Here is a 137,247-nt window from a genome sequence, read left to right as displayed (position 1 = left end):
TCAACAATAATAATCACAATTACAATAGCAAGGTGAATAATCGACAACTATGATTTGTGTCATAAGTATGCAGCCCTATTCAGTCATATACTGTTTTATGTATTTTACTGTTAGTTGTTGTCACTGGGGTGGTACCTTTTCAAAAAGTACACTTCTTTTACCTAAAAGGTGCATATTGGTATCTCAAAGGTAGGGCTGTCACGTCATCACGATGATTTCAGATCACCGCAATGATTGCACATCTCTTTAAAAAACACAAGGGAAGCTGCAGCGCCTTTATAAACGAGATCAGATTACTTTCAAATATGTGTTATGTGTATTAATATGTATTGCCAGGTAAACCTTGCAAAAGATTTAATTTAAATAATCACAATGAAAATAATAAACAAAGAAAAAAATTCAACCTACTATTTTAAGTTGTGGCTTGTGACAAGTTGACATAACTTATAAAATTAAGTTGAAATGATTGAAGTAACATAAAAATATATGTTGATTTGATTAAAATGCTGCGTATATTTTTTATAGTGTGGCTAATTCGTAATAATTTGTACGCTTTAGTTAGTGCTGGGCAAAAATTTATTGTGATTAATCGCATACAAAATAAAAGTTAATTTTGCATAATAAATCTGCTGTGTGTAATTATTATATTTAAATGTATATTTAAACACACGCACGCACGCGCGCACACACACACACACACACACACACACACACACACACACACATACATATATACATTTCAGGAATTTTTGATATATAATTTAAAAAATATATATAATAAGATTTTATTTTGTATGCGATTAATCGCGATTAATCTTTTAATCTTTGCCCAGCACTAGTTTTAGTACAATTTGCTTTTGCCACTGTGAGGGTTGGGGTTAGGGGCGGGGTTTCTTTGTTTTTTTTCTTCTAATAATCATACAATTTTGTATAATTCATTACTAATATTTTTTTTCCTTCGAATAATCGTATGATTTTATACGATTCACTATGAACAAATTCATACATTTCAGATCACCGCAATGATTGCACATCTCTTTAAAAAACACAAGGGGAGCTGCAGCGCCTTTATAAACGAGACAATATCAGATTACTTTTAAATATGTGTTATGTGTATTAATATTTACTGCCAGGTAAACCTTGCAAAAGATTTAATTTAAATAATCACAATGAAAATAAGAAACAAAGAAAAAAATGTATAAGAATTAAATGGCAAAGCCCTAAAACAGGCAAATAATCGTCATAATCTCACAATTTCTTAAGCGCCAGCCAAATTTCTGAGCGTGTATAATCAACATGCTTCTTGCACATTTATGTTACTTTAGTTGTGTTCATTGTAGTGGTTGTTTTTAGGCTCACTTCTATATCGAATGAGAGTTGATACGATTTTTATAAAGAATGAAAAAAGACTTAAAGGTGTTACAACAAGTATTTGTCCATATTTTACCCATCCTCAGTTTATTTTTGTGTAGTACAAACATATGTGGTTCAGATCCTTTAAGCAATATAACTGTGATGCTTGCCTTGGTAAGTGGCACTAATAAGTACGCTTCTTCATAGTCGCCAACCAATTGCTCACAGAGTGCTATACCAACACCATAAACCATCTTCTGCTTTATTGATTTGGCGATGAATCAATTAGTGAATTATTTAATTAGCCAGGGATTATGGGTCAATGTTGAGTGCCTTTGATCCTCTGTTTCTCCACTTCAGTAAATCACTTATCTGCCATAAAGGGAGGGGCTGGGAAATACAGTGCGAATGAGTCGCATTGCACGGCACCGTAAAGTTCAGTTAAAGTGGTGCATGCGTTGCACCTACTCCATATTGATTGTTGACCGACGATGAGTGTTGATAAAATGCAAAGCATGCAAATTTTGACATTGCAGCTTTGAATGCTAGTGGCTGTTTTAGAAAAACAGATGGTTGGATGTCTCTTTAACAATCAGTTGTAAATACAGTATATTACCTTTAATTCAACTTTTGGAAGGCCCGAACATTCAGATTAGCCACTAGCGTATAAAGTAAACATCAGCCACTTTCTAAGTGTACATTCAGAAATCACATCTCAAGGATAGGGCGATTATTTATTGAGGCAGGGAAAAACAAACACGGCCTTTTGCTGACTCCTAGCCAATCATAATCATTGTGACGGCTAGCTAGTCGCTTATCTTGATTATTAAGGCACATTTCGCATCTGTTTGATAGATTTCCCGTAAGCATAATAAATGCCTGTCTTGAACACAACACATCGCCTTTAAAGAGAAAAGGCTCAGCCTTTTTCAATAAAGTTTATTACTGAAACTTGGCCTTTTTTCGCGCGTTTGAGGCACGGTAAGAGTGGCGACAGATGTGAATTTATGGGTCCGGTTTCTCATTCCCTTACCTTCCCATTAGCTTAAGTGACACGACACGGCCCGAGCGAAATCTCAACCAATACGGGTGATTGCTTTAAAAGATCACACAATCTGTTCATATTCCCGTAATGAGTCGGATTGATTAAACTACAGCGTATAAATATTTTACGGGGTCGTGTCGCTCAAGTTATTGGCCCCTTAATAGTCGGTAGACAAATTGGTTGAGTCACATTTACTTATTTCACTATGAAATTGACATTTTCATGCAGATAAAAGGGACTGAGCAGAACGTGGAGTGATGTGTGAAATCTGAACGTTTTTGATGCTACGTGCACATGACACTTTAGAAACTAAAAACATTTTATGTCAAGCGTGTTATGTACAAGCCTACAGTAGTAAACCACCATAATATTAAAGTTTTAAATATAGTGGCTGCAGGGATAAACTATAGTGATATTTTGAGAGATCAATAGTCAATGATTGTAAAGAAATTCATACATAAAACGGCAGCAGGTCAGTTCAACTGTGCAGAGAGCATTTTTGGATATTTTTTGTCTTATGGCTACGAAAGTAAATGTTTAGCATTTGTTCAAGATTTCAAGGAGTGTTATTTGTGGATACCAATGTTAACATTGGCACTACTGAGTAATTTATCTGATTTACGCATTTGGCAGATGTTTTTATCCAAAGCGTTCAGCACAATCTCATGGCAATTCGTACATATTTTACGAGTTGGCTAATTCATACAACCACATTTGTAAGTTTTTGTATGATTTGCCTTGACCCTTGTGACATTGGGGTTAGGTGCAAGGTTACGGGTTGGGTTTTGTTATTGTTTTATTCATGAGAATCGTAAGTTTTTACACGATTAACTTTGTATGAATTTATACGAATTAGCCAACTCGTAAAATATGTACGAATTCTCGTGAGTTATTCGTAATAATTTGCAAATTTAAAAAAAATTAGCCAACTTGTAAAATATGTATGAATTCTCACGAGTTATACGTAATAATTTGCACATTTTTTTAAAATTTGCTTTGGCCATTGTGAGGATTGGGTTAGGGGGCAGAGTTTCATTGTAGTTTTTTATTATAATCGTATGATTTTATGCGATTTACTATGAACTATTTTTTTAATCGTACGATTTTTTTACGATTCACTATGAGCAAATTCATACATTTTAGCCAACTTGTAAAACACGTACAAATTCTCGTGAGATCAGGCTGGTCCATTTATCCATAGCACACATTTAGCACAATCTCATGGCAATTTGTACATATTTTGTTATAAGGTGCACTGTAAAAATAATGCAGCATGAAGTTAACACAACTTGGTTTTGCAAGTCAATTCAAACTACTATTTTAAGTTTTGGCTTGTGAGAAGTTAACATAACTTATAAAATTAAATTGAAATGATTGAAGTATCATAAAAATATATGTTGATTTGACAAAAATGCTGCGTATATTTTTTTACAGTGTGGCTAATTCGTAATAATTTGTACGTTTTAGTTAGTGCTGGGCAAAAATTAATTGTGATTAATTGCATACAAAATAAAAGTTAATTTTTGCATAATATATGTGCTGTGTGTAATTATTATATTTAAATATATATTTAAACACACAAACACATAAAAACACATACACATTTCAGATTTTTTAATTTATATATAATTTTTTAAAATATATAATACGATTTTTTTAAGCGATTAATCGCGATTAATCTTTGCCCAGCACTAGTTTTAGTACAATTTGCTTTCGCCAGGTTAGGGGCGGGCTTTCTTTGTTTACATTTCTTCTAACAATCATACAATTGTTTTTATAATTCATTACTAATTTTTTTCGAATAATCGTACGATTTTATACGATTCACTATGAACAAATTCGTTCATGTTAGCCAACTTGTAAAACACATACAAATTCCTGTGAGATCAGGCTGGTCCATTTATCCAAAGCACAAATTCAGCACAATCTCATTACAATGTGTACATACTTTATAAGGTGGCTAGTTTGTAATAATTTGTACGTTTTTGTACAAATTTGCTTTCGCCACTGTGAGGGTTGGGGTTAGGGGCGGTATTTCATCGTTGTTTTTTCTAATAATTGTACAATTTTGTGTGATTTATTTATGAATCCATACTAGCCAACTCGTAAAACACAAATTCCTGTGAGATTAGGCTGGACCAACAGTGCATTCGAGGTATAGCCTACGTTTTATTAGTATGTGTGAACATTGGGATCAAACCCTAGACTGTCAAAAAAGGATCAAACCCATGACCTTTGCATTGCCAACCACACATGCTGTATCATGTTGCTAATCTTTCTGTGTGTGCTTTTTATGGGTTAACTATTCATTTTAAGTTACTGTCAGCTTCCTGACTTTGAAACAAACTTTTAAGGGTTTAACACACATCTGCAATTCTCACATCTTTATTATTATCACCGTCAGGGAGTGTAGACAAATTACCATGACTAGAAATAAAGCTCTTTTAAAACAAACTGAAAGTCTGTCCTTGTTCTCGAGAGTTTTAACAAGGCAGAGATATAAGCCTGTTAAAAATGCATTTAATCATTATATAAATGCACGCTGTCCTGTCGTGTCCACTTGTGCTGTATTTATCCTCGCCCTCACACAAATGCCCAATAAAAAGCCTTGTTTTAGTCTCGGCCTCATCATTATTTTTATGTATGTTTTTTGGACATGAAATAATAGTGGTGAGATCATTGGCAGAGAGCAGATTACTTTACTTGCTCTTCATTAACTTAATTATTTCACTATCAGTAAACTCGCCTGAGTAATTCATATTTGAGAGCCTGGGCTGTAAATAACCCATCGCAGCTGCAGATTCGCTGTGCTATGGCATGTTAATCATTCCCAAGGTAGTGAGACATTTTTTTTCTCAAAAAAATATATATTTATTAGTGTGTCAGCTCAATAATGTCTTCTTATTGTTTTGCTTCCTTCCAGGTGTCGCACAATTCCATTTACATTTATGCATTTGTAGACGCTTTTATCCAAAGTAATGTTTTTATCTGGGTTTGAACCTATTACCTTTGCAATGCAATGCATTATATATGAGTTATATAGTATATGCAGTATTTAGGTATACATCCCTTAAAAAAAATTAACTATAGTTTTACTACAGTAAAATTGTTTAATTATTGTATATTATAATAAAACTATTGTAACCACAATTTTAACATTGTCTCACAATAATAATTATAATTTAACAGTGCTATTTGTAGTGTAAGTATGCTAATACAAATACTAATACGCCAATTCTAAACTTTGTATTATGAACACTGTAAAAAATGCTGCATTTTTGTCAAATCAACATATATTTTTATGTTACTTTAAGTTAAACAATTTTAACATGATTTTATAAATTATGTTAAGTTGTTTTTGAATTTGAACTTGAATTTACTTGCAAAATCAAATTTTTTGACTTTATTTAATACAGTGTGTGGTAGGTAGGTTTATCTGAGGGGTGTTTGTCATCCTTGCTAAAAGATAAAAAGAGACAGATTCACACGGTTGTGTTCCTGTTTGTTTATTATCAACAATTTACGACAACACAGACAAACATGACATTAATACGACATTGTATTCACCTCCTTTGTAGCATTCAATGTAAATGAATCACACAGACTCTTAAATAACAATTAGACAACAGCAAACGTGTGAAACACTTTCCCACCTCGCACTCTTTAGCCTTTAACGGAAGGTGAATGTTTTCTATACAGTGCGCCATATTCAGTATTAGGCACATGTTTATTTATACACATTTCTATACAAATAAATATTTAATATGAAGCACCTTAAAGTCCACCCCCCGACTAGAATTCAAACAGAAACGAATGACAATCGTTCAGTGTATCACTCGATAATTCAAACAGATTCACTGTTTTCTTTTGTTGTTATTTTGTTGCAACGGTTGTGAATAATAAGACTTTTTCATGGCATCTGGAGATATATTTATATATATATATCAGCTTAGTCAGATGTTTTTTATTAAAGCTGCAATCCAATTTTTTTTAAGGATTAAAAAATAAGTTATTGAGCAAGTATATAAAAGTCGGTGTTTAAAACTATTGCATACCTTACTACAAATCACAATGGTTAGCTTGTAACATGGCGGCTCGTGACAATTCAAAATATGTGTTCGGGGTGTCAGGTGTGTATCTTGTGTTTTCAAAATATGTGTTTATTGCGTCATGTGAACCATGTGCATCACGTGTTTTGTCAAAATAAGTGCCTGCTGCACACGCGTCAAAACCGTTTATGATAAAAGAGACGCACACGTTCACAAAACACACCCAAGACACTTCCTTAACAGTAAACTCTGATTACGCATGAGATTATGCAAGTATCTGGCAAACGCAAGCTTCTATTTTATCATAAACCCTTTAGACGCGTCTGCAGCAGGCACCTACCTTGACAAGACACGTGGTGCACATAGGATCACTCGACATGCAGAACACATATTTTTGAAATTACGAACCACACACGACGGGCTACATACATGTTGTGACGAACTTCACATCAAGAAAAAAGAAGTCAACGGCCGCCACTGCTTGTAACATTGTTTTTTAATATAAGCTGCTGGGTTGGATTTTGCGCTAATGTCAGTTTGACGTCGATTAAAGGTGCATTGTGTAACTTTTAGGAGGATCTCTTGACAGATATGCAAAACTATATTATCAGTGCTGTATAAAGAGATTACACAACATACAACCGTTATGTTTTTATTACCTTAGAATGAGCTGCAGGTCCCTTTACATGGAAGTCGCCATTTTGCATCGCCATGTTTCTACAGTAGCCACAAATTGACAAACTGCTCTATAGATCACGTTTTGACACTACGTTGTCTCGTGTTGGACCGAGCCGGTGGTTGCTACACAGTGGACATTTAATTTAACACTTTAAAAAAGTTTGAAAAGTAACCTGCAACTTTGTTTCAAACAGAGATGGCGATAGAGAGGTAAAAGTTACAGACTGCAGCTTTAAATGTAAAGCAAATTTTGACTGGAAAACTGAGATTGACACAGAATATACACAACATTTGATGTTTTTTACAGTGAACAAACTAAATAAATTCAAATTGTTAACACATACGTTGTTATATGATATTAATTTAAAAAAAAAAATGTTTTTGGTATGTGTTTAACCAAAACTCGAGAAGGTCACTCAGTTTTTGACAATACTAAGATACCATCATCAGTAAAATATCACGTGGTTGTCTCTTTGTGTCTCTCAATCTGTCTTTTTCACCTCAGTTCTTGCCAATATTGCAATGCCATGTTGCAACCATATCACAGGTCTGATATTATTATCAGTTCCCGCTGTCTGTGTTTAGCAACTCATAATGATAATGTCTGGTTCCTTCTTTGATCTGTGTTTTCATAACCCTGCCCCGATTTTCCTATCAGCCCCTCCGATGTCCTCCATGTCATCGTCTGAGAACGAGCTATCCGGGTGGTATCGTAATTCACCTGTGTGATGCAGGAAGTCTGTGGTACGTTGGATGTTAAGTTTGTTCGTGAACTTGTGTTTTCCTCTGTCTTCCACATCATACTCCTCGTCTTCCTCATCGACATCTTCCTCTTGCTCATCCGTGCCTTGAGCGGAAGCCCTGCGGACGTCTCTTCCTGGCCTCTCGTTGGCCGACTTGTTTCCTCCTCGTTGACGTTCGGTGTCCCCTTGAGCGGCCTGCTCTTTGGCCTTACGACTGCGTTTCCACTTCATCCGACGGTTCTGGAACCAGATCTTCACCTGTTGGTGTCAACATACACAAGGAGAAAAAATTTATTTATTTATTAACTTTATACAGTATCTTGAAGTATCATTGAGCGATGGCAGAAATTTATCCGAGGCTTCACCTGTGTTTCGGTCAGCATGAGCGATGTGGCAACTTCAAAGCGTTTGGGTCGCGAGAGGTACTTGTTCAGTTTAAACTGGTTCTCCAGTTCAAGTAGCTGTTGACTGGTGAACGCCGTCCGCGGCCTGCGACACTTCCCCATCAAACCAGACTGGGGTGCAGCTATAAGTCAAGCAGAAAGAATTGAACAGGAATATTTTAGCATAGTTATGAACGGATTACATAGAGCATTGCATTAGCAGCGCAAAAGGTCATGGGTTCGAACCCAGCGAACACACATATTGATAAAAAGTGTATACTTATGTACTTGTGTAATGCACTTAAGTCACGTCTGCCAAATGCATAAATGTAAATATAAACGATCAATGCAACTAGATTTAAGTGCTGCTTGCTCGTGCAAATATTACTGCCACAATGTTAGAGTTTTAAGGGAGGTTGACAGGCCGTTGCTAGGCTGTTCTAGTTGGTTGCTAGGGAATTGCTTGGTGGTTGCCTACAGGTCCAAGTATAACAAGATCATCCCTAAGTCTGTGGTGTCTATGGCAATGCTCACACTCACATGTCTCTCTAATAACTATGATTTGACGTATCATTTATGTTTCAAACAGCAAAGTTTAATGCTTAAGGTTACGGGTTTGTCCAAATCATACAACTATTCTACTGCAGTTTAACCTAACTTTATATTGATCTACTTTAAACTTTAAAATAAGGTCATACACATTTAACAGTGTTTATCTGATGTGAATCTGTTACAAATTAATTATAGACCTCTTGTGCCTCTATATAAAAATTAAGCACAAGTCAAAAAGGATGCAAGCCACTATAATCCACATCTAGATTATTTTTTACGAGATTTTTCTTTTTAATATAAAGTCAAGGACTCGCAGGGTCGAGCGAGCACACATACAGAAAGGGAAGTCTAGAATTTGCAGCTATCATTTGCTATAAAAACTGTACTGCGGCTTATTGTTCAACACAGTGGATGCAGGGCCGGGCAGCCATAAAACGCAAGAGCAAGCCATTAACTTAATGAAAATTCAATGAACGCTTTTGGGATTTTATTGATGAACTGCAGCATGTTTAAGGCGTTTGTTTATTGTTTCTCTTACGCACAATGATAGTTTCCATCAAGCTGACATTTATAGGTTTATAAAGAAGCCAAAAATAAAATTATATTATTACAGTTTGGTATAAATCTTGGTATTACATTATATATGAATGCTCAGCCAGAGAGTTAAAATGATTTTATTGTTAAGAAGTGTCGTTTTCTTTAAGTATCTTAGAATAAAATAAAAAATGTTATAAGAACCACGATGTTATACGTGGTTAAAATATAGGATATTGCATTTCTATTTATTAATATATGTGACTCATAATCTAATTCTGAGATTTGGAGCATCAAAGTTTGATTTCAACCATTAATTTCAATATGTGACATGACATTACTCAGTCAATATTAAAGATATCAAGGTTATATTTTAACAGTATGTTATTTACATTATGTAGGATGATTTTATCACAGACTGGATCACATGATACACCTAAAAACATAATTATGTATATAAAAAGATATTCTTGGTGTAACTGCATTTGAGGAACAGCATGTTTACGATAATATTTAAAATGACTGAAAGTTCAGCTAAATTTCTTAGCTTTTAACCAAGTACCCAGTTTAAACAAATCCTAAACTAATTTGACTGCATAAGGTGACCACAATTTAACTGACATAATCTATTATGGATTTACAAACCTTATAATTGCCTAGTAACAAATTAACCTTCTATTTTAAAAGTGGCAGGTGAGTAAGCATCTCTCTCTCTCTCTCTCTCTCTCTCTCTCTCTTTTTTTTCTCTGTTTGCTTTTTCACATCTGATTATGTTGAAAAGGATTTTGTGAGCCATTACAATATTTACATACAGTGTGAGGATGATAACGATGCAACGAAATTACATTTGAGGAAATTACAATATTATTATGATGTGCATAAATTAATTGTACTATATTATTATTGTGCAACTCACCCACTTAAAAACTTCTTTAAAAATCTCATGTTGTCTTCTTTTATATTCATTTTAAAACAAATTACTGTTATCTTTGTTTCTAATTAAGGAAAATTATCACTTAATTTAATTTAATTTAGATTATTTGTACTTCAAATATTTGCATATATATTACACACATTTGAATACAGCCACCACCGATCTGTTAATGTTTGTTTATAATGAAAGTTTTTACTCTTAGTTTTAGTGCATTGTCTCACTTCAAACTTTCTTTAATAAGAATAGCAAACACTGTTATCTTACACATGTACATTATATTTATATATACATGCCTACTAATCTGTTAATCAATATAGGCCTATATAATGTAATTATATATAATGTTTGTTAAAGTCTTAAATTATTGATATCCCACTCACAGGTGTAATCTGGAAGTCGTGGTAGCATGATTCCAGCTCGTATCCAGTGCTCCAGGGGTAAAGATCCAGCTATCGCCGCAGCCTTCAGCTGTTCAGGGTACGGTTGCGCCAGCTGCGCAAAGCCCGGGTACGCCAAAGCAGGGTGCTGACCTCCCAAAGCTGAAAGAGGGTACATGGGAGCAGTGTACATGCCCGGGATCGAGCCTTGTGTTAAAGACGCGAGTCCGTGGTGCGGGAGATTGAGCAGCCCTGGTTTAGGTATGAGTCCGGTTGGAAGGTGTAGGGCAGTGCCGCGTGGAGACGGGGTGTCCGCGCGCCTGCAGGACACCGGGCTGCCCGTCGGACTGTCGCTGCTGAGTCCGGGTGATAGCTCGCGGTTCCCTCTGTGTGTCTCTTCAGCCAGAAGGGCGTCGATCCTAAAGTTTTTAGATTTTTCCATTGCAACACCTTCGCTTGAAGCAGGAGGAGAGCTGTTGGGTGCGTTTTGCGCACAGATAGTAAATGTGTTTTGAAATCTGACTACCTGATACCTTCTTGCTATTTTATCAATTGAAGACCTGTAAAAATATTTATCACTGCTGTATTTGATCTACCCATTTGGATCCGACCCCATGAGACGCCAAAGTAGCCTATCTATCTACAGTCCCATAAGTTCCCAAAAACTCTGTCAAAATGAAACCGGTTCCTGTGACTATAAGTGCTTCATCTCACTAAAAACATCTCTGTGAAACAGCATCTCTTTCATCCACTGTTCTCTGAACTTTCCTGCGCGTTCACATCTCAGTCATAACGCCTGCGTCCGCGCTGATTGGTTACAGAAGACGTCCCGCGGGAGCGGATAACTTGACAGATTTCTAATTAACTAAGCATACTATAGTTCAGTACAGACACTTTGAGGGTTGTCCTTGACTTGTTTCTTTATCATCAGATTACATTTAGGTCTATACCTGATATTTCGCCAGTTTCTGAAGTGCTTTTAACCTTTGTGGCTCATTCCTAAACAATAACCCATAACCGCAATAATCATTATAAAAGTAGGTTGCTATTATTAGTAATAATATAATACCATAACCTTATAATTAAATGCAATAAAAACACAAATATTTTGTAATATTAATAGAATAAAATGTTTTAAACGTATATTTTTATAATAATAACAACATTATTTATATCTTAATATTTTTACGACTTGCTTATTATAAGGATCTCGATTGTAATACGAAGATAATTAAATTTACGACTTTAAGTTAAATACATAGTCCATAAAATCATCTACATAATTGTGATTTACTGGCACAATATGCCTACATTGAATCAAATCAAATATTATTATTAAATATTATTAAATGGGTTTGATCAAGTAAAAAACAACAAAAATATTTATAATTATTATTATTATTATTTATATTATTATTATTACAATCAATAACACTTGTTATATTAATGATAATAATTATAATAATTTAAATATTTGTAATAATAATACGTTCATGACATTTTTTTCGTTTAAATTTATTTCAAATGCATCTTATCATAAGCCTATCTTTTTTAACACCACAGTTAATCGTAAGCAGAATGGCATTATACCTGAAAACCTAAAAAGTATCCAAACAAAATTGAAAAGAGTAATAGGATTTGTGAAATATGCAATCTGTTTAAGCACATTCATTCCGGTCGTGAACTGCTTGTCATAAACATGCAATAAATCGAGAGGAAATGAAATGAAATTCACCATTCCTGTTGTAAATGTTGCCTGCATGAAATCGTATAGACGAGGCGGATTAATAATATCAAAAACAGTCTCTGCGTGTCAAAATATTGTGTTTTGCCATGACCTGAGGAGATGGGAGCGGGTCAGACCCAGATTAGGATGTTTGTCTGCTGTGCTGATGTCGGCTGTGTGTTAAACCAAGTGTGCTGCCTACATAGGCATCATGTTTGGGGCACCACATTGGAAAACAACTTGAATGTGTAATGTGCGCTCAGCTTTTATATAAACTATTCTAATTATTATATTTTTAATAAAATAAAAACTTACTACTTTATTTAAATAATTATGACAAAACATTCCATAAAAAAGTTTTGTTTTCATTATGATCTATGGAGGGTTTTCTTAATATTGTTACTTTTTGTACGAGATATATTAAAATAAATGTCAAAATAACAAAGTTTAAAAAAACACTTAAAAATTTAAATAAAACAACTTTTTTTTTAATAAAACATGTTTTTTAAATAAAAAGTCTTGACATCTAAACATGCTGTCTAAGTAGTTCGCGCACTATTTGAAACACAGCCGAAGAGCTAATTTGCTCAGGGGAAATCAAGTGCTCTCTGCAGATTCCCAGCAACCTCTCCCGCCACTGCTTTTATGATTTAAAAGTAATTTAAACAGCCGGGCCGCTGCTAGATCCGTCATTGGCACCCCGTGACAGAGGTGCGCAAATTAAATTGAATCAATGCACGCGCTGCCACTGCCGGCCCCGTGTCACGTCCTCGGTTAAGTGTAACGCGCACACATGACAGCCACTTCTGAAATAAGATTGAGGAAATACAGAAGGCTGCTTCTGTATACTGGCAATTGAGGAAACAAGTATTTATCTGGGAGTATCAGTTTTGCTAAATTAATGCATGCGTTTTATTGTATAGGAAAGTGTAAATGATCAAAGTCCCCGCTTTTATATCTCACGAGACTTAATGGATATCTCAGTTGTGTTCCTTTATCGCAGACTGTTCTCCTAAAGCTTTTTAAGAATTTAGACTCATAAAGAGAATCAATAAAAATTATTTTTATAGCACAAATTAAGCAACTCTGCAGAAAATACATATTTGAACAAAAAGCAGAAAACTGTAGATAGTAGATTTAATTTGATATATATATATATATATATATATATATATATATATATATACATATATACATATATATATATATATATATATATATATATATATATATATATATATATATATATATATATATATATATATATATATATATATATATATATATGGGTAACTATAGGACAGAACACATTTCTGGGTTAAAGTGACACAAATAATGGGTTGTTTTAACCCAACTGCTGGGTTATTTCAACATGGTTGATATTCTAAATATTTTTTAGAGTGTATATATCAACCCAGTATTACGAAATTACATACCTATAGTCACGTAATTTTGTGAGTCTTTTCCGTGACACTGACACGTTTTTCCGCTTTTTTTGCGTGAACATGTCGCGTTTTTCTGTTTACGTGTCACTGTCACGTATTTATTACTCAACTGTTTTGTCCTATTTTCTTACCATTGTCGCTTAGGTTTAGGGTTAGATACATAAAATGACATCCTTACACAAACCCAACTCTAACCCTAATGCCAGGCGACAATGGTTTAAAAATCATAAAATATACAACATGAAAAAAGGTTGAAAAACCAATACTTAAAGGGACACCAAATCTAACCCTAAACCGAAGTGTCAATGGTTTGAAAATAGTACAAAACAGATACGTGACAGTGACACGTAAACAGAAATATGCGACATGTTCAAGCAAAAAAGGCGGGAAAACGTGTCAGTGTCACGGAAAACACTCACAAAATTACGTGACTATATATACCCACATATGATATTCCTGCAGCCTTTTGCTATCACCAAAAACTGTGAGCAAACATCTGCATTTGATCTCTGTGGTAATCTCATTGCAGTGTCACATCAGGAAATTGCTTTATAGTAATATGTATTGATGCAGTTTACCCAAAAATAAAAGTTCTATCATAACCTTCATTTGTTACAAACCTGTATACATTTCTTTACTCTGCTAGACATAAAGGAAGCAGTCAACAGAAGCTCCATTGAGTAGAACAAAATACTACTATGGGAGTCAATGGTGCTCAACATTTGGTTACAAGCATTGCTCAAAATATCTTCCTTTGTGTTCAGCCGAAGAAAGAAATGAATACAGGTTTATAACAACATGAGGGTGAGCAAATGATGAATTTTTTTGTGAAATATCCATTTAAGTCTGCATATTTATTTATGTGTGGTACAGTTAAACCCTAATGTGTGTACTGTATACAATATACAGCACCTTAGATCACACATTACAGTGCAGTTCTGACGGGCCTTTCAAGTCAAAGTTTATCATTTAATTTGAAGCCAGTAAACTTTAGTGCCCGTCTAGTTTACAGAACATTAAAGGCCTTATCAACGATTACTGGCATATTTTGCAGTCATTATCGCAGCTCAGTTATGTTCACACGGTGCTTACCGGCGGACGGTCTTTTCTTTGATCTTATAGTTGAGTCAGCAGTCTTTCTTTTAAACCTGTTCTTTCTTTCACTGGAAATGAAACCAAGTGACCTAAATTTGAGATATTTAAACTATAAAGGGGGAAATATCACCTTAAAATGTATTATAGGGTAAATTATGTATTGCATGTGGTAACTGACTGAATGCCCAGACATTTAATCCACTGTATAGCAGATGTTGATCATGCTTAAAGGCTTTAAAGATATAAATACTATAAATATCTAGTATAGTATTAAACTTCAACTATTAGACTGGTTAAGCTAAGGACATGTAAGGCACCACTTAATACAAAAATCTAATGAAGGTGATCAAATTGTCGTTGTAATCTGTATCCTGTGCACCTGACAAGCCTTGTTTCATTTATACTGCTGGAGGTAGGCTACTGTATTAAATATTGTGGTACTGAAAGTAAACACATTTAATTAAGCAGATGGAAAGTCATTTGGATGAACACCAAACAATATCACAGCCCTTTATGCTTTCCATGCTTTTTCATATAATTTGTTGTGTGTACAATGAAATTTTTATTAAGTAAACTCAAGGTGCGATTCCTAATTGGAGTGAAGACGTTTTATGGATGATAATAAATAAGATCTTGAGCAAAAACAGTTCAAATTAGGGTAATAACTAATTTGGACTGATAAAGAAAGCATCATTATTACTATTGGTCATACCTTGGATTAGCAACCTTATGATATAAATGTGTGTTCCTGTAGCTGAAATGGGCAGGTTGAGCATCGTATTAATTCAAAGGTCATGGGTTCAATCCCTAGGAACACATATAGTGATAAAAAGTATAAGTTCAGTGCATTGTAAGTCACTTTGTATGAACGCATCTGCCAAATGCATATGTCCACATATCATTAAATGTTTTATCAAACTTGCATTCAGGGTTTATGGTTAAGGTGCATTGCTGTGCAAGTTTATGTAAATATACAGTTTTTAGTGTACCTATCTTTTTTGTGTGAAAAATTATTGTGTTCATCTAATGCATTACACTAATTATTCCTGCACGGAAAACATCTTTGCGAACGAATCCTTGCCTGGCACGACTTCTGAACGCTGATAAATGTCCCGCTTTTACCCAAATGCCAAGAAAATCACATTATTTATCAACGTTTTGTCCTCGGTTTACACCTTTCAGTTTTGAATTTAATATGTTTTATCTGGCCCATCAGGACTCATAAATTCATCACAGATTCTGCATTCAATTATGCGGCTTTATTATGTTGATCAGTTTTGCCATGACTACAATCACTCTGTGATATGTCAGGGTGTAATTATTAGTGCGGTAAAGACGACTTCAATGATAAGCGGGACACTTTCTCTTTTTCTAGACCGAAACTATTCTGGGTCATTTTGACAATGCAGTGAATTTTTATGAACCCATAAAACCGATTTTAATATGGAAATCCAATTATATAAATACTATAGTCATATTCTGGGTGATATGTTCAAACTTAAATATTTCAGGCTTTTCCTGATTTTTTTTTTTTTATCAAAATATTTCAGTTTATGAACAATCATTTTGAATCATTCTTCTACAATTAAGTGTTGAAAATACTTTTAACTAAACCCAGTTAAGGGACCTCCAGGACGTGGCATCATTATGAACACTTTTACCAATGAATTGGATTAATTTTGTGGTGCTTTTTAAAATCTGTGACCTATTTCATTGCTAAAAACTATGTTATTTTGTGTATTTGGTCTAATACAATGTGTTCGCGTGGTTTATTAAAACACATTATTTTCCACATACCGTACATTTTTGTAACTTCAGATTTCACTCTCTTCCTCGGATGCATGGATTTGAAAAGCTCTGCGTACCTGATTATCCAGCTAATCTGTATGTTGTGATTGCCCTGAATACCTCTGACGTCAGCCGGAAATGTGACGCTCCTTACCATGTTTGAAAGATTTGGTTGCTAATTAAGGAATAATTGACGACGGGCCATTGAGTTATAAGAAAGTAATGCACACCCAAGGTGGTAATGCGGCACAACGCAAAGCAAAGTGCTGTTACACCATGGGTGTGCATTATTTTCAAATAATTCAAAGGACCGGAGTCAATTATTCCGCTAATACCTATTTTTAAGACATTTGAAAAGTTAGGGGTGCGGTTATCGAAAAATAATGCATACCCATGGAACATTTTGCAACCAATCAGAATACAGCATTCCAAAGGCCCGTGGTATAACAGGAGTTAACTAACAGGCTGTGAGTCAAAGCGGAAGGAATTATGATAATGTCGGTCTTGTCTACATCACCAATCCCAGAAAGTAAACTGTTGCCTGCAATCCGTGTGTTTGTTGTAGTCCAACAAAAGAGATTTATGTTGGAGACGATAACTCACTTCATTGTTTACTCTGGGGTTTGTTGCATATCTTAACATGTACTAATACACACTTACCAAAGGAAATGTAAAATCATAAACAGTGTTGGGAACGTTACTTTAAAAAAGTAATTAGTTATAGTTATAAAAATGACTTATTACCAGGGAAAGTAATTACTGCGTTACTTAAAAAAATTATAATATTTAAAATAACTTGGATGCCCCTTAAAATTAAATATGTTAAATGAATAAAATGGATACTAAAGAGAAACCACTAATTTTGTGGCAGCATGTGACGATGTGAGGTGCTTTATTAGATCAGAATTACTTGCCACAGACGTGGAGAGACTTTTTCTTCATGGGCATAAGTTGCACATTACACAAACATTCATGCCTTTCACATCAACAATGGAAAAGTAGTACTTATTACACTTCGTGTTTGCGACCGCTAACCTTTAAGCTCGTTGTATTTGCCATCGCCCTGACGCTTGTGTGTTTGGAGTAATTGCTGCGCGATGACTGGGCTGCCTGTCAGTGCTTCGTTGGAGATGGGGTACAGCAGTGCTCGTTGAGAAGAGAGAACAACGCGTATTTTCAAAAGTCTCCAACCACGCCAGAAAAGATTGCTAGATTTGTCCTTGTTGCTTTTTTGAAATTAAGTCGTTAAAGTGATAAAAAGTTTGCCTCTGGTTGGCTAACGATGAAAATTAGGCCAATCATCATGTGGTTCTCCCACCCCCTCTAACACGCACACACCAATCATCATCAGTTATATTTCTCCCAACACACACACAAGAGAAAAACAGTGTCTGGCTGAGAGAGCGAGCCTACACGGGTGAAAATCACTACAGTGAGATCAATTTTAGTAACGCGCATCATTTTAATGTAAGTAACAATAATGGCGTTATAACAGGGGAAACAGTAATTTATTTGATTACTTTTTACTGGAAAAAAGTAATCAAATATAGTCACAGAATTTTATGCTCATTTTTCCGTGGCATTCTCACGGATCTCCGAATTTTTCCGTGGCCCTGCTACGGACTGTCTTTTTTCGTGGCATTCTCACGGATTGGTTACTCAACTGCTTTTTCCTATTTTCAAACCATTTTCGCTGGTTGGTTTATACTATTTTTTCAGATTTATTCTTTTATATTTTCTAAACTTTAAACAATTGTCGCCTGGCGTTGGGGTTAGAGTTGGGTTTGGGTAGGGATGTCATTTCATGTAAATCTAACCCTAAACCGAAGCGAAAATGGTTAGGAAATAGGACAAAATAGTTGAGTAACCAATCCGTGAGAATGCCACGGAAAAAGACAGTCCATAGCAGGGCCACGGAAAAATGCGGAGATCCGTGAGAATGCCACGGAAAAATGAGCACAAAATTCCGTGACTATCCCACGGAACTTTGTGAGATCATGTTGTCCAATCACTGATCATGAATTGGACAATAGGTGCTCTTTAATCAAACCCCCTAAAAACAGTACAGGAGAGATTGTTTATCATACCAAACTGTGTCCGAGCACGATTGTCCCCCCTGACTACTCCCTCAGAAGCATGCATTCATCATTCATTTTTTGTGTCAACTTCAAGGGTACACTTTTAAAAGGTTCTTAAAGGCATAGTTTACAAAAAAGTAAAAATTCTGTCATAATTTACTCACTCTCAAGTTCTGCTGAACACAAATGAAGATATTTTAAAGAATTTTTGTAGTAAAGCTGATCTGGGGCACCACTGACTTCCATAGAAGTAAAAAAACACTATGAGAATGGTGCCCCAGATCTGTTTGGATACAAATATTCTTCAAAATATCTTCATTTGTGTTCAGCAGGACAAAGTAATTTATACAGATTTGAAATGAGTTAAGGATGAGTAGAGATGACTAATGTTATTTTGGGGTGAAGTATCCCTTTAAAGAAAGAATTCTTTATGTTGATGCCAATAATAAAAACATTTTTGGTTCTCCAAAGACCCTTTAAAGTAAAAATAACATTTCATTTTTTTTTTTAGAGTCGGAATATCCTTTATTACTACAAAAATCTTTTTGTGAAACAGAAAGGTTCTTCAGATGTTAAAGGTTTTGGAGCCATACAGCCAAAAATTGTGCATCTTTATTTAGAGGGGTGGACCGATACAAACGTTTTGTGCCAAAACCGAAATTCATTTACTGATATCGATAGATACCGATAGTTTTGCTTTTAACTCTTTGTTTTAAATTATTATGTTATGTTGTCATTGTGACCCAATTCAAAATAATCACACAGGATGCATTTTCCGTTCCTTTTGATCATCGGAATATAATTTGCCTTTTTTTTTTACCAATTGACATTGATATTGGAAAAATGCTTTTAACTGCTGATACCGATTATAGGCAGATATATTGGTGCATCCCTAATTTGGAGTGCATGTTATTTGATCCAATGCTTATATTGTGGATAAAATAAGTTTATAAAGAAGTGCTTTATCCCAAACTCAGCATATTTCTCAAAATCTCTCCTTTACTTTTAGCAAATTCATGTATAAATGTTACAGAGTGCAGGTGTGTTTGTTTTTTTCACACAGGTAACAAACTCACCGTACGCTGGCGGAGGTGGTGTGAGGTTTATGGCGGTTTAATAGGTGGCGGGTATTTTATTGCCCTGCACAAGGGCCTCATTGTGTGCTTGAAGATAAACAACCTGTATTGTACCTATCACACACAAGAAGACATAATTACTTTCACCCTGATATCCCTGTTATCTCGACACATTATCTCTTACCTTAAGAGAGAAGATGCTTTGAAGTCTTCCTTTCTCCTCACCTATCATCTGGTCTCTTTCCCGCTCTGCTTAATCTCTCATTATCTCAGTACCTAGGAACTAAACGGCAGTGTATGTGCTAATTGATATTGGTTTTGAGATGGATTACGACAATTCAGCTTTGAAGACATGCGACGGAGCGCTGGCCCTCGCATATAAAGTCAATGAGGAAGTGCACGCAGCCATTAGCACTCAGTAAATGTGCTCTTATTGGCACATTTGTCTGGGAATGGCAACCTTTGGTTAGTATCGAGTCGGAAGGCTTTCAACTTACTTAACAGGAAAGTAATCGAGAACTGCGACACAATAATGGATACGTAGGTTCAAGGTAATCGTTGCGGTAATTTCCCCAATGAATCTGGGTTTGATTGGCTGCCAACTGTTTGCTTGTCATAACCACACGGTGGCTTTAATGTGAAATATTTGTAAAGTAAACCTTCACTTGATCATCGCTTTGCATGGTAAACATAAAGTGGATTACTTACTAACCACTACATAATGACAATACAAGAAACTCGATTTGTGCTTGATATGCTTAAAACAGAAACTTCATATAGTTTACATACACGTAGATTACATAGGAACCCAAAACATTTCTTATTTTTGACGGGGTATTTGTTTATGAGTTCAGTTTCAGCAACTAGTCTGACCATTACACAAACAGAAACCGGAAGTAAAGTTCGGACCAGACGCGTATCGCGTCACCGCACGTGCGTCCGATTAAACAGTCTATACAAACGCCTGCTTATTAGTTTTGTTAACTATTAAGTTAAGTACTTAAAGTATTCCTTTAACTTGGTGGTAGAGCATTGTGTTAGCAGTGCAAACGTTTGTGGGTTCCATTACAGGGAACAAACATACTATTCAAATGTATAGGTATGCACTGTAAGTTGCTTAAAGGGGACATATCATGAAAATCTGACTTTTTTCCATGTTTAAGTGCTATAATTGGGTCCCCATTGCTTCTTTCAACAACAACAAAAAAGTGAAAAAGAACAACCCAGTAACTAAGTTTTGGCAAACAATTCTCTGCAAGCATGTGAAAAAATAGGTCATTGAAATTTGGCTCCTCTTGTGATGTCAGAAGGGGATAATACCGCGCCTCAATCTCCACTATCCAACCACGGCACTGCCATTTAGTGCAAAGATCAGCTTATTTGCATTTAAAAGGACACACCCAAAAACGGCACATTTTTGCTTATACCTACAAAGTGGCAATTTTAACATCCTATTATAAATTATCTATATGATAATATGTGCTAGAACTTCACATATGTACTCTGGGGACAACAAAAATTTATTTGACATCTTAAAAAACTCTTGTGAAATGTCCCCTTGAGGGTTAAAGTTTTGAACTAACCTCAACCCGGTTAGATCCGGTGCGGATCTGGCCCAGAGTCATCTGCTGTCTGGGAAGCAATGCAATTTATTGCACAACTTGCCCTTTTTTTTGCATTTGCCACAAAAATGAATGATATCTGAAATCTCATATCTTAAGTTAAACTGGAAAGGTGTGTGTTTTCTTTGTGTTCAGATTTGCGATCTCGCCTAAAATGTACAGTACAATATGTTTAAATAGACTTAGGACCCAAGACATTTCCTGATACTACATTTACATGCATGCATTTGGCAGATGCTTTTATCCAAGGCAAGTTAAGTGCATGCAATCTATTTGTATTCCCTAAGGATCAAACCCGTGACCTTTAAGTTGCTAGCACAAAGGAACACATTGTTTTAAATATTTGTTAGCTTTTTCTATTAAAATACTAGTTTTGTCTAACACATTAGTTTAATGCTTGACTTAACAGGTCATCTAAAAGGGTTACCTTAATCATGCCCGTCACCAAGAGGGGGCATTAGGGGGAGTGCCCCTCCAGATGACACAGTGTGCCCCCCTTATCGTATGGTTGTTGGGCAAACTTGTTATTTAAGACAAAATGTGTTGCGTGTACTTGATCACTTTCTTATACGAGTAGTGCGCTCTGTATCAGTATTTAAATCGCTACTAATTTTGATGGTAACTTAAAAAAACATTTTTAAAATATAAATCAGTAAATTGAATGCAATAATAACATGAAACAATTATATGTATTATAAAAAATAAAACATTTTCAAAATAGCCCCTGTAAATCTTTCTTAAGGGTAAGAAAGATCTTCATAGACATTGACCTTTCTTTGCCACCATCTTCTGAAAGCTTTATCTCCACATCCTACAAGAGGATTGACCCCGGAGAACAATACACCACCAGCCCGCTCTATTCTTCCATTGTCTCACTCGCACGTTCCCTCTAATGACCCGAGAGAATTGAAGACTTCCCAGACAACAACCGTGACAGCACACACCACCCCCAAATGGCTTGATTAATGATATAGGCATGTTATGTAAAAATGTGAGTGTGTTGGTGAGGGCAACAGATGTCTAATAAATCCGTATTCATCTGTCCTTGGTACAATTTGCAATGATGTGCACAAACAAGAAACCTTAGTTATCCATTAAACAAAGTAGATGTCGGACAGTCTAAAAAAAGGCTTAAAGAAAAAAACATCTGTTGATTCAAAATAAATATTTGGTTATTTATGCACTGTATTTAATGTTCCTGCACTGTAAAAAATTATGTCAAATCAACAAGTAAAGTTAAAGAGCACCAATGGTCCGATTCACGATTTTACATTTCCTTTGGTGTGTAAGTGTGTGTTATGTTTACGATATGCAAAAGGTACAAACCCCAAAGTAAACGATGATGCAAGTTATCATCTCCAACGTCAATCTCTTCTCTTGGACCACAAACACACGGATTGTAGGCAACAGTTAACTTCCTGGGATTGGTGATGTAGACAAGACCGACATTATCATAATTCCTCACGCTTCTGACTCACAGCCTGTATATTAACTCCTGTTAGCATTGCATTGTGATCGAATCTTTCAAACATGGTAAGGAGCGTCACATTTCCTGCAGATGTCAGAGGTATTGGCCAATCACAACGTACAGATTAGCTGGCCAATCAGGAACAGAGCGCTTTTTCAAATCAATGAGTTTTGTACAAAATCAGTGCATTTCAGGAAGAGGGGGAAATCTGGAGCTACAAAAATGTACAGTATGTGAAAAATAATGTGTTTTTGGACCATAAACCACGCAAACACATTGTATTAGACCAAATACACAAATTTTTTTAGCAAAGAAATAGGTGCACGTTAAACAATTTCAACTTGTTTTTATGAGTTATGTCAACTTATCACAGATCAAAACTTAAAATAGTTGGTTGAATTGCCTTGCAAAACCAAGTTACTTAAAGGATTAGTCCATTTTCTTAAAAGAAAAATCCAGATAATTTACTCACCACCATTTCATCCAAAACGTTGATGTCTTTCTTTGTTCAGTAGAGAAGAAATTATGTTTTTTGAGGAAAACATTGCAGGATTTTTCTCATTTTAATGGACCCCAATAGAGCCCAACATTTAATACTCAACACTTAACAGTTTTTCCAGCGAAGCCTCAAAGGACCACAAACGATCCCAAACGAGGCACAAGGGTCCCATCCAGCGAAACGACTGTCATCCTTGACAAGAAAAACAAAAAATATGCACCTTCAAAGCACAACTTCTCGTCTAGATCCGGTCATGATGCGCCAGCTGACCCCACGCAATACGTCATGACGTCAAGAGGTCACAGAGGACGAACGTGAAACTCCGCCCCAGTGTTTACATGTGTTAAGAAAGAGGACCATTCCGACGTTGTTGTATGTCAACTGATACTAATTAATGTCTTTGTGTCAGTTTATTGTTTAGAATGGTCCGCAAATGTGCGTTTTATATATGTAACACGTGACCTCCCTACGTCACTACGCATTTACGTTAGGTCGCCCTGGACCGGATCTAGACGAGAAGTTGTGGTTTAAAAGTACTTTTTTTTTTCTTGTCAAAAATGACAATCGTTTTGCTAGATAAGACCCTTATGCCTCGTTTGGGATTGTTTAGAGTCCTTTGAAACTCCGTTGAAAAAAAAACTGTTAAGTGTTGAGTTAAGTATTAATTGTTGGTGTCTATTAAAGTCCATTAAAATGAGAAAAATCCTGCAATGTTTTCCTCAAAAAACATAATTTCTTCTCGACTGAACAAAGAAAGACATCAACATTTTGGATGACATGGTGGTGAGTAAATTATCTGGACTTTTCTTTTAAGAAAATGGAATATTCCTTTAATGCTAGATTTCTTACAGTGTGTGTTCCTACATTGCCAGAAAAACAAATAAATGTCTGTCCAATCATCTATTAGTGCAATTATTGACCCATTGCCATACGGGGATGCATAGCTCTGTTGCTTATAAAATAACAAAACCTAAAGAAATTTTCATTATATTTTTAGTTTTTTTTTTCAGTTAGTCTTATAAATACATAACACAGGTTTAATTATTTATCTTTTTTGTAAACCCTTGTTTTTAAACCTTGCCATGAATACCAGAAATAAACTGATAAGGAACAAATCTGAGGGGGCAAACCAACTATAAGGACCTTTTAAAGGGTTCTGCCCCAGTGACAGCTTGGGACCATTTTTTACCATATTTTTGAGTTTGTAGCGCATTGCATTTCCAATGCAAAGGTCATGGTTTTGCATTAATGAAATGCACTGTAAGTCGCTTTGGATAATAGTGTTTGTTAAATGTGTAAATGAGTGAAAAGATAAAAGAAAACATTGTTGTAATTTAGAATCAGATTATTTGAAGACATACACTAACAAAAAAACATGCATTAATTAAAATTTTTGGATGTTTAACTACTCCTATTAAACAACAAATAATGCCACAAAACTGTTCCTTGTGGCTATTTTTAACTTTAACCTTGTCAAGATATCATGCATAAATATACACTTTAAAGCGGGACATAAATTTGTTCTGCGTGCCTCTGTTCTCTGTAAATTTGATTTACTGTGTCTGAGTAGAAGTCTGTCTAAGTAGCTTTATACCCAAATTATTGACCTGATAGATGGAGGTGATTGAGTTAAGTAGTCTAAACGATTTTGCCAATGAAAAACCTGGCTGAAATTATAACGTGTGCCAATTTAGCACTTCGCCGCTGACCGTCAAGATTTGACTACTAAAAGATTGTGAAATAAAAAAAAATCAATTATTCAATCAAGCTGACGAATTTTATTCAATTCCTCGTAAATTATCTGGGGAAAAAAATGGCTTTTGGGGTGGCAGCGTTTCGATTGAGTTTCCGTGTCACCTTATAGGTGACAAAATCTTTCGGGCTCTTATTGGATGACATTTATCCATCAGCATTTGCCAAGTGAACGCTGCAGTCGCAGACTGTGCTGGAAAATAAGAGTATGGAAAAGCAATGAAGTTGATATTGACTTCTGACTAAATCATTATATCATTTATGACCGCAGGTTGCCACGGCTACATTTAGGAGCTAGTTGCTAGTGCACTGCACTTTTTAGTGATGTTTACTAAGGCAAATATTATAACTCATACTGCATTGTTAGGATTTAAATAAAGCACTATTCTTGAGTACTAAACTGGAGGGCAAATGTCACCTCATGCACATAGGCATACAAATTAAATGATACCTCAAATTGTGTGCCTTGTTGAGGAGAGTTATACTTTTATTTTCATAAGAAAGAGTCAAATAATCTTCTTCCCTCTTTCATATATAAAGATTTGGTAGGCTCTTTTAAATTAAACTTGGTTCTGATCGTCTCCAAAAACCTTGAAAGTCCCACGAAAACTCTAGTAAAGATTAAACCCGTCAGTAATGTCAGTGATAGATGCTGGTGTGTTAATTAACCGCCGCTCGATTGGACCTCGGGTTAATCTGTGCACTGAATTGACAAGTCGTTGTTCATCAATCTCATCACTCCGGCCCCCTCTCTTCATCCCATCGGCTTCTTTTGTACACTTGCTTTAAAGAAGACGAGTACTTCATGTCTTTTTACACAGATGGCCCATCGGCCCTGGGGTCCGCAACTAGTGGACTGCAATAAGTAATAAATACAAAAATGTTTTATTAAAGATTAAAAAAAGTATGCCAGACTTAAGAAGACATAAGAAAAGAATGGTTAACAATATAGCTGCAAGCGGTGATCACAGACCATAAACAATAAAAAATATGGACATAGTGTCCGTGACGTCACCCAAAGGTTTGTGAAGAGTTTTTTTTAAGCCAATCGTTTGAAGGGCTTGGCAATGGTGTCTCAACTGGTAGAGCCTTGCATTAACTCCACAGCAAACCCATACGGCATATATATATATATATATATATATATATATATATATATATATATATATAGTTTTGAATATACTACAAAATATACAAAAAATGGCCACAAAATATATGTGCTGAAATAACAATTTATTTTTTCACCGATATATTTTTTGGCCATTTTTTGTATATTTTTTAAAATATATTTTAAAATAAATATATTTTAAAGCATTTACATTAACATCGCATTGGAAGAAAAACTTTGTATGTTATAAACCTGTGAACATAACAGGTTTGAAAAGGTTAAAATTTAATTTAAACTGCTCAACTGTAAAATTATACTTATAATTTGATCTTTTTGCATACATTTTATAAAAATATTTATATTTTGCCAGTATATTTATTTATTTATTTATGTATTCACTGTATATTTAAAAAAAAGACTTTGAAAAAAAAATACATTTCTCTGGCCAAAAATATGTTTTAGATATATACTCAATCCTTTTTTGTAGAAAGTAAAGCTTAGTAAAATATATTTTTGAATTTGAAAATATATTTAGCTTTAGCCTTCACTGTAAAAAAATTCAGTAGAAATTACAATGTTATTGCAGCTGGGTTGCCGGTAATTTACCGTAGATTTAAATTTATGTTATTTACTTGCAAGAGTTTGTTCAAATTTAAATAAATTTTAAATATTAACAAGTCTTTATCTTTACAGAATAAAACTATATAATAACAGCTTTGTAGTGGAGATAATGGGTAAACACTCAGTATAGGTGCTAATTCTGGGTTTATCACCAGGTTCACACAGGTGTGTCGGCCAGAACACTCCTTAAGGCCAAATATTCCAGAGTATGCAATAAAGAGCCGAGATATATTCTTAATGTTCTATTTATTCTCCTTTGAGCGAGTTTAAATGCAATTTTGAATATGGGTGTGGTTTCTATAAAGAGAGAAACAAAATACAAATGAATAAGGGAAACATACATATACTCATTCCCCTCTACATTATAATATAAAATAAACAATAATCAGAAAATATGACTATATATCTCTAAAACTTAAGAAAAGTATGCAAAGAGAAAGGATTTAAACACTTCTAATATTATCTACCATACATTAAGTTACCAATAACGTAACTATAACATACTGTCATTTATAACATACTTTAAAGCCTTAATAGCAGTCCAGATAATAATATTTAACACCACATAAAACTTTACTCAGCCACAATAATGAACATTTATAACAACAAGTGTTAAATAAAGCAAACATGTCTCAACCCGATATGAAATATTCGATCCGACGTATTGAATCAGGTAGATATAATTAACACAACGGTCGTGTAGCGACCCCTAAAAACTCTTAATTAACATATCAAATAACAGAAATAACAGCGCCAAAAATACAATATCACGAGTAATGCAGCAGATATAACTTTACTTACTTTTCACATTCACGCACACTCTGAGGAAAAATGACACCCACCAGTATGTCCGAACCGACAGACAATCTCTGTAGTACTGAATATTAACTGTAATGACGAACGCCTATCTCTATCATACTGCATACTAAGTGCGTGACAACAAACGTCTCTCTCTACCGTACTGCATACTAACTGCGTGACATCAGATAAAATACACAAACCAGTGCGCACTTTCCTACTCTGTTACAAGCACTGAATAAACGGCAGAAAACATGAAACATAAAGCATGATTGAATAAATAATAACAACTCTAGCATAACTTTGGGGCCTTTTCTACAGCCGCCCCCAAATGTATGTGATACATTTGCTCATCACTAAAGGCAACAAAGTTCTATGACTGGGGCGTAGTAGCAGGAGTGGAACCGTCTTCTTCTCCAGAAGGGAGTGCAGGGAGGACAACCAGCCTGGCAACTGGCCGGGTGTAGATTTTCTCCTTCACCTTTACATCAGCGGACCTGATGTGCCCATCAGGGCTGGGATAGGTCTTGACTACTTTCCCAATGGGCCAGAGGGCCCTCGGAAGACGTGGATCAGCAATCATCACTACACAGTCCCCTGCAATATCAGCTGGTGTAGTCTGCCACTTCTGGCGAGCTTGCAAACTCGGCACATAGAGTCGGATAAAACGGGCCCAAAAGTGATCAGCCAAAATTTGGGAGTGTCTCCAACGGCGGCGACAGATGAGCTCACTTTCGGGGTAGACTACCTGAGGTAGTGAACCATCAGGCCGCCCCATAAGAAGAACACTGGGAGTCACTGGATCTGGGTCCCTGGCATCTGAAGACACATAACCCAAGGGCTTACTATTAAGGATCCCTTCAACCTCAGTAAGTACGGTCCGAAGCACTTCTTCTGGAACGGGCTGAGCACCAACTGTGGCATAGAGTGCACTCTTAACTGAGCGGATCTCCCTCTCCCACACCCCTCCGAAGTGTGGAGCTGCTGGGGGGTTAAAGTGGAAGGAGATCTTCTGTGGTGCAAGGAGATGTTGTAGTTCTTCAGACATTCCAAGGAAGGTCTCACGAAGTTCTCGCTCACCTCCCTTGAAATTCGTCCCCTGATCGGAGAACAGTTCTGCGGGCGTTCCTCTACGGGCAATAAACCGACGAAGGGACATCAGAAAAGCATCCGTATCGATAGAGGTTAGGAGATCCAAGTGCACTGCCCTGGTTGTGAGGCACTTGAAAATGATCCCCCATCTCTTCTCACGGCGCCGGCCCACTCTAATCTCAAATGGCCCAAAGCAGTCCATGCCCGTAGAATAGAAGGCAGGCTTGAAAAAACGCAGACGGGCTGATGGCAGGTCTGCCATCTTCGGTACTGCAGGTTTTGCCCTCCATCGCCGACAGTCAGCGCAGTTATACTGGTAACGCCGGATGGCCTCACGCCCTCGCAGGATCCAAAAGGAGCGTCGAAGCTCAGCGAACACCCGTTCTGGGCCTGGGTGACAGAGGCGATTATCAAAGTCTTGAATCAAAAGCGTTGTCACTCGATGACCTGGGTCTAAGATGACTGGATGAAGAGTGGTCAGTTCCAGGCCTTCTGCTCGACGGAGTCGTCCTCCAACACGAATGAGCTCTCCCTTTTCATCCAGCTCAGGAGACAGCGTGCGAAGTCGACTGCTGCTGGGAACAGGTTTACCAGCTTTCAGGAGGCTGTACTCCTGCTGAAAACTATCCCTCTGAGCTCTCTGAAGTATTAACTGTTCAGCCTGTCGGTAGTCTTCAGCTGTAGGCTTATCATTAGAATTGGCCGCCCCATGCAGCTCCTGCACTGTCCCTTCCAAAAGCTCCTTCCACGAGCCATATTGGGCCAGGTCCAAAGTTAACTGGCTGGATACAACAGCAGCGACCCCACAGAAGATAGACTTACGCAGCTCTGAGGTATCTTCTGTTTGGTCAACAGTGGGGTCCTCTGGCCATGAGTCTGGACTGGTCAGGAGGAAGGCAGGTCCCAGGCTCCATCTATTTGGCTGAACAAGCTCTTGCAGCTTCTTTCCCCGTGTTACATCATCAGCAGGGTTTCTGGCGGTATCAACATATCTCCAGACATGCCCGTCTGTCAGCTCCTGTATCTCGGCCACGCGGGTGCCAACAAAGACCTTGAACCGGCAGGATTCAGACTTCAGCCATGTCAACACCGTTGTGGAATCTGACCAAAGGGTTGTCCGATCAATGTGGATGGTAAGTTCTCTCTTCAGCACCTGTGAGAGCTGTGCACCAGTAAGGGCAGCACAGAGTTCCAATCGGGGCATAGAGTGAAACCGCTTAGGTGCAACTCTGGAACGGGCCATCAGGAATGACAGATACACTTCACCGTGTCTGTCAGTGGTTCGCAGATAAGCCACCGAACCATAAGCCTCTTCTGAGGCGTCGCAAAATACATGCACCTCTCTCTGAAGCCCGGAGATGTCCACAGACTTCGACAAGTACGGTCGGGGCAGGGTGACTTGAGGTAAGACTTGTAATTCTTCCTCCCAGTCTTTCCACTTTTGCAGAAGCTCCTGCGGTAGTAGTGGATCATCCCATCCCCTGTGTTTGTCCCAAAGGTGTCGGACGATTATCTTAGCCCTGGTGGTGTAGGGTAGGATGAAGCCCAAGGGGTCGTACTGACTCGCCAGCACCTTGTAGATATTACGCATCGTGAGGACACCGTACTCCACATGACGATGCTTATAACCAAGAACATCAGTGTGAAAGAGCCAGCTTAGCCCTAGAGTAGATTCTGGGGTATCTGTCTTGTTCTGAACCAGCCATAGATCAACACCAGCAGAGCAGCTTTCTTTTGGTAGATGACTTATTACACCTGGTTCATTGCTTGCCCATTGACGTAGATCGAAGCCTGCAGACGCAAGAAGGGCTCGCAGTTTGTCAACCAGATGCCTCGCCTCAGCAATTGTGGGAACACTCTGTAGGCAGTTATCCACATAAAAGCATTTCTGAACTGATGTCCTCACATCTTCATCTGGCTGGCTGTTGTCAGAGACATGGCGTTGTAAGGCGAATGTGGCGCAGCAAGGGCTACATGTTGTACCAAATGGTAGCACCTGCCACTCATACACTGCAGGAGGTCCTTCTTGACTGATGTCACCCCAAAGAAATCTGAGCAGAGCACGATCCTCTGGGAGGAGGCGAATTTGGTGGAACATGCCTCTGATGTCTCCACTAACCGCAACTGCATGCTCTCGGAATCTTAGCAGAACTCCCAGAAGTGATGCTCCTAAGGTTGGCCCAGGCAGTAGATAATCATTGAGGTTCTGCCCTCAACACTGATAGGAGCAGTTAAACACCAGCCTATTCTTGCCATTATGATTCACCATATGGTGAGGGATATGCCATTCCTCACAACCTTCCTTGTCTGAAGCTTTCGGTTCACACTTGATGACAAAACCCGCATTTATAAGCTTCTGCATCTCCACTCTGTAGGCTTCTGCCTTTGCAGGATCTTTGGCAAGTCGCCTCTCTACACTCCGTAAACTGGGCATGACGGCTTCTTTGGTAGCCTGTAAGAGCGGCATGTCTTTCCGGCGGAGCAGCGGGGTGGCGTAACGGAGAATGCCATCAACCTCTACCCTGATGGTTTTGGTCTCCAGGATACTGATAGCCTCTTGGTCCTGCCTTGAACGAGTAACTAGTTTCTCGCTTCTGAACGGAACAGTGTCGACCTGCCATAATCTCTCAACGTGTTTCATCAGCTCGCTCATCTGGGGTGTTACTGTTGTAAATAGACACTGCTGTGGTTGGGCGAGGTGACGGACTAGACTCGCTGGGCCCTGCAGAGTCCAGCCTAGTCTGGTGCGGATGGCAGCAGGTCCACCTGGAGGTCCCAATCTGACAGGTTCAATGGGAGTGACAAGATGGGGGTGGTCACTTCCAATGAGAAGCAGGGGTTTGACATTCATTAAAGTCTGTATGGGAAGGCCAGTGAGATGCTTATAGGTGTTTCGGAGTTGCTCCATGGGGTAAGTATGAGCCGCTAGTCCAATACGACCACTGGTAAATGCACCTATAATCTTGTACCTGGTCTTTGGCTTTGATGGCGAAGAAATAAAGAACGACACTGATGCACCATGGAGGGTTTGCACTTCCTCTCTAATTGTGCGTAGTGGTAGGTCCTCTGGAGTCCCCTGCACCCCTAGCTTCTCTGCAGCATCTGACAACAGCATAGTTCTCTCTGAACCGTCATCAAGTATGGCATAGGTGTTAATTGATTTATCACCATGGTGAATGCGGACTTTGACAACTTTCAGAAGTACCCGACTGCCTTGAGTAGGTCTGTCTAGATACAGGACCTCTGTTGTGCCCCTTATACCTTCACTCTCCGCTGCCGGTGTTGACACTGCCTCCTTGGGTGACCTCTTATTCACCTCATGCAGAACCTGGAGGTGTTTCCCTTGGCAGAGGCTGCATAGTTTCCTTAAGTTGCACTGAGCCGCCTGATGTGGCCGTGCACATCGCCAACACCTCTTGTTACTTTTTATCCATTCGGTCAGCTGATCCTTTGTTAACCTGGATACCTTTGTACACTGGCTAAGGTAGTGTTCCTCATTGCAGAATGGACAATATGGCTTGTTCTTGTTTCCTTTAAAGGAGCTGCTTGGCACTGGAGCCTCAGATCTCTTTGCAGTGTCCTTCACACCATGGAGGACAGTAGTAGGCTGCTTACTCTTCCTACCTTCATGCCTGAACACCGGCTTCTCTCGAGCTCCTCTCACAGCTAACTGTCCTTCAGAGTCCTGGCACCAAGACTCGTATTTCAACCAATCGGAAAGATTAGTTAATGTGTGGGTTTGCGTACCCTGATGGTACATGCAGCGGCGAAACTCTGCTCTCTGTTCAGGCGGCAGCTTGCTCAGCAGACGAGCAACATGTGAGCCACACTGTAGTTCCACTTCACCCTCGTGGCCTATTGTCTTCAGCATCCCAACCAGTGACTGTATCTGGAGTGCAAACTTCTCAAATGCAGCAAAGTCTCCCCGCCTTATGTCAGGTGAGTCCATCACAGCAGCAATACGCCTCAGCGCTATCTGATGTGGCTGGCCGAACTTGTCATTTAGGGCAACCATTGTGTCTGAGAAGGGTGTTGGGGAGTTAAGGTAAGCATCTGCTATTAACCTGGCTTCTTCTAGTTGCAGGTGATCAACCAACACTTGGTATTTGAACAGCTCAGATGCATCATGTGGTAAGAGGTTCTCCAATGAGATCTTGAGCCGCGCGAACTCACTTGGGTCCCGACTTGAGAAGCTGCGGATTGTTGGGCGTGGCCCACGGTAACTTGGCTCTGGGACGCTGTAGTTATGACCTTGAGGTGAGCTAAAGGGCGGGGCCTGTGTCCATGCCATGCCTGGAGGTCGCTGTTGGGGCGTTAGGTTGTAGCCAAGCTCATTTCTTTGACCACCATAAGCCGTAGTATACTTAGGCTCAGCTGGAGGTAATCCATGTGACTGCTGCGGCAACTGAACGGGCTTGAACCAGGGTGATGGATGACATGCAGTGTCTTCCCATGGCCTGGCAGGAGGAAGGGCCCCACGTCCTGAGTGATTAACTTGTGGCTGACCCACAGACAGATCATGAGCTGGGGCTGACAGTGCTTCTTTCTTAATCTTTGGAACCTCATCTATTCTACTGATAAGCGAATGTGCCATAGGCGGATCACAAGGGATAAGCTTGTCCATTTCTGGGTCTGGCCATGGTGGTGGTGCAGGCCAATCATCCTCTTCCTCAGCTTTAGGTTCCTTTTCAACATGTGTCAGTGGCGACATCACCGTTAACTCTGGCTTTCTGGTATGAATAGAGGTTGGACTCTGCAGGTTGCGAACAGCATCTATTAACTGTTTCATGTCTGATCGCAATTCTCTTAGCTCTACTAAATCTGATGCCATGTGCCGCTGTGTCTGCTGCAGAAGGTGTCTTTCATAACGAATGTCATCTAAATCTACTCGGTTCTTCTCCTGTGTATGTATGGGGTGCAGCGATGACGGTAGAGGAGTAGAGTAATCTCGTGGCTGTTCCCTAAACTCTCTATCTGGCAACCGCTGGGGGGCTAGCTGATTCTCCTGGCTGTGCTGTTGGCTCTCTGCCCTATAGCTCAGGTCCATCTCCTGAAGAATAGCATCCCGCCTCTGCGGGCGAAGGGGAGAGTCATAAGGGGAGGTGAGGGTTGTCTTCCTGGCATTTCCCTCCTGGTGAGTACTCTCTAATTGGTGTCTGTACCTCTCACCGCTGTAGCCTCTATAATCGACCTCATAGTCTGCATAGCGGACAGGTGGGCGAATGTGCCGTTTGGGACGTGCACCGCAAGCATCATACTCTGGATGTAATTCCATCTCTGACGTAAACCCAGTGATCCGGCTCGAAGGACCATCAATGTAGTGGAGATAATGGGTAAACACTCAGTATAGGTGCTAATTCTGGGTTTATCATCAGGTTCACACAGGTGTGTCGGCCAGAACACTCCTTAAGGCCAAATATTCCAGAGTATGCAATAAAGAGCCGAGATATATTCTTAATGTTCTATTTATTCTCCTTTGAGCGAGTTTAAATGCAATTTTGAATATGGGTGTGGTTTCTATAAAGAGAGAAACAAAATACAAATGAATAAGGGAAACATACATATACTCATTCCCCTCTACATTATAATATAAAATAAACAATAATCAGAAAATATGACTATATATCTCTAAAACTTAAGAAAAGTATGCAAAGAGAAAGGATTTAAACACTTCTAATATTATCTACCATACATTAAGTTACCAATAACGTAACTATAACATACTGTCATTTATAACATACTTTAAAGCCTTAATAGCAGTCCAGATAATAATATTTAACACCACATAAAACTTTACTCAGCCACAATAATGAACATTTATAACAACAAGTGTTAAATAAAGCAAACATGTCTCAACCCGATATGAAATATTCGATCCGACGTATTGAATCAGGTAGATATAATTAACACAACGGTCGTGTAGCGACCCCTAAAAACTCTTAATTAACATATCAAATAACAGAAATAACAGCGCCAAAAGTACAATATCACGAGTAATGCAGCAGATATAACTTTACTTACTTTTCACATTCACGCACACTCTGAGGAAAAATGACACCCACCATTATGTCCGAACCGACAGACAATCTCTGTAGTACTGAATATTAACTGTAATGACGAACGCCTATCTCTATCATACTGCATACTAAGTGCGTGACAACAAACGTCTCTCTCTACCGTACTGCATACTAACTGCGTGACATCAGATAAAATACACAAACCAGTGCGCACTTTCCTAATCTGTTACAAGCACTGAATAAACGGCAGAAAACATGAAACATAAAGCATGATTGAATAAATAATAACAACTCTAGCATAACTTTGGGGCCTTTTCTACAAGCTTCATGCAAAGCATTCTGGGAACCAGAAATCATCATCAACCTTTTTCTGTTTTTTGCTTCAGATTTTGTTTCCCAGAATGTTTTGCTTGATGCTGTTTTTTTAGTTTTACTCTGTAAAGACAAAGACTTTTAAATGTTAAATGTTCATTTAACTTTGAAATAAATGTTGCCAGTAAATAACATAAATTTAAATCTACAGTAGGCCTATATTACCGGCAACCCAGCTGCAATTTCTACTGATTTTTTTTACAGTGTTCATTAAACAAAAAATACATATTATTTATATGTATGTATTTAAAATATATTTTTGCCGTATGGGATGTACAATATATATTTGTTGCCCCTGAAATACATTTTGAAATAAATATATGAAGGTTAAAGCTAAATGTATTTTCAAATAAAAAATATATATTTAATTAAGCTTTACTTTCTACAAAAAGGATTTAGTATATATTTAAAACATATTTTTGGCCAGAGAATTTTATTTGTTTCAAAGTCTTTGACATGAAATAAATAAAAGTGATTTTATTTTTAATTGCAGCAAAGCTCTTATTCAAATAAAGATGTTATATACCCAATGCATCTCACATTCTCTGAAAGAAAGGTACAAAAGTTGTCACTGGGACAGTGCATATTAATACTTCAAAAGTACATATTGGCAGTTCAAAGATACATATTTGTACCTAAATGGTACATATTAGTACCTTTTTTAAAGGGTACAGCCCCAGTGACAGCTTTGTACCTTTTTTTTTTGACAGTGCACCACATTGTTGAAACATTGTTTCTAGCATATAAGAGATGTATGTACATCCATATGGTTGTATGTGTGTTTTTGGGTGATTGTGTCTGTGCATATGAGAGAGATTACACCCCTTATTTATCAGAGCACTTCACCTTATATGACGAGAAGGTTGTAATCTGTTCAGATCCATCCACTCGGTCTAATTACAGCCATTAATGGTGCTGGCATTCAAGATGTTCACCTCATCTTTATCCTGTGTTTCTCTTTAAGATCTCAAAACAAGCAATAAAGGTTAAACTAGATTTGTAAGTTTTCTAAAGAAATTTAAGTTATGCTATGTGCAAAAGTCATTTCCAAGACTTACAGGTGTTGGCGACGACTCGTAGTGGATTTTAAGTGCTTGCTTGAAGTCAAAAGATCCCACCTAGTCCCAGATGTCCCAGATATGGCTCGATTGTCGATAATTCATGACTTTTTCACATCTGCAATGTACAAATGTAAAAAAGGAAGGAGAGAGACAAAATGCATGATTTGAGATGTCATGATTTGTGTCTGTTCACAAATGCTGTTGCTAGATGCATTTAATGCATGTGGTTAGGAGTTTGTTTGCCTTAATAAATATTACTGATAATTAGATTTTCACTATTTACATGTGATATATTTTAAGGCTATTGTTAGACATTAGCAACCAAACAACCCCAGGCATCATAATCGTCAATGCTTGTAATGCAAACTGACATTTCATGCATACACTTAATAGCAATAAGGACAGATAGAAAACATTATACAATACATCCACAACTCTTTTAAACTCACTTACAGACATCCAAATTAATTTTGACCATTAAAACCCATATCAACCATCCATATCAGAATATAAATATCACTTAATATTCACATCAATTGTGTCAACATCCCAGAAAAGCAGTTAATGCAAACCGTAATGCTTTCTCGCAGTAATCATGATAAGTGATACCATAAAGCAACCGCACCAATGTGCGTGTTTATGTATGCGATGAGAAGATGAACAGCATCTTGGGACGGATAACAACGTGTCAGTCTACGGTTTCATTTGTCTCTGCATACTCCATCAATATGAAGCAGCTGTCAGGTGCCTATTTCAGGAAAATTAAACGGGCTTACGGTAAAAATGTGGGGTGAGGGCGGGGTGCGTACGCATTTATGGGTCTATGTGTGTGTGCGAGTAATCTACGTAAAACAGACACAAAATGGCTACAAATATACAAAGTAAGACTTCATTTGGGTATAGATTTAAATGCATTTGTGTATATACATAGTGATCGTGTCTAGGCCTTGAAATGTGTGCATTTCTAGTATGCATGAGATTGATTGCCTACAAAGCAGTCTCATGCAAATGGCAGCTCTCCTTTTGACACGATAATGGCTGTAAATTGATGAAGACATCTCGCTCATTCTATAGCAACTCGCTGACATGCCTTAGCCAAACACTTCAACCTGCTACATCTAGCCATCAATCACCCTCGGCCCCTCCCACCTTATGTTCAAGCGCTTGTCCATTTTAATCAGCTAATTCTCTCTCCTCCGCCGTAACCCTGTTGACCAATACAACACCGTTCCTCTCGTCCTCCCCTGAGCTTAATCTGCTTTAATGAACTCCTGATCTGCCAATTAGATACAATTACGGTGAATCAGAAGATAAATATAAACATCCCATTGCTCCGGCTAGTGGAAATCAGACTTTTGTCCTAAAAGATTACAGGTATGGATATCAAGGACAAATGCAAGGACTTGTGAGGTTTTGAGGAATGCTGGTTTTTTTATTTGATGTGAAGCATGCATACAACTCCGGGCCGGATCTGCACTGGATCCACATCGGAGCTGCTGACTTTGGTGAGGATACGGTGCAGATCTGGCCCAGAGTCGTGTGCTGAGATGACTTCTGTAGCAGATGACGTTTAAAACAAGACTGCTGATAAGTGTTGCATGAGAAAACGGCACATTTTCATTTAAAAATGTTAAAATTCATTGAAAATATAGATTTGTACTTGGACCTCAATAAGATGTGCAATAAATTTATGAATTAGCCAGCACTGACAAATGCAAGGACTTGTGAGGTTGTGAGGAAAGCTGGTTTTTCCATTTGATGTGAAGCATGCATACGACTCCGGGCCGGATCTGCACCGGATCCACACTGGAGCTGCTGACTTTGGTGAGGATACGGTGCAGATCCGGCCCAAACTCATCTGCTGTGATGACTTCTGTAGGAGATGACGTTTTAAAACAAGACTGGTGATAAGTTTTGCATGAGAAAATGGCACATTTTTATCTAAACATTTTAAAATTCATCGAAAATATAGATTTGTACTTGGACCTCAATAAGATGTGCAATTAATTTATGAATTAGCCAGCACTGACAAATGCAAGGACTTGTGAGGTTGTGAGGAAAGCTGGTTTTTCCATTTGGTGTGAGGCATGCATACGACTCCGGGCCGGATCTGTGCCGGATCCACACTGGAGCTGCTGACTTTGGCGAGGATACGGTGCAGATCTGGCCCAGAGTCGTCTGCTGAGATGACTTCTGTAGCAGATGACGTTTAAAACAAAACTGCTGATAAGTTTTGTATGAGAAAACAACACATTTTCATCTAAAAAATTTTAATTTAATCGAAAATATAGATTTGTACTTGGACCTCAATAAGATGTGCAATTAATTTATGAATTAGCCAGCACTGACAAATGCAAGGACTTGTGAGGAATGCTGGTTTTTCCATTTGATGTGAAGCATGTATACGACTCCGGGCCGGATCTGCACCAGATCCGCACTGGAGCTGCTGACTTTGGCGAGGATATGGTATGGATCCGGCCCAGAGTCGTCTGCTGAGATGACTTCTGTAGAAGATAACTTTTATGAATCTGTGAATCTCCTCGTAAAATGTTGGAAACCATTTGTGCATGGTGAAAATATTAACACTTTCGGTCAGATAATTGCAGGATTTGATTTAAACGTCTGAATCTGTTAAAATATCAATACAGATTAGCAGATAAATATAACCTTCCCACCGCTCTGGCTAGTGGAAATTGGGCCTTTGTGTTAAAAGATTACAGGTATGAGTGTCAAGGACAAATGTAAGGACTTGTGAGGTTTTGAGGAATGGTGGTTTTTCGATTTGATGTGAAGCATGCATACGACTCCGGGCCGGATCTGCGCCGGATCTGCACTGGAGCTGCTGACTTTGGCAAGGATACGGTGCGGATCCGATCCAGAGTTGTCTGCTGAGATGACTTCTGTAGAAGATAACTTTTATGAATCTGTGAATCTCCTCATGAAACGTTGGAAACCATTTGTGCATGGTGAAAATATTAACACTTTTGCTCAGATAATTGCAGGATTTGATTTAAACGTCTGAATCAAATTCAGCAATTATCTGACCGAGTGTGAATATTTTCAACATGCACGAATAGTTTCCAACATTTCACGAGGAGATTCACCAATTAATAAAAGTCATCTACAGAAGTCATCTCAGCAGACGACTCTGCGCCGGATCCGCACCGTATCCTCGCTCTGGTACGGATCTGGTGAATCTCCTCGTGAAATGATGGAAACTATTCGTGCATGTTGAAAATATTCACACTCGGTCAGATAATAGCTGAATTTGATTTGAAGGTCTGAATATGTTAAAATATCAATACAGATTCAAAGATAAATAAAACCATCCCACCGCTCCGGCTAGTGGAAATTGGGCCTTTGCGTTAAAAGATTACAGGTATGAGTGTCAAGGACAAATGTAATGACTTGTGAGGTTTTGAGAAATGCTGGTTTTTCGATTTGATTTGAAGCATGCATATGACTCCGGACCAAATCTGCGTCGGATGTGCGCCGGATCCGCACCGGAGCTGCTGACTTTGGCGAGGATACGGTGCTGATCCGGCCCAAAGTCGTCTGCTGAGATGATATCTGTAGGAGATGACTTTTATTAATTGGTGAATCTCCTCGTGAAATGTTGGAAACTATTTGTGCATGGTGAAAATATTCACACTCGATCAGATAACTGCTGAATTTGATTTGAAGGTCTGAATATGTTAAAATATCAATACAGATTATAGTGACGCATGCTTGGGGAAGCATTGGTACAGCAAATAATGCCCTATTTACAGTTGGGTTTGGAAAAGTATTAGACTTTGGTGTGTAATTTAACCTGTATCCTTTATTGAAATCTCCATGAAATCAAAATGTATGTTTTTATTTATTTTTGTCTTAGTATGAATATTTTAGCCTTAGGGATATTTATAAGTGTGCTCTAAAACATTGACATAATTTTACATTTATAAGTTATAAGCATTTAAAACATACACCCCTGGTTTCACAGACAACGCTTAAGGCTAGTCCTAGACTAAAACACGTTTGAGCTGTTTCAACTAAAAAAAAAAAAAACTTGCGCTGACAGATCTAAAAATATGCAGTGCCATTAATTTGTCTTAAGATACACATCAGTAAAGTCTTTTTCTAAGGCATAATTGATGCTTAAACATCTTACTTTAACTAGTCCTGGCTTTAGCTAATCCTTATTGGGTGGTTTCCCGGACAGGGATTAGTTTAAACCAGGACTAGGCCTTAGTTTAATTAAGAAATATAACTAGTTTGAATAAACATGCCTTACTAAATACATTACTGGTGTGCACTTTAAGGAAAAACAAAGGGCACTGATGTATTTTAAGATATGTCAGTGCAAGTTGTTTTCAGTTTGGGCAGCTCTTATATTTATTTTAGTCTAGGATTAGTCAAATCCATGTCCGGGAAACCACCCCTATATGTCTCTCACTTTTGCCAATGCGGATAAATGATGTTTATTAGGTTTATCTGACCTTCTGCACTTCGTGTTCTTATCAGATTGTATGTAGATTTGTCTCATGTAGGTTTACATTGAAGGAAATATTAAAAAGCTGTTGGGTCCCGAAAGCATTCACTGTCAGATAAAATGATCAAAAAATTGTCAGAAGTACCCTTTCGAAACGTACACCTTTGCACCAAAAAGTTCATATTAATACCTTCAAATATCTGTACCTAAATGGTACATACAGTAGGACTTTTTTAAAGGTCATTGTCCAAGTGACAACTATGGACCTTCGTTTTTAACCAATCACCTAGAAATCACCCCAAAATAGCCTACCTTGATAGCAATAATGCCCCAAAGTCGATTCTTATCGGCAAAACGGCACATTTCCATCTAAAAATGTTAAAATTCATCATAAATATAGTTTTGTACTTGGACCTCAATAAGATGTGCAATAAATTTATGAATTAGCCAGCACTGACTTTTATGCCTAATATGCAAGTAGGTCTGAAAACATACACAGCTTTTCCCAGTAAATGCCGCTTTCTTGTCTAGCTCAGCATTTTTTGCCAGACCTTGACTAAACAGACTTGTGATGCATTTAAGAGCATCAATAACATCCAACCTGTGTTGACCCTCAGGCAAATAAAAAGTTATTGATTCCCCAACCTCACGCCACCTTCTGCAAAAGAGACTTTTTGTTGCCCCTGATGAAACACTTTCATCTAATCACTTGGCAAAATAAAAAGAGGTAGATGGGTAAAGAAATAAATAAGTGGCGTCGCCGGAGACAGAGTGCACACCTTTGGAGATGAAATTAGCCTGAAGCCATTGCAAATCAATGAAATCGATGCAATCAACTTAACTGAGATAGGTGGCGCAAATCGTTAGGCCGGTATCTGCTCACTCACAATTTTGTCTTAATTGCCCCCCGGGGCCACGTTTGCACGTGCTATTTGTTCACTTTAATTAAATTACAAAGACAGGTTTCCAAAACTCATGGGGAAGCTGGTTTGGCACAAGCCAAGTGATTATTACTGCAATGTGCCCTAATGAACTCATTATGTGTTTTAACCTAAACAAACCAACTACAGAGCCTGAAAAAGTCAAAGGGAAATGCTAATATAACTTTTCTGTTGAATGTGTTTTTCACACTTATGGTTTCTTTTATGTCTGCTATATTAAGCCATGATGATGAGTTTGAATCTGGCTTGCAATATTTGCAAAAACACAAACATTATTACCCTAAAAGTGTATCTTAATAGTATTTTATCTTAAGGCTGAAGGTATGGGGTGTAGATGTTGTTGGCGTGGTTAAATACAATTTCTGAAGTTTAAAAACTTCCTTTATTACTTTATTTCTGATCGTCCAGATCTCATGCGGAACAGATGTGAACAAAGCATAGCAACCTTTAAAAAGCAATAAAATTGTTATGATACATTTTGTGTGCTTTAATACTTTAAAAACAAGACTCTCGGCCTGATTTAATGAATACAATTCATGAATAAAACTCAATCACATGTAATAAAAAAATACTGTCCAGTTCTCCTTTAAAGTTTGCGTCATAGAAATTATATTCATACCATATAAACAGTTGAAATCTGTCTGAAAAGTGAACAATAAAATCATAAATTCTTTATAACTTTTCACTGTAAAAAAAACATTTAATTTGAATCAATGGCTGTGTACGTCATTATAACTTACTTGACCCTACGAAAATTAACCATGTTTTTTTTTTGTGGTACACTATGTTTTTTGGTGTATTGATTACTATTAGCAAAACCATGGTTTAACAATGATTTTTGCAAATTATTTTGTGGTACGTAACCATGGTTTTACTACAGTAAAACCATGATTAGCTATTTTAAATTACGACTAGTGGTTAGTTGCTGTAACTGTATAATAAGTTTGATAAGTTAAAGTAATGTAAAATCAGATGTTGATGTGACTTATTGAATTGAAACATAATTTTTTACTGTTTCTGTTTAAGACGGAAAAGTGTTATGATGACTTATTTCAAACTCTACTCTTGGTTTGATAGTTTATGTTGATATTTTATGCAGTGACACTTTCAGTATCACTTAAGTGTCCAAATAGCCTACGTCACATTTACTAGGATAGATCATATCAAACCTTGATGATGGCGTGCTATGGAAATAAGCGACGTACAACACAACAGCGCCCTCTAGCGGTTTGTTTGCAAACGTCAACTGCGACGTTGCACGTCATTTCCTACTTATAATTCAGGTTCAAATGATTTTAATCAAATACTGTTTTCCTGAGTAAATAAACGCACGCACACGTACACACGTAGTTAATAAAAGTTGTTTTGAATTTGATGTCATGATTAAAATTCTGCAAATATGTATCATGTTTATGTTTTTTTTGTTTTGCGTTGGTGTGTATTTTTTTCCTGAACCCCATGTGTAATGGTTTGTAATTATAAAAGTGTTGTTATTATTAATAATAATTATTATAACATATGTAATAAATAATCCATGTTTAGAGTTATTTAAATAATTAAAGTGTAATAGTACTTTATAAAACGTAAAAGTATTAATAACAGCAGCAATATAATAACAATAAATACTCAACAACAAGAATAATCAATCAATAAAATGAAGAATAAAAACAGAAACAATTAATAAACAGAAAGTTATAAGTTACGCAGGTAGTTAAGCTAAGCGCGTGTAAAACGACATTTCCCGGCATGCATCTGTCCGGAATCAAACTATATATCCACGTGTTTTGATTAAGAGCGCGCGGTGCACGAGACACTACAGACAACAGTCGCACTTTCCACTGGTTTATACGCTTTACACTGGTTTACACTGCAGGATGGCGTCTGAATTGGGTAATACAGGCTGCTTTTTTGTCTACATGCTTTTATTTTTATGAGTTTCAGGAAAATAGCGCAAATCGTTTCAGTTTGTGTTTGTTTAGCATCTGTGATTTGCCCCATTACTGATGTCAGGACAAAGTGTGCAAAGTATTTGGATAAGAAATTACTTTGCTTCTTACGCTAAAACAAGGGAGATAACTAACAAAATGTACCAAAATACAATGGTACTTGTATGTTTGTTGGACAGATAGCATTGTAATACTTTTTCAGAGTAACTTACGTGGGCGTACAATGTAAATGCCATTTTCTTTATACATCACGTGTTTTGATGTCTTATGTCTGAACTACATTTGAGTACCATAGTAAACCATCACTCTACCATGGAACCACTTCTGTAAAGGCCATGTATCATCATTGCATTCATCTTATAAATGTTTAAACGTAACGAATAAAGCTTATTGATTTTGTCTTTCAGCTTTACTGAGTGTTTCAGATAAAACAGGACTGGTGGAGTTTGCCAGGCGACTGGTGGCAGTGGGTCTGTCCTTAGTGGCATCAGGAGGAACCGCCAAAACTTTGAGAGATGCTGGACTTGCTGTCAGGTCACACATCTTATCAGCTCTTTTATAAATCGTCCTTCTGCGTATGTCTTTGAAATGATAGTTGCAGTGGTTTGCTTAATATAAAAGCAATAAACCCTGCATCCCAAATAGAATTGTGTCTCTTGACCCCCAAAATTTAATTCAGCTAATGTCTCGAAACACAACGTTTATTGGGAAAAATGTTTTCTCAAAGAAATCTGTTGTTTGGCTTCAGATAACTTTAAATAAAGTGTGCTTAATAAATACAGGCAGCTGTTAAAGGACTATAACTTTGTCACCGTTTACATAAATTGTATTGAGACAGATCTTCTTTTGGTTCCATAAAACATTTGTTTTTATGAGATGAGATTTGAGATGATGACTGAAAATGATGTTTCTCCAGTAATGTGAGGGGTTTTTTTTATACAGGGATGTATCAGAGCTCACAGGATTTCCAGAGATGCTCGGAGGACGAGTAAAGACCCTTCATCCTGCGGTCCACGGTGGGATTCTGGCCAGACAAACTCCCTCTGATAAAGCTGATATGGAAAAACTTGGGTTTAGTCTTGTCAGGTAATAATTAAACATACGCTGGCAATACTGCGGTACCGTACCATTATAGTACCACGGTGCATGTTACTTTTACTCCTATGTAGGATTACAGCTTTTTGGAAGTGCTCTATTTAAAAATAGGTCATGTCATAAGAATTGTTGTGTGGTAATAGTACAAAAAGGCAATCAGATTTAGTGCTGACCCAATGTTTTGACTGAATGTCTTAATTTCATTGATTGGCTATCGGTTGTACATAAAAGATCTTGACTGGCTGATTAAAGTCACATGGTTGTAATGCTGTCATCTTGTGATGGGCCTTGTAGTCAAAAATGTAATGATGTTTTAGCTGTAGCAGAGACAACATGCATATTTAAAGCTTCAATGTTACATTTTTGACCACATTGATGTTAATTTTGCGAATGTTGTGTTTTTAAAGAGTGGCCGTGTGCAATCTTTACCCATTTGTGAAGACCGTCGCATCCCCCAATGTGACAGTGGAAGACGCTGTTGAGCAGATTGATATCGGTTTGTAAACATGCTGAATTTAAGCTCAAAATTAACCTGACTATAACGGTGCCATTCTTTTATAAAAAATATTAATCATAGTTCAGCTATGCCTTTTGTAATCAAACCATAGTTACTACAAACAAAAGTAACCATATTTTAATTTATATTTTTATTAAAACTGTTGCAATAAAAATGTTTTTCAGTCTACTACGAATAGTATTTTTTATTTCTCTTAGATTGTTTTCTCATTTCTATGTAAAGCACTTTAAATTACCTCTGTGTATAAAATGTGCTATACAAATAAACTTGCCTTGCCTAAAGTAATAATTCACCCCAAAATAAAAATGAGCCCATGTTTTACTCGCCCTTAAGCCTATCCTAGATGCATTGCAAGAAATGACTTCCTTTCTTAGTATTTTTGTCTTGCTTTCAGTAAAAAAAATCAAAAAATTCTTAGATTAAGATGTATTTTCTTGATGAGCAAAATGACCTAGGACAATAAGTCTAGTTTTTAGACAAAAATATAAACTTTAAGTAAATTAGTGCCTAAAACAAGCAAAAAAAATCTGCCAATGGAATAAGAAATATTTTCTTAAAAATAAGTTAACTTTTTTCATAAACACTTAATTCAAGAATTTTTTCTTATTCCATTGGCAGTTTTTTTGCTTGTTTTAAGCACAAATTCACTTTTTCATTTTGCTCATCTAGAAAATACATCTTAATTTAAGAATTTTTAGATAGTATTTTTGTCTTGTTTTCAATATAAAATAAGTCATTTTTTGCAGTGTGTATATGACTTTCTACTTTCAGCCAAACACAGTCGGAGTTAAATAATATCCTGGTAATGGCATTGGATAGTGCCCCATTTTTAAGCTGCAAAAAGTGGTTTCTGAATGTGATGTACTTTGAGGGTAAATAAAATATGGGCCGAATAGTTGCCTTTATTGAAAATCATGTCACAATGCAAACATTTTGTTTAGATTATGTTGTGATTTTACAAGATGACTTGTATGTACTTGAAAGTCTGGTGAGATTCTGTTGTTTTGCTAAAATCTTGTGGTGTTTAGGTGGAGTGACCCTCATACGAGCGGCAGCTAAAAATCATGCCAGAGTGACCGTAATCTGTGATCCGTCCGATTATGCCGCTGTTGCCAAAGAAATGGAGTCATCCGAGGACCACGACACCACTGTTGAAACACGCAAAACCCTCGCACTGAAGGTAACCTTTGATCTTACCAAAAAGAAGTGAACCTTACCTCACTTGATCTGAATGCAATAAACCAAAGATTGATGCTTTTGACGACTAATACAATAAATAAGATAAAATTTGTTTTAATAAAATATATAAAAGCATGTACTAAACCCGTTAACCCATGAACTAGTGAAACACTCTTATATGCAAAGCAGACAAACAAGCAGCATTACTGGGTATCTGATGATCTGTTTTTCTAGACTAAATCATGTTTAAACACGCACATTGAAGTGCCGTTACCATTGAGCAATAATCTGAATCATATCCGCTTTATTTTAAACCTATTTTCTTCCAAGGACTGTCAACTTATAAAGATTATCCAGCAAGTCTAAACAACCAATATCAAAAATGAATTTAGGATTATAAATGTTAATATGTGATATACAAGATGTCATTCCTGGCCTCATAACCTCTCACCCTGATTGCAGCCATTGATTTGTGTGTTTATTTGTGCTTGTACAAACTATACAGATGGATCATGTTAAGAATTCCTGCTGTCGCTGCAGGTTTGTTTATTTGAATGTTAAAGAGTAAATTGGTGGTAGATAAGGTTGACACAGCAGAGTTCATCATGTTTGTCTGGGTCTTGTGATCCTCATGTTCTGTAAAGTCAATAGCGTTGGGTGATATGCCCCATTTTGAGATCGTCCAATCATCAGCCTGTAAAATCGCCAGTACACGATAGTATCAAGGGGTGGGGCAATACTTTATAATAAACTGTTTATTTTTGTGATGAGTTTCATTTAAGCTAGTAATTTGATGCTTTAGAAATGGGGTGTGTCGTTATGTCATTGACAGCTTCTCTGAGCTTCGTGGGAAAATTCAAGATATATCTAACTATTAAATTTTGATTTCTGTGTTATTTCACATTAACACAATTTCTTGTATTTAACTTGCATTATTTTAGCAAGCCAGTCAAATGAGAATTGGGCATGCAAGCATTTGGGCGGAAGCAGGGTTTCCCGCAGGGCGTGGCAATCAAAGGGGCGGGGTGTATGTGTCATGATGAAAATTAAAAGTTTTATTTAAAACGCTCAAATAAAACTTAATTTTGAAGAAACTATGAAAAAAAATGAACATACTAGATTATTAATGAATTAAATGTTTTTACCTCTAATGGGAATAGCTGCGTGATGAAGTGAAACTAAAGGGTTAATAAACACAAACTGAAGCAGATGTTGTAGAACGTCTGGGGAACGATGATAGATGGCAAAAAAAACTGATTTTTCCCATTAAATAATGCACATAAATAAAGTGAGCAAGAGCGCTCAACAATTATATCTAATCAACAGGCATGTGAAACCTAGCTAGCAGGTTGCTCAAACAACAAAATCATCAGCTAACTTACTTTAAATTTGCAAGAACTATAGACTAATACAATAACGGGCTTAAATAAACCCAATACATAAAGTCCACTTACAGTTCTCACGGACCCGCGTTTTCTCCAGACATGACGGACCACGTCTTTATCTCATTTCAGCTGTGTGCGCGTGTGCACGCTCACGGTGTGAACCGCATCCGCGCTATTCTCCGAGATGTTTTATCAACTGGCTAGTTATCCTCCAGACCGTGACGGTCCGGATCATGTCTTTCTAATTTCGGCCGCGTGGCGCGCGTCCCCGCTCGCGGTGTGAAGCCCGAACGCGCTATTCTCCGAGATGCACTTGACGGCCTTTTGTGCAGCAAAATTATTTTTTTTGGATGACCTATTCAATGCGTTTCCAAGCTTAGGTGGGCCGCCTGAACTGAAATGTGCTGCGGGAAACCCTGAGCGAAAGTTTGATACCGCGTCTCCGTCTCTGGGCTCCACGGACAATTCCTTCTGCGCATGCCCTGGCTCCAAACTGACATTTTTGCATAACATGTCAGTGCCCATCGTCGTACATTTTACGTTCAGTTCATTACAATGAAAGAAAGCACCGTCACGTCGTCCATCTTTTTTTTTACAGTCCATCTATGCACAAACCCTCTCGTGAGGAAAAGCATGCAATGCACATGTAAATGTAACGCTATGATGATAATATTAATAACTGTTGTCATGAAAGCCCGCTATCTGCAATATGCAGGACGATAGTCAGATAGTCTATCGGCACAACCCTAAAAGTGAAATTGTTTCAAAAATTGTTTCTAAACGCATTATAAATGTTAAAAGTGTATTGTTGAAATGTGTCACAAAGACTGTGAACAGTGTAGTACTTAATTGTAGGGCTGGGACAATAAATATTGCGATTCTGCTTGCTATGCTTCTCAGGGCCTGTTTACACGAGTACGCTCGAGGGTGAAAACGTAATAATATTTTATCGGATGTGCCTTTCGTTTACACGGCGACGGCATTTTGGGGGCTTAAAAACACAAAAAAGTGAAACCACCCTTCAGAGTGTAAATCTTAAAAACGATCTACCGTCGCGTTCTCATCTAAAGAGTAAAAACGCAAAAGTCTGCTCACGGTGGCTCTCGTCGCGTACGCGTTTACGTCACAGGCATGCGCCAGTTCAAAACATGTCAGATTATTTCCATACGTCGGACCTTCAAGTTGCCATAGCAGCTGTGATAAATATACAAGTCTTTCCAGCATTTTTACGAATTATTCAAAGCAAGTATTACTGATTAGAGAAGGTGCATTAATTACCTCAGTGTAACTGTTGATGCGCCAATTCGTCGGAGGCAAACCAGACGGCTTTGGACGTGACCTGGGAGAACCAGGAAGAAGGTTGTACGCAGGCTCAAGGACTTGGTGTTGTTGTGTGTCAGTGCTTCACATTGCCACCTAGCTGCCTGGAGTGCATACTACATCGAATATCACACTTTTGCGTCACCATATGCATGCAGATTTCCCCCTCAAAATGCTCGTATAAACGCAGAATAAAAAGTGATAAAACAACGCCACTTTTGCGGTTTCTTTTAGCCTCAATGAATTATGGTGAAATGCTGCCACATAAAAGCCAGATGGCGCTCTTGTGCAGAAACTCAATATTCACTTTAGAAGAACCATTTACACATGCAGCTTGCTTCAAAATGCCTTTAAGCACATTTCTTTCGCTGTTCTTAAACCTTTTTAGTATTTTATGATAATAAAATAAATTTATAATGTTATGTTTGAAGAGTGTTGCTTTCGCAGCATTTGAGAGCAGAGAATCATTAGTTTTTCTAAGATTTTACTAACATGATATTAACTACCCAGCCAAATTTGAATGATAAATCAGGTTTTTTTATTTTTGTGGTGTCACAAACTCCGGACACATTTAATATCTGACTTTACAGGAACTTAAACTCAAAGGTGCTGTGTGTAGATTAGTGCTGCCTCACGATTAGTCGCGACTAATCGTTTGCAGAATAAAAGTTTTTGTTTACATAATATATGTGTGTGTACTGTGTATAATAATTATGTATAAATAAATACAAACACATGCATGTATAATTTAAAGAAAAACATATATTTATATAATAAATATTTATATTTATATATAATTTAAATTATATATAAATATAAAACTTTATATACACATGCGTATATTTCTTAAATATATACATGCATTTGTGTGTTTGAATTTATACATAATTACTATACACAGTACACCAACATATATTATGTAAACAAAAACTTCTATTCTGCAAACGATTAGTCGCGACTAATCGTGAGGCAGCACTAGATTTTAGCAGTGAAATTGCGAATTTGCAAACAATGGCTCAGTCCACAGCTCACCCCTGTTTTTCAAAACGCATAGAGAAGCTACGATAGCTGCCACAGGACAAACATGTCATCATTTAAGACGATGTAATGACAAAACACGCTCTCTAAAGCAGTTTACTGTAGGGCTACTGTAGAAACATGGCGGTGCAAAATGGCAACGTCCAAGTAAGGGGACCTGCGTTGTATGTAGATAAAACTGCTTATTGTAAGGTAATATACATAACTATATTATCAGTGGTGTATAAAGACCTTAGATAATGAACGGTTTTGTTTTTATTACATTGCATTTCTTTCAAGAGATCCTACTAAAAATTACATAGTGCACCTTTAAAAGAACAAATACCATGCTTCCAATTTTGTTTTACTGAGTTGTTAAATACATCTGCCAAATGTACATTTGTATTTATAATATTTCAGGCCTTCACACACACCGCTCAGTACGACGAGGCCATCTCTGATTACTTCAGACGAGAATACAGTCGAGGAATTTCCCAGCTGCCCCTGCGGTACGGCATGAACCCACATCAAGCTCCAGCTCAGCTCTACACGCTCCGATCTGCTCTTCCTCTTACAGGTGCCGCATGTGCATTATTACCATTGACAGACAGTTTTACTCGCATATACACCTCTACCAGACTGCATAACAACTGCACATGTATACAAAGAGAGTTAATGTTCCTCTGTATGTCTCTTACAGTGGTCAATGGATCTCCAGGCTTCATTAATCTGTGTGATGCTCTCAACGCCTGGCAGCTGGTGAGAGAGTTAAAGAAAGCTCTTGGGTTGCCAGCGGCCACTTCGTTTAAACATGTCAGCCCTGCAGGTATAAACGCAAACATGCATTTTGTATTTATAAAGTTTTTGAACCCAGTGTTTTTCTTCTGGCATCTGAAGTTTCCTCTGACTTTTGTACTTGCATGGCAACTTAATATTGGTTGGTTTTTCAGTAGTTAGTTTCATGAGTGTTTTTTTTTCTGATTCGTTTCAGGAGCTGCTGTTGGTGTCCCATTGAGTGAAGAAGAGGCAAAGGTGTGTATGGTAAACGATCTGCTTAAAGATCTCACCCCCCTCGCCACTGCATACGCAAGAGCCAGAGGTACATCATCTCTCCGAATACAGCTGTCTGCACACATTCATGACCTTCAAGTCATATTTAATCCTAAAAACTGAGGAAATATCTGATAAATGTGTTGTAGGTTCTGATAGGATGTCCTCCTTTGGAGACTTTATTGCTTTGTCGGACATCTGTGATGTCGCCACCGCCAAGATCATCTCGAGAGAGGTGCATAAGAATTTCCAAATGATTTTAATGGGGATGCTATCAATTTAGATTTATTTCGAAACTGTATTTTGATTATGCATGCATTTATTTTAAACCCTCCTCGCAGGTGTCGGATGGGATTATTGCGCCCGGTTACGATGAGGAGGCGCTACGAATTCTCTCCAAAAAGAAAAACGGAAACTATTGCGTCCTTCGGGTAAGTCACATGTGATGGCGTAGTAAAAATACCGTATTTTCCGGACTATAAGTCACACTTTTTTTCATAGTTTGGCTGGTCCTGCGACTTATAGTCAGGTGCGACTTGTATGTCAAAATTAATTCATACTGACTAGCATGAACCAAAGGAAAACATTACCGTGTACAGCCATGAGAGGGCACTATGTTTTGCACCTGTAGCACACCCCTGGAAAAAAACTATTAACTGAAACATTAACTTAAAGACAACAGAGAAAGACTTAACAAACAAAATGCCCCCCAAAAGAATAATAATTTTCTAAATAAATGCGACTTATAGTCCGGAAAATACGGTAATCGGTTGTAGTAAAACTGCTCGTCTTTTGTGTTTCAAAATGGCTGTTTGATACTACTGAATGTACGCCCTGTTTTTGCAGATGGACCCCGAGTATGAACCAGATGAAGATGAGGTCCGGGTGCTTTTTGGTTTGTACCTTAAACAGAAGAGAAATGGAGCGGTCATTGATAAGGAGCTCTTTAGCAACATTGTGTCCAAGGGGAAGGTGAGAATTGCTAATATATTGGTTTTATTGTATCAGTTGCTTATTTTTGACTTCCTACACTGCAAAAATGAATAAGTCTTACATAGTTTTTTGTCTTGTTTTCTAATATAATTATCTGAACATTTTTAAATTGCGATACATTTACTTGATAAGCAAGTGGCTTAAGATATTAAGTCTTGTTTATTGAAATAAATGATGAAAATCAAGTTTTTTTACGTTTATTTTTCTTATTGCACTGGCAGATATTTTGACTTGTTTTAAGTTAAAAAAACTCTTGATTTTCATTGTTTATTATAATAAACAAGTCAAAATATCTGCTAGTGCAATAAGAAAAATAAACTTAAATTAAGTTAAAAAAACTTGATTTTCATAATTTATTTCAATAAACAAGACTATACATCTTAAGCCACTTGCTGTCCAAGTAAATGTATCTCAATTTAAGAAATTTTAGATATTTATATTCGAAAACAAGACAAAAAACTAAGAAATTATAATTACAATCTCTTTAAGCGTCATACGCTGCAAAAAGTGTATTTCATGTGCATAAAATGTATTGCTTTTTTTGCATCTCATGTTTGATTTGTCTGTCTGTTAATTTTTCATATTACAGCTGTCTGAAAATGCTCTGCGAGATCTTATCGTGGCCAGCATTGCTGTGAAGTTTACTCAGTCCAACTCCGTGTGCTATGCAAAAGATGGTCAGGTAGCCAAGCATCTGCTTATAAAAGCACACCAACATATAAAGTGATCCATTTTACAAATTCAGCTTTGCGAACAGACACCATACAGCTTTTTTAATATAATTTGCGCTCTGTCTCTGTTTTAGGTGATTGGCATCGGTGCTGGGCAGCAGTCGCGCATCCACTGCACGCGGCTCGCAGGAGACAAAGCTGATAACTGGTGGCTCCGACATCATCCACGAGTGCTCGGTATGAAGTTTCGCAGCGGAGTTAAACGTGCCGAGATGGCCAATGCCATCGATCAGTACGTCAGTGGGACAATTGGAGAGGTACTCTGTCTTTTATTAACCTGTGTATATATATATATATATATCGTTGTGGTTCATGAGTATCTAATAGTAAATGGTTGTTTGTCAGGGTCCAGATCTGGATCTTTGGAAAGGTCTGTTTGAAGAAGCTCCCGAAACACTATCTGAGATGGAGAAGAAGAACTGGATAAGTTCTCTGCAAGCTGTGGCTCTCAGTTCTGATGCGTTCTTTCCCTTCCGGGACAACGTTGACCGGGCTAAACGGGTAATTTACGTTATACGTGCATTTCATCTATGCTTTCAAATGCACAATTGTGTACATATCAGACAAGCTTTTATACAAGTGTTTTGTTTGTGACCGGTAAATATAAACTGTTCACTGTACAATAATGATAGTTGGACCTTAAAAAGTGTGATCAGAATAATTTATGTATTTTTATCTAAATTATTCAAGCTCTTTCAGGCCTATCTTTGTATCATTACTTTCTAAAGCCTATTTAGTTAATATTAAATACTTTTTGGAGAGTAATCTAATTACATAATTGAAGATAATAAAGTAATTAATTACTAGTTACTGATTACAAGTAACTTACCCAACACTGACGACACACTCAAAGCCTATATTTGATTGTACTAAAATATACTTAAATGCCAGCAAGTACATTATTTTTGTGCTATATAGACGGTTTCAGCAGTAACAACATAAACAGGCGGCTTTCATAGTCAACACGTAACTTCCGGTAAACTCCGCAATGAATAAATAACAAAGTCCTTTTAAGGTAAAACAAGCAAAATAAACAACAAATAGATTACCTAGGAAATCAAAACATTTGTTATTTTCAAAAAAGTTTTTGTTCAAGAGTTCAGTTTAGCAACTAGTCAGACCAGTAAACAAACAGAAACCGGAAGTAAAGTTCTGACCAGACGTGTAATCGCGTCACCGCATGAGTCCGATGAATTTGTCTTTATTAATATAAAAGTTATATACTACAAGATTTTTATTAAAAGTATTGTTCTACTTCGGTAATACATATAAATAAATAATAGTAATACTGATTTTCAGTGTAATGAAATAAATGGTGTCTCAAAATAGCAAAGTTAACTCTTTCGCCGCCAGCATTTTTAAGTAAGTTGCCAGCCAGCACCAGCACCAGCATTTTTCATAATTTTCACAAAAGTTTAATGCCTTCCAGAAATAATTTTTCTTTAAATATTTAAACGTACTATATATAAAATGAAAGGACAGATCTTCTGCTTTCAAAAAAACAACAATCGTTTCATCCTACCTCTCATTGGTACCTCTCAAATATGGGTAGGTTTCTTAAAAAACACAATTTTGAGCAAAAAGCTGAGATGATTAAATTTTTTTGAAGGACTTTTGATAGAGATCAGATTAAGAGCGATCGTCAAAACATACACCGAGTTCTTAGTCTTTCACCTGAGATGTTACTTCCGGCAGTGCTGGGCAAGCTACTTGGAAAATGTAGTGAGCTAAGCTACCAGTTACTTTACATTAAATGAAGCTTCACTACACTGAAGCTACCCCCCTGGGAAATGTAGCAAGCTAAGCTACATCAATAGTAGCTTGCTACATCCAAGCTACTTTTTTATTTGTAACCAGTTTTATTATGTAATTATTTATTCAGTTTCCATTTAGAATTTTGATAATTATAGGCAATTAAAGCATAATGTAGACCTAGGTACTTCACATTATGGGGCGGTTTCCTAGACAGGTCTCATTCTACTCCCAGAATAAAATGCATGAGTGAGCTGCCTTAATTTAAAAACACCTTGCCCTTAATACCCTAACACAGCTCCGAAACTTTCAGAGATGTACGTGGATCTGGAGCTACCTCTACCATCATTTAAAATCAACTCCAGACCCAGTAACGAGACCCGCCCTACCTTTCACCCTGATTGGCCCCGACCTGACCCTGACTAGAAACAACTAATCAAACTGATGATGGCAGTGACATTACCCAATCAGAGATAGAGCATGAGTCTTCACAGGATGCGAGTGGTAATGTTTTGTATGAATAAAGGCTGCACAACTTTAAAATACGGGAAAACAATGTCCCGTGTCGATTCAAAATGACGCGCTTATTCACAAATTCAGGACGACTTCAGAAATGTTTGGAGAATTGTAGCTTGTGTGGAAGCTACCGCACTACTTGGTCAAAAAAAGAGCTTAGCTACTAAAAAGCTATTTGATTTAGAAAGCAGCTAAGCTACTGCCAAGCTACTAAAAAATGTAGTTAAACTACTAGCTTCGCTACTTGTAGTGAAGCTACTGCCCGGCACTGACTTCCGGGTTTCATAAGTTGCAAAAGAGCGCCACCTGGTAGATAATAGCGGTATTCTGAAGAGCTGGAAATACTCGTCATTGGCAGGAAAGTGTTTTCTCATAATGGCATTGAAAGAGTTGAGTACAATTAGATTTAAGTAGGGCTGGGAAAAGATTAATCGCGATTAATGGCATAAAAAATAAGTTATTTTTTGCATAATATGTGTGTGTACTGTGTGTAATTATTGTGTATATTTAACCACACACACATACATATATTCATGTCAGATTTTTTTTATTTATATCAATTTTTTTATTTATATATAATATAGAATATATAAAAATATAAATAAATATATAAATATATAAATATTTATATTTAAAATATATATATATATATATAATATATACACACACACATACATGTAAATGTTTCTTAAATACATACATGAATGTGTGTGTATTTATAAGTACATAATAATTACACACTCGTATATTATTAAAATCACTTTTATTTTGTATGCGATTAATCGCAATTAATCTTTTCCCAGCCCTAGATTTAAGGTTATCTTAAAGGTGTAGCGGAGGTTTTTCTCAAATTTTAGAAAAGAACTGCCTTCCTTCTCCCCTTTTTAAAAAATGTAATTGCGCAACACTCATGATTGACAACTAGGAGGACCAATAGTCTTGATGATCCACCCGGAAAAAGAAAATCCTCCGTAATACCTTTTAACATGTTGTGTGTTTTTGACACAGTATGCTTACTTTAGAATGTATTTCCAGACAAATCTTACAAATGAAATGTTTAAGTGACTTGTTTTGACAGCTAAAGCCTGAAGTGTAGTTTACGCGTACGCGAGGGTCCACATGCAGTGCGCGTTACACAAATTTCACCATTTGTAGGTGGTGCATGCGTGTACAGGAGGATGTGGACCAGGAAATGTATTGCATTTAGTCGCAATGCGCATGCATTAAACGTCTGCGTACACGTACCACCAGTCAAATAAACGATGCTTTGCTAGGTTTTTGACTACTAAGGCTTGTGAACTACATCTAAGCTTAAGTATAAACTTTGATATTACAACTTGCCTATTAAATCTTTGAAATGTTTAAAAAACATTACATTTGATTTGAGTGGTATGTAAAGATGAATTTTCCATCTGTGTGTGTGTGGTTTCAGAGCGGTGTGGAATACATCGCGGCTCCTTCAGGCTCTACTGCTGATGAGATCGTCATTAATGCTTGCAATGAACTGGGCATTACTTTAGTCCACACCAACCTCCGTCTCTTCCATCACTGAGAAGCTTTGCAGAACTACTTGTTTCACACCAGCATCACAGAAGTTTAGGGCTTCTTTCAAATCCGTTATTTAAACGGCAAGTTGCAACTAGTTAGCAGCAAAATATGTTACAATAAACTTATAGTTAAAGAAGATAGTGAAGCTTTACAGGCAAAGTTACTATCTTCAAAGCCTAACATGATTGACATTCCTGCTGAATTGAATAGCTGCTCAGAATAGTATGATCTATTCATGCTTCATTTTTTTGTTGCTTCATATTTTGCAAACCCATGCTTATGCTGCTGTTTAAAAAATGAATATTTGCAATGTACATTGTCATCATGTTTTCTGAAGCTAATACTGTAACACTCCCTGATACATTCCTTATTGTCTGTAGTGTCTTATGAGCATTACGTTATAAATACAGTAGATTCTCAAAGGTTCTGTCACAATTTATTGGCATTTGTTGACTTGTTTTTGACAACGTTTGCTTACTTTGGAACTTACAGAAGAAATTAAGTGAATCATATAAATACGAACATTCGTAATCAACAGTAGTGAAAACTGGAATGGACAGTAGACAACACTATACAAACTAAACACTGAATGAAGGGTATAAACACTAAAAAAAGACAAAAAATAAAATCACTTTTAATCGAAAAACAGTGCGGACTCTAAATAAGTGTGAACCGTGAGAAATTCTCTATAAAGGACAACTTGACCTGACATTCTTATAAAACAGTGCTTAAGTTTTAATGCATGTCTGTAAATTTAAACATCTGATCAACTTCAAGGTAATAATAGTGTGGTTGTTTTATTTCGCTTTCAAAAAGGATGCTGCCTCATAAAAAATATCAATACCAAATTTACCTAAATTGTGTTTTAATAGTTAACATTTACTGGAATGGCAATAAAAACAAAATTGATAACTAAATCACATGACCAAACAAAAACTGAATAAACGCAGCCGTTGCTATGGGTGCAGTGATTGGCTGTGAAGCAGCAGCTGACCAGCGGTGGAGGTGTGGTAACAAACAGGGAGGCTTTAAGGCGGTGCTATGAGGTCATGGTGGCGTTTTACTCTCTGGTAATAGTCTTGTGATTGGGACTGGCCACAGCATCGGCGAGAAGGTCTGGTCTGAGACATTCAATTGGGCATTGAATGTTCTGGAAGAATAAAGAGATGTGTTGTTGTTATTATGGAAACATTAGCTTTATGCATAAAATAATTATCCTGTCTGAAACATGGCCGCCATTTTTATTGGTAAAATGCTTGGTTAAATCTTAAGTGTTTGTGTTTATCATCATACAGTATGTTTTGAGGAGGCTTTTGTCATTCACCAAGTATGAGTAGAATGCTAGACAACCTTCCAAAAAAAAGCTTGTGCCAAAAAACAGAGTTATACTGATCGTCCAAACTGGGTTGTTTTGTTTAGCAGGGTTTACGTACATCACATTTTAAGTGTTTTTGCGACCAAGTGAAATGCAAGAAACTTACCACATTGTAGCCCGTGTTCAAGCGGACAGGTTTGAGCAGATCAGCGCTGACCTCCGCACCCGGTCTCCTGCAGTTCTCGCAACGCCAACCCTGAAGAGAAATAAATACACACCAGGTCAAAGCATCTCTCGCAACTCCTTAAATTTTAACCAAAGCATTTCCAGAACCTTCATTGTAACATAACATAAAGTGTCAAGACCTGCTGTCCTCCATAGCATGTGCATGTGCAGATGGCCCCCAAGTATTCCTTCTGCCATTGGTTTCCGACCTGATACATCTTTCCATCATCGTAACATGTGGACTCATCTGTGAAGAATAATTGCATGACTTGAAAGTTGCAAAACCACTTCTTAAAGTCTGTTACACTCTTGAAAATAAAGGTTTCTTAAAGCTTATTTGATAGTCTGTATGGTTCCATAAAGAACTTTTAACATGCTGAGAACCATTCTGTTGCACAAAGGTTATTTGGAAACGTGGAAAAGGTTTAACAGAATATAAATGGTACTTTGGGGAGCCAAAATGTCCTTTGGGGAGTCAAAAGGTACTTTGTGGAGAGAGAGGTACTTTGGGGAGTCAAAATGTCCTTTGTGGAGAGAGAGGTACTTTGGGGAGTCAAAATGTCCTTTGTGGAGAGAGAGGTACTTTGGGGAGTCAAAAGGTACTTTGTGGAGAGAGAGGTACTTTGGGGAGCCAAAATGTACTTGTAGAGAGAGAAGTACTTTGGGGAGCTAAAAGGTACTTTGGTGAGCCAAAAGGTACTTTGTGTAGAGAGAGGTACTTTGGGGAGTCAAAAGGTACTTTGTGGAGAGAGAGGTACTTTGGGGAGTCAAAAGGTACTTTGTGGAGAGAGGGGTACTTTGGGGAGTCAAAAGGTACTTTGTGGAGAGAGAGGTACTTTGTGGAGAGAGGTACTATGGGGAGCCAAAAGGTACTTTGTGAAGAGAGAGGTACTTTGGGGAGCCAAAATGTACTTGTAGAGAGAGGTCTTTGGGGAGCTAAAAGGTACTTGTAGAGAGAGAGGTTTTTTGGAAAATCAAAGAGAAATTTGGAGGAGCCAAAATGCTTCTTGTCAGACATTGCTAGAAGAATGCCTTTTATCACCTTTATTTGTCTAGGCCCAGGTATACTTCACCTTCCATTACATCTTGTCCATTAAGGCCTTTTCAAGTTTACTTGACTGACCAAGAGCCAATATACAGTATGCATTTGAAATTTAGGACTGTGTAGTGTGAAGTGCAATGATACATATATCCTAGCCTAAGCCAGAGGTAGAACTTACGAGGTTCACACTTGAACTCTCCTTTGCCATTGCCCAGACAAGTGCAACTCAACAAGTGACCGTTTTCTGCACGCCGTTCCCACTTTTCACCGATGCGGTAGTTATTTCCACCATCGTGACACCATTCTGCGTTCGCATGACAGATTCAGAATCAATTCACTTTCATCTACAGAGAAACATTCCTGACAACACTTAACCTACAAGTTTTAAGGTACTCACTGGAAGAATCGCATCTAAAATGTCCACTGCCAAGGCCGAGACATCTACACCACAGTTTGAAGCCGGTCTCGGACATGCGTTCCCATTCCGCTCCGACGTCATGGTAAGTGGATGTGAAGGTGTCATAACATGCATCCTTATTGGATGAAACATCTCCTGGAGCTTGCGTTGGCGAGAACCAAAGAAACAAAGATGTTAGCATGACAGAAGCCTTGTGCATTTCTCAACTGTGATCTAAAAGATTCTTCACTGATTTACCCGTGTTTCCAGCAGTGATGACTTCCTCCAAGATTTTCTGTTTAAGGGCTCCTTTAAGGGCCTCTACAATGACATTATAAGAGGCACCAGAGGTAAGACCGATCAGCTTAGCGCTTGTGGACGATCCAGGGAGATGCATCTGCAATACAAGCACATATATTGCGATCAAGTAACCCCATAGAGCAGGGTTTCCCAATCTTACCCTGGAGGGCCGGAGCACTACAGAGTTTAGCTCCAACCCTGATCAAACACATCTGAGCAAGCTAATCAAGGTCTTCATGATCACTAGAAAATCACAGGTGGGTAAGTTTAATTAGGGTTGGACCTAAACTCTGTAGTGCTACGGCCCTCCAGGGTAAGATTTGGGGAACCCTACCATACAGTATAAAGAGTTCCTGTAGCTCAGCAGGTACAGTGTTATGTTAGCAGCACAAGAGTAATGGGTTTGATCCCAGTAAACACACATTAAAATAAAAACATTTAAGAGATTGAATGCACTGCTTCTCACCTGAAACATCTTCTCATCCTGATGGGTAATGGGGTGGCAAGACACCAGGTAGCCGGAGCTTTGCTGGTAGGGTTTCCATGAGATGGTGGTCTGGGTCTGGGCCTCCTGTAGTCTTCCTGTTGTGTCTTCTGGAAAACCAAAAGGATTGGCATCTCCAGGTTTCTCACTCACCTGAACAACCTGCGGCACACGACCCCCGTCGGGTCCCGCCTTAGGGATATAGACAAGAGTCTCCCCCACTTGAGGAACGTAAGGCTGATATCTGGGTTGGTTAGGCCGAGAGCCTGTTTGAGGGTTGTTAGGTGTGTAGCCTCCGTTGTATTCGGTGTACTCCACATGCTGCCCGCGCTCATCCGGCGAGTCAGACCCAGTTGGACCCACCACACCTTCAGGCACATCCAACTTGTCTGGGCCGCCACGGTGAGGCGGAACGGGCAGACCGGACGCCAGCTCTGGGCAGGAAAAAGGTGTTAGAAGCAAAGCAGCAGCAAAAGAGACAGCCACAATAGCATCTATAGGCCTGCGGGGGCAGTAAAGATGCAGCCAAGGAATTAACATCCTGCATTCTTGGCAACCAAGTTTCACTCCTAATGCCTGGTCCTAATCAGGTATGAACAAAAAAATGCTATCTCATCTATGCTATCCGATTATGTACTGTATATGAGCTCATCTGCACCAGTTTTGGCAAGATTACTAGATTACAAGTACTGTTGCATCATGCCATGTAGTTTTTTTTTCAAGTGACAATGTCATTTGTCCATAATGCCGCTTGAGGCATTATCATATTTTACTGAGTTGCGCTTATCAAAAGGTTTTGATTCTACTAATCCAAAAAAGCGCTTAGATTAAATCAGTTATATATAGGAGCAATGCGCTAGCAGCCCAGCTGGCTTGCTGCATGAGCAAATCAACATCAAAAGCAATTTCTCTTCGTATTGCTACAATGCTGATGTTCAAAACATATTCATTACATTTATTTGCCAGACGCTTTTGTTCAAAAATGCATTTTTGTGACTGATCAAATATACCCATTGGATATCTGATATACTGTATACAGTATGTAAGCTAAGCACAAGCAGAACCATGGCTTAGCATGTATGTTTTAGCGAAGTGCCAGCCAATGCGAAATAACAAAATTTGCTATATCTAGTGTAATTGCTACTGCAGCATTCAAGTCATGCTTGCCACCCGAACCATGTGTCGGTCGCTTTCACCAAAACATTTTAGATATTTATGTCTTAATGTGTGCATAAATTATTTTCACTTACGAGTACTGGCTGTGCCGATCAGCGCTGCACTTCTATGGGCATTCTGTAGAGCGATGATCTTTATGATGTATTCAGTGCCTGGTCTCAGACCTGTTACGATGTCACAATATGGTCACCTGGTGCATTACGCATACTCATTGTCAACCCTACCTGACATTGGCATAAGTGACTGTATTCTGGATCTTACCGGTAATGGTAGCGTAGTTCTGGCCAACACGGGGGGGTGCCGTGAGCTCACGAGGGGAACCGCCCTGTTCCTCATAAGTGATGTAATATCCTGTGATGGGTGTGGATGGGGCTTGCCAAGTAAAGGAGATGGAATTGGGAGTCAGAGAGGTAAACTGGAGGTTGGTTGGAGACTGAACAGTTCCCCGAGCTGCCATAATACAAATGAACAAAATGTAGTTAATGTAATTACTGATTAATTTCTCATCCTCTGAAGATTAATTATTGTTTCATACCCATGGTAACAGGCAAAGTGAAAGGTGGGCTTCGACTATTTCCATTTAATGTGTAAATGCTGACCACATAAATTATGCCTGGTTGTAATCCAGTGACATGGAAAAATATTTAATAAGTTTATACAGAAAAGTATGATTAATTCAAATAACACAGTTGTGTACTTTTTTCTTTACAGTGTCTTACCAGTGACCACATAGGTATGGCGATCAGCAGGTATAGTTTTCCTGATAGTCGGGTAACCACTGGTTTTGGGTACGGCTTCAATTAGAAAACCCGTCATTGGCTCGGTGCCAGCACGCCATGTGAGAGTGAAGGAGGTATCTTTAGTATCAGTGATACGCACACGGCGAGGTGGGGTTATATCTGTGGAGCCAATGGGAGTATATTTTGATACAGATCAAAGCAAATAAATGTGTCGTTATATAGACCCAAAGCTTTAATTATGGATTGTCAATGATGGTGCCTGATTTTTAAGGGAAATTCACTTACTGTCAGCAGTCGTACACTCCCCAGTTAAAGGAGAACTGCTTTGTAAACCCTTCAATGCGTAGATGTGAACATCATAAGGAGTGGCCACCTGAAAAAAAACAGAACAACCATACGTTAACTATACTTTATATATACAGCTTTTAACTGAAGGATTCTTTGGGGAATCAAAAATGGTAAACTTGATGGCAACTATAGTCACACCGTCATCAAATATCAACATGGTACTACATAAAAGTAATAGTTAAATAAGTAAAGTTAGTTAGTCTGTCATATTACCATGAGACCAGGCACTAAAACTTGTGCAGAGTCTGGTGAAACATTCATTTCTTTGGGTAAGGTATACTGATCCTTCGGGGTGACCACTACACGGTATCCAGTAAGCCTGGCATTGGGTGCCCGCCATGCCACAATAAAGGAGGAAGAACCAATGTTGGAGAACTGAATATCAGTTGGGGCAGGAACAGCTGAGGAAGTTTAAGTTAAGAGTCAGTTGATTAAAATGAAAGTAGTTAAACAGCAAAATATATATATTTTACATCCTACCAGTAGGATGAGAGTCCACACGGGTAGTGTATTTAGTGCCTTCAAGGGTCTTCATCGGGACTCGCCCATTCATGGGAATGACTTTAACTGTGTATTCGGTTCCTGGACGTAATCCCTGGAGAGCCACGCTGGTATCTCGCCCACGTACAGCTGGTTGGTACTCTCTTTCTCCCTCTTCTGGACTGGAGTACAGAACCCTGTAAGTGGTCACGGGTGTTTGTGGAGCATCCCATGTCACAAGCATGGAGCTGGTGTCCACATCAGAGAAGGTCAGATCTTTTGGAGGTTCCGAAGTTGCTAAAGAGTTAGAAGGGTAGTTTAGATATGCACAGGAATATTAACCAGATGGTTGTTGGTTCAAACTCGATGGGAAATAAGCTTTGAACTACAACTTTGGCAACAAAACTTGAGATCCTAGGGATAGCTTTGCTATTAAAAATCACTTTTTGAGCTATTTTAACCTTAAAGTTACAAAGTACCGTTGTAGCATGTCATAGAAAAACTGGCCCTCGCGCCTAAGCCTGGAGTTTTGGTTCCTTGTCTTTGTCGCTCTGTTGGCTTGGTTACTGGGAAACTGGTGATATCATAGTATAAGGCATATACTAACCTGCTGTAGCTTTTTGGACTACAGGTGTGGTCACACCCCCTCGACCAATAGCAACAACACTAATCACATACTCCACTGTGGGCACTAGGCCACGTATGGTCGTTTCAGTGCGATCTAATAAAGGCAGAATGAGAACAATTACTATAAGAAAATAACCAGTCCAGAGGTATAGTGTCTGCTCAAAGTTAAGCAAACTTAACATTTGTCATAACTATAAATTTAAAAAGGCAACAGGGGAAAGAACCAGTGTTGTCTCACCAGGTCCCACCAACTCATCGAATGTTGGACCTATCCCATGCTTGGGCTTTCCCTGTACTCTGTAACCTGTGATGAGACCTTTCGCTGGGCTCCAACGGACGATCATTTCGCTATCCTGAATATTACTAACATCCAAATCTCCTGAGGACACCACATCTAATAATGGGGAAGAGAACAGACGATACAATGACAAGATATTTGTAAACTGGCAGTCAAAACGTTATCAGATCTGTAAAAAGCGCTTTTCTGTGAGCACATTCGTTTTATGAATCACACATACGCACTTTTGAGAAATGACCGTTAAAAACAATTCTAAAGTCATCATGTGTACTTACTGTCACCTGAGGTCCGGTGGGTGATGATGACCGGTGTGCTGGACGCAGGACTGTCTCCTCTGCCAGTCACAGCATACAATGTGATGGTGTACTCCGTGTCCGGCCGAAGACCCTGGATGGTGGCGCTGGACTCAGTTCCAGGAACAGTGAATTCTCTTGGCGTATCTCTTTCACCTGCAGGACAGAAAGAAGTAATTAAAGGTCCACTGTGTAGATTTTTAGCAGTGAAACTGTCAATTGCTCAGCCCCAGCTCAGCCCTCCCTTTCGAAATGCATAGTGAAGCAATGGTAGGACAAAAACAGCTGAGACAACGTAGTGACAAAACTCGCTCAATAGAACAGTTTGTCCGTTTAGGGCTACTGTAGAAACATGGTGCGCGAAATGGCGACTTCCATGTGACCCGAGATATATGTAGATAAAAACGGCTTTTTTTAAGGTAATAAAAACAATACAGTTCATTATTTTAGGTCTTTATAAACCACTGAAAATATAGTTATGTATATTATATTGCATTTCTGTCAATAAATCCTTCTAAACGTTACACACTGCACCTTTAAGTGCATTGAGAATAAATGTCATACAAGATGCAATTGTAATAGCACTGCACCTGTTTCACCATGTGTGATCTTGTAGTAGCGTACAGTGACCGCAGGAGCGTCCCAGGAGACGGTGATGCTTGTTTGTGTGGTCGATGTGACAGTCAGGTCAGTGGGGGCATCAGAGACTACAAGTGCAAAGTTTAAAGAATAAGTACGTGTTTCTAAATTTACATACTTTATATTATTAAAGCAACACTATGTAGTTTTTTTACCTTCAAATAATGTCTCTAAAATTATTTCAGTGATAGAACAACTTTTAACTGGACAAATTGTACTGTTGCTGCAACCTGAGCAGCCTCCTAGCTGCTACATGCACACTCTGAAAGTGGCGGTGGAGGGTAGGAAACACAGCCCCGCCCCTCCACCTGCCTGCAGAAGAGTGTCTGATAGCAGACACTGTTGCGCTTTTCAACCACATGGGGGAGCTGTAAGTCATTTTTACATGGAAACTACATAGTGTTGCTTTAATAGCAATACTGAAATCGATTAATTCTTCTCACCCGTGGCTTTTGTTCCTGTAAGTGGAAGGCTCTCCTTATTCCCGCTAACAGCATAAACGTAGATGGTGTACTCTGTCTCTGGAGCCAGATTAACCAATGAGAAGTAATTTCTTGTTGGTGGAAGTCTTTCGTCTTTAGAGCGACCTCCACTGGTCGGCTGATAGCGCAGGCGGTAGCCGGTAATGACGGCACGTGGGGCCATCCAGTTTATGGTAAATGAGTTAGTAGAGACATCAGAGAAAACCAGATTTGTGGGGGAGTCCAGTTCTGTGTGAATGGGTGGGAGGTAAAGATGAAAACATTGTTTTATCTGGTCGATAAAAGGCGTGTACATATACAAACAGTAGTTTGGCCTTAGTAAACGCTTACTTGTTTTCTGGACACCAGTAACAGGTTGGCTTTCCCTGTCATCATATACACACACCACACTCACCATATATTCAGTGTTTGGCAGCAAGTCTGAATTGAAAAATCAAACAATTAATTTTCAAATCTTATATGCATTTCTTACTAAAGGTATTAAAGAAATCGGTCATCTCTTACTCGGCAGGACAAAACTGGTCGTGCTTCCTCCCACATTGACTTCTTGTAAGTCATCATCGTTGTTGGTTGGATGGTATCGAATTACAAAGCGACTGATTTCAGTGGGCTGGACGGATGGTGTGGTCCATGATACCCGCATGGTATCCGAACCCACCTCTGAAAAAATCAGGTTTGTGGGGACTGGTACACCTACAATGAGTGGACAAGTGGGTTACAAACTCATAGTAATAAGTTTTGATATAACAGTGGCCATGGAGTGAAACCTGCTAAATTTTTTACAACTAGATATGATAACTAGCTATAAGAAATGGGATTTTATCATTTATATTACCATTCCTAACTTTTTCAGATTATTTAGTTGACTGTTAACAAGATCGTGGTCTGCTCACAGAAGGTTTTTGCTTCTCCTTTTTTACTCCCCTTACATCCCCCCAAAATATAATAAAGATCCTATGTGGAATAATTCACCAGACTGAGTTTGCTGCGTGATGACTGATGGCTTGCTCTCAGCGTCATTGGTGATGGCGGTCACACTGATGTCATAATCGATCCCAGGCTCCAGTCCGCGAACAGTATAATAGCTGGTGGAGGAGTTCACCACGTCTTCCAGAATCGGGGAACTCTGCCCACTCGGAACTACCGTAATGTGGTATCCGGTAACGGCTGTGTAATTTAGCGGAGTCCATCTAATTCCGATCGTGGTGTCCGTGAAATCGACAAAGCTGAGATCGCCCACCACAGGTACATCTTTAATTCGGTTTACAAAGTTGCGTTGGTAAGGAAAGGACACAGAAGACAAGACAAACAGGTGCAATGACAATTAACAAATTAACGTGAGCTAATTATTAACATGCAAATGACATGCAAGACAATTGTGACAGGGATCCGGATTTGGATGAATGCAGTTAGTCTTACAATGAGAGACGTTTTTTTAACAATTGTCAATTGCAACATTCAAAGGTTTCAAATCAATACAGTGAACTTAACTCAGACGTGACACAGCCATGCTTACTGAGAATTACACATGAATTTTCATGATGCACAAACTGAAGGAAAAACATCAAGAGAAAAGGAAAAAGCAGTAAATGCATCTGTACCTGGGTTTCCATCACACTGATTTTATGCGCATTTTGAAGGATCGCATAAGAAACGAGTACTGGAAATGACAAATTTAGAAATAAAATCCCTTGATTCGCAAAAATGTTTTACACTCGCTTGAGGTGTTTTTTTAAATAATGCGCAAAAAGAGTAAATGGGAATCATGGGAGATGAAAACGCATTAGCCAAATAAAAACATTACTTAGCAAACCTACGTGACTGATAATCTAGCTGTATCAGACGGTCTCTTTACCATATATGGGGTTCGATGTCGTTGCAATGCCCTTGTGGCTAGTGCCTGCATCAAAAATTTTGCATTTCTTTTTCTGTGCACAGCATTCAGTTTGGCAACAACAAGCTGCACTGCTAGTAAATTTATAACTTGCCAAATCGTAACTAAATGCACTTCTGTTGCCATTTTCCAAGCGTGCCTTGTTTTACTTACTGTTGGTGACTAGGTTACCAATACCACCGTCATTTGCTTCAAGTTTCGATGGAAACCCAGCTTTATGTTACATGCAAAGCAGAGCAAGCAGTATAGTCAGAGCTCACAAATTAAACATAGGGACGATAACTACCAAATAACTAGTCTAATTTTGATAATACAGAAGTTGTTGGCTTTACTTTTAATAGTGGAAGCGTATGTGATTGGCAGTAATGCAAATGTTACTCGCGCAGTACTTTTTTTTTACATCTAGTTAGCATTTTGGTTAAGTATGTTAGCCATAAGGGTCTATAATCAAGCGTGCTCCAAAACATTGACAAAATTCGTATTTAGTCTCTCACGTCCGCCAATACGGATCAACAATTTTTATGACATCCCTCTGCACTTCAGCTTCTCATCAGATTCCAGGCTGTGAGATTAAATTTAGTTTTGGGAGGAGCCTAAACATTAAGGACCGTCAATCATCATTGTGAGCGTACATAAGGCAGCCTCAAGGCCTCTGCATCCAGCTGCAATTCTTTCGGCATCCCTCCTCCTCCCCATCTCCTCCTTCACTGCTCTGTTTTTTCCTCTGTGCAGTTCTATTGCAAGGGCATTGAACTTGGGGCTCGACCCCCAGCCTTAGGTTCGGTCTCTTTGAAGGTTCAGAGCTCCCTTCGAGGACAGCAAGCAAAGTTTGTTTACCATAGTCATTAAGACTAAATGCGCAGGTAAACTAGTGAAACGCTATTGGCTAATTTAAAAGGAGGAGGAGCCACTCAGTATGTACCTCCATAAATTGCTGTTTTTATTGGAAATTTTGCATCAACGCATTGAAGAAAGTCCTTAAGTGGGCCTTTAAAGTTGTGTTGTATGCTCCACCATTTAGCTGTTAAAAAGTTTTTAAGCTTAGAAGGGAAATGCAGTGGTTGAGTTGCTAAAAGAAAAATGTGATTGTTTCAGGAAGGACCACAGTAAGAACCAGCATTGCCTTTCTATAAAGCTATTAAATGACTTCTGGCTGCTTAGTGTGATCTACACCTTACGTAAGATGTTTGAGTTTAGGTGTACCATCATGGATCAGGTGATTCCCTGATCCATCAGAGCATGACTTCAGCTTACCTCCAACTTAGATTTGTTATAGATGTAGTATGTCAACTGTATATGGGATCTCTCACCTTGGGTTACAGTGGTTGAGATGGGTTCGCTCTCCAGGTGGTTTTTAAGAGTGTAGACACTGACGTTGTACTCAACGCCTGGACTCAGGCTCTCAACGGTACCTGAGGTTTTTTCCCTGGAAACAAACTCCTCCAGAGAGTTACCACGCTGCCCATTGGTTGGTGTGCATGAAATTCTGTAACCAGTGATGTCTGACGAGAGGAAAGAGATCATGCAAAAATAATAAATGCCAAATGTAGTTGAACCATAGTTCAGAGACCAAATTCATACAAAAATGTACTTTGGTGTTAATATTGTAGTCAAGGTATGAACCAAGGTATGTATCAGGGTGTTTATATGGTATTTTTGAAGTTGAAAGAATGAAACTGAGTGAAAGACTAAAAATATAATAACGAATAAAACAAACTCTATAAGAATCATTGCAAAAAAGAAATGAAACATGAGATGAGTCAATTTGTAATGAGACAAAGTTTATCTAACTATTTTTTCCAAACACACAGACGCCTACAAAGAGGGCTAAGGTCCATCAGCATGCTTCAGAGAAAAGTTGGACTTGCATAAAAAGTGTACAGTCAATATTTACCAGGAGTTTTGGTGGCGGTCCATCTCACATTGAGTTCACCGGTGGCAGGGTTTGACACTACATTCAGGTCAGTCGGTGGAGACAGAGCTGTAACGTTAGAAAATTGTTCAAATTTGCATGGTGTAAAATTATCACTAAATACAAAACAACATTTCAACCAGCAGAGAGGCACTACTGTACAGTTTTAAAGAATCAAAGGTTGCGTCTGAGACCGCCTACTTCCATCCTATATAGTAGGTGAGATGAGTAGTATGTCGGAATTCATAGTATTCCAAAAACAGTAGGCGAAAAGTACCCGGATGACCTACTACTTCCGGCAAGATCCCAAAGTGTTCATCCGATGGACCCTTTCTTATCCCGTGAGCCCAAGTACATACTGTCACAGTATGCGATTCCAGACACCACCAAACTCTTTCTTAGGCCTAGTCCACATGTATTTTAATAACCGGAGTTTTTCCTCCAAAAAAATCTCGTCCATAAATGCTCGGTTTACAAGAAATCTCCGTCCACATGAAAAAGGAAAAACACGCTATCAAGCCCTGTCAAGAGCATGACACACCAGCAGGCGGCGATGTAACCCAAATCGTAAACCCATTTTGGCCAATCAGAAGCCTAACAAAAGTGACATTGCAAACCCCGGTTTTACTGTCTACACGACAACACTGCAACCGCCGTTTCTTAAAATCCTCACTCTGACAGGGGTTTTCAAAAATGTTCGGTTTCAGTGCCCTGATACTACGTTTTCGTGTGGACAAACGGCCGAACCTCGTAAAAAAAGTCACGGTTATAAAAATACCCATGTTCGTGTCGATTGAGAGTAAAACCTTTAAAGCTGTAATCTTTTGCCTCTCTGTCGCCATCTCTGTTTAAAACACTAAATTGTTATTTTACGTTTTTGTTACGTTTTCATTTCCTGTGAAATCCGACCCGACAGCTCAAATTATAAATCACTATTATACACAACTTACCTTTGTGTATTGTGGTAAGGTACATTTTTATTTATTTTATACAAAAAACTTTAACAATATAAAAAAGTAGGATTGACTTAGATTGCATTGCTTACAGGTCACAACTTTGTTTGTGATCGGGTTGCCATGTTTTCGACCATTGAACAAGGGCTGCATGCTGTAAGTGTACTCCACTCCTGGAGTCAGACCGGAAACAATCAGACTGCCCGTGTCAGAGGTTTCATCCCTAGGAGATTCGCCACCAAGTGAAGGCATGACGGTCAACTGAGAGACAGATTGAGAAAAGACATACATGCTCACGAACCCAGAAACTGTTCATACCAGCTTAAACAGGTCAGGTGGGTTTTTGGATCATATTAGGTAGTTTTTAGCTGGTTTAAGGTGGTTTTACAACTCTCTACCCAGCCTGACCAAGATGGCCCCATAAGCTGGTAGTCTTAGTGTCCAACCATTTAGTGCAGCTAGAAACCATGTAAAACCATCTAATGTAAATTAAAACTGGATTTTAGAGCAGAAGATAGTTTTGAACATTATCTCAGTATATATATCTGTAAATGTTAATACCCTGTAGCTGAATCGTCGCACAGGGGTCCATGAAATGATGATGGCTGTGTCTGTGACTTCAGTGGTGAATCGAGGTGCATTGCCCATCGGTTGAGCTGAGAAAACAAGCATAAGAGAAGGGGGTATTAAAAAAACAGACTTTACTCACGCCTGCCCATAGGGGGCACAGGAGAGCAACATATTCATGCTACTTGGAAAGTCTTGATTTTCCATTTCTACTTGGAGGGAAAATAACGGCGCTCGATTCCAGTTTGGAAATGTCGGCGGAAATCTACAACCCCAACTTCAAAAGGAACTTTATGACATCATGACTTCCACTGCCATTTTGTTTCCTGTTTTTGCTCTTCCAAACCTCATACAACTTACAACTATATGCCTAGTGCTTTTTATGTAACAACTGAAAACTATTAACACTGAAATATCTGTGACTGGGGAACTTTCTGTCGTCTTGTTAAAAATAAAAGGCCGTTTAGTATCCTAAAAAAACACAATATTTAGTCCCTGTGTTTTGCACCTCCAATACTCAAGACTTAATGAAACGCACATGTTCTGAAGACTTCAGTGACTCCTTCGCTGAGGGTGTTGCCTTGCTCTGAATACAGGGTGACCATGTACTCTGTGTCGGGCTTAAGTTTACTGAGGGTATACTCAGACTGGCCACCCGGGATCTTAAACTGTTCAGGTCTTGAACTTCCCATGCTGATAAAGAGACGATAGCCAGTGATCTGTGATCTGGGGACGCCCCAGATGACTAAAGCGCTGTCCTCAGTGATGTCTGTAAAGCGCAGGTCGGTAGGGGCTTCGGGTTCTGAGGAAGGAGAACATTGAGTGGGTTTATTGGTTTTTATATACATTTGGACTTTGTGAGGTAGCCAAGATATTTCTTGTTTGCAGAATATGTGTTTCTTATAAACTGATCAATATATTTGTCCTCACTAAAGGCAAAAATGATGCAACAAAATCCCAAACATGATGTTATATGCAACATACAATGAAAATGAGTGACTGCTAAAACTAAAGTACTCACTGGTAGATTTCTCCCCAACCAGCGGTTTACTCTCCACCGCTCCGCTGATGGCATAGATATGGAAACGATAAAGAGTTCCCGGCTGCAGGTGCGTGAGCTCGGCGTAAGCGTTACTTGTGATGGGATAGTTAATCGGTCTATGGGTTTGGCCGTCGGTGCTGACGGGGGCAAAGGTCACGCGGTATCCGGAAACCTCTTGGGGAGGACCAGTCCATGTGATGGTGATCTTGGTATCGGTAACTTCATAGAACTGCAGGTCAGTGGGGGCTTGGACCTTCTCTGTTAATGAAATGGAAAAAGAAATTGTAATCGTTTACTGCTCTACTGCACAAATTTATTTGTATAGCGCTTTTCACAGTACATATGGTTTTTAAGCAGCTGTACAAAAAATGCATCTTACAACCAATACCATACGGCAAAAAAATATATTTTCAAATATAATTTTATATATATTTCAAAATACAAAAGTGCGGCCAAAAAAATATATGTACTGAAATATATTTTGAAATATGTTTATAATAATGTATCTTTCACCAATATATTTTATAAATATAAATTGAAAAATATTTTATAAATATCTTATAAATATAAATATATGTGATTCACATTTCGCGTCTTTTGCGCGCTCAAGTTTGTTACTTCAAATGTAGGCGCGCGGTATGCACGCTCATAATGGAAGCGACACGCTTGTTTTGTCCAGGCGTGTCCGCACCGTATTGAGTTAAAAACATTTCAACTTTCTAGAATGCCGCAAGCGCACCGCAGGCCATGTGACAAGAACCAATAGACGGTCATGTTTTCCACGCAGATGTTTAGATGCGATATGTGAACTGCCCCTAAAGACGCGAAATGTGAACCGCCCCTAAAGCATTTATATTTACGTCACATTGGAATAAAAAACTGTACGTTACAAATGTTTGTATGTTACAAGTTTGAAAAGATTCAAATAAAATATATTTTAAAGCATTAATATTCACGATGCATTGGAAGAAAAACTGTGTATGTTACAAACCTGTAAACATAAAAATATAAAAATTTGATATATTTTCAACTGCAAAAATATACTTCAAATTTTACATTTTATAGAAACTTTTATGGGTTGTAAAATTTGAAATTTATTTGTTGCACCCAAATTCATTTGAAATATATGTTAATATATGAATGTTAAAACTAAATATATTTTTAAATTCAAAATATATATTTAATTAAACTTGACTTTTTACAAAATGTATTAGCATGTAATTAAAACATATTTTTGCTGAAATAATTTTTTTTTTTTTTTGCCGTATGGGATACAACAAATGTCTATCTATCTTCAGATATAACTGAATTTATTAATAAACAAAGTAATTTTTATTAAACAGCATTTTAAGACTACAAACAGGCTTTTACATTTTTTGGCAGAAAACATGTCACAACACCATAAAAAAAATCCTTGTTGCACTTTAATTCTTAAGTTTTATCAACTTAAATTTACAATTAATTTAAACTTTTTTGACTAGGGAGTTGTTATAAATTATAAAAGTAAAGTTGAATTAGCTTAAGTAATTTTAACTTTATTTTTAGAATTTATAGCAACTCCTCACTCACAGGTAAAGATTTTATTAATTTTAATTTCAAATTGATTAAAGTGCAATAAGGAATGTTTACAGTGCACAAGGCCGTAATGCAATAGTTTAAAAAGTCCTATGGCCTATAGACGGTTTCATCGGACGGACGTGATACACCTTACTTCCGGTTTCGTTTTTTTAATGGAGTTGCTAAACTGATCTCTTGAACAAATGCCTCGTCGAAAATAACAAATGTTTTGGTTTCCTAGGTAATCTATGTGTTGTTTGTTTGTTCTATAAATAAACTAAGTTTAAAGAACTTTGTTGTTATTTATTTTTAGCGGAGTTTACCAGAAATTACGTGCGGATCGCGACAGCCGCTTGTTTATGTTATTACTGCTGAAACAGTCTATAGGTGGCTCCTTTAATAAATTATTTTTTGCAGTACTATGAACATACGACGAGTCTGATTGTTTCCCAGAAAGCTGCACAGTTTAAGGAGTCATTCCCATAAAATTCCTTTGGCTGGAATTCCTACCTATACTCTAGGTATGAGCAATGGCAAATACATATTAATATAATAAAGCATGTCTGTATATAATCATCAAATGCTTTTGCGTGCCAAAAAACTGAAGTCTAATTAACTTAAAAAAGATCACAGACAAAGAGCTTGTGTTTGATAAAGAGACGTTAACTGGCACGATTCAGCGAGAACAAAAAAGGACTCAAAACGTCCTAGTTCATCCTTATAAGGTCATCCTGGCTCTGAGCAAGCAATAAAGCTTCCAATTTCGGCATCCGCAAGTGTCAAATCTTACTTTGAAAAGGCAGAAAACTGGCAGACATTTGTACATCTGAGAGGCAAACTTGGGCACTTTGGCCAAAAAGCTTGGTTGGGAGAAAAATGAATCAACAACCTTTTGATAAAATGTAAATTGTAAAGTATAAACATTTTTAAACAAATATAGGGCAAGCAAAAGCTACAAAATAAAAAAATAAACATATGTTTTTTATAACCTTGGTGAACCAGATGTGATGGGTGTTCATGTGGGAGGTACAGGTTCAAGTCCTGCCTGCAAAATTTCTCTGTTTCTTCTCACTATATCAGCATAATTTTTATATCTTACCAGGCTGTTGTTGTCCAGCAGTGCTGATCTGAATGTCTAAAGGTTTGCTCTCCATGTTGTCTTTCACTGAGTAAATACTGACGTTGTACTGCAAGCCAGGTCGAAGGCCACCCAACGTCACCGATGTCTCAGTCTCAGGCAGGATGAGTTCAGTGCTGCTGCCCTCAATGGACGGTGTGTAAACCACACGGTAACCTGCAAACGTGTGAATGTTTACATGCGATACACAACTAGAAGACAATTGAGAGTTAGTATCCATGAAGGTTTAACCAGTACTCACTAGTGATCGGTGCCTTAGGCTTGGACCATCTGATAACCATGGACGTCTCTCGAACATCTGTGACCTCGTGATTGGTTGGCGCATCGGGTGCTGTAAACAGACAGATCGAAGAGTTGAGTCGGTTTTGGTTACCACAGAAACGGATAGATGCCGTAACCAGTTTTGGGAGTAACGCATTACCAGTAACGTGCATTACGTAATGATATTACTTTTCTGAAGTAACGAGTAAAGTAACGCATAACTTTATAATTAATATTTCAGTTACTTTTTTAAATAAGTAATGCAAGTTACTTTTTTAGTTTGATTAATTCAATTAAAAAATATGTACTGAATTAAACTAGACGTATTATGCACTCTATGCTTACACGCCTGTCTGGGAACAGTTTAATTCAGAAACTCAAAATTTTTGTGATGCAATTTCTGAATGCAGAACTTTTCAGTCATAAAAAACACCTGCAAGGCTAAGACAAGAAAAAGTAATGCAAAAGTAGCTAAAAAGTAACATTAGCATTACTTTCCATCAAAAGTAACTAAGTAACGCAATTAGTTACTTTTTTTGGGAGTAACTTAAAATTGTAATGCATTACTTTTAAAAGTAACTTTCCCCAACACTGGCCGTAACCACACCACTATATGATACTATAGGAAAATATTGTCACGTGTGAGTATCGTAATTGTCAATCCATATCGAATATATATATGATTTTAATAAAAATCATATTAAGATTCATGACAGTTGTTTCATTTGGAGTTTCTTCTTATCTCTCAAGTTAAACATGACAGGAAGTATTGCTGGTGTGCCGCAATTTTTTGCTACGGTTTGCATATTTGTAAATTAATATACTATTATATTTCTAAAACGAAATATCCCAATACATCGTATCGGTTCGTTACAGTATCAAATTAGCTCAACATATTACATCGTCACCAAAGTATCGCAATGCATATCGTATCGCGAGATTCTTGCCGATACACAGCCCTACATTTCTCCAACACAATCTCATGACAATAAATACATATAATGTGGCTAATTCGTATGAATTTAATTCGTACATTCTGATTGATTGATACGATCTGCTTTCGCTCTACTGGCGATGGGATTGGGAGTGGGGTTGCTTTATTCTGATAATTGTACATTTTCGCACAATCCACACTGCACAATTTACACAAAATCGCTGCCATGTAAAACAGGTTATAGGTTAGGTATCGTATTTTCCGGACAATAAGTCACACTTTTTTATAGTTTGGCTGGTCCTGGAACTTAAGTTCAGGTGCGACTTATATGCCAAAAATTATTTCATATGAACCAAAAGAAAACATTACCGTCTACAGCCGCGAGAGTCCAGTCTATGCTGCTTAATTTAGCCTATTCAGCCTCCCAGGTATGTTCTGTATGCTATTGTGTATTGTGTAAATAACTGTTTATGTTACGTTAAAATGTACGGACACCTATTCAGCCTGCTGTTCTGTGCTATTGTTTAGTTGAATAACTTGGCTTCTCCAATTTGTCAACGGCAGTGGCGGTCAGCTTACCGGTGGTCTGTGTGGTCGTCAAGATGAGATTCGTGTCTCCATCAGGATTGACTTCAAACACTTGTACGTTGTATCTACGACCAGGCAGAAGATCTTGTAGGTTGACTGATGTGGTTGATCTAGGGAGGTCTGTTTTTTTTTACGATAAACAAAATAATGATTCAGTTACATATTTAATGATGCTTTAAAAAGCGTCTATTTACATTCATATATATCCATATTACTTAAATGCAAAATATTCATGTCAAGCGTTTCTCACAGACATTCTTCAACAAGACCCGATCTCTGATAACACTCACCGATCACCTGTGGCTGAGCTCCGTCCTCCGAGAGCTCATATTCCACTCTGAATCCAGATACGGTGTCGGACGCAGACACCCATGAGATCACGAATCCGCTAGAGGTGATCTCAGTGACAGATTCTGAGGTGTCCACCTCGGGCGCGGGCTGGGTGGTCTCGCCTTCTGCTCTGGCCACTGCAATATAAGTAAGTAATGTTTCATGCTTGGGGAGATGCATTTATCCAGAGTGACTTACAGTGCATTACAGTATTTTTTTAGTATGGGTGATTCTTGACAATTAAACCCTTGAGATTTGTGCTGCTAACACGATCTACCAATTTAAAACTATTATATGATGGAGTTATGGTGGGCTTTAGAAATGGGAAATGTTTCCAATATCAAGTTCAATGAGGTGCCATCATGGTAAAGCTGTTCTATTAGATGGTGACTGATTTGAGTTGAACGATTTAAATGGAGATTTTTGGAGCTCGGGAATCAACGTCATTGCGAATTGCATTGCAATGCATTGTGGGAAGGATCCGCCATGTTTTATGCTGCCCACAAGCGAACAGACGCTAGTCTAGTATGCAGTTACGGAAATTCAAAAGCCCAAATAACTGATAAGAAGTTACTGACAACAAAAACAACAAAAAGGTTTACATATTTCTTTTTAGAAATCCATTTAACGGTTATATTTTGTCGTCTTACTGCGGCAACCCATGCCATGCGACGCCGTTTGGTTAACTCGGACATCTGCGCGCCATAGTGCTGTTTCCAAGTGGGAAAGCTGAAAAATCGGACATTTAAGATTTTTTTTCCCACGGCGAACATGACTGCGGTTATGACAATGAACTACACAGCAAGATTTCGTCATTTTGGACACATTTTAAGTCTGTAAAATGAAATCGTTAGCAACAATTTCTCCAGTCTTCACAGCAACTACCACTACTTCCATAGCATAAACTCCCAGAATGCATTGCGTTCCATTTCGTCTGTGAAATCAGATTCCCGAGTTCGCTTGGTCGATTGGGAAGAAAATACTTCAGATTCAATATAATTAAAAGAGAAAAATCGACTTACGAGAGCCGTATGTAGTTGTGAAGTCAAAGCGAGTGACCTCTCTGGGTCCGTATCGCAAAATGCTGATGAGTTGACCTTCATACGTCAAACCCGGTTTTAGGCCTGAAATGGTGTGGGAGTTGATGTGCCCGGGAATGGTCGCCTCTTTCCAGGGCGAGCGTGAGTTTTTCTGTGAAAGGAAAATGCGACATGCTGAAAAAGTGCAGAAATGTAAAAAAAAAAAAACAACGTTGAACATTCGTCAGAGTTGCCAGATTGACTTTAAACAGACAGCTTGGATATTATGCTTCATTTCCTTAATACTCAGCAGCACTGGGGAAAAACATGACATTTAACATCAAAAACAGAAACTGTATTTATACATATTAAGATTCATTGTGAGAAAAACAGGGTTGGACTTTAAATGGCTTGGAAAAATGAAATGCTGTCCAAATATTACTCGAGACAAACATATACACAATTATAATTTCAATTTCCTACATTCTGGTGATAGATATAACTGCAAAGCTTTTTTATGTTGGTTTATAAGATAAACACATGGGTGATTCTCACGAAACCATTGAAACACCACGGCACTAATGCTTTTAGCTTTAAAATGTGTAATATAGTAACATTAAAAAGCATCAGAATTAACACAATACTGTGTTCTACCTTGCACAATGTGTGATTTCAACATAAGAATTTATAATTGGAAATTTTATCTCATTTTCTGCTGAAATTCTCATTACCGCAATGTGTCCGGCTTTGTTTGAACATGCGTTATGTTGTAATTTAATCAAATTAACACAAAAATATTAAGAAAAAAAATAAATGGATGTTTTGCTAGACTACTTTAGATGACAGAAAAAATATTTACTGAATATTCATGTATAATAATAATGAAGAAAAATTAGGAAAATGATGTGTCCATGCCTGATGTTCTCATCCTCCGCAACACTTTTTGAGAACAGTTTAAGCACACATACAGAATTTTAATAAAGTTTGATTTTGAGTGACCAAGCACATGGACCAGTTACTTCAAGATGGCTACCAGGTAAGATCATTTTTTTACAGTTAATTTGAAATATTGTCTTGTCAGAATGCTTACACGACATTTTGATTATCATTACCGCAACAGATGCTTATTAAATGTTAATTTAATTAATAGAAGCATAATACTTTGATTTTAAATGCATGTGCAGAATCTCCAAATTATGTTCTTTCAGGTTTATCATGTCATTTTGAAAATATGTCAGTGTTGATGTTTTCTGACTGTTGCGGTAATGAGATTTTTTGGACTATTTTTTTTTAATTATGTTACAAAAAAGTGTTAAATGATAAGTAAAAGTTTTTAAATTAATTTTCCCATTTACTCCAGACTTTGTTTTTCAATGTCTGGTGGGAAAAAAGTAAATTTAAGCAATTTTTACATTTTCATGCTTGACATTTTTAAAACCAAGTTTTCGTGAGAATCACCCACATGAACAACTTTGACTATTTCAGTCAGTGAAAAGCAAATGTGTGTTTTTCAGTTCAAGGACTGTGGCTTGTTTGTTTGTGATGAAATCTCATCCTGTCCTTTGACAGAAAGCATGCACTCAAACATGAACAAAATGTCTCCTGTTCACAGAATCCAGATTAAAATGAATAAATAAAGTTAAAGTTTATTACTAAGATCAACCGGTAATATCATAAGCTGCGTTGCCATTACAGATATGCGCAAAACTTATGCAATATTTTCTAAATGCCAATAAAAAACATTTGTGAAATTATGCTGTTTTTACTAATTGATGATATCCGACATAGATAAAACATAGTTTTTCTCTTGCGATAAGTCATTTCAAACATCACTTTGACGTTGATGTTGGTAGGTTTACTAATATCACATCCACTGCACTGTCCATTTTCCCGTTCGTCGTCACAACTCTTTGTAATAGCATCTATTAAGGGGCGGTATAATCCCCTTCTGACATCACAAGGGGAGCCAAATTTCAATGACCTATTTTTTTCCACATGCTTGCAGAGAATGGTTTACCAAAACTAAGTTACTGTGTTGATCTTTTTCACATTTTCTAGGTTGATAGAAGCACTGGGGACCCAGTTATAGCACTTAAACATAGAAAAAAGTCAGATTTTTAAGGTATGTCCCCTTAAAATCAAACTTATTAGAAAATGAACACTTAAGAGTAATAAGCGTTATAATAAATAACTAAAATTAATATAATTTTTTTAAGTGTAATTTCGTAAGTTCATATCGCGTTCTATTTGTTAACATAGAGAGGGCTGTCATTATGATCTACTGTATGCAGCCACCAGGGGGCGATCAATATATTTTGGCTTTACTTTTCAAGAAGTGTGGGACCCCTGGTCAACATCATCAAATCTATATATCACTATAAAAATTCAACTGCGATGCTATTTCCCATTGTGTAAAGTGAAATGAATTGCGCAACAAGACTTACAACTCTCCACTTCAGAATATATTGAGTGATGTGGGCAGAAGGGGGGGCGTTCCACTGGATCGGATGAGAATTGGGCTGGTTTCCAGCTTCGGTGATGATGACACGAACAGGAGCTTTGGGAAAATAAAGGGTAGCGACAATGAATGACAGCCTGTTATATTGTAACGGTCATTATTTACCAAGCAATCGGCCTTAATCCAACATGCAGGATAAGATGAATTGCATAAAACAGATAAATACGATGAAAAGAAAAACAAAAACGTCTCGAAAATAGGAAAACATCTGCACTGATTTAAAGGTTTGGATAGCACAGTCAGATCTGTTGTCTAGCCAGATGTCTATATATGGAGAAACTACCTTAGAATTTTTTTTTGGTTACTTCTATGCATTCCGTAAAGTAAAGGTGTCAAAAAGTCCGGGGAACGATTCCTCGGGTGTTAAAAATCACACTTGGCCTTAACATTCTTCACCCACGTTCTCCTTTATTATCCCGAAGGCTTTACAAAGTTTGGTTTAACAGCTGTGTGCAATTCAAAGAGGTGAGATCATTCAGGACAATTCTGACCATAAATCTGCCTTCATTGTGTCAAACCGAAATTGTATTCATACTGCGTCCTCTACAAGAGAGCATAAGGGGTTAATCTAGAAGAACCATGTCTTACAGTATAATGCATGGGCTGTTATAACTGTGCTAAAGACCTGATGATATACAGATGGTCCGCTACAAAGTGCAGATGTGCAGGTCCTAAAAATATTACTCACACTTTCCTTAAAAAACAAACTCTTTGGCTAACAAATGGCAAACTCTCTCTTATATTACCAACTGCAACGCCTACAGGCCATTTGGTGCAGATCACAGATAAACATCAGTTTATCAAAAGCTATAAAACTGTCTTTGTGAATCCCATTTGGTATTTTGCACAAGTTTGACAAAAATAAAACCTTTGGTTCAAAAGGCCACAAGATCAGCACAATTGTGCCATTAGAAAGCAAGATTTCTTAGCTTTGTCTCCGAATACAATGCACAATGGCCTACTTTTGAAAGTACCACTTCAGATGCTATCTACTTTCATTATATACAAAAGAGGACAAGCGGAGCAGGGAGCAATAAATAAAGGTACTGAATAAACACTCCTCCCATCTGGTTAACTTTACATTGCTAATGCCGAGAGACGGGAATGAAGTCCTTCATCTGTGGTTTGACTTTTTATTGGGACCATTTGAGGCTCTTCAAGAAACCCAAACATGTCAGCAAAAGACAGAACTAGTGTAATGCTTTACTAGTGTAATTCATTTCTCTTCCTGTTGGCTAGGACGTTATGAGATCTCTTACCCGTGGACTGCAGAGGTTCACAGGCCAGCTCTCCAATGCCGTTTCCATAGCATGAACATCTGTGCGGGATGCCCTGGATGTCTTTGTTCCACGTCTGACCTATCTGGTAGAACGTCTTGGTCTCGGGTTCCTGACATTGGTCTAAAACCAAACCAAACAAAAAAACAAGTTTGAGCAGACATTATTTGTCTTTCATTCCAACTCTGGCTATATTAAATGTTTGGCTATTGTTAAAGTAAGCCTGCTCATTTTGAATCAAAGGAAATGCAGACAATTCATGCTGAAAAGTCAGCCACTTTGAACTTATAAAAGGAAACTCTGACATTTCATCGGAGAGAAAATAAAGCAGAACAAAAGGTCAAACGTGGCGAGACGAAAAATGGTGCAGGCTTACCAACGGCATCACACTTCCAGCGACCGCGGCCCTGACCGTAGCATGTGCAGTTCATCATGTAGCCCTGATCGTGACGCTTCTCAAAGGTCTCGTTCACCTCGTACGTCTGTTCGTTCACGACACACTGGTCTAAAACAAGCAACAGAATGTAAGGAACTTTCTGGACTTATGTTTACTGTACATTAACATTTACTAATGGTTAAGTATGACCTAAACTCAGAAGAAAATATTATTGCTCAGTCTTGAGTGCTCTTTCAAAACCCAGCTGCGAAATGGAGTCATCCACATGAAAAAATACTACAGTAAAATGGAGTAAAATTCCTACACCTACTGAAAAGACCATCTCAAAACATCCTAAGCTGGTTGCCTGGTTTTGTTTGCTCTCCCAGCCTGGTTTTAGCTGGGTAAGGTGGTGTAGCAGGCTGTTTTTAGAGGGATTTTAGCTGATTTAGCGTCTTCCAGCTAAGATCAGCTAAAAGTGACCCAAACCCCTCTAAAACCAGCCTGCTACACCACCATACCCAGCTAAAACCAGGCTGGGGGACCATCTTAAACCAGCTACTTCCATCTAAAACCAGCTAAGGCCAGCCAGCTACATTAGGCATGCTGGCCAAGCTTTCAGTGCAGTCAAACTGGTTTAAGCTGGTTGGTCAGCTGGTCTTCCAGCCTGACCAGCTAAAAAGTGTCCAAAATCCCTGTTAAACCAGCCTGCTACACCAGCGTACCCAGCTAAATCCAGGCTGGAAGACCACCTGACCCACCAGCTAAAAACACCTTGACCGCGCTGAAAGCTTGGCCAGCTTGCCTAATTCGGCCATATCTGGTTTAAAATGGAAGTAGCTGTTTTAAGATGGTCTCCCAGCCTGGTTTTAGCTGGGTAAGGTGGTGTAGCAGGCTGGTTTAACAGGGGTTTTGGACACTTTTTAGCTCATCTTATCTGGAAGACCAGCTGACCAACCAGCTTAAACCAGCTTGACTGCACTGAAAGCTTGGCCAGCTTGCCTAATGCAGCTGGCTGGCCTTAGCTGGTTTAAGATGGAAATAGCTGGTTTAAGCTGGTCTCCCAGTCTGATTTTAGCTGGGAAAGCAGGTGTGGCAGGCTGGTTTAACAGGGGTTTTGGACCCTTTTTAGCTGGTCAGGCTGGAAGACTAGCTGACCCACCAGCTTAAACCAGCTTGACCACCCTGAAAGCTTGGCCAGCTTGCCTAATGCGGCTTTAGCTGGTTTAAGATGGAAGTAGTTGGTTTAAGCTGGTCTCCCAGCATGGATTTAGCTGGGTACGCTGGTGTAGCAGGCTGGTTTAAGAGGGGTTTTGGACACTTTTTATCTGGTCAGGCTGGAAGACCAGCTGACCCACCAGCTCAAACCAGGTTGACCACGCTGAAAGCTTGCTTAGTCAGCTTGCCTAATGCGGCCTTAGCTGGTTTAAGATGGAAGTAGCTGTTTTAAGCTGGTCTCCCAGTCTGATTTTAGCTGGGAAAGCAGGTGTAGCAGGCTGGTTTAACAGGGGTTTTGGACACTTTTTAGCTGGTCAGGCTGGAAGACCAGCTGACCCACCAGCTTAAACCAGCTTGACTGCACTGAAAGCTTGGCCAGCTTGCCTAATGCAGCTGGCTGGCCTTAGCTGGTTTAAGATGGAAGTAGCTGGTTTAAGATGGTCTCCCAGCCTGGTTTTAGCTGGGTAAGGTGGTGTAGCAGGCTGGTTTTAGAGGGGTTTAGAGTGGACCACTTTTTAGCTCATCTTATCTGGAAGACCAGCTGACCCACCAGCTTAAACCAGCTTGACTGCACTGAAAGCTTGGCCAGCTTGCTTAATGCGGCCTTAGCTGGTTTAAGATGGAAGTAGCTGGTTTAAGCTGGTCTCCCAGTCTGATTTTAGCTGGGTACGCTGGTGTAGCAGGCTGGTTTAATAGGGGTTTTGGACACTTTTTAGCTGGTCAGGCTGGAAGACCAGCTGACCCACCAGCTTAAACCAGCTTGACTGCACTGAAAGCTTTGCCAGCCTGCCTAAGGCGGCTGACTGGCCTTAGCTGTTTTAAGAGGGAAGTAGCTGGTTTAAGCTGGTCTTCCAGCCTGGTCAAGCTAGTGGGTCAGCTAGTTTTAACTTAGGCTGGTTTTAGCTGGTCTTTTCAGTAGGGAATGTAGTGTTTTTGAACCATACCATAGCAAATATTAAAGTATACTTCAGAATTTATTTACTACAGTTTATTACTGTGTGTTCACACCAGACGCGAAAGAAGCGGCAATCGCGAGTGATTTACATGTTAAGTCAATGTAAAGATGCGAATAGGCATCCTGCAGCCCGTACCGTGCAAATGGTGCAGCACAAATGGTGTGGAACACGCGAAAGGCACGGATGGAGTGTTCTGCGCGAATTGAGCGTTGCTGCGGAAAACATGCGAGTTAAAAAATCTGAACTTTGACGGATTTCGCGCTGCGTTAACCAATCAGGAGCTTGCTCTAGTAGTTACGTGATAACAAGATGTGAGCGGAGTCACAGAAGCCCCTCCCATGCCACGAATTTCCGCATGAATGTCTTGAATAACTAGAATGAAGCGAGTAAACTTAAAATATTCAAGCATCCAACTACGCGCAAATAGCGCATTTTTACCGCCTTTACCATGTCTGGTGTGAATTCACAGTTAAAGATCTGTGTGTTTTATTTCTTTGCAACGTTTTAAACTACATAATTTACTTGTGCAACTGTAACAACAAAAAGATTGCACTGAATAATTTATACCAGAAAAGTAAATGATCTAGAAAACAGCCTACGGTGGCCCTTAATAATGTTTTAGGGTTAAGTACACTCCAAAAAATGCAAAAGGTTGTTGGGGTAAATTAACCTTGAATATGTCCATATTTGACCCAACCACAAATTGAAACAACACAGAGCATAGGTTCATTTAAACCCAACAGGTTCATATTTTAGCCATGTGTTAAAACAACCCAACTTACAACCCAGTATACATCACAGAACGATGTTACAATTAAAACCAGCAGCATGTTTGTGATTGTGATAATGTCCATTAACCTCTGAGCTGAGTGTGTGAAATACAGTTCCACTCTCCCCGTCCATTTCCCAAGCACGTGCAGCGCATCATGTGACCAAGAGTGTCATGCCGCTTGTCCCATTCATCTCCGACACGATACATGATGTCATTATAAGTGCAGATTTCCTCATGAGCTGCGTTGAAACAAAGACATTTACGTTTATGCATCTGCCACAAGCTTGTATCCAAAGAAACTTAGCAGGGGACTGAAACCCCTTACCTTTGTGCTGATTAAAACCAAACTACAAAGACTGACTAAATTAGCTTCAGTAAGATACACTAAGTACTTTTCAATACAAAGGTCATTGTGATCTCATTCTGGACCAGAACCAGGTCACTGTGTCTGGACCAGAGCAAGGATCAGAACTCTGACCTTGTATATCCTATCAGCAAAGTCACAAATCAGCACTAATAGCATGGTTTTAAAAACCCTCTCATTCTTAATGGCTCTTAAATACAGCTAAAGAACTCATTCACAGATCACAGAGTGCCATTACATGAGTGCATAAATGAACGATTAAAACAACACTAAAGAGTTTTTGCTCTTTGCTCCCCCTACAGGTTGGAAGCGGAATTGTCCATTACCACTGTCGTAAATAATTTAGCCTACTGCAGCAAAGCTGGCTCTGATTGGATTGTAGGTCTGCCGTAAAGCAAATTTTTGTAGTTTTCACTCGGACTACAGGACCGTGACCCGACGGTTGGAAGCTTCTTTAGTGCGGTTTTGGCCGATAGAGGGCCGTAAAGCGAATGTGAAAGTGCCGGTCACCCTGTTTTGAGTGGATGAGCGACTGAAACTTTTTTTAAACGTTATTTTAAGTTAAAAAAAACTCTTTGGTGTTGCTTTAAGGCCGAAGTTACGCGTCTGAAAAAAACAGTACATTTGAATAGATATCTTCTCACAGTTTTATTTCTATTGGTACACATAGTACATAAGGAACTATAAGTACACGTCTGTGCAATTATATTGGTAACTTTGGTGCAAAAATGTAGTTTTAAGATGAATACCCCAAGAGGAAATAGCTTCATAAGTCAGTGTACAAGCTGTTCAGCAAAACTCATTGCAACTTGGGATCTGAATCGATTGAACGCTCTCACCTGCCATGGGACAGAATCCATATCGTCGTTCTGTATCATAATCCGTTGTGGTACCACACCACTTCATACTATCACGACGCCCATCAGATGTGCAGTCGGTGTAGTTACGCCCATTGTATCTGAAGGGAAACTGACAGAGAGCTCCATTCGAGTTTCCTCCACGAGTCGTCACGAACTCTGAAAAGAGAACGATCAGAAAAACTCAAGAACAAAATCCATTTCTTTAATCAATATAACCAGCACGTTTACCAAAAAAGACCATGCAGGTTGATCAGCTTTTATTAGTGAACAACCAGCACCTAACTAGTTTAAACCAGACTGGCCTGGCTAGGAGATTGCTGGTCATCTAAAGGGCCAAATATACTTTTTTTAAGTGTACATGAGCGTACACGTACTATTTGATGCATACTATTCTGATGACAAAATTGGTGGGTATATTAATGGGTATATTTATTGTCCTAAAAAGGTTTTCATTTGCTTTTTTATTGCATAGAGACGACAATAATGTTGAGATGATCCCAATCAAAAATGGAAACTCTGTATTGTGCATGCCAGGCCAGTAGGTGGCAATGTCATTTTGTAAAGAAATACAGACAATGTATGCACATACCATTTTGTTTTCATAAATGCGCGTTTTTGTGGTTTATAGAGATGATGACGATATCGTTTTTTTTTAAACCTGCTTTGAAAAGTTTGCATTTTCAGGCCCCCAAAATGTTATTGCCATGTAAAAAACAGCCAAAATAAGTATAAAACTTAATTTCGTTTTTAATGTCATGTAAACAGTCCCTAAGTTGATCTTTAGGATGGTTAATAAAGGAGGTTCCAGGATTAACTTACGGTTCCTCCGGGTACAGAACGAGTACATGCGGTCATTGTCGTAATCAGAGGTGGTGCTGCACCAAAGCTGACCATCAGTTCGACCATCAGAAATGCAGGAGTAGTGAGTTTTTCCATCGAACACAAAGGGGAAAACACACGGCTGCCCGCCAGAGTTCCCTCCATAAACCTGTGACTGTCCATCTGCATAAACCAATTGGAGGATGGCATTATTAGTTAAGACATTAATAAGGATTAAAGACCACTCTAAACTATAGTAGGAGGCACATTTCTTTTCGAAATGTCTATGTTTGCTCCAATAATAAAATAACATTACCGTGTTCCTGGCAACTGATTCCCCCGCCGACACATGTGCACAGCATCTCCTTGCTGCCCTGAGTCCTGATCCAGCTCATTCCATTGAAATACCACACGCCGGAATCGGTTTTACAGTCGCCCTCCTCAAGCAGTTCGGACACGACGTTGACTTGATCTGTCACCGGTCGAACCCGAACATCAACTGAGGCACCACCTGGAAGCATTGCAAAAAATTATTTTTATGAAAAAAATTACAAGTATTTTTGTCTTGTTTTCAGAAAATAAATCTAGTTTTTAGACCAAAATTATCAGATTTGGGTGATTTTGTGCATAAAACAAGCAAAAAAATCTGCCAATGGGGTAAGCAAAAAATCTTGAACATTTTTCTTAAACACTAAATTCAAGAAAATTCAAGAGAAAAGTGCTAACCCCATTAGCAGATTTTCTTTTTTGCTTGTTTTATGCACAAAATCACTTAAATTTGACATTTTTGGTCAAAAAACTAGACTTATTTTCTTGGGTCATTTTTCCTCATCAAGAAAAAGCATCTTAATTTAAGAACTTTTAGATATTTTTACTGAAAACAGGAAATAAATACTACGATTTTTTTTTCTTAAAAATCTTTTTTTGCAGTGTGAAAGAAAACAGATTCACAGTGTTTAAGCTTAAGGGGCAGTCACACTACACTTTTTGTTTCATTGACTTCCATTTATACGCATGTATATGCGGCAAACTGGAAACGCAAGCTCGTGCGAAGATATTTTGCGTACCAAAGTTCAAGTCTGGTGAATTTGTATGAAGTGGAGAGATGTGACCAGTAGAAAACTGGTACGGAACTGGTGACCATTCTCTCTACTCAATGGCAAAGATGGACGAATCAACACCTGCCCACAATCGCAGCAATGTCCGAAAAATATTCGCATAAGGTTTTAAAAGATTGCAGTATGTCTTTTCTATCCAATACAGAATTGCTGGTGTTTGAGAGACTTACTCCTGTCAGGGACCGTGTGGGAAGCAGCATGCCTATCGCACTTATATTCTCCACGACCGTTGCCCGTGCAGAGACACTGCAGGGTGTTTCCACTGGTGTCGTATTTGGTCCAGGTCTCGCCGATGCGATATGAGGTTCTGGTGTCCTGGTCATTACAACGGTCTGAAAAATAATTAAAGGTCAATACAAACCGAGCATGCAGGTTATGATTCCTTAAAGGCGCTAAATGCAAAATAACAGTCATGGAGACGAGCGTTTTCTTTCCAAGGTCCGTGAATAACAGACTATAACTTTCACACTAGGCCACTAGGTGTTTGGAAAACACCTCCACGAGATCACACCTCAGCAGGTCGTCTTTATTTATGACCTTCAAAGTGTTTGCTGACACTTTCCAGGGGAGGGAATTGAAAGAAATCAAGCTTGTGTTTGGTTCACCCGCTCTGACTTATTTCTTCTCATGGCCTTAACTTTGGAAAGTGCACGCAGTTATTTCCAGGTTGGTCCGCGTGATGCGTGCAACACTGCGTAGCTCTTTGGTAGTTATGTAATAAGGGTGTGACATGTAAATAGTTACAAAGTCATGAAAACATTGGAAAATGCCGGACGTTGGAAAAAAATGCATTTTTTTCTGCAACTTTGGCAACATCTGGCTTTAAAGTTTCAAATATCTGTTTAATTTTGTTTCTTAAATTATTGTTGGGGCAGTGTGTATTTTCTGTACTACTACAATACCCAATTGGTTGAGGCAATGTTACGGGCCAATGCTTTCGAATTATAAAGGAAAGTATAAATGACAAACTTTATTGTTTAAAAAGCAAACACTTACTTCTGGAGGTGCAGGTGATGCGCCCGTTACCCTCTCCCAAACATGTGCAGTCCATGATCATCCAGTCCTGATATGATTTCTGCCATGTTTGACCCACCGTGTATAAAGCTCCCTGTGAGTCGTCATAGCAACGCTCAGCTATGAGGAAACAGAAGAGTTTTCATCTTACTCTTCCTAGTTGGGTGTGGCCAAATATCCAATCTGCAAACTGTTATGATTGACGATACAGCTGAAGACAAAACACAGAGGTACTCAGCGACAGGTTTACAAGTCCATTCCCCCTTTCCATTTCCGAGGCAGACACACTCTAGCATGTAATCTCCAGTGTCATGGGGTCGTTTCCATGTATCCCCAATTCTGTATGAGTTACCTCCTTCATGGCAGCGGTCTGTGCAATGCAAAACTCATTTAGTATTGTAAAGGAGTTGTCTAACTAAGTGTCCATGGAGGTACATTTACAATGTAACATAATTCTGTACATGATACATTATTAGGAATTTGCTATTGCACACAGTTATCTATTATGTGTATTAAATACATTGCTTATAAGCAAGACTCCAAAGCAAAGTGTTTGCAGGACAACTAAAGCTCGGTTTTGTCACTTACTTGCGATTGTGCAACTTATTTTGCCCTTTCCTGACCCAATGCAGGTACAATCCCAAATCATCCCATCCTTAGGTCGCTCGTAGGTTTCTCCGACTTGATAAGATCGGGCATTGAATTTGTCATAGCACGTCTCCTCGGCTAAAAACGAGCATACAGACCTCAAAATCAGCACATAATCATCAAGAACTCAATAAATAAAACGTTATATTAAACGCTCAAGTGACAAGACACCCCGTCCAGCGCTCTAAAGTTCGTGCGTAATTGCGCGCACTGCGCGTAAACGCACATTCTTTCTCAAAAACGCTGACGTATAATAAAAAAATATTAAGTCAATAAGAATGCAAAAAAGATCAGATTACAGCAGCTCTCACCTGCAGGCTTGGATTTACACTTGACTCCCGAAGCCCCTTGACAATTGCACAGAAGAGTGCTGCCCATGTAGGGACGCTCCCACTGATCGTTCAGCTTATAAACGCGCCCGTTCTCAGTGCAGCCAGCTGAAAAAACACAATCTATCATCTATCTATGTCTAATAATTAAATACTAACATAAGTAAAATAATGTACATACTTTGATGCACTGCTAAACTTATGGCTTCATCAAACACCGGGTCCAACTGAATTTGATCCTGCGAATGTCTTTTGCTTTTCCCCGCGGCTTGTGGCATACAGTGGATAGATCCCCCGATGCTCAACAGCACCAGAAGCCTCGCCACTGGGCTCCGGGTCATTGTTACCCGCGTCGGAGAGCAGAAGAAGGTTGCTGAACTTCGTTAATGTCCAGTATTTTCTGTTGCGCACGGGAAGTCTTGGAGAGGTTGTGATTCTCTTTGCGCATACAGCTGTCTCCACTGAATCTATACCGAATCACCGACGTCCGGCTGTTTTGGGACGAGCTCTCTTATAAAGGGGGATTTATGGTGCCAGTGAGGAGAGAGAGAGAGAAAATGATTGAGGGGAGGGATCTGTCTCCCCCTCTCCAGTCTCTGCGTCAGTGTCGGGAAGTCTGGCCTCCAACCACACCGGGAAGGACACCAGTTATCACCTGCACACTCGTGAACTCGCAGGTAAGGGTCATTTGGAGTTCACAGAGTTGAAAATGTGCTATTTCATTATATTAATACTATGGATATTCTAATACTACACGTTTTTCTTTAACTTATCATTTTTAAGATCGGTTCATGTCGGTTCACATAGTTTGTGAGTTCAAAGATCACCTAAAGTTCAAAGACTTAATAAAACTTGATAAAAGTATTTAATCTTTATCTAAACTTAATTTATAACATTTGTATTTAATCTATCTTTACAAATGGCCTCTTAGTATGCAGTTTAACTTTAAATAAACACTCGCAGTGCTATATCTTCCTAGCTAACTGAAAAAAGTTCTAAGAACGTTCTTTGAAAGTTCCCAACGTTCCCAAAAACATTCTGGCAACATGAAGTGTCCATTTTTGTATGTTTTTTTTTAAGAACGTTTATTGGTTGTCTGAACGTTAGATGAATGTTACATTTTACCATTTTATGTCTATATTTACCTTTTTACTTGTTAAGTAAATGATTTGCATTTTATTATTTTAAAACTGTTATAAAACATAATTTCTGAATGTTCTGTAAAAATATTGCTGTAAAAACATTTACTTATTAGGTTTAGATGCTCTTTTGTTTTGTTTCATTTTAAGTCACCATGATGTTGATCAGTGTTTGATTTAGTTGGACACTTGACCCTTCACATTTTGCTTGTTTTTCATTGGTTGCATTAACTTTGTGTGTATAAAACACATTTGCTTTCAACATGTTGCCAGAACATTGTTCACCAACTTTTCATGTTGCCAGAACGTTTTGGGAACGTTGAAAACTTTCAAGGAACGTTCTTAGAACTTTTCTTTGTTGCACTAAAACTAATGGCTGAGGTTGCATGCATTTTAACTTAAACATCTCATTTTAGCAGCTCATTTCAATAACCTTATGTTTGTCTTTGAGAAGTTGTTTAATGTATTGTTTAAACAAAACATGCAAGAAATATACAATACCCTCTATTGTCTAAGCCCTCATGGTTTTCATTTGCTTAGATTAACATTTATCCCTCATAATGGATAAAGGGCGGAGTGATTCTGGGCACACTGTGCTTACCCATAATGCCTCATGTTTTATTGGTGGAAAATATGTGATGCCGCTGGTGCACTTTTTTGTCTAGCCAAGGAAGTCAATTAAAAAGGAAATAGCTGCTGGCCATGACAAGATTTAGTATTATAAAGCTCAAGCAAATAATTACTAACGGGAATTGATGTCTAATACCTGCTGTCCATGTCTGAAACTCTCAGATAATCTTTTGTTTTATATATTTGGGGTTTTGTCATCAAACTCTTACACATTTGCAAAATACACTTCATAGGAAAAAAATAGAGGCAAAGTGTGAGCCATGGTTTTATTTAAACGTGTTTGGTGCACAAAAGAACAATATAAAAGTTTTAATAAAAGTAACCTACAGTATTTCAAGTTTACAAATAAAAATACTAATTTGTGACACTGACCATGGCAGTATGCAAAAGATAAGATTTATTTGCTTTAGTTGAGGCACACAAGATAATCTTTGTAAGATTTATATCATGATAATCATGTTTTCGCCTAATTCAGTAATATGTAAGAAAATAATTGAATATTTAATGCATAATAGAAAAAGGACTCATGGTTTGGGGTTGTAGTCTGTATACAAGGGTTCCTCTGTATAAAGTCATGTCACACCCCATATGCAGTTACAGTAAGGGAGTGTTGTTAAGGACCATGTGAATCAGACGCTAATATAAATTTACAAAAACAGACAGTAACACCCGAGGCATTGAGCTGGAGAACGTTTACTGTTTGACAGGTTCAAAAAAGTAATGATTCAGAGGTGAACGGACAAAACAAGCAATGATTCAGTGAACTCACGCAACTACAGACAGGTGAGCTCATTAAACCAAATAAAATCAAACAAACAGTTTGCTTTTACCAACCACAATCTTGTATCTGATAACATTTGTAATGTGTTCACTGATGAGTTGCATTTTATACAAATGTCAAAGAGACAGCTTTGCTCAGGGAGGTTGTTACATAACTGTGGATCTGTTATACGTTGACTTGGACGCTAAAATGTTCCTCAAGGCTGTTTCGCTGAACTTTTCGCTTTTAAACTGATCCAACGCAGAACTTCACTGACAGCCACTTCAATGCAATGTTTTCCTAAAGTTTACATGTCCTCTACATCTTTAAGTGCACCAAGAGCAATTTGCATTCCTTGCCAAGTGCAGATGGTGCAATGTTTGTTCTTATATATATCCAAGACTATGTCTGTGTGCAAGTTCAATTCCAAGTCTTTTATTCTCTAAAAAAGAAGGTACAATAGTTGTCCATAAAAGTACACTTTTAAACCTAAAAGGTTCCTCAAAGGTGCATATCAAAATGGAACATATTAGGACTTTTTTTTAAATGTACCATCCTAGTGACAACTTTTGTACTTTTGTAAAAAGCGAAATAATATGATGATTTGTTAAAATGCATGTAAACTGGGATTTATACTGTTTTTTAACTTTGGTACATTTTATTGGTTTGTTAACTGCATTATGCAATGCTCTTAAAAAACTGTATTAAATTGGCTTTTAATTTTTGCACAATTTTTTTTTACATTTACAATTATTCATTCAGCAAATGCTTTCATCCAAAGCAACTTACAAATGAGGAAGCATTGAAAATTTTGTCAAAATGTTTTTTGAGCTACATGCATGATCCCTTAAATAAAGTGAATTGTTGGGACGTGCATCGTTTATTACTTCTAGATGTCTAAACCACAATTTGTGCCTGCTGAACATGACACAGGTGAATAAAAACATGTAAAAAAAAAGGGAAGCAGACTTAAGGTTGTGATTTTTTTGACCTGGGCCAGCAAGCAACCCCCCAAACATCAAGTACACTGCAAAAAAATATTTTCAAGAAAAACATTTCTTAGTATTTTTGTCTTGTTTTCAGTAAAAATATCTAAAAATTCTTTAATTAAGATGCTTTTTTTGATGAGCAAAACGACCCAAGAAAATAAGTCTAGTTTTTAGACCAAAAATATCAAATTTAAGTGATTTTGTGCATAAAACAAGCACAAAAATCTGCCAATGGGGTAAGCAAATGTTTCTTGAATTTTTCTTGAATATAGTGTTTAAGAAAAATTTTCAAGATTTTTTTGCTTACCCCATTGGCAGATTTAATTTTTTTATTTTTGGTCTAAAAACTAGACTTATTTTCTTTTAGATATTTTTAGATATTTTTACTGAAATCAAGAGAAAAATACTAAGATTTTTTTTTCTTAAAAATCATTAATTTAAAGGTGCAGTGTACAAACACCTTTGTAACCACAGCAACACAGGAAAGATTTTTGCATGGGCAAGCAGTACTGAAATTTACTTAAAAATGTTGTTTTATGTTTAATATACTGCTATATTTTATTGTACTTTATTATATTCACAGTAAATTGCAATGGCAATCCAATTTAGGAGTTTTCTTGACAGATTTAAAGTGGTAGAATATAAGTTGTACTGTATGAGTAGAAATGCAATCTCATTGTACTGTAATGATGAAGTCTACAGACATTGATACATCCCAGACCACCTGATGATATATAAGCCAACATTCTCCAAACCCCCCAGACTGTCTTAAATTTCTCTTTCACCTTCCTGGAGAAAACTCATGAACAGATCATATTAATAAAATACAAATCAATCTTTTACACCCGTTTAAGAAGGACCTTCGTTGTTGACCATTATTTGTATTTTTATCTAATCCACTGCATTAGCATTATTAACGTAAACATAATGAATCAGTTAATGCACTTTCAAATTATATACAAATGACAATTTACAGCTTATTTTATGTATAACGGCAGAGTTTGGCAAGATACTTTAAAAAATGATGGCCATTGCAAAAGGCTCACCACAATATATTATATTCATATAGCAACAGCTGTCAGCAATTAAAGCATATATTGTACTTGTTTGTTACGATGCACGAACCATAAACTCCCTGTGCAGTGTTTATCTATTTTATTATCGATCTATTTATCTATTTTTTAAGTACATTTAGGTAAAGTTTGGAACATACTGGCAAATGCTGCAGGACTGAAACATGAGGTCAGCTTTTGCTTTCAGACACATCTGGCATTGTAAGGTAGTGGCATCATTTTAACACTCACATTTGCATGATGGTGTAATTCTCTCGGCTGTAATCTTTGCAATCTTCCTGTAGGAATAAACCTAAAAACAACACCCAATGTCACATTGAAACACTGTCAAAAGAAAAGAAGTCTAAAGAAAAAATATGAAGAAAAATTCTGGGCTAATAAAGTTGTATTTAACCCCCAAATATTAATTTAAAGGTGCATGTTCTTCATCGCTGGTGCTGTCAAACTGAATTGCAAAATGACCATTAACAGACTGCAGGTTTACCAAACAGGTAATATATTTGAGGAGCAGGCAGGAGTACACGAATGATATACAGTTAAGTGTGAGAGACATAAAGTCTTTGAGGAGCAGTTAGCAACATATTTCTTGAAGACGTAATGTAATGATACGTTTCCATAGAGTCCAGAAACAAACATCATCTTTAGACAGAAATTCTCAGTAATAAAGATTATTTTCTAGATGCCAGATGTTAATAAAATAAAAAAGTAAAAAATCATAAAATTGCTTCCGTATGTCTAATATACACCATCATTCACAGTCAATTTGTCAGACTAAACACGTACTTTATGCATTTAAAAAAAAATAATAATAATTTATGCAATCGGCAGGCCCACATCTGTCCAAAGTTTGACAAGCACTTGCATATGCATGTCTGTTCATAAAATACATGACTTTGTCTGTTAAAATCCATCTTTTTTGTGATTAACTGTTATCTACATAAAATCATCCTAAATAATGATATCTTTAAATATGCACAATCGACTTTTACAAGGTGTTTGGACATAAATGTGTATTGGCAGTGTGTGAAAAAACAACAACCTTACAATGAAAAAAATCCACCTTTTTCTTCTTTTTCAAACCTCATTAAACTAAAGCAGTCTTATTAGACATGCTGTTTTGATTCTCTTGTTAATGTGATGTCACACTAACAAAGCCCGCCCACAGCCACTGACTAAGTGGTTAATTTAACCTAAAAGCTTTTCTAAATGTGTTTGTTAGCACGCTATAATGTGGCTAAAGATACTATTGTCCCAAACTGTATTCACAGGAATCAGATCTATTTTGAGTAGCTCATTTGCATTTAAAGGTACAGACATCAAAACAGCACTTTATAGGCCCATATAGGGACATCACAATCAATGCACACCTGAGACTTATATTACATCTTGCAAAATATGCATAATATTGTCCCTTTGATATTGACTGAGTAAGGTCAAAGATTGAAACCAATGTGAAACCAAACAGGTCACATATTTTAGGAAATGTTATTACTGATGTTAACCCTAACAAACAACTTTACACATTATGGGGCGGTTTCCTGGACAGGGTTTAGGCCAATCCAGGACTAGGCCTTATTAATTTTAGGTAATTTAAGACATTTTTACAAGCATACATTATACAGAACAATGTCACCTATATATGATAAAATTAGTCAGGACATGGTGTTTTTAAATTAAAGCAGCTTAAACTTGCTGGAATAAATAAACACCTGCTGAAAATTATAAACGTGAAATCATAAATTTACCAAATTTTAGTAATTTGAAGAATTGCTCTGAGTTTAGTGATCAGCTCACAAGCATAAACATTACAAAATATAAGACCATATACTTTAAATATCCAGTTTAATGTGATAACTGTTTTGGGTCATAGTACCTGGTCCAGTTGGTTGATTGACCAGCTAAAATAATTATCATCTTAGACCAGATTAAAACAACTAGCAGTTATTTCTCAATGTTCAATATATTTCTCAACATTCACTTCCAGTCCATAACTATGTTGGCTTAATAATGTGAACAAACTTGGGTAACAAAATTCCTAACTCCCTTTAGACTGCAAATCTTCCCGGAACATTCCAGCTACATCCAAGAAACTTGGCAGAGGCTTCAGCCTGTCCTGTCCTATAGTGACAAACACTGTAGCCTTCCAATTGGACTTACGATGGTCAAATCTTCAATTCTTCTTCAATACTTCAGATTAGTCTTTTTTTTCACATTTATGGCTTAATCCATATAGACCAAAACCACCCTTTAAAAGTTTAGGCTCACTCACTAATTCTTCTTCATATTTATTTGTTCTCCACATAACTCATTTTAAACACATAGTCATAATTATACCTTCAGATAAGAACAATTTCGGTTACACTTTACTTGAAGGGGTGTTTATAAGACTGACATGACACCTTCATAATCATAAAAATTACACACGTCATGAACATGAAGGAGATTTTATGCACATTTATGACAACTGTCGTTAAGTGTTATTTGTTCAATTATGTCATTTTTAATGGAAATATGACATTGTTTGAATTGTCTTTGTTATGACAACTTGACATAAACCAATACATCATAACTTCTAATAAATCATAAACATAACATAGCAGAATAATTATCAAACTTAAGAAACTACCTACACTGTAAAAAAAATCAGTAGAAATTGCAGCTGGGTTGCCAGCAACCCACCGCAGATCCAAATCTATGCCATCCACTGGCAACATTTTGTTCAAAGTTAAATGAGCATGAAGTAAAACAGGACCACACAGCCCTACCAAGTGAGCGACATACTCAAAGCACACAAGGTATATAAACCTCCAATCCATAGCTTTTACTGAACCAGTGTTACTGTAAGTTCCCTATCCGTCTCTCTCTCTTGTTCGCTTTTCGCCTTCGTGTGAAAATTGTTTCACATTCACGCACAAAATGTAGGTTTCTCCTTTTTAATCTCTTCACTGAACGTCACTTCACCTCATCCACATCATGTTCTGCTCCTATAGCTTTGACAAAGTGCTGCATTCAACACAAGCTTGATGTTTCACCGGCCCAATTCCTGTTTGTCAAGACACTCGACAGTGAACGGAAGGCTAGACACGATCGTCTGAGAAACTCGATGACTCAGCGCGGCTCTTCAGGCAGGTTTGTTTGTTGACCATTTGTGAATGGTGAAGTTGTCGAGATGTGCTTTCACACCATGCTTGGCTTTGCAGACTGCCTCAGTAAGGTGTCTTGAAGAACTAAAGAAGTCTTCCATATTGACCAATAAGCAACAGAGGTCACTTGAGGTAGGGACCCACCGAACCGACGCCAACGAAGAAGCGCAGACTGTGAGCTCTGCTCACATTGCAAAACACTGGAAACGTTATTATTTTTCTCATAAAGCATACATCACATGGTCACTAGGAGAGTACCTGTACCATTTGGTACACATATATACCTTTAAGGTAGTAACAGTATTCCCTGTTTTAGGATCAAAAGTGTACATTTTGAAAAGGTACAGCTACAACTTTTGTGTACTGTTGCAGGGAAAGGGGCGACAGGATTACTAAAATGATGACAAATGACTAATGGAGCATTCAGGACTTTAGTCAACACACCTTGGTGAAGTCTAAACAGTGTCTGGGAACCAGCGGGCCAGGGTGGGACACACAGACAACAGGTGATGGCTGAGAGACAGCAATGAAACAGCTGCCTTTCAGCATTCCTCAAAAAGGCCTAAAAAGACACTAATTGTACATGCTGTGTTGATTGTATCTTAAAAGGGGTCGAATCACAAGAATCTCAGCTTTTCAAAGATATGTGATATGTTTAGCTTTTTGTTTTTGAGTTGTTGTATGTCATGAAGTTTTCTGTCAAATAATGCACTGTTCCTTCCATGGTACATTGGAACTTTAAGGGGTTAAAAGTTTCAATTTCATCTTGTGTCTGTACTGAAATGTCTGAGAAAACATTGTGGTTCTACCACAGCTGTAAAACACTTAATATATTTGCAAAGAAATATAATAAATTAACCACAGTCGGCAAAAACAGATGCCACGTCTGGTTCTCAACCGGAGATTCTGTTTTTGATGGGGATGTTGACAGCAAGAAAAACACTAAATGATCACAGGTAAAAAATAAAGTATATTGGAATGTACTAACATATATTTAAATACCAGCAGATACATCTTGTAGTTTTATGTTTATCTCCAGTATTAAAGACTAATTTGGATATAAAGTGCAAAATTTGTTCGTTAAAATAGTGCATTACAGTAAGCGTAGGCAACTTATAAAGTGCAAGTGTATTAAGTGCACTATTTCACCTGGGAAAACATGCTTTGTTGGGTCTTTTGAAATCTAAAAAACCCCCAAATGTTTACAATATAATATAAATACAACATTCACTATATTTGTGTAAGTTAATACTGTCATTTATTTTTCTCACTGCAAAAAATGACTTTCTTACTTAGTATTTTTGTCTTGTTTTCAGTAGAAATATCTAAAAATTCTTAAATTAAGATGCTTTTTCTTGATGAGCAAAATGACCTAAGAAAATAATACTAGTTTTTAGACAAAAATATACAATTTAAGTGAATTCGTGCTTAAAACAAGCAAAATTATCTGCCAATGGGGTGAGAGAAAAAAATTGTGAAATAAGATTTCTTTTTTCTTAAACACTTAATTCAAGTAAAATTTTCTCACCCCATTGACTCTCTAGTCAAGAAAGTTTAAATTAATTTTAAAATGATTTAAGTGCAACAAGAAATATTCACAATGTATACACAAATGATCAATACAAGTTGATGTTAGTTCATGTTAACTAATGCATTAACTTATGTTAAAGGAATATTCCACTTTCATTAAAAAAATCTGATAATTTACTAGATGTTCGTCTTTCTTTGTTCAGTCGAAAAGAAATTACGTTTTTTGGGGAAAACATTCCAGGATTTTTCTCCATATAGTGGACTTTACTGAATCTCAACAACCTTTACAGTTTCAATGCAGCTTCAAAGACGATCCCAACCGAGGCATAAGGGTCTTATCTAGCAAAACAATCATTTTTCTCCAAAATAATAAGGCCTCGTGATGCGCCAGCGTGACCCTACCTTTTTACGTAATCGCACCAAAAGGTCACACATGACGTTTGCGAAACTGCCGCTACAGTGTTTACAAGTGTGGAGAAAGAGGACCGTTCCAACGCTGTTGTATGTGGAATGATACTAAGTATTGTCTTTGTGTCAGTTTATTGTTTAAATTGTCTGCAAGTGTGCGTTTCACACGTGTGACCTTTCGACGTGATTATGTACATTGTTGGGGAAAGTTACTTTTTAAGTAAAGCATATTAAGTTACTCCCAAAAAAGTAACTAATTGCGTTATTTAGTTACTTTTCATGGAAAGTAATGCTTATGTTACTTTTTAGTTATTTTTGCGTTACTTTTTCTTGATCTCTTTCAGAAATTGCATATTTCATCACAAAAATTTCGAGCTCTGGCCTGCCATCTCCATTTCTGACTCAAACTGTTCCCACACAGGCTTGTACGCATAGGGTGCATAATGTGATTACATTTAGTTTAATTCAGTACATTATTTTTTAATCAAATTAATTAAACTAAAAAAGTAACTCATGTGTACATTTAAAAAGTATTGCGTTACTTTACTCGTTACTTCAGAAAAGTAATATTATTACGTAATGCACATTACTTGTAATGCGTAACCCCCAACACTGATTATGTAACACATAAGGCCGCGCTGGTGCGCCAAACTGCTAGTGCAAGACGAGAAGTTGTGGTTTAAAAGTACTTTTTTGATAATGACGATGGTAGATAAGACCCTTATTCCATGATTGGGATTGTTTAGACCTCTTTGAAGGTGCATTGAAATTGCAAAATGTTGAGGTCCACTAAAGTCCACTATATGGAGAAAAAACCTGGAATGTTGTCCTCAAAATACTGAACAAAGAAAGACATAAAAATCTTGGATGACATGGGAGTGAGTAAATTATCAGGATTTTGTTTTTGAAAGTGGAGTAATTCTTTAACAAATAATGTGGTGAACTACATATGTGGGTGATTCTTACGAAAACTTGGTTTTAAAAATGTCAAGCATGAAAATGTAAAAATTGCTTAAATTTACTTTTTTCCCACCAGACATTAAAAAACAAAGTCTGGAGTAAATGGGAACATTAATTTAAAAACTTTTACTTATCATTTAACACTTTTTGTAACATAATTAAAAAAATTAGTCCTAAAAAATCTCATTACCGCAATAAGCATCTGTTGCGGTAATGATCATCAAAATGTCGTGTAAGCATTCTGACAAGACAATATTTCAAATTAACTGTAAAAAAATGATCTTACCTGGTAGCCATCTTGAAGTAACTGGTCCATGTGCTTGTTCACTCAAAATCAAACTTTATTAAAATTCTGTATGTGTGCTTAAACTGTTCTCAAAAAAGTGTTGCAGAGGATGAGAACATCAGGCATGGACACATCATTTTCCTCATTTTTCTTCATTATTATTATACATGAATATTCAGTAAATATTTTTTCTGTCATCTAAAGTAGTCTAGAAAAACATCCATTTTTTTCTTAATATTTTTGTGTTAATTTGATTAAATTACAACATAACGCATGTTCAAACACAGCCGGACACATTGCGGTAATGAGAATTTCAGCAGAAAATGAGATAAAATTTTCAATTATAAATTCTTATGTTGAAATCACACATTGTGCAAGGTAGAACACAGTATTGTGTTAATTCTGATGCTTTTTAATATTACTATATTACACATTTTAAAGCTAAAATCATTAGTGCCGTGGTGTTTCAATGGTTTCATGAGAATCACCCATGTATTGATACTAGCACACTAATATGAACTTGAGGGATAAACTCCAGTCAAATCAATCCAGTTGATATTTACAATAACTGACACAGACATTTAAATAGACATAGTAATTAACAATCTCTATATATATATTCAATTCAGGGGCGTAAACTTTATAACTATAGTCTTAAAAAATCCTGCAGACATTTGTCAAATTGTTTCACTTCCTACGCTCTTGTTAATTGTAATATAAAAATAATTCAGTGCAACATGAATTTTGATATCTGCTTGTCATACAGTTAAAACCTGTAAGACAGGCAGATAACTAATCCAAAACGTATTTTCCCAAATCTTCTTCTTAGTGTCTACCCATGTCTTGCATTACTTTTCACCTGTGGTCTCTGCATGCGACAACATCCAGGTTATTTTAGCCTGGCCAGACCATAGTTTCATGCCAAACAAGAGCTGATTTATTGGATGATGATGGCAGATGACTTCACCATCCACTGGTACTCATTGAGTCTGTTCTTGTGAGCCAATATTAACGGCAAATGACACGAACAAACACAGACGCTGGGAATCTGGTAATAGAGACATGCCTAAAATGGACATGTTTTCATATCTCCATGTTTCTCAATAACAAAAACGGCCCGAGTCATCACATTTGGCAACAGGAAAGATAATACAACGTCTATCTTGCCCGCCAATGTTTTGTCTTTCTCATGTCTTCCGGTTGCTGTTTTAGTGACTGTCATTGTTCAACAAAGAGTCCTGTTATATACTGTGATCTGTATGGTCGGTTACGTAGTTTCTGGAATCTCTTTGGGAAATCTTTAAGCCTGATTTGCACCTGAATCATTATATTTTCGTAGTCCTGAAACAACATTTCTGCTGGGTTGTTTCAACATCTGGTTAGGTAGATATGGACTTTTTCTAGATTAATGTATATGCAACGATTGTATTTGTCCATATTTTACCCAACCATGGATTGAAACAACCCAACATTTTTAGAGTTTGTTCAACACATGATAGACTTTTATGTCATAGAAGAGTGTTGCTGCATGACTTTGTTCATACGACTTCAATGAGTTGTTTGAGTTAAACAGGTCAACGATAAAAAAAGCAAAAGTACCATCGGGAAAATATAACATAACAATGCATACACTCTATTTGGGTTGTTTCAACCCAAAACTATGTAAAAAATCAAAAGCATATGTTTGAGAGAGAGAAAAATATTTGTATTTGAGCATATTTAGCAATCAATACATTGTAATTAAATGCACGCACGTTTAAATAAATAATGGTGGTATGCCATGGAATTCCAAACGGCGCTTCGGGAAGAAGGTGCAGCATAAACAGTCGCTCCACATAAAGTGAAATTACGTTGTTTTTTAGTGCTTTTTTTTACCATATGTATTTTAATGGACTACAGTATGAGACACAGTAGTGCAACTCTCTCTCAAGTTTATACATCAAGAGTTCTGATCTTTGAAGGGCATATGATTAATCACGTTTGATTGGAGTTGGACCAGACACATTCAATGCATGTGTGTCCAGGCCCGGACTGGCCATAGGGAGAACTGGGAGGATTCCCGGTGAGCCGGTCTGTTTTTTTGGGTCACGGGGGCCGTTGTTGTCATGCCGCCGGGTTGAAGGTTGCTGATCCTAGGCTGCCAGTACTCACAGCAGCTCCATTCGCGTATTTGCGGGTGAGATATATCATCGCCGCTTTATTTCCAAGTTGATTGTGTCCCGAGTCCCCACCACTTATTGGAATAATTCTTGCACGAGGGTTCATAACATCTAAAACGCACGTTTTGTTTCAGACGTGTCTATATTCGAGTGCGCTTGCCGCGCGTCTATATTTAAAATAAACTTGAGCACATCTTGATTCGAATGGCCTCTAAGGAAAAGGATATACAAATCGTATTTTTTTATCCAAGTCACAGATGGAACAATGAATCGTCTATATAGTCATTATTCATTGTTTATTGCAAGAGGAACAAAAATCTATTTAATGCAAAACTCATCAGTTTATTTGAAAAATGCTAAGTTTCAAATGTAACTTTCGATGTTTTCTTTTTTTGACACAATGTAGGTCTACCTTAGCCTACGTTATTTGGCAATAGACATGATCTAATACGTACAAAAAAATTATAAAACCGTTTTTTTTTTATTTGTTTCCAATGCATACTTGATAATTCTTGTTAAAGGCTATTATGATATCAGGGGTTTCCAAACTTTATCACCCCAACAGGTAATCTCAAGACCCACATTTTTTAGAAATAGTAATATAGGGGAACACTCAAACACATTTGTTCCCTTTCAGTAGTTTTTGAATAATATAATTCAGAAGTTTACTTGAATAATATTAAAATGTCTTATGGCAGGGCTGCACAAATATGGCAAAAATCATAATTGTTTAGGCTACTGTATTTGCGCTAAATTGAAAATTATATATTTGAAAAATACAATGATTTTGCAAGGCTGCAGAGAACAGTGCACTACTGCAGACTTATATATATGGATGATTTAATGATATTATTTTAATAGTCAGTCGTGAACTACAGTGGGCCGGTCTAAGGCTTAAAACTCCTGGGCTGAAAACGAGTCCCACTCCGGCCCTGTGTGTGTCTGTGCATAAAGAAAATGGCTCACTTTAGCGCCTCTTTGCGGTTAAATTGTTTAAAATCACTTAAGTGTTAACATTTGCAAACCTTTGAAACACGTGCAAATAATCAACTTTCACCCTATTTTAAATTTGCATTTTAATCCGCAAATCACATGCAAGCCAAACTGGGGGTCGTGATCTGTACGGATCATGATCAACTGCGATCCGATACACCACTAATTAGTACTAAAAAAAACGAACATCTTGAGATACTTGGTAGATATTTACCTCTTATGATTGAGCATTAGAGACTTGGGCTTGAGTAGGCTACTTGCTGGTGGCAAGCTTCCCATTTCTCAGATGAGTCAACGGCGACCGGAAGGGAACTTCACCGAGACATATTAGACAGAAATCTTGTCAAAGAACGGAAAAATAACAGTATTAGCCGGTTACCATTATTTTAAATAAATAATAAATATATTTTTTGAAAGTTTCTGGTTTTGTTTCTGTTCCTTGCAAAACATCAAAAGTTTCTGGTTTTCGTTTTTGTTCCGTGAACTGGTTCAAAGCCTTGCAAAAAAATGCTTGTGGGCAACTTTAAAAAAAAAAAAGGCTGGCGTGGAATTAGTTAATATATTAACCCACTGGAGTCATATATATTCCTTTTTCAGATAATGGATAGACATACAGGTTATTCAAGTTATAGATGAAATTATAGATTTAAGACTGTTCAAGCATCAACCCACTCAAAAACCCTAGAAGCAATCTTTGCCTATCGCTTAACTGATCAGTGGGAATGTTGTTCAGGGAGCAAGACAGTTGATCCAGAAATCATGTTCAGCCATTCAACGTAATGTCTTAATTATCTGCAATTTTCCAATAAACACACAGTACAAATTCTATAAAGCTGTAGAAAATGTTGAGAACACAAGAATCTTACAGATGTTTACCCCTTTGGCATATAGTTTTAAGTATATATAATATATGTTCCAAAATCAGTTGGGTATTTAAAGCTTTTAAGTCAATCTGATCTCACTTATCAGAAATGAGTCTATCTTGCACTTTAGTGTGTAACTACTAGTAATTTAAACCAAATGAGCCATTGAGACAGCTTCACACAGTTAACAGCTTTTAAAAATATTTCTTTAGGAATTTGCATCTGATGTCCTTTTCAAACCGAGCGTGACGTAACCGAACAGCTGTACGATTGCGTTCATACACGCCCTGATACTTCGGCATCCAGACTGTCTGCGTATGAGAAAATGTGCCAGTTTATCTGATATGATCATGTTATCAGACTTTATCAGGAGAGCGAACTTTAAAAGGATCGGGAACATTCACTTTGTTTCAGAACTAACGTAAGTTAGTGGACATGAAACTGTTGCTTCCTCAAGTAAATCTTTGTCTGGGAACAGCCAGTCTTCGGGCAAGCATCATTTAAAGTGAGCAAATGTTACCTTAGAGACCACACAAAATGAGTTTTAGTAAGGCTAGGACATCCAAATCACTTCTGGTCATAAACAAGACTAAATAAACATCTGACCCCCTTTTAATATTTAAGGATGGGCTGAATGGTTTCATAACATTCAATGTCAAGAGCACAGAGGCTTTAACAAGAATCTAGCATTTATATGAACTATTTTTATTGAGAAAAAGCTCAACCTTTTAATTACTGAGTTGGACAAAAACTTATAGTACATTTAAAAAATGTGCTGTAGTAATTATAATGTACATTTGGGTGGTCCTTATTTTTTTTTGTTGAAATGTTCAACTCTCATCCACTAAATGTGTTAGGATATCAATAAAAACACACTGTGCAAAATTTTGAATTGTTCCTACAATATCTAGAGGTTGCTCAAAGCCTTTGAATATTTCCCAAATCACATATTTTTGCAAAAACTGTGCCATTTAAAAACGCACAACACACATAAAACTTGCTTCTTGAAGGGTAACTTTGTTCCAGTTATTCCAGTCTCTTCTGATCCGAGTAACCATATAGCGGACTTGCTTCTTGTCGCTTCAGCCATTGTCTCGGTGTATATTGTCTATTTTGCTTCATTCACATTGAAGCTTTCTTGCTTTGAAAGACATATCACAACTAAAATGAGCCCAGTCTCCTGAAGATGCGTATAAATAGCACGAAGTGTAAAACTCGTGCAATACATACGGCAAATTCCACTTTGGCGTGCATATGATACGCAAGTCCTTCCCATTCACTTAAACGGTGCATCTTTTTTTGTCGTTTTATTTATTGGTTTCTCAATGTTTTTGCTTTTTTTACCATTTTCGCTTGAGTTTAGGGTTAGAACAACTTTTTGTTATATAAAAATGACATCCTAACCTAAACCCCAACTCTAACCTCAACTCCAAGCGACCATGGCTTAAATATAGACAAAAACATGGAGAAACCTGTATATGAAATAACCTCATTAAGCAAATCTAAAATCTAACCCTAAACCCAAGTGAAAATGGTTTAAAAAACAGAAAAAGATTGAGAAACCAATAAATAAAACAACAAAAAAAAAGATGCACCGTTTAAGTGAATAGGAAGGACTTGCGTATCATATGCACGCCAAAGTGGAATTTGGCGTATGTATTGCACAAGTTTTGCACTTCGTGCTATTTATACGCATCCTCAGGAGACTGGGTAGTCAAAAGAGTCCATCGCTGCCATAAGTATGTATTATTAAAAAATTATACATGCTAGCACAAAGTATTACATAATAGTACGCGAATGTGGTAAACTTCAAAGGTCTTGAGCAAACTCTAAATATTATTATTATTTTTATTTATTTACTCAAACATATTGGTGAGGTGAGAGCATAAACTTTTAAAAGTTGAAAAATAAGGACCACTCTAATTTACATGCACAAAAAATATGATACTACTATGGTATTTTTGTTAGTGGGCAAAGACCAGTGATTCTTAACATTTATTTCTTATGTACGCCCACAACCGTGCAAGTTCAATACTTTTTAATTAACACCAAATTAGCAATAAATAAATACATTCTAAAGGCCTTTACAGATTGACCACGATGTCTTTACATCAAGGATGCAGCGATTGTACGCCTTGTAATGGTCAGACCTCATCGGTCGACCATTTTATTCATTGGGCGAAAATGGGGGAAAATTCGGCACATTCAACTTTGCTTTTTAATGGCACGAATAACCATGGCCAGTGTGAAGTCATTCATAGAAATCAATTGTCGAAAATTCGACAAAGTGTCGAACATTTGTGGCAAATACACGCAGTCGATGTGAAAAGACCTCAAAGCTGCAATCTGTAACTTTTACCTCTCTATCGCCATCTCTGTTTTAAACATTATAGTTGGCTACTTTACATACTTAACTTTGTTAAAGATCACCTATTTCATTACAAAAAACAACGTTATTTTGTGTATTTGGTATAATACAATGTGTCTGCGTGGTTTCTGGTTAAAAAACACATTATTTTTCACATACCGTACATTTTTGTAGCTCCAGATTTCACTCTCTTCCTAAACACACTGATTTGAAAAGCGCTGCGTCCCTGATTGACCAGCTAATCTGTACGCTGTGATTGGTCTGAATACCTCTGATGTCCGCTGGAAATGTGACGCTACTTACCATGTTTGAAAGATTCGCTCACAATGCAATGCTAACATGAGTTAACTTACAGGCTGAATCCAAGCGGGAGGAATTATGATAATGTTGGTCTTGTCTACATTACCAATCCCAAGAGGTAAAATGTTGCCTACAATCCGTGTGTTTGTTGTAGTCCAAAGAGATTTACATTGGAGATGATAACTCTTGTCATCGTTTACTTTGGGGTTTGTATCTTTTGCATATCATTAACATGAACTAATACACATTTACACACCAAAGGAAATGTAAAAATGTGAATCGGACCATTGGGGCTCTTTAAGAAACTATACTGACATTAGAGAAATTCAATCCGACCCACCGAGCAGTTTCACCTTCCTGAATTTTTACTGGAAGTCATAATTTCTGTTTTATAGCTTTAAAAAAACAAAGTTTAAATCCATCCAAGTACCCTCTTAAACCTGTTTAATATCCTCTAGGGTACACATACACATGGGTGGGAATCCTTGACCTATATACAGTTGATTAAATCATACAGTTTTGTGCTTGGCATAGGTCTGCACCCCAATGCCAGAATAGTTTTAAACTGAAAAAATAAACTAAATACACATTCCAGTGCCATTTTCCATTACACTCCCACAAGTCACACCAATTCCAGTTAATGTCTTGAAATTGCTAGTTTGCATCAGTTGAAATTCATACTTGAGATACAGATATAAGTCACATCTCATGCAACCCACCGAAAGCAGACTCTTTACCCAGTATTTAACACTGGCCTGTCTGTTCCGGTCCAGGATGTTACCAAAAATGTTTCAATACTGCACACAGAGTCTGTTTCGCACTTTCAAAATGGACCCAGTCATCAACCGCACCCTTGACTCTCATTTTAACACTGGAACTCCACAAAGACAAAATGATTTGTGTAGAAACACCAGTCAGCATGCTGGCTTCTGTCGGACTCTAACCCGGGGGTGAAACTTTCTCTAGACTTTAACAAAGTCCTCTGCATGACTCAGACTCAGTCGTAGGCGTAGACCCGGTGCTAATTAAGGTATTTCCCAGCAACCATAAGATATGTTTGGGAAGGAATGCAGACCTCTGGAGACATATTTGTCATTGTTGTGTTGATAGAAATGATCCAAATGTGGGCACAAAATGCTGTTTAACAATGCATTGTCATTTATGTGGGCAATATACTGCAAAAATTAATATCTAAAAATTCTTTAATTAAGATGCTTTTACTTGATGAGCAAAATGACCTAAGAGGTTTTTATGCTGCGTTCACACCAGCCACGGTAGAGGCATCAAGCGCAAGTCATTTCAATGTTAAGTCAATGTAAAGACGTGTTGGGGCGCGTCTGGAAATCTCACGGCGCGAATGAGGCGTTTCCGCCTCATTCGTGTGTCAACACTGCAAAAAAATATTTTCAAGAAAAAAAATTCGTATTTTTGTCTTGTTTTCAGTAAAAATATCCCCATTGGCAGATTTTTTTTTTGCTTGTTTTATGCACAAAATCACTTAAATTTGATATTTTTGGTCTAAAAACTAGACTTATTTTCTTGGGTCGTTTTGCTCATAAAGAAAAAGCATCTTAATTTAAGAATTTTTAGATATTTTAACTGACAAACAAGACAAAAATACTAAGACATTTTTTTGTTGAAAATAATGTTTTTGTAGTTTAGTTCACGCAAATGGTGCGAATTGAAAAACGTTCCCCGTTAACCAATCAGGAGCTAATTGCTCTAGTAGTGACGTGATTACAGGAAGCCAACGGAGTCTCAAATTTCCGCATGAATGTCTCGATGACTAGAATTTCACACACGTCTTTCACGTGCGAATGAAGCGGGTACACTCAAAATGTTCAAGCGTCCAACTACGCGAGGTGGACGTGAATTTGAAGACTCAAGCGCGTCTGGTGTGAACCCACAGTTGGACAAAACATATAAAATTTAAGTGAAATTGTGCTTAAAGCAAGCAAAGAAATCTGCCAATGGGGCGAGAAAAAAATCTTAAAAATAAGTTAACTTTTTTCTTAAACACTTCATTCAAGAAAAAAATTCTCACCCCATTGGCAGATTTATTTTTGATTGTTTTAAGCTCACATTCACTTAAATTGTATATTTTTGTCTAAAAACTAGACTTATTTTCTTAGGTAATTTTGCTCATAAGAAAATACATCTTGATTTAAGAATTTTTAGATATTTCTACAAAAAAAGACAAACTTCTCTATCAATAGTTTCTCAAGGTGAAACCTTAAGAAGTTGGTTGATAAAGGGTCAAGAGGATTTTTTTTTTTTTGTAAAAATGAGCAAAGCATGATTAGTTTGAAAATGTTAAAATGTAACTGATTTGGTTTAGTTATTTTTATTCTTCCTAAAGTTACATGTGTTTTATTTCTAATGTTTACATTTTACTATCTGAAATGTGAAAAAATAACTAAATAAGTTATGTAAAACTTTTTTTACGGTAATTTATAGCTTTACTAAATCTTGAATTGTTCATTAATCTGTAAAATAAGTCTGCATAATAAGAGGAACTGAACTTTATACCTTGCACACATTTTGAGCAATAAAAACAGCATTAAAATCTAAATAGTCTATCCAAGTAATATTAGTGTAATGAGTAATTTTAATATCCCAGGAATAACATCTATAAAAAAATCTATACAAGATTCTTCTTCTTTTGCTAGTCTAATATCACACACACACAACTTGCATTGATGTGTTTATCACTCCACCTTCTAAAAGGAGAAGTGACATAACTTACATAACTTTAGCAGACTAACTGCAAACAAGTCTGGTTTTGTCAGCATGGAGCCAAGAGAGAAAATAAAATCTTTCCGACTTCTCGTGGTTCCTGAAACCTCATGGTACATGTGCATACAGTGAGCGAGTGATGTCACACCCCAGACAGACAACATTGGTTGAGACTGTAAACTGGCAGGACGAGGCCGACCAAACTTGCCTACTGTTTAATGTGGTGAAGTGAGGTACAACTTGTTTCTTTAGCCAAATACGGAAGCGGACACGAGGCCATGAGTGGGACGTTTCATGAGATTTCCAGAAGGTGTAACATCATCATAGGTCTGTGCAAATAAAATGAGACAGCAGAACGTTTAACCGTTCAATGAATGTACCATCTGAGAAAATCACAAACTGTTAAAGATGACAAAGAATGTATTGAAATAATATGTAAAATAAATCTGATATCTATATAGATGGTTTGTGGCTTTATTAGGTGCAACAATTATCTAGAACAAGTTTTACATGTCCATGTACAACCCTAGGATTTACCCTTAGAATTAAATGATCTACAGCAGTGGTTTTCAAACTGGGGGCCGGGGCCCCCAGGGGGGCCGCGAGATGGTGCCAGGGGGGCCCCAGTTTTATGACATGAAATACATTAATTTATCGTGAATTCTGTGTAATTAAACCTAAAAAATAAGGCTACTAACCAAAATCACTACTTTTTTGTATAATTTAATGTTTTTATTATTAAAATGTTGAGTTTTAGAACAGTTTTTTGTCACAAATTTTCTTTGGGGGGCCGCGAAGGAATGCACCGTACACAAGGGGGGCCGCACACTGATCTACAGTATTATTACCTTATTTGAAAGGGTCATGTATAATTATGTTGAGCTCTGCTCTGACTGGCTGTTTCTCAGAGCAGCTCCTTTCAGTAGCTGTGTGTGTGCGCAAACAGACCTTGGGCCCTATTTTAACGGTCTAAGCGCAATGTCTAAAGCACACGGCGCACGGTCTAAATGGGCTTGTCCGATGCCACTTTTGCTAATTTAACGACAGAAAAAATTGTTTGTGCGCCGAGTGCACGGTCGAAAAGGGTTGTTCATATTTTCCTAATGAGTAATTGGTGTGTTTTGTGTGTAACGTGCAATAAACCAATGAGGCTCTCAGCTCTCATCCTCTTTAAAAGCCAGTTGCGCTGGTGCTATGTCTAATCCCTATTTAGATGACGGACTTTGTAAATTGAAAAACTAAGCGGAGGAAGAAGAGCACCAGTTTAAGATTAATGTTAAATAATTGTGTCGTTTTCATTTTTATTGAAATTTTAATTTTTTGAATTAAAACTTTAAAAGCCTTTTTCTTTCAGTCATAGAAGTACAAAAAGCAGGCTTTTAATTGCTGTAAATGTATTGATATCCTACATAATCATTGTAATCTCGTAAAATTATTTGCAACTATGCAAGAAAAGGTTTTTACTCTAAAAATACAAACAGGAGATAAAGAATTTACAAACGTGTGGGGAGTCGAAGCGTTTCTAGAACAGCGCCATGGGATTTTTACAAAGCATAACTTAAAATGTTTCTCATCTTACCATATCCACAGGTACAGAGTCATCATATACAATAAATCCGTAGCATTTAAAAACATTTAAAAATAGATGCATTTGTTTAAAGCAAAGCATTTATTAACTTACCAGGCTACAGGTGAAGCAGCTCTTTGCGCCTTCTCTAACCTCTCATAATTTTCCTCTTTTATGTCCAAGAGACTCAATAATAATATTTTACATTTACTCCTTTAATTTTTCATATTTTAAAGCGTTTTTGTGCTGCTGCACATTCATGTATGTGATAAGCAAACCCGCGTTGTTGTCCCATTTATAGGCACATATTACTAATGCTTTTTAAATAACAAAAAAACAAATTGCGCCATTGACTTTAGACCAGTTTTTTGATGGTCAATGGCGTAGTGTATAGGGCTGGGCAAAAAATAAATTTTTCGATTAATCGTTTTTTTTATGTGGTTAATTCAAAATCGATTCTCAAAGGCCATGAATCGTTTTTTTTTCCATATTTATTTCCGCAAATATTGAACGTAACATTTAACGTTAATCTAATTACTTGTCTTTTCCACTAGAGTGTTCTGACTTTTTTCAGCATACATTTTTCATCAAAATTCTATTGTATTTAACATAATTGTATGTATTTGAAAATTACATTCATTGAGTTGAATCGAGAATCGAGTATAAAAATCGATCCGAGAATCGGAATCGAAACAGAATAGATTTGATAGCTTGTGAATTGAAATCGAATCAATCTGGAACATCTGAATCGATACCCAGCCCTAGTAGTCTATTTTAGTTGCCTCAAAATAGCAATGCGCCAACAATGCGCCTGAACAAACCTCGTTTTCAGGCCAGAAAGCCCATGGGCGCAAAAGTGGGCGCAAATGCGTTTGCTATTTAAACAATGTGGCGCTAAACGTGAAAATGATCATTGCGCAGGGTTGAAACTAGCAAAAGACACTTGCATCGCGCAAACTATTTTTTAAGACATTTAAGAGAATAGGTGTGCAGCTTACAGAAAAATAACCAACACCCATGGAACAGCCAATCAGAATACAGCATTCAACAGGCCCATGGTATAAAACATAATAATAAACATGTTTTGACAAAAAATATCTAAAAATCACCATTACACTGTTATATAGTTTGTTCACTTTGTCCCAGTTATTCCAACAATGTATGAATCCAATGAAATTTGTCATTTTAACCACAGTAACATCCCTCCTCATTGCATGCCTTTTAATGGAATCATGTAATCCATAAATATAGTTTGTGAGTCCTATTTTTCAAAAAAATATAATTCATAATAAAACATGGTACATTACATAAAATAGTGTGAGTCTAATGAAGGAATGAATAAATAAATAAATAAATGTAGTTGCTCGCCAGCCGGAAGGCAAAAGGGATGTGACATCAAAGATAGACTGATTTACTGTAGTTCAATCTTAGTCCAGTTCAGACATTCTTAAAACATTAAAAACATTGATATTGCATCTGTCTTTGTTGCTAGGATTGTGTAATGAAGGAGAGAAAAACAGATGAAGAGACTTGATGTTTTAAGTCTATGAGGTCATCTCCCCAACCTTTACAATGATCCCTCACAAAATAACATCTTCAAGACCCTTAAACCACCACAATTATGTAGTGGGTGGAGAAATTCAGTTCTGTTTTCTTTAATCTATGTTGAAAGCTTCAGGCTTTGAATGTCAGAAGACAGACTGTACCTGTGACTCATAAACATGAAAATACAGAGGTCAGAGGTGGACTTCTTAAGTTCTTTTAAGGACACAAGTTGGAGCTCTCCTAGAAAACATTTCCATGCCCTCACTGGTTTTAAGAGGTAGTGACCAAGTGAATGATGAATGATTGTTGAAACACAATAGAGACCTTAAAGAAAATATAAATACAAAATTCATTTACATTTGAATATGGCACATAATGCATGTGTATCTCCCAATTATCTCTAATAAGTAGAGGAAGACCACAGATACTGTAAGATCTCTCTAATACCTCAAGTAACAGCACTGAGATTAAATAAAGTTTCCTGAGAGAGATGAGATTTTTTCACAACATTTGCTCAGAAGTCTTTGTAATGAAACTTCTTTCAAATTCTTCTACTGTAACTATTTATCAACAAATGTCTAATGTTTTCCAGATTTTTTTAATCAAATATAACTATGAAGTCTCCGAGAAACCTCTGAGCAATGCATTTTTCCTTTGACTCCTCCTCTGTCTTATTGTTTACGCCCGACAACAAGCAGCTGTATGGTCTCAGTGGAGTCATCCTGAAGAAACCAGCTGCTGACAGAACTGCATGTTCCTCAGCTTGAAGTCATTACTGAGATTATGAGCTGACTGAGATGTTGGATAAGGAAACTTGAAAAACTTTACTCCGACTGCCGATTTTCCGAGTTCAAAGGCTTCCGGATTAGTATTTTCCCAGAGAAAAAAATCTAATTTGTTTATACATTTTATTTCTGAAAAAAATTTCTTTCCCTTTGGATAAAAGCAAATTTTTTTATTCCCTTCTCTCTTTTTTTATATTTATTATTAATTATACCACAGGGCTGTTAAAAGCTTTAGTCTGATTGGTTAAGTACGGAGCCCCTAAGGGGACATGAAGCAAAAATTAAATAAAGTTTAGTTTCGTGTGCTCACATACTGCATTTAGTTTTGCGTGCTCATGTCTTTCATGTGCAGATTTTTTTTTTTAGTTTAGTTTCGCGTACTCATGTGAAACGTGCGCACGTGAACATTTGACGTGCACACGCGAAAGTTTCACGTGCGCACGTCAAACTTTTGCGTATGCATGTCAAACTTTTGCGTGCGCACATCAAACTTTCGCGTGTGCACATTTCACAGGAGCACACAAAACTAAACTTAAAAAAAAATTCTGCACATGAAGGTTTCGCGTGAGCACATAAAACTAAACTTTTGATTTTTTTAATCCAATGTCACCTTAGGCTCGGTAGTTAAGAAACTCTCCACACTGTAAAAAATACTTTGCTGCATTAAAATTTTTTGTTGACTCAGCTCAGATTTACAAGTCATTTCAACTTACTATTATTTATCTTGACTAGAGATGAGTTGTTATAACTACAGGTGAGTTGTTATAACTTATAAAATATAGTTAAAAAAGTCAACTTCATTTTGTGAGTTGTAACAACTCATCTCTTGTCAATATGAAGGCAAGTGAATTATGACAGAATTTTCATATTTGGTGAACTATGACCACAGACAGCTAATTGCATTAATATTGCACAGTGTTATTTGAGTGGTTAAGAGTTTGTATAGGGAACTCAGACAGACTGGTCTTACTGATGAAAGATAAGTCTGTTTTGCTTCTCATTTTGGTGACTTCTTACAAACAGCAGACCACAGAAGCATGTACTGTATGTACTGATGACCCTCATCACTCCATGACTCCTGATGGAAAAGATCTGCTTCATCCAGCCATGTTTCTTCTGAGTCAAGACACTGAGTCTCTCTCTCTCTCTCTCTCTCTCTCTCTCTCTCTCTCTCTCTCTCATCACGACTACATCACACAGACATACTTTGTTTTCGTACCAGGATAGACCTGCATGATATTTGGGAGGGGGACTGACTTGCGATATTGAAATACTGAATGACTTGACCAAATGGCTTCAATAGCTCTTTTAATTAAATATTATCTTGTATCTTGCATTTCTTATACAGATCTGGGGCCTCATTTATAAAATGCTGCGTAGAAACCATCCTACCTCCTTACAATAATTTATCAAAAATGCGTTCATGTGATTCATAAAACAATTTTTTTTTTTGCAAATGATCTTGAACTTGTGCGCAGCTGAGCAGTTTCAGATCTCCACCTTTAAAGGGATAGTTCACGCAAAAATGAAAATTCTGTCAAAACGTTGGTGGACCCCATTTACTTCCATAGTATTATTTTTCCCTACTGTGGGGGTGAATGGGGTCCACGGACGGTTTGGTTACAAACATTTATCAAAATATCTTCCTTTATGTTCATCAGAACAACAAAATTTATACAGGTTTGTATCAACATGATGGTGAGTAAATGATGACAGAATATTCATTTTTGGGTGAACTATCCCTTTAAATGATGCCTAATTAAAGTCATTGACATATAAAAGAGCACTTTTCAATGTTTAAACCCTTTTTGAGCAGCAAGAATGGCTTATATTTTTAAAAACTGCAGCAATTGGACAAGCAAAAGTGCTTGAATTGGCAAAATTGGCCAAAAACACGCCTACAAACTTCGCTTTGATTCCCGTTCCTGAGAATTTCGCATTCAAGTTTGGTTTATGTAAACGCTTACAACTTCCCCCATTTAGTGCTAAAACAAACTTTTCATTATTAATATGCGTAGTAAAGAAGACTATACTTGGACTTTGGATTTTAAATGCGATCTTCTCAGTATTTTAATTTTTTTTTGCACCCTCAAGTTACAGATTTTCAAATCGTTTTATCTCAGACAAATACTGTCCTATCCTAACAAACTATATATCAATGTAAGGCTTACTTACAATGATGTATAAATCTCAATTTTTTAAAAAACAAAAGACCCTTACAACTGGTTTTGTGATCCAGCCAGGATCACAAATGACATATTGTTCAACCTTATATCAGGATAATGACATTTTTATGGACACTTTTTTAAATAAAAAGATGGTTTGTGCTCATAAACAGTTTAAATGCAGCCACACTTTGGTTCATTTTTGTTAGAAGAAAGTCTGCAGCAATTACTTAAACTATGAGAAAGTCACAAGGGTGGGACACAACTCAACAGAAATGCTTGTTCATGGATTTTACAAATTGCACTTCCAAGACAACGGCAAAACCAACACACAAACCGATAGCAAATCTTTGGTTCTAGTACAAGACCACTATAAAGTACAATCATTGATTTATGGCAGTATGTTTTACTTAAAAATAACAAGTTTAAAATGATATGACTGCATGAGAAGATAAACTGATAAGGTGCATGTCTGAATCTGCACAATTTTCCCTTCTGGGAAGGATGGTAAGATGTTTCTATAACTCTCGGTGAAAATACATTTACAAGCAATTATTTATATTATTTGAAATAACGTTCATGCATTACAGAAGATAAAGTCTGTGGTCTTCATTTTTACGTAAACTGAAGGTGGCAAATCAACATCTTTTGTGTGAATGTCCTAGGTTAAAAAAGTACACCAAGATACACTTTAAGTATACTTGTAAATGTACTATTTTGCGCGCACATGCACGCACGCACGCACACACACACACACACGTACACACACGTACAACAATAGAGGTTTGGTTCTGACTGCAATGTGAATGTTATTTCCACAACATACCAGACACATTACACTGACAAATCATGATGTAACGTCCATTCACATGTTGTGCAAGGGATTTTAGAGCAAAATAAAAGGAAAAACTGAATAAGCAGATGGTCAGTAATGCATTACAGACTTAATTTATAAACCAGTCTAATGATATTTAAAGGCATTTGTGGTCTAAGACCAGTAAAATTATTTCATTAAACTTTCATTTAGCTCTTAAATTTATTTTATAATTAATTAAATGCACACATAAACACAATATTTTAGCTTTTATCTATTATACGCACCGATGATTTAGCACGTTTGTGGTTTCCTGCTCACGTCACTCTCATAAACATAAACACAAACTTAACCCCTAAAACATAATGGTGTCACACTAATTTTTCAAGTAAACAACAAAACAACAAATTATTGCATTTAACAATTTGGTTTAATTGTTTACCAGCAAGCAATTTTGCTTTTAAAATACGTCTAATAGACAAACACAGCCCAGAAAGCAAAACTAAGACTGTCAGTGGAAATTTAATAGATGTCTATCCATAAACCCCAAAATAAATAAGATAATAAAATAAAAGCAAACACCTTGTAATCACTGTTGACTTGGCTTACATGATGGATCTTCATCTCACAAGTTATATATAATGTAACCAGATTTAAGTTTATTTTGTCTAGAAATGGGTTAGTTATAGCCGGATATCGGGTCTATAGATGGTGAAATGATAGCTATTGATTGCTTTGTTGCATCTAAAGGATGTAATCTTAAACTAATGATTTGTTATGACACAAATGACACAATCCACATCCATATGCAAGAATAAGCATGTGACATCCAGCAAGACATTTTTCTGTAATATTAATGTGCAATGTTTTACTTTGCAAATCGAATTTGCAATTACTGGCAATATTTAGTGGAGTTTATAGCTGCCAAGTAACAGACTGTGATAAGTAAACTGACTGTCTTTGTCTATTGTTGTGACTTTGCTCTTTCCAGTCTTCTCAGATTAACAGTATTAGGTCTGAATCATATCAGCATGTGTTGGTGTTTGTCTTACGACTGGACAACCATAAATGTTTTCTTAACAATTCATCAGAGCTTACAAATAAACAACACTGAGAATGTAGCCAACTACTTGATTCACGTCTATCCAACAGCAATTTCGCCATGAAGTGACTTACTCACCCCAAGGCCTTTCGAGCAAAGGATTTTATATGTGTTTATTATAAAGACACTGTGTAAGCATTATGTTAGACAACTTTATTATTTTTATTCTTTACTATCTGTATTATTTTTTAATCATGTAATTCACTTAACTAAACATTGGCAGAAGATGAAGATGGTGAAAAATCCATCTTAAGATGATATTAACAGTTTTTTGACACAACACTAAACCCAGGGTTAAAGTCTTTTTGACCCTTTTAACCAACTGACTAAATTACATAGGTAAGTGAAGTGGGTAGCCTACATTGTCAGTAAAATGATCATAAATGGACCCAAGCTGTCAGGGGTGGTGCCCTTTCAAAAAGTGCAATTTTGCACCAGAGAGCATATTAGTAGGCTACCTCATGGAGAAAGTATTGGTACTAAATGTAGACATATCTGTATCTAAATAATATATGTTAGGACCTTTAAAATTGGAAATGCGTTATTTCTGACAGTGTTAAAAACATGCACTCTTTAATGTAGTAAATTACTTTCAGCCCCTGGTTAAGGTAAGTAAATGTCGCCATCTAGTGGTTTGGTTCAGATTAACAGTGAAGGAAAGCCCTCACTGGAGCAGGCGTGACATCCTCGATAAATGGCTACTTTTCAAATTAAATCAAATAACAGTTACAGCAAATAACCTAGAGATTTCTATAATAAAATGTATTTTTTTATTTTGCAAGGTTTTTATAACCCATTATAACCATTTAATGGTTTTTAAAGTTATTTTCAGCAGGTGTATTTATGCATCGTGATATTTAACAAGCCCAGAAGACAATGGTACTTTATATTTTTCTGTGTCTATAGTATTTGTCTGATGTAAAGTTAATACAGTAGGCTAGTTACCTCAGAGTCGTTTACTTTCTGCACATGTACGTGTTTGAACTCCACCGCTAGCACACGACGGGATGCACTCGATGTTTGGTTTTTACACACTACTTTAGCTAAATATTCAGTCTGTGCAAAGATTTTTTGTTGCTGTTGTCTGTGTTCCAGCATCCAGTTGTTTCGTGTAAGAAAGCGCACCAAACGATTCGAGGGAGTCGTCTTCGTCGTGAGTCAGCGGCCGCGCGACTGAATCGCGAATCATACGTCACAAGATCGCATTCTTTTTTTTTTTTTTTTTTTTTTTTTTTAATTTAATTTACAAGATCGCATTCTAAACAGCCAACAGAAAATTAGGGATGGCTGACGCGAAACAGTCGTTCCGAAGCTTTGCGAGATCCCGAAGCGCAGATGTGTCGAAACACTGATCCGAAGCGTGATTCAAAACACCCATGTCACGTGACTATGACCAAATGAAGCCTCGAACTGTTTCACTAAGTGTTTCATCAGGGCTGCGTTCAGCCCCGACTAAACGTTGCACAACGTTGAACAACGTTTATTAAACAGAAACGGTGATGTGTTGAACGCCCTGTTGAGATGACGCAAGAGTTGCAACTACGGTAGCTGAGAGGCCATTCTTTGTGTTCTTTTTTAAATGTTTCTGAGGCCTGATCAAATCGTTATAAATGTGTGTTTAATACTGTAAAATACCCTCGATGTTACAGTCACTAACCTTGGTGTCCAGAATGAAAGACAACATTCCAACTTGAACCCATTGAGCGAGCTGTCTCTTTACTATCGCGTGGTTTTATACATCTTGCCGCTGATTGGGCTGACATTTCTGACACACCCACCAAACAAGAGAAAACGCTTCTAAAACCTGTTGCATTCCGTTGCACACCGTTTAAAGGAAACATGTCGTTCAACCCGGAAACCGTAGCAAAACGTTGTGCACCGGTGTGAGATTGAACGTGCCCCAGGTGTGTTCTGCCGAATCAGCCTTTGATTGGCACGGTCGGGAACAGACAACACAATCGCACATCTGTATAAAAGTGAAATAAACGCATATTGACCTTGTGGGTTTTTGTGAGAGGAGTTTTTTAAAGGCTGGAGAAATTATCTGTAAAAAAAGAAGTAGGCTAATTCCTTCCACACACAGCAGATATTTATATGTGACATGGTGGCTTGATATATTTTATTAATTTCTTATTGTTTATGTGGTATTTATCTCTATTCAATTTATTTATTAAATAGACCGTCTTACAGTTATTGACAATAATGAGCCTAAGCTCATGTAGTTGTCAAACAGATGTTAAAACAACAACAAAAAATATGTAACTTCATTGTGAAAACGGTAATAGTAACGCATTTTCCGGGGTTCGATCCAAGGTTTTTTTTACATGAGAGTCGAGGACACTATCCACTCTCCCGCCTGATAACTTGTGTTAATCAATCAACAGGTGGGATACAATTTGTCAGCGCTCGTCTAAAACCTTGTCAAGGCTGCTCTATGGAAATACGTGCGATTGACCACTAGATGTCACTGTGGAGGCGGTTTCGAACCATGTTTCGAAGCCTCGACACAATTGATTCAACTGTTTCAGTGTTTCACGAAGCCTCGCTCTGCCCAATCACTACAGAAAATACAAACACACAAATGAAATACTGTATTGTTACAGAAAAATGTGACCCTGGACCACAAAACCAGTCATAATAAGTCGCACGGGTATATTCGTAGCTATAACCCACTAAATGACTAAATGTACTGAAAGTAAATAACTTCTGATTTGATACACATTTATAAGTTGTGGCAGCGCATACACAATGGGTGTGGGTCAGGTCCAATAAACGGATATTTCAATATGATTTGTGGGGTAGCCTATTATTAAGTATGTAAACGTATATAAACATTTATTATTTAAGCTCTTTAGTAGGCTATAATAACTTATTTCATTATGACAGTAATTAATTTTGAGTTCTTGATACATTTAAGTGTCTGCTTTCAAATTAGACCAATGCTTTTAGTCCAAATGCTTTATGAACTATATTTCATGTTTTAGTTTGGCTATGACATCTTTTTGGGGGCTATTTTCAAAAGTGAAAGTTCATGTTAAAGTGTCCATTGAGGAAGACACAGAAAGATGGAGATGGCGGCTTTGCCAATGTGCTTATGGTTGTGACGTTGAAGATTTTAGAATGAATCATTAATGCAAATTTCAGCAAAGTTTTAAATGTGAATTTTTGATTTTTAGTAGCCCAGTGGTTTTCAAAGTGGGGGCAGCGAGAAGGTGCCAGGGGGGCCCCAGTTTTTTGACATTTTATGAAATACATTAATTTATCATGAATTCTGTGTAATTAAACCTAAAAAATAAGGCTACTAACCAAAAGCACTACTTTTTGTATAATTTAATGTTTTTTATTAAAATGTTTTAGAACAGTTTTTTGTCACAAATTTTCTTTGGGGGGCAGCGAAGGAATGCACTGTACACAAGGGGGCCGCAAGCTGAAAAAGTTTGGGAACCATTGGCCTACATCACACATTAAGTTCAAAAGAGCAAGTGAAGTAATATTTTCCATAATATGACTCAAAGTTTACTTTTGTGTTTACACAACAGACAACATTGATAATGGTTATAAAACGATATGATAAGTATTAATTAAAAACCTATTCCTTCTGACCCAGCCTTGGCAAATATAATTGTGTTGGGCGCTCAAGATAATAAATTACATAATTCCATTCAATTGTATCCCATTATTCACTTAGTGGTATACAGATAGTGTGTTTTAAATGAGATATGATCATTAATTATTATTAAGCTGATGTCATAGTTACAGCACTGGAAGTCTGAACTTTCCACTTACAACAAAACTTCCAGAAATATCTTAGAAGCAGATAAACCATATGCTGATTACATTTCATGGTAAAGGTAAAACGATATTTAGCACCGAAAAACACATGTAAGCCTAACCAAAAACCTTTTGGCACTTTTTCACAAAATCTGCTCTTGCACTACTGTATGTACTATATTGGACCAGTGCAAGCAAGCACAATAGCCATGGACCTTGAGTCACTGGTGCAAAATCCATCTGCATACACACTATTGTGGTAACAGCCCTGTGCATTGTCATAAAAACCCACCCTTATTGCTGTTACTGTAAACATCATTGAATAGTATTGTAAATCCTGTAGCTCAACTAATAGAGCAATGCATTCCCACACACTCAGAAAAAAAGGTTTAAAAGTTGTACCTTTATAATCCGAACCAATCGTCTGCGCAAGCGCACAGCCAGGGTTGTCAGATTCGCATATCAAAACCATTCAAAACTAGCCCAAAAGAATCCCAATGACTATTCACAGCCCAAATACCAATGACTAGTGAACGAAACTCTTTCATCTTTAACCCGCAGGAAAAAATCAACTCGCTGAAACAGTTTAAAAGTACCCTAAATCTAAAGCAGAGGACTTGGCAACACAGTGCAACCGCATTCCTCAAGATCACGCTTAATTTCTGGATAAATGTACAAAGAAATATATAGACAAAGAAAACACATTTTTCAGCAGGCACGACGCTATATTATTGCTTTATGTAATTTTATGAATGAATGCAAAATGTACAGAGCGTAACCCCATTACTTTAGGTAAATTTTTGCATCCGATTGAGAAAATATATGATTCATGCGTTTACATGCGTACTTATGATCGGATCACAGATCGGACTACAGCATCCATTTCAATATAAATTTGAATCAGATCGACCTCAATCGTATTGATTAAGTTTTTCTATTTATTTATTTTACAGTGTAGGCAATCAATATCCTATAAAAAGGACCTAATAATACAGACATTTACATTTGGTATCAATACCTTGGAGGTCCAAAGGTGTATTTTTTCAAAGGGTATTGTACAACCCAGTGACAGCTAGGGACCATTTTTTGGTCATTTTTTCTGACATTGTAAATTCATAGAAACTTAAACACATAATAATATTATACGTAATGTGCAATACAATATAATAAAATAATATAAAAGCTAAAGTTTAATATAAAGCTAACATAATAAAAAGTTAAGCTAATCCCTTTAAATGTTGCTTGCAGTTATATTTAAAATGTGAGAATTATTATATTATATTATATTATATTATATTATATTATATTATATTATATTATATTATATTATATTATATTATATTATATTATATTATATTATATTATATTGTTTTATTAATATATATGTATTAGACAATATTTGTGAAACGTATGTTTCATGCTGAAATGCCTAAAAATGCTATACTGTTCAGTGAGACTGTGTTTGGAAAACTATAATGTTAGGGTTAAATATTAACCGTTATTAACTTATCTTCGCATAAAGGGAGGTGTATCCGTGAACGCTATGTACATAAATGAGACTGTAATCAGATTGAGATACAGTTTATAAATCAAGTCAGACTGTAAGCTTACTGTATTCTCCAGAAGACCAAAATACAGCAACAAAAACCAGCATGCTGGGCTCAATAATATCTGTTGTGATCCTCTTGGTTCTTACAGGCCAGGACAGGTAAGATTTTAGGGGTTATCTCATATATCTCACAGCAATGCAATGTAGAGTAATACTGTTATGAAAGTTCAAGAAAGACAGAGTTTATGTTTGTTTAAACCAATTTTACCACTGAAAATTAAGTTTGACTGAAAGTTAACGAAATGAATAACGTGAAATGGTTATGTTAGAACTAAAAAGAACATTTTACAGAGACATATAACAAAAAACAAAAGTGCTGATGTTAAAAAAATTGCTACTTTATTGAAAACAAAAAACACAAAACTTTCTCTTTCTCTCTCTGTCTCTCTCTCTCATTACAGAATCGTTGGTGGACTGGAGCAAAAAGCTCATGACTATACTAAATATCACACAATGGATGAGGTGAAATTATCCTGTATTTCTTCAAGTACATACTACTGTAGGGGGCACTGATTCAGATCTAATCCCTTGATCATACACAGATATCAGCCTGGATGAGTCAGATCCAGAAAGAAAATCCAGAGGTTGTATCCAGTTTGATATATGGGAAAACATATGAGAACAGGAGCATTGCATTACTGAAGGTACATCAACAATTATTGTTCTCTTTTAAAGGTGTGGTTGCATGTAGCTAAAAAATGAAAATGGCTGAAAAAGTGCCCTTTAACCAAAGGTTTCCCAACAGGGATATGTGAGATTTTGATAAAAATGCCAAAGCAAAATTAAATAATTTAAAAGAAGAAGTCAAAATATAACGCTTTGTCTGAATCTTTAATACTGTGGTATTTGCACGTTGATATGCAGATTGGCTTCAGCAGTACCACACCAAAGAAAGCTGTCTGGATGGACTGTGGGATTCACGCTAGAGAGTGGATCGCCCCAGCGTTCTGTCAACATTTTGTTAAAGAGGTAATCACAATAAAGATATGTATTGGGTTGAGATATATTAAGTTATTGAAGTCTGTGCTATATTGTGAACCCCTTCAGTCATGACGACTGTCTTGAGTTTCTTCATTTGCTTACAACACAAAGGACACAAGTGTTTATTGTATAAAAATATTAGTTTTAAGATGTCTTTCGATCAAAAAAAGGATTAGATGGTTGATTATCTTAAAGTTTAACATTAATGGAGTTTACAAATATTAATACCTATGTGTTCATGTAGTTAAACAATGTTTTAACAATAAAAAGGTCCTGCAGGGAATACACATACAGTACTATAAGATGTATTTCTTAAAAGCACGATGAGTTGTTTTAGATAAAAGCGTATGCTTAATGAATAAATGTAAACATGTGGTTTGCTTATATGTTAGTATGGGTGTGAAGTTTGTTGTGTCTTTGCTGAAACAGATTCTGGGCTCCTACAAAACAGACCCAAAGATGAACTTGTTGTTTAAAAATCTGGACTTTTACATCACCCCTGTGCTAAACATTGATGGATATGTTTATTCCTGGAAGGATAACACAGTGAGTACCTCTATATCATCTACAACATCTACACATTTGAAATAAAGCTGGAAATTAAATAACAATCAAACTTGTGTAATGTATTTTAAAGACACGACTGTGGAGGAAGTCCAGGTCGCCGGGCACTGGAAACTGTAAATGCTTTGGCACGGATCTCAATCGCAACTTTTACGCTAACTGGGGGAGTAAGTTACACATTTCTGGTCAGGGCTAGGTCAAAAAGAAACAAATTTGACTTAGATGACTCTGGGCCGGATTTACACCAGATCTGCGCCAAAGTCTGCAGTTTAATTAAGCTATTTAAGCATTTCATCTTTATCAGAGCAGTACACATTAAGAAATGCTGGGTTATTTTAAACTCAGCGCTGGTTCATAAAGATACAAATTTGACCTAATTGACTCTGGGCCGGATCTGCACCGGATCTGGGCCAAAGTCAGCAATTTAATTAAATTATTATGCTTTTAATCTTTATCAGAGCAGTACACACTAGAAAATGCTGGGTTATTTTCAACCCAACGCTGGGTCAAAAAGTTACAAATGTGACCTAGATGACTCTGGGCCGGATCTGCACCGGATCTGTGCCAAAGTCAGCAGTTCCGGTGCAGATTCGGGCCGGAGTCATTTGCTGTCTGCTCCGAATATTCGTCGGAGTCATTTTTCACATTTTCAGTCATTATACTGTATTTGTTGGGTCAAATATAATTATTTTTGGGTTCATTTTAAGCCGGTCAGCGTGCGGCCCCCCTTGTGTACAGTGCATTTCTTTGCGCCCCCCCCAAAGAAAATTTATGACAAATTTGTTCTAAAATGTAACATTTTAATCAAACAAAACATATACAATAATTCTGTGCTGTTGGTATAAAATGTCATAAAACTGGGGCCCCCCTGGCACCATCTCGCGGTCCCCCTGGGGGCCCCGGCCCCCGGTTTGAAAACCACTGGATTAGGTTCATCATTGTTTAACCCAATGCTGGATTGAAGATAACCCAGCATCTTTTAAGTTGAATGCACAAGAATATTTTATTGTCGAATCATCATTTATTGTTTTGTTCATAGTGGTCGGGATCTCCAGGGACTGTTGCTCAGAGATCTATAATGGTCAAACCCCTCTATCTGAACCTGAGGCCGGCGCCGTCACTGAATTTTTGGCAGCGCGTCAAAACACAATTCTCTGCTATCTCACAATTCATTCTTATGGACAGCTGATCCTCGTCCCCTACGGACACCCAAACATCTCAGCCCCCAATTACAATGAACTTGTAAGCAATTAGGAATCAAATCAATATTGGGAATAAACTAGGATTGGAGCTCAGTTTATAGGCTTGGGTTTATCATATGCATGTTTGTTAATGTGTTCATAGATGGAAGTAGGTCTTGCGGCAGCAAAAGCTATCAAAGCAGTTCATGGGAAGGACTACAAAGTGGGCTCTTCTCCTGATGTGCTATGTGAGTATTTACTGTTTCCAACAATGAGGCTTTAAAGTTGTTCAGTCACTCCTTCGTCACTAAGCCTTACCTTTTATAATTATTTAAACAACAGCTTAATTTTCTTCACAGACCCAAATTCTGGTTCATCACGTGATTTTGCAAGACTCATTGGTATCCCCTACTCCTTTACATTTGAGTTACGAGATGAAGGAGAACACGGCTTCATTTTACCAGAGGATCAAATTCAACCCACATGTCAAGAGGCTTACCAGGGTGCAATGTCCATCATAAACTATGTGCATGATAAGACATTTAGAGTTAGCTCAGCAAATACAGTAACAGCCACATTACTGTACATGTGGACAACACTGGTGGTTTTAGGGATTTCAAGCACCAACATGTTTTAAAATGTCAAATGTTTAATTTTAATCAATATTCAAATGCCATACATACAGATTGTTTATCATTCATAAAGCAGCAACATCGTTTTATTTTCAGCATCATGTATTATTTTTGATTTTATGTTGAAAGTAGAATTTATAAACATGGAATTATAATGAAACTAATGGTTTGCATTTTGTCCTTAAACACCAGGATATCTTGAAGATCACGTTGTCGCTTTATAAAAACACAATGTCCAATAGGGATTCATTAATTTTTAATATAAAATATATGGAATTACAAAAAATTATGCATTTTCCCTTTGTTTGTTTTTTTAGTTTTTTAATAAATTATTATTGTTTATTTATTAATGCAATGACATTCATGCATTTTAAGAGTGACCTAATTGTTCATATATGGTACATACATTTTATATATATATATATATATATATATATATATATATATATATATATATATATATATAAAATTTAATCAAATTAATGTATATTTTCTAAAAGGGTTCAATGGGCTTCGAAGATTAAAGAGCAACAAAAAGTCCATATTAAGCCCTGTTTTTGTTAAGTGTACTATTGTTTGTTGCTTTGTTTATGTATTTATTTTTGTTTAATTGTTTTCTATACACTCTCATAAAGAAACCTGTCACTGCCCATATGGCAGAAAAATTATATTTTCTAATCTAATTATAGATATATTTTAAAATATACAAAAAATGGCCAAAAATATATGTACTGAAATATATTTGAAATATCTTTACAAAATATATCTACACCAATATATTTTTGGCCATTTTTGGTATATTTTGAAATATTTTTTTTTCAAAATATAAATATAACCGGTTTAAAAAGATTAATATGAAATATTTTTTAAACTGCAAAAATATATTTAAAATTTTATATTTTATACATACTTTTATATTTCAGCCAGGAAAAATATGTTTGTTGCCCCAAAATACATTTTGAAAAATAGATTAATAAAGGTTAAAACTAAATATATTTTCAAATATTTTTAGTTTTAACTATATAAATATATTAACTTTCAAAAAGTTTTACTTTCTACAAAATGTATTTAACATATATTCAAAACATATTTTTGGCCAAAGAAAAGGTCCTAATTTGTACCCTTCAGGTACAGAAATGTATACATTTGGTACCAATATATGCATTTAAGTTACTAATAAGCTTTGTTTTGGGTATAGGTGTACATTTCAAAAGAGTAAATCACCCGCTTTTGTACCTTTAGTGTGTACTGTATGAAGGTGAATATTGTTTGCCAAACCTCCCCTGACCAGATGATGGCAGCACATACACAGATATCAGTGAAGAGCATTTTTAAGATTATATAAACAGCTGTCAACATAAGACACCACAGATAAGATTGAAAAGAAGATAAATGTAATCTAAAGAAAGCGAGACACAGATTAGTTTGTGGGTAAGATGAGGAAAACCCTAAAAGAAGTTAAACGTGTCATAAAATAATAAGGGATAAGATCTCTCCGGTGTCAGGCTTTTCCTAAAATACACAATAAGGCCTTTTCTAGAGTCAGTCATCCACTTCACTTTCTCACAAAAAGATTCACATGAAAATTCTCACAGAGATCAAAAGTGTAGATATTGAGTACAACTCTTTAATTTAACAAAAAGCAGGGGACTTGCATTGCTAAGTACAGTATGTAAAGGACCCTGAAGGCCATGTGAATTTCGGGCCCGGTCCAGACAATTGCAAGACAAATATATGCTGCTGTTCTTTATCAAGAGCATGCATTCTATCCAGAGAAAAGTTTTAAAGACGCCATGCCACAAGACTTTTTTAAGATGTCAAATAAATCTTTGGTGTCCCCAGAGCACATATGTGAAGTTTTAGCTCAAAACACCATATAGATAATTTATTATAGCATGTTTAAATTGCCACTTTGTAGGTGTGTGCAAAATGTGCCGTTTTGAGTGTGTCCTTTAAAAAGCAAATGAGCTGATGGAATACAAACACTGATTACAATGATGGCGGTTTGTTGCAATTAAAACTCAATTGTGCTTTTCACTGCACTAAATGGCAGTGCTGTGGTTGGATAGTGCAGATTAAGGGGTGGTATTATTATAATAGGAGCTCCTTATGACATCATAAGGAGAGACAAATTTTAACGACCTATTTTTTCACAGAGAATGGTTTACCAAAACTAAGTTACTGGGTTGATCTTTTTCACATTTTCTAGGTTGATAGAAGCACTGGGGACCCAGATTTTCATGCCATGGCCCCTTTAAGAACATTTCTTGATAGTTATAACATTCCCAAAAACATTATTAAAACTGTTATAAAACATTATTTCTGAATGTTCACTAAAAATATTGCTATAGAAAACACAATTCACTGTTTTGTTTCATTTAAAGTCACCATTATGGTGATCAGTGTTTGTTTTAGTTCGCGGCTTGACATTTTGCTTGCTATTTTTCCCTGGTTGCTTTAACTTTGTGTTTGTATAAAACACATTTGTTATGGTAATGCATGATGGTTGGTAAATAATGGTAAAGATAATCATGTAATTAATTGATTTACTCGCTCATCAAAAGTTTATTTTCCGTCAAAATGAGATCCAGCACAATCAGTTTGTCATTAAGGATTTTTAAAAACCATGGACAAAAATTAACCGCTGTGTATTTAGGATACACAAACATCAAGAATCATAAAATAAATGTCAACTTTCTGTTTGCTGTAAGTTGGCGGAACGTTTTTTGGTAACGCTGGGAACTTTCAAGCAACGTTCTTACAACTTTTTTCTGTTAGTAGCTGAGATGGCATCACTTGACTTCAGTCCAGTACTCTTAAAATTATTTTGGAGAAATAAAAAGAACGCCAAGTACTCCATAGTCTGGAATGTATATGTAGATAAAAATTGATAAGCAATGTTCGAGTTAAACTGTCTTCATTTTCTTTCATCACTCTTTTCCTATATGTAAACATATGTACTATACTTATTGTTGGCTCCTTAGACAAAATATTTAACGCTCTCTCTTATTTATTTGTAAGTTGCTTTAGATAGCGTATGCAAAATTAATTTAAATGTCTTTTTATTTGATATATTGTTGACAATTTTGAGCACTAACTGAGACATTGCTGAGATCTCTTCTGACTAAGAAAGGGGAAAGGGGAGGCACATGAGATTATTTCAGTCATTCGATAAGGAGAACAGCTGTACTCTACAGTTTTTGGTCACATGACCTTGCTAGTCCAAGATCTGTGTGGGAATTTCATCTCATAAACAGACATTTATAGTTAAGGTACCCTTCATATACAACAATCTTCCTCAGGGCTCTTTACTGTAGCTGGAGGTTGTGAGATTTTAGGAAATTGTGACAAAAATACCAATCAAGTCGAGAATCACTGAATTAGATCATAGAGGCTTCGTTGACAAATCATGATAACACTTAATACCAGAACTACAACTACCAAAACAAGGCCCATTTCATGAGATCCCTCTGTATGAGAAAGACAATCTCTGTTCGGAGGAGATCTATGAATAATGTGTACATGTATGAGCGTTACGGTACCAACAACAGCCATCCATCATAGCCGTGTGGTGTGACATGAAAGTAATATGATCGGCTACTGGGCTTCAGCCAAATCTGTGGGAAGGACGTTCGGAGCGCTGAAAACAGTCGTCAGAGTTGACGTTTTGTGAAAGACGCACAGCTGGGCTTTGAGATCATACAGAAGCTTTGGTTTGTTTTTGATTACGATTGGGTTGTGCACTTTAACGCTGCTTGGTGCGTAACTGTTTGTGCGAAACGTTTATGTGGTGCCGCCATCTTTGTGAACATTAAGGCGAAATCATCAGTCAACATCAAAACGTTAATTACATCCCATTTGTCATAATGCATCTACTGACCATAAGTGTGTGATTTTTGAATCAAAAACGTGATGTAAACCTCTCTTTTGTAACTAAATCTCTTTATCACTTCATGTGTGATCTGCATTCAGTCAAATCTCCAGGAAAATTTTGCACTTTTTTAACTATTGGTGTTTGTTATTTTGTCTCTGATTTAACATTTACATTACATTTATCCATTTGGCAGATGCTTTTATCCAAAGCAGCAGACAACTCTGGGCCGGATCTTCACCGGAACTGCACCGAAGCTGCTGACTTTGGCGGGGATCCGGTCCAGATCTGGGATCTGGCCCTGAGTCATCTGCTTCTTATTCCTAAAAATATGTAAAAATAGGCATGAATATGACAGTTGTTGGCATACAATAAAGTATAAGGTCATAAAAAGCAATGTGGATAGCATAGCTGCATTTGGTAAGAAATGTTGGTTCACATAAAAATGCTACAAATTGTAGCACATTACGACACTGCTGAGAACACTTCTGAGAAAGAAAGACTTTTGCAGACCTCTCTATTTGATTTCATTTCAAACTTATTCCTTTCTAAAAGAAACAACTGAGATATTAACAAGATTTCATGTGCGCCTTGTACCTATCTATCCATATCCCCATTTTTCTCACCTCCTGCATAACCCTGTTATTTCCTTTCTGAACATCATTCATAGGACAAGCCCGAACACGATTCGATGCTCGACTACTTTAGGCCTCGTACAAAACCTTCCCGAAATGTCATTACGACATATCATACAGCATATGATGCCTTATTATTTCAGTGCACCTCTCACCGCCTGCCCACGTGCCACACGCTCATCACATCCACTAATGGGACTGTGACAGCTCCGTCGCCCACCTCTGTTTCCATGACAACTGCCACCAAGATCTGCTTGAACCAGATCTGAGGCGTGTTTCTGCCACCCCGAAACGTTCTGCTTTCTGTCATGTTCATCAGAAGATACTTTTCGGCGCGCCACTAGGTCGGATGATGGGGTCTTGTGATCAGCAACCAGTTTGATTCGGCAAGATCCTTGTTAGTAACCGAGAAAATGGTTTGCCTTAACTTAGATTTGTGGTTAAATCTGAAGATTAAAGAGAAAGCAAATGGAGACTTTTGCTTTGAGTGAAAAATGTACCCAATATTCGCTCGATTTACTTTGTTAATACCTGGTCTTGGTGTTTTTGTGAATGATGAAATAGGTAATAAAGTTTGTATTTGTTTTACTTCATCAAAAAGTAACAAGTTTCTCATGTTTGATTGATTTGTGGTTGGTGTTACCAATCCCAAATTTTAATAAATGATCAAAATCTTGGAAAAACAGGCAGAATTCTCTGCTCTCAAACGCTGGGGGTGTGTTTGCGTTTGGCGCTGAAACCACGCCCACTCATGCGGCTCTCTCAACTTTCCGTACCGCTACAATGTCAAATGATGCGCACTTGATTGCCCCGTCCAAATAATCCTGAACACGAAAATGTGGAAAAACTGTTTGAAAATCCAACAATGCAATTCAATAGATGCACGCTTGTGATAGGGACGGGGCCATGCTCGGTGCCTCCAGTGCGTCATCAAGTCACCGTTTTTACCCCACCCAAATAATGCTAAACACAAAAATTTGGAAAAACTGTTTGACGATCTATCAATGCAATTCAATGGATGCACACTTGTGTTAGGGGCGGGGCCGTGCTCTGTGCCTCCAGTGCGTCATCAAGTCACCGTTTTTGCCCCTCCCACATAATCCTGAAAACGGATTTGTGGAAAAACTGTTTGACGATCTAACAATGCAATTCAATAGATGCGCGCTTGTGTTACGGGCGGGGCCATGCTTGGTGCCTCCAGTGCGTCATCAAGCCACCGTTTTTGCCCCACCCAAATAATCCTAAACTTGAAAATGTGGAAAAATTGTTTGACGATCTTACAATGCAATTCAATGGATGTGTGCTTGTGTTAGGGGCGGGGCCATGTTCGGTGCCTTCAGTGCGTCATCAAGCCACCGTTTTTGCCCCTCCCAAATAATCCTGAAAACGGAAATGTGGAAAAGCTGTTTGATGATCTAACAATGCAATTTAATGGATGCGCCCTTTTGTTGGGGCGGGGCCATGTTTGGTGCCTTCAGTGCGTCATCAAGCCACCGTTTTTGCCCTGCCCAAATAATCCTAAACACATAAATGTGGAAAACTGTTTCACGATCTAACAATGCAATTCAAGGGATGCGCGCTTGTGTTAGGGGCGGGGCCATGCTCGGTGCCTCCAGTGTGTCATCAAGTCACCGTTTTTGCACCGCACAAATAATCCTGAATACGAAAATGTGAAAAAACTGTTTAACGATCTATTAATGCAATTCAGTACTACGCATAGTTCACAGTCTTTGTAACATGTTTCAGCAATATGTTTCTAATGAAATGACTTTACACAGACTTTAAAGATACTTGTGTAATAGCATATAGCAAACATACTACTCAATAAGGACAGTTTTTCCCAACAGATATTTGCTTGAGTACCCATGGGATCCAACCTATGACACACGACAACGCCTTCCAAAATAAAGAGCGGATATTGAGAATATTTGTGCAGCGGATTCTGCTGTTTATTGTTAGAGATTGTGACTGTTGTGTGTAGCCTATTTCTGGATGTGTTTGCGTGTTGTGCAGTAAAAGATATTTCATGCGCTTATCTGGTGAAAGATAACATTCTTAGAGAGACCTGAATCTTAATTTTACTGCATTGTGTCCGATGTCGAATATGAGAACATTTCTTGCACTGCAGATTTTTTATTACCGGGCTTTTGTTCCATGTAGCGTGGAGGGTTTTGTTGAATATTTCCCTGTTTTGAATCTGTTGCTCTTTTTGGACCCACTTCATTCAGGAGACATGTCTGTTTCCGTCTTTATCTCTCTCGTTTTGCAAGGTAAAAAGATTTTTTGTTACTTAACAAAAGGATTTATCTGGCAGTCATAGTTTAGACAGACTACAGACTCGGAAGTTTAAATCTTTCTAAGCTTATCTGGAGATTTTCATCTCTCCATACTTCAATATCTACAGTGCCTGCTGTGTTTACTACCTGCATTTTTATTCAGTCCACACTATGACAGATTTCCATAAACACAGCTTCGCTGGCTTCACAAACAGGACCTTGTTACAGTACCTGTACTATGCATGTCAGTTTTTTTTTTAATTATAGAAATAGGGTAAAAGTTCACAGTAAGGAAACATTAGTAACTAACATGAAACAACCAATAAACAATATAGTTTTTCAACATGTATTAATTCTTGTTAATGTTAGTTAATGTGAATATAGTTAGGCTGCTTATGTTAGTTCATGGTGCATTCATTAATGTTAACAGTTACGATGATTGGTTTTATAAATGTATTCACTGCAATAAATGACTTTCTTAGTATTTTTGTCTTGTTTTCAGTAAAAATATCTACAAATTTTTAAATTAAGATGCTTTTTCTTGATGAGCAAAATGACCTTAGAAAATAAGTCTAGTTTTCTAGACAAAAAATATACAATTTAAGTAAATTTAAGCTTAAAACAAGCAATAATATCAGCCAGTGGGGTGAGAAAAAAAATCTAAAAATAAGTACTTAAACACTTAATTTAAGCAGAATTTTTTCACCCCATTGGCAGATAATTTTGCTTGTTTTAAGCACCGTATTACCGAGCCCCTAAGGTGACATTGTAGTAAAAAAATCTAAAGTTTAGTTTCATGTGCTCACGTGAAACTTTCATGTGCTCACGCAAAACCTTCATGTGCAAAATTTGTTTTTAAGTTTACTAAACTTGATTTAATTTTTTGTATTTTTGTCTTTTTTTCAGTAAAAATATCTAAAAATTCTTAAATTAAGATGCTTTTTCTTAGTGAGCAAAATGACCCAAGAAAATAAGTCTAGTTTTTAGACCAAAAATATCAAATTTAAGTGATTTTGTGCATAAAACAAGCAAAAAAAATCTGCCAATGGGGTAAGCACTGTTTTCTTGAATTTTTCTTGAATTTAGTGTTTTAAGAAAAATTTTCAAGATTTTTTTGCTTACCCCATTGGCAGATCCCCCTGCCTGTTCTATGCACAAAATCACCCAAACTTTAGATTTTTGGTCCATAAACTAAACTCACCTTCTTAGGTCATTTTGCTCATCAAGAAAAAGCATCTTGATTTAGGATTTTTTAGGTATTTCTACTGAAAACAAGACCAAAATAAGTAAGAAAGTAATTTTTTGCAGTGTTAGTAAGGCCGAAATGAACATGAACTACTGTACTGTAATAAATGCTGTAAAAGTATTGTTTATTGTTAGGTCATGTTAGCTAATCCATTTACTAATTGTTAACAAAAACTGTATTTTGTGTACTGTACTGTACTGTAAAGTGTTACCAGAAATAGTAAAATTTGCTATATTTTTTCTATTACCTTTCTATTGAATAAAATGTGTTGTGTTTTGTGATTTCTCATAATAAAGACCAAATAATTCTGCCATAATGTTTTCATGTATTATAAAAAGTTGTTGAAGTGTTGTGTAAATACTGTTGTACTAACCTCTTGAATTTTGGTAAGGATTAAATGCTATTTAACCTAAGCTTGGTTGTTTCAACCCAAAATGCTGTGTTGTTTTACTCATTGTTGAGTCTGATTTAAAACTTTTCTTGGTTTTGCGCTCATTATGACCGTCTTGGATTGTTACTCTGAATCTGGAGTGAGATCAGAAGTGAGATGTTGTTAATTTTTATTGATCTTAACACGTTGTGCATGTTAAACATAACGGAGCCAAATCAGGGTAACAGGCAACATCTGCATGTTTTTACACATCAGATTGTGTTAAAGTAATTTTCTTTAGCAGTGGTAATTTTTAAGGAAAATCACTTTTAACTTTTACTTTTGAAGAGAATGCAGAAAAACATGACACCGGGCCAAGAGTTTGTATGGTAGTGAGATTAATCTGTCAGTAAAAGTTTAATCATAAACTTTCATGAACTCTCAGGTCTCTTTAGTGTCTTGGGTCTGATTCAGTTCAGTGCACACATAATTCAAGCGGTAACACTCGCATGACACATAAACACTATATTCTTCTTTCACATTAGTTGTTTTAGCCTACAGAGCATTGCTTAATTCAAACCAGACTGTCATGGCAAATCAACATTGTAATGCTTAGCAACATGATTTTCACTTAAAGGAAATCACTGCACAAACGAATGTCCATTTCATTTAAAGTGTCTGTGCTGAGCATTTGGCGAAGTCATCATAAAACACAAAGACACAAAACAGGTAGACAGATGTAAAAGTAAGTATTACATTTACATTTCAACTTATGCATTTGTCTTTTACTCAAATCGACTTGCAGTTACACATTTCTTTATCAGCATGTGTTGCCTTGGTTCGAACCCCTGACCTTTTACACTGATAACACAGTGCGCTACCCTGAGCCATACAAGGACACTATAGCATACTATAGTGCACTAGATGTAGTGTAAGTACCAGTGTGGTAGTCGAGACCGAGACAAGACCAAGATCAGACGATGTTGAGACCAAGTCAAGACCAGAGCTGTTTATATGACCTCATTTATAAAGCGTGCGTACGCACAAATTGGATCGTAAAGTGTGCGTATACGCAAAAATCCACGGCAAAGTCCATATTTAGAAAGTCTGTCTTTAACGTGGAAAAGTGCTTAGCGCCACGTCAGGGTCTGAGCAGACGTACGCACTTTTGCTTGTCTAATTGCTGCAGGTTTTTAGAAATATAAGTATTCTTGCTGCTCGAAAAGGGTTTAAACATTGACATGCGCTATTTTATGTGTCAATGACATTAATTATGCATCGTTTAAAGGCAGAGATCTGAAACTGCTCCGCTGCAAACAAGTTCAAGATCATTAGTGATTTATAGATTTCACATCTGAAAGAAAGGGGTACGTGCGTTTTCTACGCGTACGTTCGGTTTATGAATTACAGTTACGCATTTTTTGATAAATGATCGTAAGATCAAATGTAGCATGGTTCCTACGCAACATTTTAAAAATGAGGCCCCAAGACAAGACCAAGACTTTGAGGGGCCGAGATCAAACACAGTCAAGGCCGAGACAAGGCCAAGACCACCAACAAATAGATGGTATTACATCTTGGATAATGTTGGCCTTTTTATTAATTTTGTTGACAGATTTTTTTTGGACAATCCCCCATTCATCTCTTACCGGCACATGGCACAAGAGTAACAAAAGAAATCAAATAAGAAATAAGTCAATAATTGCTTTTAAAGCAAGAAGTTTTTATGGTCTTGAAATAAAATCCAGAGACCACTGAG

General features: G+C 37.2%; 6 protein-coding genes and 2 long non-coding RNA genes across 8 annotated transcripts; 3 read left to right on the top strand and 5 right to left on the bottom strand.

The window, feature by feature from the left end:
- Positions 1-5,894: 5,894 nt before the first annotated feature.
- On the bottom strand, positions 5,895-11,403 carry mnx2b (motor neuron and pancreas homeobox 2b). Its single transcript, XM_055206156.2, has 3 exons — positions 10,652-11,403; positions 8,234-8,394; positions 5,895-8,126 (listed from the first exon to the last, which is right to left on the bottom strand). Exons 1-3 carry the CDS (start codon positions 11,088-11,090, stop codon positions 7,755-7,757), a joined length of 972 nt encoding a protein of 323 aa, XP_055062131.1. The 5' UTR covers positions 11,091-11,403; the 3' UTR covers positions 5,895-7,754.
- Positions 11,404-27,025: 15,622 nt separating this feature from the next.
- On the bottom strand, positions 27,026-31,021 carry LOC129428128 (uncharacterized). Its single transcript, XM_073866242.1, has 2 exons — positions 27,728-31,021; positions 27,026-27,223 (listed from the first exon to the last, which is right to left on the bottom strand). Exon 1 carries the CDS (start codon positions 30,912-30,914, stop codon positions 28,098-28,100), a length of 2,817 nt encoding a protein of 938 aa, XP_073722343.1. The 5' UTR covers positions 30,915-31,021; the 3' UTR covers positions 27,026-27,223; positions 27,728-28,097.
- Positions 31,022-31,028: 7 nt separating this feature from the next.
- Positions 31,029-35,071, bottom strand: LOC129445130 (uncharacterized). Its single transcript, XM_073866361.1, has 2 exons — positions 34,838-35,071; positions 31,029-34,333 (listed from the first exon to the last, which is right to left on the bottom strand). The coding sequence occupies exon 2, from the start codon at positions 34,089-34,091 to the stop codon at positions 31,029-31,031; it is 3,063 nt and encodes a 1,020-aa protein (XP_073722462.1). The 5' UTR covers positions 34,092-34,333; positions 34,838-35,071.
- Positions 35,072-43,412: 8,341 nt separating this feature from the next.
- On the top strand, positions 43,413-57,149 carry atic (5-aminoimidazole-4-carboxamide ribonucleotide formyltransferase/IMP cyclohydrolase). Its single transcript, XM_055206154.2, has 15 exons — positions 43,413-43,568; positions 44,032-44,158; positions 44,567-44,710; positions 45,127-45,215; positions 46,265-46,416; positions 50,558-50,714; positions 50,838-50,963; positions 51,129-51,236; positions 51,337-51,422; positions 51,529-51,618; positions 52,034-52,159; positions 52,770-52,862; positions 52,986-53,168; positions 53,257-53,412; positions 56,612-57,149. The coding sequence occupies exons 1-15, from the start codon at positions 43,553-43,555 to the stop codon at positions 56,729-56,731; spliced, it is 1,773 nt and encodes a 590-aa protein (XP_055062129.2). The 5' UTR covers positions 43,413-43,552; the 3' UTR covers positions 56,732-57,149.
- fn1b (fibronectin 1b) lies at positions 57,149-90,522 on the bottom strand. Its single transcript, XM_073866241.1, has 46 exons — positions 90,219-90,522; positions 90,020-90,145; positions 89,649-89,786; positions 89,300-89,430; positions 89,043-89,181; positions 88,217-88,378; positions 87,245-87,439; positions 86,929-87,111; positions 86,089-86,265; positions 84,972-85,124; positions 81,940-82,068; positions 81,546-81,686; positions 80,213-80,325; positions 77,772-77,940; positions 76,710-76,886; positions 76,411-76,539; positions 74,878-74,967; positions 74,598-74,792; positions 71,921-72,199; positions 71,438-71,701; positions 70,894-70,988; positions 70,425-70,593; positions 69,362-69,448; positions 68,778-68,969; positions 66,546-66,824; positions 66,078-66,266; positions 65,904-65,993; positions 65,535-65,801; positions 65,043-65,159; positions 64,435-64,608; positions 64,100-64,255; positions 63,842-63,955; positions 63,235-63,531; positions 62,968-63,155; positions 62,692-62,779; positions 62,394-62,565; positions 62,202-62,299; positions 61,928-62,116; positions 61,741-61,830; positions 60,473-60,924; positions 59,965-60,103; positions 59,707-59,868; positions 59,488-59,613; positions 58,408-58,514; positions 58,209-58,298; positions 57,149-57,877 (listed from the first exon to the last, which is right to left on the bottom strand). The coding sequence occupies exons 1-46, from the start codon at positions 90,376-90,378 to the stop codon at positions 57,788-57,790; spliced, it is 7,467 nt and encodes a 2,488-aa protein (XP_073722342.1). The 5' UTR covers positions 90,379-90,522; the 3' UTR covers positions 57,149-57,787.
- A 60-nt stretch (positions 90,523-90,582) lies between these two features.
- Positions 90,583-99,030, top strand: LOC129445063 (uncharacterized). Its single transcript, XR_008644696.2, has 3 exons — positions 90,583-90,714; positions 97,619-97,757; positions 97,829-99,030. It is a non-coding gene; the product is annotated as an uncharacterized lncRNA (long non-coding RNA).
- Positions 99,031-113,148: 14,118 nt separating this feature from the next.
- Positions 113,149-119,529, bottom strand: LOC129443775 (uncharacterized). Its single transcript, XR_008644215.2, has 2 exons — positions 119,298-119,529; positions 113,149-113,810 (listed from the first exon to the last, which is right to left on the bottom strand). It is a non-coding gene; the product is annotated as an uncharacterized lncRNA (long non-coding RNA).
- A 4,134-nt stretch (positions 119,530-123,663) lies between these two features.
- Positions 123,664-127,097, top strand: cpo (carboxypeptidase O). The gene is made up of 9 exons (XM_055206708.2): positions 123,664-123,831; positions 124,134-124,194; positions 124,275-124,376; positions 124,597-124,701; positions 125,143-125,259; positions 125,351-125,444; positions 126,317-126,519; positions 126,622-126,706; positions 126,818-127,097. The coding sequence occupies exons 1-9, from the start codon at positions 123,776-123,778 to the stop codon at positions 127,093-127,095; spliced, it is 1,101 nt and encodes a 366-aa protein (XP_055062683.2). The 5' UTR covers positions 123,664-123,775; the 3' UTR covers positions 127,096-127,097.
- Positions 127,098-137,247: the final 10,150 nt, after the last annotated feature.

The sequence above is a fragment of the Misgurnus anguillicaudatus genome, chromosome 3 (genome assembly GCF_027580225.2).
Source record: "Misgurnus anguillicaudatus chromosome 3, ASM2758022v2, whole genome shotgun sequence".
NCBI lineage: Eukaryota > Metazoa > Chordata > Actinopteri > Cypriniformes > Cobitidae > Misgurnus > Misgurnus anguillicaudatus.
This window is presented reverse-complemented; position numbering and strand designations above follow the sequence as displayed.

Coding starts and splice junctions, on each gene's coding strand:
- mnx2b (XM_055206156.2), bottom strand. CDS start 11,090: ATGGAAAAATCTAAAAACTTTAGGATCGACGCCCTTCTGGCTGAAGAG. Junction 8,395..10,651: donor ACGACTTCCAGATTACACCT/GTGAGTGGGATA, acceptor CTTGACTTATAG/CTGCACCCCAGTCTGGTTTG. Junction 8,127..8,233: donor TCATGCTGACCGAAACACAG/GTGAAGCCTCGG, acceptor TGACACCAACAG/GTGAAGATCTGGTTCCAGAA.
- LOC129428128 (XM_073866242.1), bottom strand. CDS start 30,914: ATGTTCCACCAAATTCGCCTCCTCCCAGAGGATCGTGCTCTGCTCAGA.
- LOC129445130 (XM_073866361.1), bottom strand. CDS start 34,091: ATGGAATTACATCCAGAGTATGATGCTTGCGGTGCACGTCCCAAACGG.
- atic (XM_055206154.2), top strand. Junction 50,715..50,837: donor ATCTGCTCTTCCTCTTACAG/GTGCCGCATGTG, acceptor TGTCTCTTACAG/TGGTCAATGGATCTCCAGGC. Junction 50,964..51,128: donor TAAACATGTCAGCCCTGCAG/GTATAAACGCAA, acceptor GATTCGTTTCAG/GAGCTGCTGTTGGTGTCCCA.
- fn1b (XM_073866241.1), bottom strand. CDS start 90,378: ATGACCCGGAGCCCAGTGGCGAGGCTTCTGGTGCTGTTGAGCATCGGG. Junction 68,970..69,361: donor GACCGCCACCAAAACTCCTG/GTAAATATTGAC, acceptor TCCTCTCGTCAG/ACATCACTGGTTACAGAATT. Junction 58,299..58,407: donor CATGCTATGGAGGACAGCAG/GTCTTGACACTT, acceptor ATTTCTCTTCAG/GGTTGGCGTTGCGAGAACTG.
- cpo (XM_055206708.2), top strand. CDS start 123,776: ATGCTGGGCTCAATAATATCTGTTGTGATCCTCTTGGTTCTTACAGGC. Junction 124,195..124,274: donor AATATCACACAATGGATGAG/GTGAAATTATCC, acceptor GATCATACACAG/ATATCAGCCTGGATGAGTCA. Junction 126,520..126,621: donor CCCCCAATTACAATGAACTT/GTAAGCAATTAG, acceptor ATGTGTTCATAG/ATGGAAGTAGGTCTTGCGGC.